Raw genomic sequence first — 120,673 nt, 5'->3', positions numbered from 1 at the left:
TCAATCTGCTCCTAGTTAATATGTGCTTCCATATTCTAAATTGTATTGAATTTGCTTTTTTTTATAAAAAAAATGTATTGAATTCATTTTGTAATTGAATCTTGTTATGGACTTTGATCCATTTACTCTGAGAGACCTTTAAAACGGTATCTATATATTATAAGCTGAATAGTTATACACTCTTAACAAAAAAAAATGATGTTATAATAAATGATAGTTATATATAAAATTATTTTACATTATTAATTATTAATGTATAAAATATTAATTCATATATTATTTACTAGGGTGAAATGACTTTAAAGGATTGTACTTATATGCTTGTCTAATCCGAACCACAAATCCTCTTACAAGTTAAATAATTTAGTTAAATTTTATGAAATATTTCTAAGCATCCAAAAGAAATTTAACTGTACAGAAAGAAACATGAGGCAGAAATACTTGTTTCGATTATATTAGCCAATCAAGGAACCTGTATATGAGGGTTGAGGAACAACCACAAATCTCTAATATTCGTGCTCAAGCCTCAATGTCATTTAATTTAGTTTTAAGAAATGAAGCAAAATCCTACAAACATTATAAAATTGAAAATAAACGATAACACACGGTCACAAAATAAAGCTTACGCAATAGTACAAGCTTGAGATCTTGCAAGAATTTTTTTTCCAGAAAACAAACAACAACCATTTGTCTCTATCTTGCTTCCTCTTTCTCCCCGTCCAATCACCCATTATCCTACATTATCTTCACTATTATTAGTCACATCATGGTTTTCAATTTTCAATCATCAAATCATGATATCTTTCAACTCATATTAAAATTATTAACACAAAGACTAAAAAGGATCTTATTATATTTATCCACACACCAATATAATCACCTCTACACTCTACTATATTGGTGCGTTTGCATTATCATTTTTTCAAGAAACCAAGGCCAAATAACACATAGAAGATGTGTCTAGAGAGTGTGAGGGAGGCATTTGGACAAAGAAGAGAGTCTAATTAATATAATAAAAGACACTGATCTTCAGCTAGGGGACCAAGACAAAGATGGAATAAAACCCTTGTGCCAGCAAAATAAGATATTCTAGGATATGCCTTTAATTTTTAGCATTTGCCATGTATATTTCAAGGCTTCTACATGTTTATGCACTTGTCTTTATCAACCTCGATATTATTTAAAACAGATTTTGTCAATGAAAAAGAAGAAAAACTAATAAATGTAATTTTCTTCCCTCCAACTACTTCTTGCTGAAAGAAAAACTTCAAGAAAGCAATAATTGGAGAAGGGGTACCCCATGTAGGTGGGGCCCACCACAAATTAAGTCTCTTACGCAGACGCAAGTTAATATGGTCAGCGCACTCTCGTCCAACTATCGAAAGGGCAATGCAATGCTACTACCCAATCCTTTCCTTTTCTCATTAGAAAAATGTTATATGAGTGTTATATTATTATGAGTTTAATGTCTATATGTATAAAATAATTTTATATTATTTAATTATAAATTATGATTTGAATTATTTTAAGATAATTATTTTAAAATTTATTATATTTATTATATATGATGAGTTGTAATTGAATGATTGTGTATAATTTTTTTTATAACTTTTTTTATATTATTTAAAATTAAAAAAAAAAGAGAAGAAAAGAGAAAAATATAAATATGATATAATTTATTATGTGATAAAAAGAAAGAGATAAAGAAAAATAAGAAATGTTAAATGAGTAATTAAAATGGTGGGGTATTTATTTGTAAATCATTATTCTTTTCAGATATATTGCAGTGTTTGGTGAGAATAGAAAAGCAGAATTTGTTTTTATTTTCGTAGGCCACATTCCTTGCTTGCCCCCATCCCCTTTTATCTATTGATAATTGATAATAAATTAAAAGGAAATTAGAGAAAAAATATTTATCAATCTGAACTTTGATTAGTTCGTACATTGGCACCATAAACTTTGCAATCTTCAATGACCTTCTCAAGGATATTTGGAGGGCCTTTTAATAATGATAAAAATACATTTTTTTAGAAAAAAGTATTTAAACATATTTTTTATGATATAAAATCAACTATTAAATCTATATAATTAAATTAAGTTATTTTTTAGTCAAGTATCATTTTTTATCTTAAATTTTTAGTTGAAGGTTATTTAGAAATCTAAAATATAATTTTTTTAAAACTCAGTATATTTTTGTAAAAATATTTTTAATACAGTACCAAATTTTAAAATAATAATGCACACACGTTGCTAATTTTCCTGTGACTCCAAGAAAGTGCAGTTAATCTAGACAGAGGCCTAGTCACTTGCGTCTAAAGCCGAATCTAATCATTTTATGTAGTTTTTAAATTACCGTTCATTAAATTACTCATATATATAATACGACTTCTATGAGAATTTTTACCTGAAAACATAAAAACAAGTAATAACATCAATAAATTATGATCGATTGAGATTAAATATTTAAATTAAAATATAATATAACCATTAAATCTCAAAAAAATTCATCAAACAAATCAAATAATAAAATATCTCAATTATTATTAACATATCACCATCAATTATCATTGTCATTGTTGTCATGATCATTGTTGTCATTGTCATCACCACCTATGGTAACAATGACGGTGATGATGATCATGACAACATAAGTAGTGTCAGTTGATCACAATAAGAGTGACAACAACGACAATCATGATGGTGATTGCGATAATAGTCATGATGATGACATTGACGACGATAAAGATCATGATAATAGAGGTAATGATGTTTGACGACGGTGATGGTTGCAATTGATGATGATGATGATGATGATAGCGATGACGATGATGGTAACTATTGATGATGATGATGACCGTGATGATAATTATGATGATGACTGCAACGATGCTCATGACAATAACAATAACAATCATGACAATGAGAAGACTGTCCTAATATTTAAATTTTTCTCTTGTTTAAATCGTAAAATTTTATAACATGACTATATAATAACATCTTTTCTCTATATCTCTTTCCACTATATCAACCATCTCATTTCTCAATTTTCTCTTCTCTTCTATTGCTATCTCCCTATTATTTGTACAAAAAATTGTATAATTTTATCGCACATATATAATAATATCTCGTATGACTGCTATTAATAATGATAAAAAAGAAGCATTCTCAATAATAATAATAAAACATTTAATTTGATAATATAAATTTTCATATGAATCTCCTAAAAGTTTTCATAACTTTCCCCGTTTCTGTACTTCCTTTCACTTTTATCATTTTCTATTAGACCCTAACAATCAGGGGCTACACGAGATCCAACATGCTAACTGGTTGATCTCAAAGCCCAACACCAAATGTATGTGATCTTTCTTATCCATTTAAAACAATATACTTCCTCTCTTCTTATCTATATAGATAAGACTTAATTACCTAATTTATCAAGATTAAAGAAAGTGATTAATTTAGTTAATAATTATAAATTTACCTAATTATTCATTTATAACTTTTTTCAAAACTATCATCATCATTAATATTTCTTTCTCTCTTTTAATGGTTTATTAATATATTTTCTCTCTTCTTGTAACATAGGATATTTTTAGTTTACAAATAATTTATGCGAGGAACATTATGATTATGTCTTATAAAAAAGAACAAACAACCATTTGGAATGTGGATCTTATAAATAGGAACAAAGGAAATAGTATATTGTATGTAATGTAGGATATGTCTAGCTGCAAATAATTCAACCAGTTTTAACAAAGGAATCAATGAAGCTAAATCACAGAAAAAAAATTCCAACATTAAAAGTATAGATAGTAGACACAAGCACACACCTATGCCAGTTTATTTTGAAAATATGTTTTTCAACAAAGCACTATTGTTTCTGCAGTTATTCAACAAAACAGTTCACTTAGAAGATACAGAAAATTCCTCATAAATCTCTTACAATTATACAAACATGCTATAAACCACCTATGCAGAAAACCTTTCTCTGTCATGAGGAGCAGAATAATCAATATTTGGCCCTACAGGAACGATCCCAAATGGATTGATAGAAGGATGACTTCCATAGTAATGCAACTTTATATGTTCCATGTTCACTGTGCTACTAATGCCAGGAATTTGGAAAATGTCTTTCGTGTAATTGAAAAGATTCGGGTATTCGCGTAGCAGCTTCTTGTTGCACTTGAAGTGAACAGCATAAACCTACAATTATAGCAAAGATCAATTACTCAACAGTCACAACATTGAAATGGATATATTGCAAAATGAGTCCCAAAATAGGAAAGCTAAAGATAATGATTTATGCTATAATTGTATATACAAGTATTAGGGCAATTACTCGTCAGAAGGCAAATTAAAAATAAGACCACCAATCATGCAATGAGAGAATTGCCCTAATACTTGTATATTCCTCCAACACCATCAAAATGTAGAGAGTACAAAAGCAAAGAGAAGGAGAAGGAAAAACTTAGTGAAGGTAATGATTTATCATTGTGGCATCTTAAAGTTTAAAATGAGAATAAAATAGAAATTTGAGAAGTTTACATATTTGCACCAGCCATAGCCAATATAAAACAATGAATGAGATGATTTATTTTTTAAATTTATTTTCATTGGTCTCATTAAGAGTAAAATACTACACCAAAAACATAACAAGGAAAGCTGACTATTCTGAACTATGGAAAATATTAGAGATTATCATTTGTTAGAACTTAGAAGCACAACTTCGTAAAATTCCAAGATAGAAAAATGAGTCTTCAATTTTAAGATAGAAATGGAATTTGACAGGAAAAACTCCATATTTTTACAAGAAAGATAGTCTTAAAATTAAGGGAGACTCCAGCTCTGTACTCACTAACTTAGGCTACCTGTGATTTGATTATTATTGAGTTCTAAAAGGAGGCTCTTACTCAATGTGATGCTTCTTTGACTTGATGGTTGTTGGAAACGTGTCGTAGGGTTGCTACAGAAAGATTGCTGAACAAATGTTGGACCAAATGTTTAGGGAAAACTATATTTTGTTATTGCTTGATATTAGGAATTTGTTAGATGTCTTAGGAAATACTTTATTGGTTATTAGAAATCTGTTGGATATGACTTGTGATTAGAAAGTTATTTCCCTTTTTTCTGACATGTTCCAACTCTATAAAAAGGGAGCAATGCAGTGAATTAACATAATTCTTCTGATTCAAAGTTTATTTATTTTCTCTGTTTAGTTCATGTTGTACCAACAAATTGGCATCAAAGCTCTCTTATGAAGGGTCCTGTGAGTTGAAAAAAAAGGACTCACCATACATAGCACTAGCCCCACCTGTTCTTGATGATGACAACTATCCTATTTGGGCAGCCAGAGCCTATAATAGAGGCATACCTAGAGGCAAATGATCTCTGGGAAGCTGTAGAGGAGAACTATGATGTTCTTCCTTTGCCGGATAATCCAACATTGGCTCAGATTAGAAACTGGAAGGAAAGAAAAGCTAGAAATTCAAAGGCAAAAGCTTCTTTATTTTCTGCTATCTCACAAGAAAATTCACTAGAAATCAGCATTGGGAATTTGGCACTTCCTCAAGGATGAATGTGAAGGAAAAGAAAAGATAAAGAGCCTGGAAGTGTGGAATCTGGTTACAGGATTTGAGATACAAAAAATGAATAAGTCAAACAATCAAGATTCAAGAGTATGCCAATAAACTTCTCAACATTGCAAATAAGTAAGATTGCATGGCTTTGAATTTTCTGATTCTAAAATGGTTAAGAAAATACGTATTGCTGTTCTTGAGAGATTTCAAGCCACAATCCATTCTTTAGAAAATACTAAAGATCTGTCTAATATTACCTTAATATAACTATTAAGTGCATTAAAAAGGCACAAGAAAAAAGGAGAATGGTGAGAAAAGAACAATCTAAAGAGGGTGCTCTCCAAGCTCAGATAAAAGATTCAGGAGGAAGAACAACAATGAGAAGAAGAGTGACAAGGCTGACAACAACAACAAAAATAGGGATTGGATTTATCCATCATGTCCATACTACAAAAAGAGCAATCACCCACAAAGAAAGTGTTGGTTGAGGCCTAATGTTGAGTGCATGGTAAGCTTTGGATGCATAGAGCATGTAATAGCTCTAGTGATTCATGACTGATTTACAGTGGCAGCACAAACCACATGACCAAAGCTATTTAAAGAGCTTGATAAAACTATCATTTCCAAAGTCAAAATTGGACATGGTGAATTTATTCAAATCAAGGTCAAAGTAAATCAAGCTGTAGAAATCTTAACAAGTTTGAAATATATTTCTGATGCTTTATAAGTGCTTGACATTGACCAAAACCTGCTTAGTGTTGGAAAGTTGATTGAAAAAGGTTTCACGGTCATATTTGAAAACATGGTAATGGTGCTTAATTAAAGATGCAAATGGTAGAGATATATTCAAAGTGCAAATGAGGGCAAAAAGCTTTGCTCTAATTCTAATGGAGGAAGAACAAAGAGCATTCTAAGCACTGTGAGCAAAGCAGAATTATGGCACAAAAGGCTAGGGCATTTCCATCATGTTGGGATTTTTATATGCAGAAACATAATTTGGTGAAAGGTGTGTCGTTGCTCGAAGACAAGCTAGCTGATTGCATGACTTGTCAATAAGGAAAACAAGTTAAATCTGTATATATTTAAACCAAGTTTCTACCAAAAGCTAAATTTACAGCCTTAAGAAACAAGTTAGGCTTCTGCTACTACTAAGGCAAGAAGAACAGTGTTGGTAACATGCATCAGAGTTGCTACGAAAAGATTGCTGAATAATTGGTTGTTGGATCAAATCTTTAGGAAATATTTTATTTTTTTATTGGTTGATATTAGGAATCTGTTAGATATCTTGAGGAAATACTTTATTTGTTATTAGGAATCTGTCGGACATGCCTTGCAATTAGTAAGATATTTTCTTTTTTCCTGAAATGTTTCAGCTCTATAAAAAGCGATCATTGCAGTGAATAAACATAATTCCATTATTCAATTTCTTTTCTCTACTTTGTTTCTCTGTCTTTGTTCTTGTGTTGACCAACAAAGGTTTGCATAATACGAGTAACAAGAAAGTACATAAGATATTCCCAAATGTCAACAGTAAATGCCCTATAATAAACACATACACTTTACCTCATCAAATCTAATAAGAGTGACAAACAAACGAATGTCTGCTTCAGTTAGTGTATTGCCACATATATAGCGTTGCTTGCTTAGTATATCCTCACATTTGTCCAAAGCCCCGTACAATTGTCTTGCAGCCTGGAAAAAGGAAGGGCCAAGTAAACAGTTGCAATCATCTGAGTACAGCAGTTTTTAAACAAATGTAACATTTAAGTACCAGCTGTTGCTAGAAAGGGTTAAAAATAGCTACTAACCTCATTGTATGGTTCTTGCTTCTTTGCAAACCCACATTTATAAACACCATTATTTATACTATCGTATATCCACTCGTTGGTATCATCAATTTGGGCTTTTAAATCAGTGGGATACAAGTCCAAGGTGGGGTTTTCTGCAATATTATTGAATTCAGTATTAAACATGCGGATTATCTCTGAGCTCTCGTTGTTAACAATTGTCTTGAGTTTCTTATCCCACAGAACCTGTGCAGATCAAAAGTCATCAGTTGACAATAAACATCTTCCCAGCAAAGCAAATAAAAAAAAAAAAACAAGAAAGAAGACAGTGTATCTTCATACCGGAACAGTGTACTTTCCGGCATAGTTTTCACTTGCAATTTCATAAAGTTCCCTAATAGTCTTTGCTCCATTGAACCTATCAGGTTCAGCTCCAGGCACCTCGGTTTCCGATTCAGGAAAAATCCATCCCTTATATTCATCTGATTCTCTAGTTCTCTCAAAGATGGGTTTGACAGCCTGTTCATTAAACACGCGGCATATGAAATTGGGCGATGAACTAAGCAACTATTCTACTTGAAAAATATTCAGCATGAAGGCTACTAACTAACCGAGAAACTGATGGCTTTGTCAAGTCCTTTGATATTCAAGTAAGCAAGGCACCTGGAAGCCCAAGGACAAGCATATGATACATAGAGATGATACCTCCCTGATTCCGGTGGAAACAGCGAATTCGGGTCCCTCGAAATCCAATTTCTGAATGTTGAAGCAGATCTCACAAAGGCACCAGTGTCTGATATCTCATCCAATGAAAATCGAGCCATTCCAACTATATGCTAAGCAGAATATATTTTACAAACCAATCACAGACAGCACCAAATCTTCAAAAAGTAAAGAATGGAGCAAAACAATACTTAGTTCAACATGAAATTGGCTTTTGTTCATGTATCATGCTACATACACATACTTAATGGATTCAGAATTCACAAGATAAGCATATACCATGGTAACAATTATCATCTATTGTGCAATGAATAAATTTCCTAAATCGTATGTAAGAAAATTCTTGTCTCGACAAAATAAAGAACATGAACAAAAAGTAGAAGCTTTTCATGAAAACTACCGATTTTAACATGCAGGAATTCCCATCAAGCCTATTGCATACCTAAAACAAGAGAGGAAAATAGAGGTTTGTTGAAGAAAAATACCTTGTACTGGTAGTAGTTGTAGCAAAAGTCAGAGGGAGGAAAAGTGCTTTTGGGGCGTAGCAATGGTAGTCTCAGACACAACATGATTTCGGTAAGTTTTATAATCGCTGTTTTAAAAGTGATTTGAGTGAAAACTAGATTTAATGTCGAACGTCAGGTTTGAAGTTTGCGAATTGTAAAAATATGAATGTAAAAAAAGTTCTACTAAAGATCAAATAGGTTTTCGACTAAGATTATTCAAATAAGTTAAGTTGATGCGATATTTGAATTGAAATTCACAAAAATATCCAAACATGATTTTAAACTCATTTTTCTCACAAAAATATCTTTGAATCTTTTTACCAAAACATCCAAAAACTCCAAGAGTTTGTTTGGATGAGAAAATTTTAAATTTTGAGAAATTTTAAATTTTAAGAATTTCAGGTATTTTAATTGAATTTTTTTTATTTTTAAAATTGTGTTTGGATAAAAAAAAAATTAAAATTGTGAGGGTGAAATAAAATGAATGCAAAAAGAATAAAAGATATGGTTGGTGTATTTCCAAAGAGAAGAATGTTGATACAATATGGGGAGTCGCACGGGAACCGTAATACTGCAGCGTATACTATCACACCTGATCACATCATTCAGTCAACGGGACAAGGCATGGTCAGGCCCTCCGCGCTTGCGAGTACGTCACCTCATGTTCTCTTAGGGGAACATGAGGTATAGTACTATGTGTTCCCCTATGTCCACACCCAATTGATGCTTCGTGAGGTCACACTTTTCTTATCATTGGCCATGAGGGAAGAGTTACGAATTTGATAACGGAATTTTGAAAATTTTCAGGTGAACTAGAGGTGGAAGGTTATAAAGGAAATACGCGAACATTTTGGAAGGTTCTTGAATTTCAATTTCTCACATTTTAGAAGAAAATTGAAATTCCACATTTTTAGTTGTTTAAAATTTCAAAAATTTAAATTCTTCATAAAAAAACATTCAAACAATGAATTTTAGATTAAAAAAATTTAAATTTTCTGATAAATTATTTTCCTCAGTTAAAGTTCTCTATCCAAACACATTTTAAATGTGTTTTTAATTCTCTCACTTTTAACGTCATACATTTCATTCTTCACTTTTAACAAATTTATGATTTTAGTCTTTAATTTTTTAATTGAGATATTTCATCTCTCATTTTTAAAAAATATGTGATTTTAATTCTTGTGATCAATTTCAAACGTTAATCTATGTTATTTGTAAATGTTAACCGATAACTATTTGCTTATTATAAACATGAAAAATGTTTTTTTTTAATTATTTAATTATTAACAAGCTTAACTTATTTAAAAAAATTAAAAAAATATACAATCAACAAGTTTGAAATTAATCAAAGAGATTAAAATTATAAATTTTTTAAAAGGTGAAAATAAAATGTCTGAACTAAAAAATAAGAATAGTAAAATTATAGATTTTTAAAAATAAAATATAAAATATCTCATTTAAAAAATAAAATACTAAAATCATAAATCTAATAAAATTGAAGGATAAAAATTATATTTTAACTTTTTTTTAAAACTTTGGTCCAAGGCAACGTCAACGTTGAAGGCCGGACATAAGAACAATATTGTACAGTTCAATCAATGGGCTACGACTATGCGACTTTCTTTTTTCTTAATCGTAATATCTTTTTTACACCGTTTCTAACAAAATAATTTTTAAGACATATTTAATATTTTTGGAAATTTAATATTAAAAAGTTATATTCTTTTAAATATTTTAAATCTAACATATATTAAACAATATTTTAAAAATTTAATTTTAAAAGAATGTTTAATACAATTAAAAGTTATATTTGTAGAACTGATATAGAAGAATGATATAGATAGGGGAAAAAAGTAGTGAAAAGTAATTTCTTTGCACGGCTGATTTTCGAAGGAAACCCACAACTGGGCTTACTGAACGGCCCAAATTTATAGGAAAGTTGCTATTCTTACTTCAGGTTTCATTATTTTCACCCCTAGCTTTATGTTATTTTCATAACGCCCAAAATACCCTTTTGGCCGAAACACAATTCTGTTGTTTATTGATCAAAACGGAAACACGTTCCCATTACAAATGAGGGGTGTGGATCATAAATATGCAATGAAAAATTGATATTGTTGTATATTAATGACAATGAATTTTAGCTTATGCATAAGTTATAAAATAAGAGAAACTATGTGAAAGAGATTTTATAAATTAACTTATGCATAACTAAATTTTAGTTTAAAGAAAAATAAATTTTATTTTATTTATTTTTATTTTCTTCTCTTAGCAGTGTTTTTTTTTTTTTGAAAAAGCTTATCCAATTTATGATTCTTCAAGTGTCCTCTTAAGTGGTTGGAATAAAAACACAATAAAGCACAATTTTTTTTCCGGTCGATTGAGTTTATACACAAATCTCGATATTAATCTCAAGACTGTTTATTTCATACTTTAACAGTCAATATCTCTTCTACTAAGGGGAGGCTTATATTATAGTATGTTTTATAAGGTATAAAAAGGATAAGGAAATCTGAGCCTGAGCCTATCGGACCAACTCTTGAAGGAATTTCATTTCTGAAAATCAATCAGCAGCAGAATGCTATGTTGGTTGGGAGATTTGAGGAGGAGAAAGTGAGAGAAGCAATTTGGGACTGTGGAAGCGATAAAAGTCCGGGCCCGGATGGTCTAAACTTCAAGTTCATTAAGAAGTTTTGGAAAATCTTCAAGCCTGACATCCTCCGTTTCCTTGATGAGTTTTATGTGAATGGTATCTTTCCAAAGGGTGGTAATGCTTCATTCATAGCTTTAATACCTAAGGTGCCTGATCCACAACAACTGTCGGAATACATACCTATTTCGTTAATAGGATGTATTTACAAGATTATTAGTAAGATCTTAGCTAGAAGATTAAAGAAGGTGATGCCATCCATTATTGACGAAAGACAATATGTTTTTATTGAAGGTAGACACTTATTACATGGTGTCCTTGTAGCAAATGAGGTGGTGGAGGAAGCTAAGAGAAAGCAAAAGTCATGCATGGTGTTCAAGGTAGATTACGAAAAGACTTATGACTCCGTGTCATGGCAGTTTTTAATCTACATGATGAGAAGGATGGATTTCAACCCTAGATGGATTATGTGGATTGAAGGATGTCTAGCTTCTGCATCTATCTCCATTCTTGTAAATGGGAGCCCAACCAAAGATTTTTCTCCTAATAGAGGCCTAAGGCAAGAAGACCCCCTTACGCCTTTCCTATTCAATATTGTAGCAGAAGGCCTAAATGGACTGATGAGGGAAGCCATTGAGAGAAAAATCTACACAAGTTTTTCAGTGGGGAGAGATAAGGTGGATGTTAATATCCTACAGTACGCGGATGATACCATTTTCTTTGGAGAGGCGACAATGGAGAACATTAAAGCAATCAAGATCATATTGAGGACTTTTGAAATGGTGTCAGGGCTAAAAATTAATTTTTCCAAAAGCAGCTTTGGATCTATTGGCATGCCTGATGTGTGAAAGCAATCTGCACCTGATTACTTAAATTGTAGCTTATTGGCCACCCCTTTTGTTTATCTGGGGATTCCGATAGGGGCAAACCCAAGGAAAAGTAAGATGTGGGATCTAATTATCCACAAGTGTGAGAGGAGACTAGCAAAATGGAAACAAAGACATATCTCATTGGGGGGGAGAGTCACTCTTATTCAGTCAATACTAACCTCTATTCCAATCTATTTTTTTTATCATTTTTCAGGATCCCTAGAAGGGTGACAGATAGGCTGGTCAGCATACAACGAAGGTTTCTTTGGGGTGCCGGAGATGACCAACATAAGATCGCTTGGGTCAAGTGGGACAACTTATGTCTACCAAAGAACAAAGGAGGCTTGGGAATAATGGACATCACAAAATTCAATCTTGCGTTACTTGCTAAATGGAAGTGGAACTTATTCCACCACTATGAAGAGTTATGGGCAAAGATTCTGGATTCAAAGTATGGAGGTTGGAGGGGTCTTGATGCAGCAACGATCGATAATAACGCCTCACTATGGTGGGCAGATCTCAAATTAGCCCTTCATAATCCCCAACATGAGATGGTGTTAAAGGGAGGGCTAACATGGAAGGTGGGGAATGGAGCCAAAATCAAGTTTTGGGAGGATGATTGGAGCTTTGGAGATACACCGCTTCTGGCAAAATACCCCAGATTGTACCTAATTTCAGACCAACAACATAACTATATTCAGGAGATGGGTCAGCAAATGGACAAAGGGTGGGAGTGGAACTTTAAATTGAGAAGACACTTGTTTGACAAAGAGCTTGAAATGGCAGATTGTTTCCTTAATGATGTTGTTGGCAACTGCATTCAGATTCACAAAAAAGATGAGTGGATCTAGAAAACAGAGCCTACTGGACAATATTCGGTAAGAAGCGCCTATAATATGCTCAAAGGAGTGGATGTTGAGGAGGATAATGTGTGGGTGTTTGAGGAGTTATGGAAGATTCGAGTCCCAACTAAAATCACTATTTTTGCATGGAGGTTATTAAAGGAGAGACTACAAACAAAGACAAATTTGAGGAGGAGAAGGGTGGCAATTAATGACACATTATGCCCATTCTGTGGGAATTCTGAGGAGAATGAAGCGCATGTATTTTTGACATGTGATAAAATACTTTCATTATGGTGGGAATCTATGACATGGTCAACATTCATGGAGCTTTTCCGCATAAACCGTGGCAGCACTTTTCCCAGCACGCGTTCTATTTGCCTAGTAGAATTCGTGTTAACCGGTGGAGAAGTTGGTGGTTGGCCCTCACATGGACAGTGTGGCAGCACCGGAATAGAATCATCTTCTCAGATGAAACTTTTGATGGTAACAAGTTAATGGAGGATGCTGTTTTTACTCTATGGACATGGCTGAAGAACTTTGAGAAGGACTTTGCCTTCACCTACAACTATTGGTCGTCTAACATAGCATCAGGATTTGTCTTTTTAGGGGGGTAGAAACCATAGACAGTGGGTGGTGTAGGTCTTTGTAATACCTAGCTTTGGTTCCTTGCGAGACTGATCTCAGTTTGAGCTTGGAACCATGTTGCTGGTAAGTCAATCTAATACATGTATTGTTTTGTACCTCTGGTACTCACAATATATATAAATATAATTTATCTTTGCTGATAAAAAAAAAGATAAGGAAATGGAAAGGAACAAAAGTGCATTGCTGGATCAAATTTATGCACTTAATATCCCATAATATAACCAAACAGTTTAGCCTAAGAGGATAGAGAAGTAAAAATTTTAGAGCTGGCTCGGTTTCAATTTTTAATCTTCTTATTTTTTTTTGTTATTCTATACTTTATCAACTTTTTAATTAGGTTTTTGAACTTTTACTTAATTAATTCTATATTCAACTCTCAATTAATTTAATTGTTATATTTAACACACTCTATAAACACCGGTCCACTTTCTACACACCTCTAGTCATGTGTTTGTGGTTAATTTTATTAAAGACAAATAGAGTCTAGGGAATCAATTATTTGAAAAATTAAGAACCTAATTAAAAATTTGGTAAAAATAGTAAAATTTGTGAACCAATTTAAACTATTTTTTTTATGAATTACAAAGATTAATATCTTAATTTTAGTTCTTTGCTTATTCTTAAATATTTATATAGAAAGTAATTTTTTTTACAGAAGGTTTTCTTTTTTCTTTTGTCTCCATTGATTATTTCTTACATAAAATTGTAAAAATAAAGTAAAATAAGTAAGAGATGACTATTTTTAAATTTTTTAAAATAAAAAAATAAAACCAAAACACGTTCTATTAGACCCGACATATCCTTAATACTCAAGAACACTATCAATCTCGTATTAAAAAGAAGGTAGGATTTTTTTTTCTTACTTGAGTGAGTAAGGTAGGAAAATCCTAACAAATATTTGTCAAAACTGGTGTGTGTGTGTGTTAGCATATAAACAAACCATATATGTATATATATATATATATATATATATATATATATATATGTATATATATATATATATATGTGGTTGGCATGTAAACAAACCATAATAATCCAGCTTCTAAGTTCTTTCGCATTGGAAGACTTCTGAAAGTCAAGTTCAGCGTGAGAGACTAACAATTTTTTCTTAAAAACGTGTTTACTAGAAGACCTTGACCCAATGTAGCTCTTCTTTAATTTCCACTGCTAACTAGTATATTATTATTATTATATATGTATTTTATTTATCAAACTCATATTTTCTTTTAGCATACACTATGTCGTTGCAAAAAACAACTCATGCACAGATCACAACGACAAAAAGTTAATTTTTGGTTACCAAATTGACATGCATATTGGCAAAACCACACAACAAATTTACATAGTTACTACAAACTCACCTTAATTAATTGTTCATACAATAGATAGTTACAGCATGCTTGGTGGTGGTAGCAGAAGCAGCACAAGACTAATTGGACAATCATCATATTCATGTCCACCAAGAATGGTTACAATTTCATCAGAGGCTGCTTCTTCTTTCTCTTTTGCATCGCCTCTTAAAAGATACGATGTTTTTATCAGTTTTAGAGGCGAGGACACGCGCAATAACTTCACAAGCCATCTTTATGCTGCCTTTCAGTTGAACAAAATCCAAGCCTTCATAGACAACAGGCTTCACAAGGGGGATGAGATCTCTCCCTCGATTTTCAAAGCCATCAAACACTCCAACCTTTCTGTGGTTGTTCTCTCCAAACACTATGCTTCCTCCACGTGGTGCTTGCGTGAACTCGCGGAAATACTTGATCACAAGAAACGTGGTGGACACATTGTTATACCTGTGTTCTATAAGATCGACCCTTCTCATGTAAGGAAGCAGACCGGCACTTATGGGAAAGCATTCGAAAAATATGAAAGAGATGTTAAACACAACATGGCCATGCTGCAGAAATGGAAAGCTGCTCTCACTGAAGTTGCCAATTTAGTTGGGTGGGAATTCAAGAATCATAGGTATAATCTTTTTTACTTTTGGAAATCCCCCTCCTGTTTTCTTACTTGAAAGATGAGTGATTAGGTTTATATATTGAGAGTCTACTTACTATGATACTAATAAAAGTCTAAGGATTTTTTGTATAGTTGTTTTCTAGGCCAATAATTGAATCAGTTTAGGCAAACTGAGATAGAATGAGTTTTTCAATATTTGTACCAGAAGTTTTCGAAGGTACCATAGAATTTTTCATATCATATATATATAGGCCAAATCAACATCATGTGAAGGTGTGTTACATTTTTCATATCATACATAGGCTAAATCAACATCACGAGAAGATGTGTTAGATTCCTTTGCTTCTAATACTGTAAATCACTAGTCTATTTATTTCAAGGTAATTATGTGATCAGATTTTACTTGTGAAGTTGTGATGCATATTTCACCTTAATATTTTTTTTATGCATGTTAGGACGGAAAATGAACTCATTGAGGGAATTGTCAAAGATGTTATGGAAAAGCTGAATCGTATATATCCCACTGAAGTAAAAGAAACACTTGTTGGAATTGATCAAAATATTGCTCCTATAGAATCACTATTGAGAATCGGGTCAAAAGAAGTTCGCATAATTGGAATTTGGGGCATGGGTGGAGTAGGAAAGACAACCATTGCCAATGCTTTATTTACCAAATTATCATCTCAATATGAAGGTAGTTGCTTCTTGGCAAATGTAAGGGAAGAATATGAAAATCAAGGACTTGGTTATTTACGAAATAAACTTTTTTCTGAGGTACTGGAGGATGATGTGAATCTCCATATTAGCACCCCCAAAGTAAGATCCACTTTTGTTATGAGGAGGCTTAGACAAAAAAAGGTTTTGATAGTTCTTGACGATGTCGATGATTCAAAGAAACTAGAATATCTTGCTGCACAACATGATTGTTTGGGATCTGGTAGTATAGTCATTGTCACCACCAGAGACAAGCATGTCATTAGCAAAGGGGTGGATGAAACATATGAGGTCAAGGGATTGTCCCTTCACCATGCTGTTAGGCTTTTTAGTTTAAATGCCTTCGGGAAAACCTATCCTGAAAAGGGCTTTGAAATGCTATCAAAACAGGTGGTTGATCATGCAAATGGCAATCCATTGGCTTTAAAAGTTTTAGGTTCACTTCTCCATTCCAGAAATGAGCAGCAATGGGCCAATGCTTTGAGAAAACTCACGAAGGTTCCTAATGCAGAGATTCAGAATGTCTTAAGATGGAGTTATGATGGACTGGATTATGAACAAAAAAATATGTTCCTGGACATTGCGTGCTTTTTCCGAGGAGAGAATATAGAAAATGTTATAAGGCTACTAGAAATTTGTGGTTTCTATCCATATATTGGTATAAAAATCCTTCAAGAAAAAAGTCTTGTAACTTTTTCTGATGACGGTAAAGTGTGTATGCATGACTTGATACAAGAAATGGGCTGGGAAATTGTTCACCGGGAATCTATCAAAGATCCTGGAAGGCGTAGCCGATTGTGGGATCCAAAAGAAGTCTATGATGTATTGAAAAATAACAGGGTAAGAAAGATATACTGAATTCCCTTTTTAAACACATGCTGGAAAGCTGGTTAGTGTGGTACTTTTTATCATCTAACATTGTAGTTTTTGTTTGTCAGGGAACTGATGCAGTTGAAGGCATAATCTTAGATGTGTCTCAAATAAGTGACTTGCCCTTGAGCTATGAGACCTTCTCAAGGATGATCAATATAAGATTTCTCAAATTCTATATGGGGAGGGGTAGGACATGCAATTTGCTCCTTCCTTCAGGTCTCAAATCATTGCCTAATAAATTAATGTACCTACAATGGGATGGATACCCTTCCAAGTCTTTGCCATCAACTTTTTGTACTGACAACCTTGTTGTGCTTTCCATGATGGAAAGCCATGTTGAAAAACTTTGGGATGGAATCAAGGTAATGTCTTTTATTTTACAGCAAGTCTTGTATGTTTGTGCTATTAAAGCCTTTGTTTTTTCATTCTTTGTTGCTGCAGAGTTTTGCAAGTTTGAAAGAGATCAACCTCCGTGCCAGCAAAAAGTTAACTAATCTCCCAGATTTATCTCTGGCACCAAATCTTGAAACTATAGATGTTTCTCATTGCACAAGTCTGCTTCATGTTCCCTTATCCATTCAATATGTCAAGAAGCTTCTTCTGTTTAACTTGGAATCCTGCAAGAATCTTAAGAGTCTTCCAATAAACATTCACTTGTCTTCTCTTGAAATGTTCATTCTCAGACGCTGTTCAAGTCTTGACGAGTTTTCAGTGACTTCACAGAACATGACAAGCCTAGACTTGAGAGAAACAGCAATAAAAGATTTCCCAGAATATCTTTGGGAGCATCTGAACAAGCTTGTTTACTTGAATCTGGAATCCTGCAGCATGCTCAAGAGTCTTACAAGCAAAATTCACTTAAAATCTCTTCAAAAACTCAGTCTGAGAGATTGTTCAAGTCTTGAGGAGTTTTCTGTGACTTCGGAGAACATGGGATGCTTGAATTTGAGAGGGACATCAATAAAAGAATTGCCAACATCACTTTGGCGCAATAACAAGCTTTTTACTTTGGTTCTTCATTCCTGTAAAAAACTTGTGAATTTTCCTGACAGACCAAAACTTGAGGATCTGCCTCTCATTTTCAATGGGGTATCCTCCTCTGAAAGTCCAAATACGGATGAACCATGGACTTTGTCATCCTTAGCAGATTTATCTCTAAAAGGAAGCAGTATTGAGAATTTACCTGTAAGCATCAAAGATCTTCCTAGTCTTAAAAAGCTTACCTTGACTGAGTGCAAGAAACTTCGGTCTTTACCAAGCCTTCCTCCATCCTTGGAAGACTTGTCCTTAGATGAAAGTGATATTGAGTGTTTATCTTTAAGTATCAAGGATCTTTCTCACTTGAAAATACTTACCCTAACCAACTACAAGAAGCTTATGTCTCCACAAGACCTTCCATCATCTTCAAAAGCTTCATTACTAAATGAAAGTAAAGTTGATTCCCATCTTGTGAGCATGAAAGGTCTTTCTCATCTACAGAAGTTTCCTCTGGTTAAGTGGAAAAGGTTTCATTCTCTACCAGAGCTTCCACCATTCTTGGAAGAATTGTCACTAAGTGAAAGCAATATTGAGTGCATACCTAAAAGCATAAAAAATCTTTCTCATCTGAGAAAACTAGCCATAAAAAAGTGCACAGGGCTTCGATATTTACCAGAGCTTCCACCATATTTGAAAGATTTGTTTGTACGTGGATGCGATATTGAAAGCTTGCCAATAAGCATCAAAGATCTTATTCATTTGCGAAAGATCACCTTAATTGAGTGCAAGAAGCTCCAGGTTCTACCAGAGCTCCCACCATGCCTGCAATCATTTTGTGCAGCTGACTGCAGATCACTTGAGATTGTTCGAAGTTCAAAGACTGTCTTAATAGAAGATAGATATGCATACTATTACAATTGCATAAGCTTGGATCAAAATTCACGCAACAATATCATTGCAGATGCACCCTTTGAGGCAGCTTATACTTCTTTGCAACAAGGAACACCTCTTGGTCCTCTCATTTCTATTTGTTTGCCGGGAACTGAAATCCCAGACTGGTTCAGCTACCAATCAACAAATTCTTCACTGGACATGGAAATTCCTCAACAGTGGTTCAAAGATTCAAAGTTCTTAGGTTTTGCCCTGTGCCTTGTAATTGGTGGCTTCCTGCAAAACAGTTATGAAGGGTATGATCCAGATGTCAAGTGTTATCACTTTGTGAAGTCTGCCTTTAACTCTGACCCCAGTGTTCCCTTTCTTGGCCATTGCACAACTGTAATGCAGGTGCCACAAGGTTTTAATTCAGACCATATGTTTATATGCTACTATCCCACTTTTAATGCCTCCATTCTACAAGATTTCAAGGATTTAGGCATGTACTATGATGCCAACAGCTTAAGGCTCCGAGTCATCTTTAAATTTAAGGGTCCATATCAACGGTTGGACATTGTAAAGAAGTGCGGGGTCAGACCTCTGTTGATTGCTAATACTGAAAGGTTTCACATAGAAAGTGAACTACAACCTGAATAGAAGGGGGCATGAATTGAAACCGAGATTTTGATGAAATATATTATAGCCGTAAGAAGAAAAAGAACCATGAAGTATAACAACAGTTGACACAAGTGATAGTGACTTATATTCCTTAACCAAGTGGTCCAGGTTTCGAATCCTAGTCGACATTGGAATATGAAATAAATTGTGTTGGTAGGAGAATATCCACATTGTGTGCACTCAAGGTCCTTGACGAAGATTAGTCACTGCTTCCAGCAGGAGCTACTTTGTACCAATATCATTGTTAGCAAAAAAAAAAAAAGAGAACCATGAGTACAACCTGAAGCAAAGGAAAAGATTTGAATCCAATGGTTGCTGAGTAAGAGAGTACATCCTTGAAACCATAGGTATGTCACTCTAAAATCTGCTTCCAACCTTACTTTTCATGCATCCATTAGTACTGTGAAGTTTCCATTTGATAGCATAGCAACTCCTGATCATGTTGAGGGAAGAGAAAAATAGAAGTACCACTTGAAACTTTTTCCAATAGTTATCATCATTCAAAATGTCTCGAATGAAATGAGAGATGATGGCCTGATAAAATAAAATAAAAAGATATTTTTTTTTATCCATTTCTAACGAGTTAATGAATGCTTTTGTTGTGTTTTGCTTTTTATGTACTATTTTTTTGTTTTGGTATACTAATGAATGTTTTGTTTAGTTTAGTTTTAAAAAATAATTAATTTTTTTTTAAAAAAAAGTTCGTAAGAAACTGTACATTAAGTAATTGCTTTCTTTAAATTAAACTGAACAAAAATACATTAATTTTAGAGCATTTTATATGTCAAATGTAACACTTTGAATGAACGGAAATTTTTCAGGACAACTTTGAGGATTCTAGTGATGAGCCGGTAACCTGGTCTGAGGGTGTGTAGATAAAGAGGAGGGACCTTAAAAATTGCTGAACCCGCGGTCATTGTTTGTAGCACACAGATTGAAATTGTGAGATTCAAACTTAGGACCTAATAATTGATTCAAGCAACGTTAACCATTACGCCTACTTAGTTAATGACTGGACAGAGTCTTTTGTTATTTAAACAAATTTCATTTGAGTCCAGGTCTAATAACGTTAATTGGATATATACTTTATTATTAAATAAAATTTCATTTGAGTCTCAGTTTAGTGAAATCCACGTGAAATCACCTAACAATAGAGTTTCTCTTCAAGTGACGATAGTTCCAGTGTCTTGAAGAGTAATAATGCGCAATATCAAATGAAGAAATTAATAATTTATAAAAAAAATGAAGAAATTAATAATAACATGCTCTGTTTCTTCACTGACTAATAAAAAGTATCAGATACTCATTGCAATTACACAAAAACTGTGCAGTGATCTCTAATAAATACTGTACTGTTAGTTATAAATATAGTAATACATGAATATCATTAGATAACGCTAGTTTTGCTTTACAAAGTTTTCAGTATATCTTAGCTCTCTTTTAGTAGTAGACTTCAACCCAGTATTTAACAAGCATACTATAAAATTGTACCACTACAAGAACAAGAGCCTGCCGATGTCTTCTGGACTGCAATCTGAATGGAATCTCAAGACAAAATTGGTGGAAGTCGGCATTCACGGTAATTCCGAGCATCGGATACAAGCATAATTCAAAAGCTTGGAGACAAGGCTATCTGGTTCAGGGATGAGAGAAAATGTCACGCTGTTCCAGAAATGAAATGTCAACGAATTGTGCAGGATATTTTCAAGCAGCACATCTTGTTGAGCTTTCTCAGTCTCTGTCGTCGGTGCAATGAAGTATCTGTTTGCAGTTTAATTCAGGTAAGGTACACAAGCACAAAATGAAGTATCTGTTTGCAGTTTAATTCAGGTAAGGTACACAAGCACAAAAAAGAGAGGCAGTGTCACTCTCCAAGTTAGACTCGAGCAATAAAGCCAACCAGTGAAAAATGCCAACACATGTATTTCTAATAAAACCTACGTCATAAATGTATTCCCGATTAATTGAGACAAATGTAAATTTACCTTGTTATGTTCTGAGAACTAACAGGGAAGAAGATATAAGAGGGTTCTACTTTCAACTCCAAGTGCTTAACAGATTTATTCTCATCTCCTAAATATTTTCGAGCAACCCTCGTCAACAGATCAGCACCATTCCCTCTCAAACTGGTATCATCATATGTCATGTAGAACTCTTCCAAACACTCCTTTACGAACAAACTGGCATATAACAGATAGTCAATCTCAAAGAAAGTCTCACACAGTGCAGAACAAATTAATTGAATTTGCACCTATGTATCACTATATCATTCAAATTGATTATGAAAAGGCACGGCATCATACATTTCAACCAGAATGTCCATAATTTAATCTTCAACTTCAATCAAATCTATTGATAAAATTATCCTCTCTTTTTTTGTCCATTTCCATTGGGGTCCTAACATTTTGGTTTCCAAGCTTATGCACTGGAGGAGACAAATGCTGTTGGAATCCCAAACAAAAAAGAAGGACAAGCCTCCCAATAAATGGGACATCGACTAAGTGTGCATCTCCATATGGCAGTTATGGTGACAACAGCAAAATTGAACAACATAAAAATGTGCACATTATGCTTACTCATGCATAAGTCATAACAAAACAGTCACGTTCTCAAGAAATACTCTAATGGAATATAAAACCAACTTAAACACAATGGATAGTATGGAAAGCATACCCAACTACAAGAACCAAGTCTTATCCCATTAAGTGGGTTTGACAACAAGATGAACCTATCACCATTGAGGTTTCATAAAAAGAGATGCAAGAGAATAAACGGAAAAAACAACTATTTTTTTATGACAAGAAAACCTAGTCAGTCCATCGCAGAACAGAATTTGGACATTCAAGACCCCCATTTTAATAAGTTCCTTGAAAATCATGTTTCCGATATGAAATCATAATGGAAAGATAGAAAGCAAGCTAACAATACCTGTGTCTTGGAAAAGACATTACAGCACCATTCAAAGCACTTCCAGCACCATGACCCTCCATACCAACAGAATTATTAAGAAAAGAAATCGGCTTCAACACGATGATATCTGAATCTAGATAGATCCCACCATACCTGACAAAACAGAAGAAAATGTCATTGCAACAATTTTGATCCTCGGACTTTTTCACACAAAAAAAACATCAGAAACAGTCAGCTCACAACTTACTCCAATAGATAAACAGCAAAATAAAGTAAGTACTAAATACTATCACCATGTTCAATACACATCACCAAATTACTATACTAATACACCTAAGCAATCACCACCAACTACACAAAACAACCAAGAAAACTTACTTGTACAGAGCAGCAAGGCGGATAAGCTCACTGTAATGAGTAGAATAGAAATTTGTCTTCTTCCATTCAAACCACACAGAAGCAAAAATGTGAGCAGGCATATCCTTCAGAAGCTCATCAAGATTTGGCATAGCAACAGCAACTTTGTACCTGATAAAAGCAATTCCTTGATTCTCAGCAATCGTAATTCAAAACAACACGGTAACTTGAGCAATAAGAAAGCAAAATCTGGACCAAGAGAGGCGACAATTACCCATCCTTAACAAAGCTGTCCTTGAAGAAATCAAGTTCCACCGTCTCGGAGAACACAACAACACAAGCATCGGGGTGATGAAAGAGCAAACTCTCGAGACCACGCTGATGCCGAACAGTGTACATCCAAGGTGGCGAATTCCACACCATAAACACTCTAGTAACACATTTCCCCAGCCTGAAAAACTCATCCATGAAATCACTGAACGACAATCGCAGCCGCGGCAATCCAGGGTAGTAGCCCCAAGTATCCCCATCTGCATACACATGATTCTTCACAGACACACCCCTAGCAGCACCAACAACATCAACATCTTTCTCAATGCTCGATTCACCACCATTGCTACCAGAATTTACAACATGATTCTTCACAGACACACCTCTATCAGCACCAATAACATCAACATCTTTCTGAATGCTCGATTCACCACCATTGCTACCAGAATTTACAACTTCTTTAATAATCTCATTATTATTATTATCATCATCATTGTTGTTGTGGTTATGATTCAAAGTTCTGCGTTCTATGCCAACTTTGGTGAGAGTGTTGACATTGACATTAAGAGGAGCCTTCTTCTTGATACCAGGGAATGGAACTTTCTTGAACTCATGGATCCACCACTTCTGGACAATTCTGTCCCCCCTGGTGAGTCCGGTGGTGGCGGCGCCGGCGTCGGGATCTTGAAGCAAGGGGTTGTTGAGAGGGTTAAGCACGTCGAAGTTGGATCTGAACATTCTATCCTTTCTTAAAAACACACTCTTCTTGTCGAACCAGTCGCTCCATCCTTCTCTTAAGGGAGAGGTTTTGAGCAGCAGCGCGTCGTCGATTGTGGCCACACGCGCCGCCATGGAACGGACGGTGAAGTCCACGGGAACGTCGTCGGAGGCGAATGCGGTTTTGGAACGGTCATCATTATCGGAGAAGGATTGGAAGGGGAAATTATTGTTGTTGTCGGAGTGACGGTGGTGGAAGGAGCGGCGGAGGGAGGCGGAGAGGGGATCGAAGAAGAGGTGGTAGGGGGGAGGGTTGAGGCGGAGGGAGGGGGGATCTAGGGTTTCGTCGATGAAGTCGAGCTCGTCGATGGGGTCGTCGGAGGAGGCGATGGAGATGTCGGCGGAGGTGGAGTGGGAAACGAGGGAGGGACGGGGGAGGTGGTGGGAGTGGGGGTGGGAGCGGGAGAGGCGGGAGTAGAGGAGGGAGACGGAGAAGAGGAGGAGCACGGCGGAGATCACGGCGCAGAGGTAGGCGCCGTAAGGGGAGCGCCGCCGTGAACGAAGCATTTGACTAAACTCTGAATGAAAAAATCTATGTATCTATCATTTATGTTTGACTCTTTTGTCTTCAATTCGTGTCGTTTCGTCACTGTGACTGGATTTGAATGCTGCAGAGAAGAAAATGCTGTCTGTAATAAACAGAGGGAAGAGGAAAAACAATGAAATAACGTTTACTTGGAGTTTTGAAGAATTTTTACATTGTTTTAGAGTAAAAAAAATAATGATGAGAATTCAATTAAAAATAATAATTTAAGGACTTGTTTAATAATTTAAACTTCAAATAAAATACCAAACTTAGCTTTCCTAAACTTTTTAATATATAAAAAATTTAAATAAAATACACTCTGTACTACTAAGAATTTTTTCTAAAGAATAAATTGTATAGAATACAACAAACTTACCGTGGGGTCTTTGTAATTGGTTGGATGAAAATTCAAAATTCCAACTACAGAAAATCCACTTTCCAATTGAGCTTTATTTGTCGCAAGTAATGTATGTTTTTACTTTATCTTTGAATTATTTTTTTTAATGTAAAATAAATCCACAATTATAATTAAAATATGATTTTTTAAAAATGAAATAAAATCCCCAACATGCTCATCACATGTACCTTTTAATTTGTTTTATTCTTGCGCTTGTCTTTCACGTAGTTTCGAGATATTACAGAATAAAATCAGCTCTGAAGAAGAGGAACATGAATTTCATCTATGACCATGTTTCTAAGATAGATCACTTTGCCACTCATTGAAAATAAAGTGGTATTGAACTTCAACAAAAGCTATCATCGAATAAAAAGAAAAATAATAGTCAAAAAAGAAAATTACAACAAAGGAAAAAGGAATTCTATTAGTTTACTCATCTAGATATTATACTGAATACACACTGACCAAAACAAAACGTGCTAATTTGAGAGAGGGAAGGGGGCATTTTCTCCACTACTAGTAAATCACAGGCGTTTAAGATCAAACGGCAACCACCAAATGGGCAAAAGCACTGAAGAAGCCAACATAAATATGAAATTCAGCAGCAACGTTAAATCCTGGTTTGAACCGCCAGAAAAGTGTCATATATAACCGACGCTAAATCCTGGTTTTTTTTTTTTTTTTTGTGGTGAACACTTCATGATAGCTATATGCCTTTGTGCATTGCATTTGCATGAAATAAAAAGACTAACAGCTTTCAAGAACCATCTACCTTTCTTCTCGGTAGGTGAAAGGGTAGAAGTTTGAAAACAGCAGACTGCCAAGAAAAATGTATGCCATAGAGTATGCCCATATCACGTATCCCCATCTAAAGTATTTTGCAGGATTCGCCATTATATATGAAGCAAACCAATAAAGATTCGCCATTATATATGAAGCAAACCAATAAAGAGGAGGGCTGGCAGACAAGAAACGAGTTGACACCTGTTAAATGTCATTTACCAAAAGTTTGCATTAGCAAAAACTTTCAGCCATTCTTAAGCAACAAAACGGATATGATAGAAATTGATTAAAAGGTGCAATAGGTAAACAGTAAAGTGGGATAGCAGAAAATGAAGGGTGCATCTATACTTTTCTTGTGGCCAAATACTATGTCAATTTTCATTACCCCATTTTTCACCATGCACACCCTCGGTGACCAAGTTTAGAACATTTAAGCAATATTCAGGGCAGGTCTTAAAACATGATTAGAAAAAGTTGAAGTTCACACATGATAAATAGAAGCAGAAAGAAAGCAAGACAGTTGACACTACCTGTACACGCATGACAAAAAAAGCAGTGCATACCATGAATCCCAAGTGTAGCACGAATGGGAGAACAGAAGCAGACAAGTATCCCGGCCAAATTGCTGCTGGCTCAGATTCCATGGGAACATTAGCAATGTCTCCCTTGCTCACATTCTTTCTCCTCCTAAGATTGGAGTGTTCTGGAGCAGGAGTGAGTAGTGTTATGGTTGCAATGACAAGATATAAAGCTTTATTGTATAATCTGAAGTCGCATGCTTATATGCTGTATACTATAAAGAACAATGAATGAAGGAATTAAGCATAGTATGTAACTCTGTACATATATCACCAACTAGGAATGACCAGACAAACAACAAAATGGTTGAACCACAAATGTGAAAGAATGAAAATAGCAGTACCACATAAAACCATCAAAGTGGATGATTTAATTATTATACCCAAGTCAGTGAATTATTTACCTCACAAAGCAATGTACTTCCAACTAATGCAAAGTAAAACACAGTTATCTGTTTGAGAATCATACCTTCTAATCAAACAGAGGATTTTTCCACACTTCCAGCTTCTTTGGACCTTGAGAGTTCATCTGATAAAAACACAACTCCACGGCTCTCTTCTTCCATAGGAGTTAAAAAACCCAGAGAGAAAAAGTTCTGAGGCCTTGACTTAGCATAATGGACAACTCTGAGCGAAGTGCCAGAGACAGTATTGGAGATGCAAGTAGAAAGTTTAGCAACTGTTTCAGCTGAAAATATCTCAAGAAACCTACACCCCTGGACAATCAGAAATTAACAACCTCCACTGGAAAATCTGACTATTTAAATTTTAAACATCCAAGTTCCAACTTTATAGACTACAGAGAAAATACATCATAATAGGTTGCATAGACTAGGGTATAATAATTCAGCCAACAGCATAGCATTAGCAAAATAAATCAACAAAACTGTTGAAACTTAAAAATGAAAATACCAATAATGACTTTGGATGTAATTGTGAAGTAACGGTATTCTTGCCTTGCACCAGGGCCTTATTTCATCAGGGGAACGCTCAACACACATATTGTAATAGCCATAAGTCTGGAAAGCTACAAATGGAGCAAAAATAAATGCAGTACGTAAAGCTCCAACAATAACAATCTGCAAAGCCAACTGGGACAATGACAAAGAATCAGTCAGTATTCCAGTTTATAATTCAAACTAACAATGCTTGAAATCTTTTTCTTTTCAAATGACATGGAAATCAATCCTAGAACATCTACCCTAACTACTTGAGCTACATCTATATGTCAGTTTACAAATGTTCCTATAACACATAGTTAAAGAAAAATTATTAGTTCTAGATATATTTAATTTCTACTCTATGACCTATCACATGTGAAAAAATCCACAACTGCAAAAAACCCCTCAAACATACAATATTGCACCCCCACCACTCTTGTGTCCCCTAACTTCCACACCTAATAGGCTAATATCATAAACATCCACACTCCTTGTTAATAAAATTAGCCATCAAACCTTCCAAATAACAAAGAAACAAATATGTTTCTTTAAGCTAGAAGCCATGTTGACTGAACTCACCCTCTCGTTTACCATCGAATGCCAACAACTACATTCATAATTTCACACGTGCTTGACACAGTTGCTTCAAATTCCCAGGCATAGAAAACCATTTTTAACATTAATCAATACAATGACAGTCATGTGAAACTTAATGCAAATGAGATTTATTAAGATCCTGTTAGGAAAAACTTCTATACAAACACTTATAGTAAAAAGACAACAAAAAGGTAAAATGAATTGAGTTTCTCCAACGGATTAAAAATTAAAATTAACTTATGCATCTTAGCTTCTCTGAAGAAGTTAGATGAGAGAGCTTCTATAAAAATGAAGTACCCAAATTCAGTTTTTCTTCTTACTGAAGTGCTAATGGTGAATTTTATCCGCACAGGACCCAAGGACAAACACTTATACTCCCTCCAGTCTCGAATATAAGCATAAGACAATGTAAGTTAGTTTATCTTTCCTTATATTCGAGACCAGAGGGAGTAAGTAATTACACAATGTAGGAAGTAAGAAATAGTGAAGAAACTAACAGCAACACGCTTTTTGTGAAACACAGCATGATAAGCCCGATGCCATAGTCTGAAAACAGAAGTAGCCAGCATTCAGCACGCCATTAGACCTCGCACATTTCCACCAGACACGAAGTGATACATTCCTCCAAAACACAGAAATGCATGCAAACTCTCCGAGTATCTGCCATCACAGAAACCAAACACCAAGTCACAAAGAAACATTAAACATAAACGCTTAAGGAGGAATGCTAGCGACACTCTCCCTCGTAGAAAGAAGGAAGCTGAGAGAGGAAGGAGGGGTAAGAAGGCGAAGGTGCGGAAGAGGATGATTAGGGTTAGGACTTAGGAGGAGGAGTCTCGAATATGTATGTTGCTGATTTTAGTCCACCATCTGAATCCTGTGATCCCACCGTGTTAACTGCCAAGGGAGCCTCACTCCAATATGTATTTCTTTTTCTTTTTTTTAGTAGACCGATTATGTATTTCAAAAACAAAAAAAAAAAAAAATTATGCTTTATTTGTTTTTATATAAAAATGATGATGCATTTAAAGAAATAGATCTACAACATAAATAAATAAATAAAACAAAACAAGAATTTGATTTTCATTTTTTTTGGGTAGGAAAAGCAAATAAAGTAAGAACATGTTTGAAAATCAGGGAAAAATTACTTTTGAGGCAGAAGTGTTTTTTTAAATCTATATTGAAATGTGTATCATAAAACATGCACTAAGAAATTGATTCGAGATCACATAAATATGCATACTAAAAAGTAAAAAAAAAAAAAGCCATCAACCATTATTAATCAGTTTTGGTCTGCTTTGTAGGAAGATAATTATCAAAATAAAAAATATTATATTTTTTTCTAGAAGTAATGTATTCTCTTAGTCAAAAGTAATAAAATTAATTCTTGAAAAATCATCAGAGAATCAAATTTTTTTCACCATTGTTGAATGACAATGTAAATATTATTATTCTATATGGTGCGTATACGTGTTTCTCTATTGTATAGTGTATATATAGTGCATATACGTCTGCCTCTGTAGTATTATTCTAAAATATGTTAAATGAATATAAAACTTCAATTTATTTTCATATGTTGACAGAAAAAATATTTGTATATTATTAATTAATTATAAACTATTTTTATGTATAAATACTATAAAACTACATAGTAATTTATTATTTAAATAGTATACTAAAAAAAAACTTTTATTGAACAAAACTTTAACCTTTAATTTAAGTTGCATATTTTATATTCAAGGCTTCAAGCATGAAAGGAAAATCGAGAGACTGCAATCGTTTCCAACATTTAAACATCCTAAAAACATATTTATATATTTTCAGCAGTTGAACTAAGACCCACTGGCGTACCAAACATGACTTCTACCCTTGTCATACTAACAGCACCCTTCCCAAAATAAGGTCTACCGCAATGGGCAGAGCATCCTGTACATCTTTCTGAACTTCCCCGAAATACTATACCATCATAGAGAATGGCATGTGTGAGCCATACGTAAATGCTCAAGCCTCAAGCTATATTCTATTTTTGTGGACAATGGAAAATTAAAAAAAGAAAAAAAGAAAAAAGAAGCTTGAATCCCCCAGCAGCATTGTCAGCTAACAAAAGCCAACTCTACAAAATCAGGGGGAACATAGAAGATCATCTCTATGGTTTGCAAACTCAAACCATGATTTGCAAAAAATCAGCAACTTGATTTGCCTCTCAGTAAGTAAGCATGAGTCTAATGAAACCAACCGCTGCAGCCATCCCAACAGATGAGACACCAAAATGATACATGGAGGAGCCACACGCCTCTTTGAAATGCGGTTTCAATCTGCTTCAGAATCAGGCTCAAGCCATCTTGTGTAGTTCACAAGGTGTAATTGGAGCATTGTCTTCATTGCCAGGGTTCTGACAACTGTCAGATCCATCCTGAACTTCAGTACTAATGGGTGATCTGCCAACTTTTAGCATTCTTTCTTCAGTCTTAGTAACCCTGCCAGCACATCTAACCTTTCCAACATTACATTCTTGAGGAATCCAAGGCAGTGATTGGGATAGTGATTTTTTACTATCAGTCATACATAAGCCTTCCTGGAAACAAGAAGTTGCAATTGAAGCATTGTCATTATTGGAATTCTGTAAACAGTCAAATCCATCTTTAACACCAGCAAAGTAGTCACCATCTTTTGACATTTCTTGTTTAGTATTATTTCCTCTGCCAGTACATATGATCTTACCTGTAAGGTGTTCTTGACAAATTGAGTGCAGTGAGTTTTTACCGGCAGATGCTGATTTTATACTATTCATCACAAGTAAACCTTCCTTCATAGGACACGAAGTTTCAATTGGAGCCTTTTCATTACCAGAGTTCTTTAAATATTCAGATCCATCTTTAAAGGAGGAGCTGCAATCTTTTGGCATTTCTTTGTCAGTATTAATACCTCGGCCAGCACATATGATCTTATGTGCATGATTCTCTTGACATTGACGAATTGAACGCAACGATCCTGTGTTCAGAGATGCTGATTTTATACTATCCATCGAACATAAACCGTTTTGCACGTCTTTGCAAGAAGCTGAGGCAAAAACATTCTGGCTTATGTTGTCAAGACATTTTGATCCATCATTCAATGCAGTAAGAGCACCATTGATTGCTTTTTCTCCTCCTTCACCACAGCCATATCCCCTGGCACGACTACTATTATTCTTATCTTCAGAATGTGTTCGATGAATGTTTTGTACTTCAGCATTTGATTTAACATTAAATGCAGCAAGAGCACTATCAGCTGCTCTTTCTCCTCCTTCAATGCAGGCATATCCCCTGGCATGACTACTCTTCTCAGAATGTGTTTCACTAATAATATTTCTTACTTCAGCATCAGCTTTACTGTTGTCCGCAGTTTGAACAAAAACACAGCAGCTTTCCTTAACATCCTTAACAGTATAACTTCCAAGAGATGATGGTACTTGTAAGTTTTGAGAAGCACTGAGGTCAATGCCCTTATCATCAGAAGTTATACTCTTGCTGAAATTTGGGCGGATCAACTTTCTTTTCTTTTGTTGCCCAAACACCAAATTCTCATTCTTTTCACTCTCATTGGAGCTTCTGATCTCATTTTCATCACTAAGTTTCCTCACTTTGCTACGACGCTTGAAATCCACAAAACATGTCTCTTCAGCTGTTTCTTTAGCATTGCCTTCAGTTGCAGTAGACAAATCCATAGTTTGATTAGTCAAGGCATTTTCAAAGCAATCACCCTCCTTCTTCCTCGAGCTACTGATTTGAGTTTTATACTTCAGACTTTCAGCTTTGTTGTGCATAGGCTTTGGCTTTCTTTTCTTCATCCACTTGTTGTGATTCAGCCGAACCCTTTCCATCACTGCATCAACTGAAGTATGGAAATCATAACCCTCATTCCTCACATTGTTTCCATTTTCTTGTTTGCTATCCTGCATAAAAGATAATCGAGAAAAAACACTACTCTTTTTCTTTGGATAACCAGAATTATTATTTTGAGAACCACATCCAATATCATATTCATGGATTAATGAATCACCATCTTTGAAATGACCCTCATTTGCCCATGAAATTTCAGGAGTATATGTGTCATAGTTCTTCGGTAGTGTTATGTCATGACTCAGGTTTTCTTGCAAAGTTGTGGAATGAAAATTGTTGCCTAACCATGATTGGTGGATATGGAGCAAAGAAGAAAAGGGATCATGTAGACTGCTACTCCTTCCAATATCTGGAGGAGGGATAGAAGGTGATAAGGATGGAATGTCGCAAGCCTCATAAACAACAGATTCTGCTGCCAACTGATCAGAATTTTGAACCGTGTTGAGAGGCATGTAATCCCTGTTGCTACTATAAAAAACAGAATTTTGCAAGTCACCCCCAGCAGTGTGCCACCTGCTCATGTCTTTCAGTTCTTTACGAATGAGACATGGTTGACTGCTCAAGGATTTCCTTCCATAGTTGTTTGAAGGAGAAGTGCTTTCCATTATTGGCTTAGAACCATCATTAATTCCAGCAGATGATACCCGGCTAAAATTTAAACCAGGAGCATCTGGATCACACAGAAGGGAGTTACTGTTAGAATTAGTATCTCTTTGGGTTACACCTGTATTGTTTAAGATCTGTGACTGGATTGGGTGAATCATTGTAGAAGTTGGCCTAAGCCGATTTTGAACAAGAGGATTATGCTCCAAAATATGCTTGCTGTAAAAGCCAGATGGATTGACATCAGAATTATTCAAACCAGGAATATCATTTGAAAATAAAATCCTCTGATCAGTCTCTGGTAGGGATTTACTCATGAGCCCATCCCTAATTGATAACCTTCCCTCACCATGATTTCTAATTTTATCAGATGGACTTTTGGAGTATCCACCTATGAAGTTTGGCCTGAGACAGATATCCATATAATCCTCATTCTCATATGCAGCAAACCTACTTTCATTCTTTAATCCCAAATAATCACTAACATACTCACTTGTAGTAGTATCCACCGAAAACTGAGCAGTCCTTCCTTGCTTAATATCACTTGCATTTAATCCAGTATATTTATATTCTCCATTGTACAGCAAAGAATCTCCTTGGCGATTAGGCATTTTGATGGCTGAGATGCTACCACCCACATCTTGCTCATTTTGAAGTCTTTCAATACACATTCCATGATCAACAGATCTTCCAACTTTGCCTAAAGAGTACCACTCTGATTTCAAGTCTTCATTGCTGGACAACAGTCTCCCAGGAGAAGCCTCCGGTTCTAGCCTTCTCTCATTGAACAAATATAGAAGTTCATGAACCTACAACAGATTGATATAAAATATTTTAGCAAATCATCCTCATTTTGTTAAAAAAACTAATCATGTCCAACCAAGAGCAGACCTGATTTTCAGATAGCCCAAAGTTAAACTTGTTTGATGTAAAGTAATTTTCTCTGATTGCATCACGGAACAACTTTTCAGGCAGTGGCTTACAGAGCCAAATTGCATCGAACTTAACCTAGAGCATATCAGTGCGACCATAATATATTAATCTCAATGCAATACAAATGCACTCTTGCACTCTGAATCAAAAGAAGGCTTTGCTCATTCCTGATGTGAAGGGAAATTTATAAAATGAAGTTATTGAATTCTTACCTGAGCAGGAAATTGCTTCCCCACTTTCGCAAACGCATTTGGTACTATATTGATAGCTCCATCACAGGATGCCTTGAACACACCATGCAGTTGTCTCTTCTCGTATTCAAATAAGAACAAAATCATTCCAGTTTTAATCTGCTCTACAAACTGGATATCAGAAGACGGGAGGCCAAATAATCCCCTCTTGAAGCATTCTCTTTTTGTTTCACTATTTGACATAAAGATTGCTCCATAATCTGGGTCTTTTCCATATGCATTGTTGTTCTTATCATTGATTCCCATGGAGATATATTTACTAAACTATACACTGTCACATGAGAAAATAAACAACAAGGTTTGCATTGTGTAAAAAATAGTCACACGTATCAAATTCCTTTCAAGTTTCAAATATCATCAGTCAGTATTTAGCAAGATCAAATATCAACCACGACCGTTACATTCTACAGTTTAAAATTACAATCAACAACACACAAAACCTAGGCATTTTCCATCACCATTGTTGTGCTTATCATTGATTCCCACAGGGATATATTTACTATTCTACGCTTTCATGAGAAAAAATTAACAACAGGGTTTGCAATTATGCAAATATAGTCACTCATAACCAAGGTTTTAAAAAACGGTTCACAACCATGATTTAACAGCAATACCAAGATTTTTTAACAGTCCATCGGCGTTTGGTACCACATCAACCGTGACCGATATTTAAAACCTTGCTCATAAGTCATAACAAATGTCTTCCAAACTTCAAATATCAATCAGTATTCAGCAAGTTCAAACATCAAAACCACAACTATTAAATCCCACAGTTAAAATTACAAACAACAATACACAAAAAAAAAACGTCCTTAAGAACTGACACGCAATCGATTTGGTAACACTAAAAGGAAAACAAGGCACATTCACTTCAATCACAACGTAACATAGGTTTTCTATCCAATTAGATTAATACAGTTCAAACCAACCAAACCTAAAATATTACATCCCCTTTTCTAATTTCTAGTTTCAAAACAAAAAATATATATATAATCCTATACAAACAACGACTCCGTAGTATGATCGAAACAAAAACAACTACGAAGAATGTCGACAAATTCATAATGAAAAACGATACGACGAAAACATGACAAAAAAAAAATAGAACAAAGCGCCCAACGCAAAAAAAAAAAAAAAAAAAAAAAAAACTTCGTTGGAACATCGCAATGAACAAAATGTTCTGATGAATAGAGAATGCGTAATGTAATAAGGAAAAGGAAAAGTGAGAAGGGAAGAGAAGAAGCGTACCGAAGAAGAAGAAGAAGAAGAAGAGAGGGTTTGAGAGAGTGAGAGTAAAAAGGGTAGAAGCGAGAGAGGCGCGATTCTGTGTAGTGACTGATGGGTTTTGTCTATAATTTTGCAAGAGTGGTGACACTATCAAACCGTTCTTATAGAGGAAACCGTAATCTAAGTGGGGCCATTTTTAAAAATAAAAAATAAAAAGGTTAAAGGATAGGTTTGAACTTTCAAGGATTTCCCCCTGTGGGTGACAACAAGAAACACATGACACGTGGAGCCGGTAGGTATCCCACTAGAATGGGCGCTGTGATAGGAAATACAATTTTATCCTCTATAATAATAATTCTCTCTAGTGGAACATACTCTTGTCTACAATAAAAATTACCCAATAAATAATTCATTTATTATTACATATTTTACACGATTTTTTTCTATATCAATTACTTGAGGTGACTAGTGTGTTGCTTCTAGTTAAGGAATATCCTATGTTAAAAAAAAAGTATAATTTGATTAAAAATTTATATATATTATTTTGTTGATCTATATAAATCATATCTTTTTATTGATTAACAGCATAAACATAAACTATTAAATGCAAATTAGAAGTACTTAAAATAAAATTATAAAAATATATTTTATTTTTTTATTTAAGGATTTGTTTATTGTTCTTTTGCTTCACATACTCAAAGATGAGAGGTTTTTTATTTCAACTTTCAATTCTACGCGATGGTGGTTAGTGGTGGCGGTTTTGCTGTTTGGTTGCGAGCTTGGGAGGAAGGAGGTGATGGCTGTGGTGTTTTTGTTTTTGAGGTTAAAGGAGATGGTGACTGTTGGTGTTTGGGGGAAGGAGAAAGGTTAGAGATGAAGGTGAAAATTAGGGTTCACAAAAGAGATAAGGGAATGATTATTAATCATAATTAATTAATTGTTAATAAACAGAAAATTAGAGGCTTACATCATTAGTTATTTGGTCAACATTTACATATTGACCACAAAAATAATTCAATGAAGGACCAAAATTATTACTTTTAAAAATCAAGGGAATCCAATTTTATAATTAAAAAGTAGGAAATGAAAATCATTCGATTCACAAATTACGATTATTATTATTATTATTATTATTATTATATATAAAGATTAAAATACTCCTCCTGAAAGAGAGCATTTTTAGGCATTACCATTCAATACTAGTGATTTTTCTTATACGGAAGCACTTTTAAGAGTTATTGGCTGGTTTATATAAACTTAAAAATATAATTTTAAAATAATCATTTTTTAAAATATTTTTTTAATAAGCATATAGGATTCTTTCTTCAAAATAAGTAAAAAAGTAAACCTTTTTAAACAAAAGTAATTTATACAAAAAAAAAAGTAAAATAAGTAAAATATAATTTTAAAATAAAAATATTTATTTTATTAAAAAAGTATTTTTTAAATAAATAAATTTAAACAAACTAAATCATTATTATTATTGAGACATATACTTCATCTCAATATCATATTAAATATTTTTTAATTTTAAACATTTTTATTGCTTATAAATATATTTTTTAAATTTATTTTGATTTAACACTTAGCTAAAAAAATCACTCTTTTTTTTGTCTTTATCTATTTTCTTAACTGTTTTGGACTATTTTATTATCTTTATTTCTAAATTAAATTTCAATATTTTTTAAAATGAATTATCAAATAGTTAAAAATAACTATCCATTACTCACGAGAAAAAGAAAAAAAAATTGCCCATTAGAATATGAATTATAATAATTGACTTTTGGATATAAAATAAATAGTATTAGGATGAGAATACTCATCTGCATTCAAGATCTTCAACGAAAATTAGATACTTCGTTCGATAGGTCTATTTCGTACTAATATTATTGTTAATAAAAAAAAGAAAAAAATTATGAATTATTAATCATAAATCTAAAATACAATTTATATGTGAAAATTTTTATTTATTATGATTTTAATTATAATTAAAATTTATAATAAATATTTAAAATTCCTGATATTATAGTTGTTTGTACACGTTTGTTATTTAAAATTACTGATACTATAGTTGTTAGTATTACTTAAATAATTTCCAGAACTTAGTTTCTGGAAAAAGAAAAAGAAAAATAGTTATGATGCTATATAAATGTGTAAAAATATAGATTCTAGGGGGAAAAATATTCACTACAAAGACCGACATCATGACATGATCAAGTATAACATGTTAGTGCAAAAGTGCATATCAATGTTTAAAAAAAAGTGTATCAATTAAACTCTTATAGAAAAATATGAAATAAAAACTAAAAAAATATAGTTATTAATTCATATTTCAATGCCACAAGCCTTTGTAAGATGTTATCATTTTTTCTGGGCAAAGGTGGTGGTTGTATCGCAACTCAAGCTGTTTATCTACCAGTCATCCTCATTCAAAATTTACAACATCGATTGGGGGAAGAGAACTTTAGCACCTGAGTAAACAGATTTAGCATCATCTGCACAAGAATGACGGAAAAAAAATAGGGGGGGGGTCATAATTGACATCATGGTCGTAGAAACACTCAACAATCAATAGCCTAAACCTTACAAAATCTTAATTCACAACTGATGAGGATACACTATTGAACAAGAGTACAACATAAGACTTTGCCTTATCAAACTCTTCTCGTTTTTGGTTAGACCATGGGATATTCCTACATCGTTTGAGCATGGGACTAATCTGTGCTATGGCTTTAGTCATGCCTTGATCTCTAGGTGCTTCTAGTAAGTTTCAAAAATCAAACTTCTGCGTTGCCACTAAAACTCAGTAACATATAAGATAAACAGAGCCACACCTTGCCATTAACTCGATTTCCAATTTAATGTACCATGAGGTTACAGATTAATTGGTTAGCAGTTCTAAACTTCTAATGTCTAAGTGCATGTTTGGTCCAACTTGTTTTAGTCTTTTAGAGAAACAATTGTTTATTTTTTCCATCTCCTAAGAGAGACTTTAAACAATAAGTGATTATTTTTGAAGAAATTAATCTTTTCCAGACATGCACTAATTCTCGCACGGGTTCTCAATAATATTGTATAATATAACACTATTCGTGTGATTCTTTGTTATCAATAAGTTAATCTTTGGTACACGGCAACATTATAGGCTTTTGTATGATTCGTACTTTTGCAATTCACATGAGAATTCACATAAATACTTATTAGGCTTCGGATGAATTTTCCATTTCTCACACACTGATTCAATTCCACATAGAGGCTGCCAAATCTCCAATCACACAAATAATAGAAAGTGAGAAAAAGGAACCATTTGTTACCAGGGATGCTAATTAGTTCACTAACTAACTTCAAACATGAAACATGCAACAAAAAAAGCAACTAGACATGCATATGACCATGGCTATAACTAAATGCATAGCTAAAACTTTACCTGTGATAGCAGATAAACTGAAAGTAGATGGGACATTAGCCTCAACCTCCACTACAGCTTTAGCCACTGCAATGCCAACAGACACACTTTGCATAATATCTAATCCTGCACAAATTGATGTGAGTGTTCCACCAACTAAGCAATCACCAGCGCCAGTAAGCCTCACAACTGATGCAGGAAGAGAGGGAAAATGCACAGCAAAGAGATGAGAGCTTCTATCAAGTTCTGAAAAACCAGAATAACGACTAGGTGGACATTTTTGCATAACAGTCTTGAATAATTGTCCTCTGAAGCCACACTGATTTGTTTTCTCTGCAGGCATTTTAAATTGTCTAGGCCATCCTTTATTGCATAAAAACACTCCATTAGAGCCAAAGGTCACTAGGACCACTTTAATGCCTTTTTCTAGCAAAACCCATATTGCTGGTTTCAGCATTTGAAACAAAGATAATACTGAAATATTTTTCTTCTGACTTTCTTTAAGTGGATGAAACTCATCACTGCCAGATAAAGCATTCGCCATCGCAATAAGTTCATCTTCATTTGGAGAAGCAAAAGTTACCTAAACAAAGTATGCACAATTTAACATATCTAAAAAAATTTATGATGTTGGTAAAGTTAAATCACATGCACATTGCACAATGTAATATATCTAAAAAAAATTAGTGATGCTAGCAGAAGTTTAAATTTACACATATAATAACAATGTTATTAAGATAATGAATATCAAGAATCCAAGACAACACAAGGAAAGTTGCTGACAAGTGATACCAAACAAACTGTTTACAACTGCTACAGATTATGTAAATAACTAAATATTGTAATTAGGGATATTATGAGATGTTGTGAGCTGTATGTATTTATATAAATAAATTAGGGAAACTGTTATTCATTGTATTTATGACTTATATTATAAACAAGAACCTCCACTTTGTAAATTAGACACATAGAATTCAACCTACGTATCTCATTCTCTCTCTTTCTAAACAACTATTTCAGACTATTGCAATGCCCATTTACTCATAAACACATTTGACCAAACCATGAAACTAATAGACCTAATAAAGAATATGATGTTTGTGTAAAGCATAGCACTCACATACTCGACAATAGAACTGATTCTTCGGGATTTAGTAACTGATACTGGCTCAAACCATACAGGACACGCCATGTCAATCGCCACTGAGAAATGTAGATATTTATGCAAAGGGAAAGAACAACTTTTGTAGTTAGTTCATAATCCAACAGAGAGAGGGTAAAAGAGAATTAAAATATTAGCATGCAATGTACTTTTACAAGCAGCTTCAAGAGAAGGATGACTCAGATTTGCATCAACCATTAACACTGGAGCAGATAGTAAAGTGTTTTTGAAGCGAAAGATCCAGTCAGGTGTCAGATATTTTTCCTGCAACAATATGATTGAATTATATTTCTTTTTACTTGCTTCCGTCTTTTATAACAGCTTTCATTATATAAATATGTAAGGTTGCAAAATACATCTTTTAGCTTGCTTAAGTTTGGAGATTACTTGATAGCTTAATCAACTTACAAGAGCTTCCACACTAGCAACACCAGCTGCTACCTCACCATTAACATCAAATATATTGCATACTACTGGAGTCTCAATATCTTTATCCTTCAAAATACCTACCTCAAATTTAACAATGTACAAAAAAACCATTACTTTTAACATTTTTATGGCAGATCGAATGATGACAGCCGCAAAGCCAAAATAGTGTACCTTCTATAGATAGGCCAGCAGATTTCCACTGATTCAACAGCAGATTTCCTAGAAAATAAAAAATAAAGAGAATAAAGGAAGAGTTTTGTAAGTTTCTTCTCTAGATTTATTCTCCAAATGCCATTCTGATCAAAGTGTTTTCTGATACTCACACAAGTCATTAACAAAGAATCAACTGTGGAATATTCTTAACTGATTGGCATGACATGCATATCAGTTCACATCCTTAGAATGATATATTATTCAGAACATTATAGATTTGGTATACTTATAATTTGTTAATTATAGGAATAAGTGTAGAATGAAGATACTAATGAAGTGTAGAAAGTCTAATATTGTAATCAGGGATCTAAGTATCATTAAATGTGTTCAGTCACTCAATGGTCATTTTCTATGTATTTAACTGGTTAATTAAGTGTAGAAAGTCTAATATTGTAATCAAGGATCTAAGTAATCAAAGACAGTCTAAATGGTCAATCAAAGCATCAGACACAATAATTAAGCCACCAAGGGGTCCAGTCAAATCTAGAATCTTACTGGAGTTGATTAGTAGGAGTTTTCAAGTGCTTTAGATCAGATTAATGAAGTATTATTGGGTAAAACCAAACTGCATCTATTTCATGTAGAAGGGCACTGTTTATTTCTAGGATTGGATTTCTTAAGCCTTATTATTAGATTTCAATCCAAGAACTATTTCCAATCCAGCAATCCTATACACTCTATGATGGCATAGTTTCTTCAGAAAATTATTTTATAACAATTTTTGTTTTAAGAAAAGCAACACTACATTAGTGCTTTAGTCTCTAAGTAGGACAGAAACATACATCCAAATTTTGATAAATGAATCAGAGAAATGTCTCCACTGCGAACAACTGACAAATTTGAATATAAACCAATCAAAGTTGCCATAAAGGGTTCCTCTTGACCATAATAAATGCTCAAAGTAAAAAAAAAATATGACAGCAATGAGAGAGAAAATGTTTGTGATAGTAACAATTACCTGCCATGTCAAACCCAAGAGCACTAATCATGTATGGCTTTGCTCCTAGTTTTGACATGCACTCGGCTACATTCCTTGCCACACCTCCTTGGACATAATAGACCTGACAATTCTCCGGTATAAGAATGAGAAAGAAAAAGGCAACAATAAAGAATTTCCAATCATGGCAATGAATGAATGACTGCTTATGGTTTTTACATCATTAACAAGATTGAGCTAACCAATGCCTATTGTTGGTCTGAGTGGTAAGGAACTTAGTTCCTCTTAACCAGAGTTTTGGGTTCAGTCTTTTCCCCTTGCTCAAAGTAACTTTCCAAATATCAAAAGTTTCAGACCCGTGGAAGAAAAATATAGTGCAGGCATCCTCCTTTCATTTACCATTGACTTAGAAGCAAATTTTCATCATCTTCACTTAATGTAGGAGATAGAAGGTGGGTTAGATGGTTAAGGGAGAAGGGAAGGGGGGAAAGGTCGTGGCCCATGGGTTCAATTTCCTCTGCTAACAAAATTAACATTCTAGCAAACTAATTTTTGACGATAAAAAGCAAAAATCTTCACTTAATGTAATCAATTATCAACTTGAGACTTGATAGTGATCAGTACTAACAACTGAATCAAGGGTTGTATATATAGTTGTTCTCTTGAGCAAAATTGAAGGGATTTCAACTTTACATTAGCAGATTAACAACTAACATTTTCCGATAAAAAAAAAACATTAACATATATATATATCATAGTAACTAACTAAGCAGAAGTAAGATACAGTCCCAGAAAAGCAAACAAAAATGAAAATGAAACATGCAAGTAAAGATGTGCCTAGTAGGTTTCTTTTCTTCTTTCTTCTCAGATTGAATATAGTTTGATCACTAACCTTGCCAGGGGTAGTGGTTCCAGGATTTGCTAGCATTGAAGGTGTAGCATGAATGTCCAATACCATACCCCCAATTATCACCGCTTCTCCATCCCCATGCTCCATTTTTTTTACCTCTTCCCGCAACCTTACCATCCAACAACAACAACAACAAACAACCATCAAATGAATTTGCATAATATGCAATAACAATAATAAAGAAAAAAGTGAGATTAATAAATATTAATAAAAACTAGGGGGGATAAAGAAATATTAGCATAGATAGAGTTTGCAGGAGATGCATCACAGTATTATTAGTTTCACGAACCTGAGTTCTTCCCTTAATGCTACCCTCCTTTCCTGTTACTGTTTTTTTTTTCTTTCTCAAATCCCACGCTGGCAAAGAATCAATCAAGTAGCAAATAGCTATCCGATCGTTGCAATGCTATATAAATCCAATGAAAATGAAATGAAGGGAACAGGACAAAATCCTAGGTGTTTGTTCAGGTAATGGATGAGTCAATAGATGAGAGAGAAGCAGGAAATAACCCTTTGAGAGACTCTGTAGGTCAAATCTACAAATAAGTTTTTTTCTTTTTTTCTTTTTTTTTTAAGGTTAAATTAGTTTTTTTTCTCTCTAATTTATTAGTAAGACATTAAATTTGGTTTTTTTTTATTTTTTAACATTTAAGATTCAATTTTGTCTTTTTTTTAATTAAATTGACCGTATTAAGAAAATGTGTATTTTATAATAATTTAAAATCATTTAGTGATAATTTTAAATTGTCATAAAATGTAATCATTTTAAAAAAATTAAATTCTAACAACTTAGAATTGTCATAAAATGTAATCATTTTAAAAAAATTAAATTCTAAAAACTTAGAAGAGGAAATTGAATATGATATGAGTTGCTTGTGAACTAAATTGACCAGGAACAATTTGAATTGAGTGTATTTGGATTGAATTATGAGTTTAGATTTATAAATTCCATCAGAACCAATAAATCAAATTTTTAAGAGTTGTTTGATTTTGTTTTCGCTTCACTTTAAATATTGGGACTCCGAATGTTGGGTAGTGGTTGAACTCCTTTAGGTATATATATTATTATTTATTTTAATTTTTTTCATATTTATTTTTTCTGTTATGTTTTTAATATTAATGAATTATAATTTATTTATTTGTTTGAGTCAATCTACTTGCAACAAATTTGATTAATATATTCATCATATTAAATGAATCAATTTTATTATTTTTAGACACTTGATAATATTGTGTTAAAGTTCAATATTTGAATGAATCATGATATAAAATAATGATTTTAAGAAAAAAAAAAGATTAAATTTAAATAAATAACTCATTAATTATAATCAAACCAAACCGTCCATAGATAATTAGGATGAATTGAATTTAAAAAAAATTATAAAAATCCAATTGAATCAAATTTAATTTGGATTAGATGCTCAAGTTAACCAAAATGAATCCGGAAACGCCCTACTTTGAATCTAATTTAGAAAAAAAAAATGTAACCAAATAAATAAATACAGTAAAAGACTAACAACAGAAAAAAAAAATAGTACTTGGAGGTGGTAAAAGTCAAATTTAACCCTATCAGCCCTACGAAAATGATTGGCAAATAGAAAGGTCTATTGAGAAGAAGCAGAGTGAGTGCAGAGAGATGGCTTGCAGACAGTTGTGGGCTTCAAGAGCTGCTTCCTACCTCAGGATCTCCGTGTTTCACAGAAGCTTCTCTAACGGTAATCTCCTCCTTCCTCTTTTTCTTCTTCTTTCTATGATACGTTTTTTCTTTTCCTTTGCTTTGTTTCATTGATCATTTACGCTGGTTTTGTCGTCACGTCACGTGCGTGGCGTGGACGAAACATGCGGATCGATCTTGATCCGTGCCTTTCAATGTGTCATTTGAAGTTCCGATTCGTTTCTTCTTCTTGATGGCAAAACTCACGTTTTGGTGTTTTCTGATGTACAATGTACTGCATGGTGATTATCATATATATATATATATATATATATATATATATATATATATGTAATAGTGTGGGTTCAGCTGTGTCTGGTGATCTCTCAGGTTATGTTGCAACTGATCAAGGTTTCAAATATCGGTCTTGGTCGCGTTTGTTTGTTGATATCGCAGACAAATGGCAGACAAATGCGGCCGATGCGGTTCAATTGTGATCTTACTGTCGCAGATGGTTAAAAAACCTTGATGTTCAAATCACGGTCGTGGACCGTTTTTTTAAAAACCTTGCAATTGATGAAAAGGAAATAGAATGAATCAAAATGAAATGACATTAGTTGTCTCTGTTTATATTGTTTTAATTAGGATGGAATTGAATAAACAATTTGTTCAATTGAACATGAATGACTATAGGAACATAGATTCACATTGGAAGTTCATTGGAAAGTGCAAATAGAGGCTGAAACGTGTAAACAAACAAACAGACGCTAACTGTTTGCTAATTTTTTTTAATCCTTCGGCTTACCTCCTAACAATAGTAGTTGAAAAATTCTAGTGTATTCCATGGTAAAATGTTCAAAAGAATGGGAGAAGTATTTTATTTCATTCCATCTTGTTCTATTTTAATTCCGCCCTTATTTAGATATTCATACATAGTCATATTTGTTATGGTCATTTTAATGGGAAGGAAAGAAACAGAGTATGATAATAATAGAATGCTTTTGTTGTTGAATATTGAATGACAACAAATTAAAGGAGAGATTTTTACCTTTCTCAACAGAGAAAATAGTTTATAAATGCTAAAAATTTGAATGATTCCCCCTTCTTACCCCCCTACTATTTAAGCTAAGTCCTTGCCCTTCTGCTAAAACAACCAAACTACTTCCATAACTACTTTCTAACCAAATACATAACTTTATAACTATATGTAACTACTTCTATTACTTCCTAAACTCCAAAGTCCAATGATAAACAAAGATTTTAGGTGGTTACTGGTGTATCTTAGGAAGGAACCAGTTCTGGCATCAGCAATGTCCTATTTCCAAAATTCATATTTCCACCTCTGAGTGGCTGTATTCTGAAAGTAATGAACAGTGCAAAAAGAGAAAAAGTAATGGCACGGTATTGCTACTCATTGTATAAATTATGTTTGATATTTATGTAGGCTAAGTCTATTGAAGAACTTGTTTGCTTAGGATTTGTCAGAATTTAGGTTATGTTATAGGTTACAATTGTGGTAATGACTCTAATTAAAAGAAGAAAGATAAGTTGTAATTGATTCTTTCTTGTGTCAAGAATACAGTTTGCCACTATAATTGGATAAAGTTAGTACTGAAAGATGGTGCAATCATGCAGTTAGATTGTGTCAAAGTATGCATACTGTTTTTTTCTTCAATGAACTTCATATCCTCTTGACAGTAAACTGTAGTTGTGTTCTGGTTGCATTTAAAATTTGCATATACTATGTTTTTTAACATTTAAGTCTGCGAGTTATAATATCCCTGACATTGTGCCATCAGTGTTATAACTTACTAGAATGTCAATCATTGTGACACCACTTATAGAGTGAGTTTTGACACAATGATAAGGTGGTTTACCTTCCAAGTTGTGACTTAGTCATAGGTCCCTGTGGCTGAAACAGCTACTCTAATCAGGGGATAAAGTGATAAAAGATTCCATTGTTATTAACTTCTTTACATGTGAACCATGCTCCCACCGCATTTCTGCGTTGCTGCTTCCTATCCCTAAAGAGACCTCAGGTTCTACTCATTTCTCGTTCTGTACTGTTTTTCTCTTTTTTTTTTTAATAATGATGGGTATTATTTAATCATTTCTCAATTTACATTGGTTTGATACAATCTCCATTTTCCAAAAAACTAATTATCTATTTTTACTTTGATAAGAACTGTACCGTCATCAGTTTATGCTTTTCCCGAACAGTTTGAGTAAAGTTTCTCACTTTATCTTCACTTCGTTTTTTTTCTTTTGGATATGGGCTTTAGTATGCTCACTGAAAGTGTGAATCCTAGTTTTCAATGGTGAAACTTTTTTTTTCAATAATGAAACTTCCCAATGCTTCTGAGAAAAAAAAAAATTCTGTTAGTTTTGGTGTGTAATGTGTATCAAATTTTGTTGGAGAATTACTTTTGGACCTACGTTATTTAGAAGAATTGGGGGGGGGGGGGGGGGGGGTGCTGTTACTCTTCTTAATGGCTGAGTATTCTGCTATTATTTGGTTGCTCTCTGTTTTCTCTTTCTTTTGCTGCTAGTACTAGTGTACCAGTCAGATTCTTCTTCTAATAACTTGACTGATCAGATTCCAATATTTTATTTATTTGTTGGGTGATTTAGCAACAAAGTCAATTAATGGTTTTTGGCCCAAATATGGCCTCCCTTTGTTACACCTACAGTTTTGAATGATCTGAAGTATGCTGATTCTCATGAGTGGGTGAAGGTTGATGGAAATTCTGCAACTGTTGGCATAACTGATCATGCCCAAGATCATTTGGGTGAGGTTGTGTATGTTGAATTGCCTGAAGTGGGAGCCACCGTGACACAAGGAGAAGGTTTTGGTGCAGCTGAAAGTGTGAAGGCAACTAGTGATATTAACTCTCCTGTTTCAGGAAAAGTGGTCGAAGTTAATGAAAAACTTACCAGTTCTCCTGCTTTGGTGAGTAGTATTATTGCCTAATTCCTAAAAGAGGTTTTTACATGAAAGACAAGATATGAATGCATGCCTAGTGTATGTGAACTTTAAATATTTTTTCTTCTTTCGGTACTTTCTTTGTACACTCTGATCTAACTTTTGAATCACCAGGTCTATGTAATGCTGAAGTATTGAAATGTTTTCTTTTTTTTATCAACACCAAGTATTTTTCATCTTGTCCTACGTTTCTTCATACAGGTCAACACAAGCCCTTACAAAGATGGATGGATAATTAAAGTGGAGATGAGTGACAGTGGTGAACTAAACAACCTGATGGATTCAGAAAAGTACTCCAAGTTCTGTGAAGAAGAAGATTCCAACCATTGATAGCCTTGCCAAGTGCTTTCATTAGTACTCTTCATGATGTTGATCATGTTCGACTAGGGAAGCTAAAAATTGCTTGATTTCTCCTCCTTTCGTTCATGTGTCTTGAATATATTTTTGTTTCTCGTGAGCTTCAAATTCAACGGGCTAACAATTTTCACTCTTTGCCTTAGAAATACGAAATTAAAAATGTGGGAAATCTTTTTTTTTTTTTTAAGTTGGTTAGGAACAAGAAAACAGGATGAGAGATAAAGAAAAGAAAGATTTTATTAAATGGAATGAAAAGAATAGAAAACAGGAGAGAAATCCCTCATCTAAGGGTTTCTGCTTCACAAAAACAAAAAGTCAATCTACAGATAAAATAAAAGATGGAACGAATAATTTCCCCTTGCCTCAAATTTATTTAACTCACTAAGCCTTAAATCATATCCAAACTATCTTAACTAACACGCCGTTTTCCATAGTCTTAAAAAAAAGAATTATTTATGTATGAAAAATGTGTTGAACGCATTTGGAAATTAATTTTTAGAACATTTACCTCTTGACAGAAATATATTTTAGAAATTTGTTTTAAAAAAAGGAAAATATAAAATAAACGAAAATTGTATATTTAACTATTGATGTGTGAATTTAATAATTGCTTCGACATATTTTGGCCCTCTTAAAATATATATTGTCATCCTCAGATGCTCACCAACTTCGGGGACCCACCATTCTTCACCCCTATGGCCCTATGGGTCTTTGTTCTGCCCATGTTGGTACTGTTTAAGATTCCTTCGGCCAAAAAAATTAATCATAGATTCGGCCTTACCGAACACAAAGGCCCACTTGGCACTTATCTCCAATTTTCTGTATAAATATAATACCATTTTGCTTATGATGCATAAAAAAAGTAACAACAACAGAAAAATATCCGTTCAGTTTTTCTATATTCTATATGAATACAACATCATTAAGAAGTATTCCGTATATTTGTTTGATTATTATAAGTATATGTAAAATGTGAAACTTTATAAAGTTTAAAAATATTTTGACAAAAAACCTATTAATAGTAAAAATACAAATTAAAATATAAATATTTAAAATTTACAATTAAAAAAATTAAAATGTTTTTAATGATAGTATTTAGATGTAAATATTTTTTATACTTAATACTAATTAATAAAATTATATTTTGATTAAAATAATTAAAAAAAATTATTTTATCGAACTATTAATTTTAAAAAAATAATTTGATATAAAATTTTACAAAATGCATGTCATAAAATAAAAATATGTAATTGTATAAGAAAGAAATTTTTATATAAAATATTGCATTAAAGACTCAATGAATCGATTTGATTGTGACTCATTAAACAATAATGAAAACAGAAAGAATATTTTATTTTATTTTTGTATTAAAAAAGATGAAATATTTTTTCAAACTAAGAATAAATATTCTTGAAGGAATAAAAAAAAAGAACAAAAGCTCTCACCAACCCCCTCAATATAAATAAATGAATGTTCAGCATGACCACAGCATAAGTGTAGAGAGAGAGAGAGAGAAATGGCTTGCAGGCAATTGTGGGCTTCAAGAGCTGCCTCTTACCTGAGGATCTCTGTGTTTCACAGAGGCTTTTCTAATGGTAGCATCTCATTCTCCTTCATCCTCTTCTTCTCTTTGTGATCTGCTTTTCATATGTTTTGTTTAATTGACTAATCACTTACAATTGAGTTGTTGTCATGTGTTATGTTGTGGATCTTGATCGATGTAATTCAATGTTTCATATTAAATCTCATGTCTCTTCTCTTCTGGATGGGAAATTCACATTTCTTCTTATGTTTTCTTATGTATAATATGGCATCATAGTTCTAACATATAGTGTGGTTTCCGCCATGAATAGAGATCTCTCTTAACGTCTTTGTCTCGTTGGCATTGCTCTTTCCACCTTTACATTATCTATATTTTAATGGCAGGGAGCTTTCTAAGCGGTGGTGGGAAGGGAAAGTGCATCACCCAGTCACCCACCCACCAACAAAATAACATTAAAAATGCCCTGTGCCCAATTTTTTATGATTAGTTTTTAGCAAATGCTAGGAAGTTAAAGTAGAAAAGTTTTTATTTGGGGTGCATAAAATTGCACTACTCATAATATTTTTTGTATTCCCTTATTATTTTCACAATAAATACTTTATTTTTTTATTTCTTAATCAGCACACTCACTAGTAAGTAAGACCCATAGTTTTTTTTTTTTAACCTTTATTAGTTTTCCACATTCTTAATGGCATGTACTATCTGTGGCCTACTTAATGGGCTGCATTCTGGACCTAGTGGACCTTATTGGCCCAATTAGTTACATCAATCAAGCAGCAGAATGACAAAACTGGAGCTGGTAATGGATAGTGATAGAAGGGGGAAAATAAAAAGAAGAGATTTTTTGAATACTAAATGTATATAAGAAACCAGGATAAATTCCAAAATTAAAATTGAAATATTTCATGTTTGTATACATTTTCAGAGAGTTTGTTCCCGAAAGTTTGAATCTTGAGTTGTAGCTATGCTGTTGTTTGTTGCATTTTCAATGTTGAAGCTTTAGTATTACTACATCAGAGCAAAAGGTTGTTTCTCGTTTTCTAGTGCATATTTGGAAATTTGGTGGAGAATTACTTTTAGGTGTTTTGGTCTTTTATAGAAAATTTTACATCAAATAAACCATTACTTTTCATTGCATTTTTTACATAACTTTTATCAATTGCTTCTCATTAAGGTTTTTTTTATAAAAAAAATGTGCTTCTCATTGGGTTATATATTAAATTTTGCCTAACTTAATACAAACAATACTCATTAATCCCAATTGGCTGGGTAAACATTACTTAACAGTTAACTCATTGCTTCGAGGTAATTTTTCCAAATTAGATTCTGCTCAAAAGTAATTCTCCTCCTTGAAACCAAACAAACCCTTTAGTATTCCACAATCTACTATCCAGATCTGATGGGATCTTGAAGTTGCTTAAATTCTGTTCTTTCCTGAACTAATATTATTTAGGTACATTACATTGGAGCTTTATATGTTAAAATTTATGTAAAATCAAACTCTTGGATCATCAATATCATTGTTTGCTTGTAAACATTTTGGAAAAGAAGTAAACAAAATTGCAATTTGTAGGAGGAAAATTATCTTGGTATGAGCTTGCCTGATTGAAAATGCCTCCTGTGTGCCTGTTTAGTTTTATATCTTGAATTTAAACATCGTATGGGTTTTGGTGATTTTCAGATTCATTCCATATTCACATCTCCAATTATATGCTAAATGTAAATGTCCATTTGAACATGTAGAATATGAAAGTGATTATTTTTGTAGTTGTTGCAACTAACATTTCTGAAGTTAATCTACATAATGGCTTCAAAATGTGAAAAGAACTCTTTGCTTTAAGTGATTAAGTTGTTGACTTTTAGTTATCCCTCTAACATGCCTTCTTGGCTTCTTCTATGTTGTACCTCCAGTTATTAAAGATTTCAAGTATGTTGATTCTCATGAGTGGGTGAAAGTTGATGGAAATTACGCAACCATCGGCATAACTGATCATGCCCAAGATCATTTGGGTGATGTTGTATATGTTGAATTGCCAGAAGTGGGAGCAGCTGTGACACAAGGAGGTAGTTTTGGTGCAGTTGAAAGTGTGAAGGCTACTAGTGATATTAACTCTCCTATTTCAGGAAAAGTTGTTGAAGTCAATGAAGCCCTTAACAGCTCTCCTGCTTTGGTGAGTTTTATTGCCTCATTCTCAAATACTCCCTCCGTCCCAAAATTCTAAATTAACTGATGTTCTCACTTTTCAATGAGACATTAAAATATTTATTCCAATTTTGTCCTATAATAAATAATGTTGTTGAGGAAGACTTAATAATAGATTTATTGAAATTAAGAGAGACAACACAGATATTTAAGTAAAATTATTCTCTAATAAATGTTCATTCTCTTGGAATTCTTATTTTATTGGCCTGTGTGAAAAAATCTTAAACATCAGTCATTATGGGACAAAGGGAGTAACTTTTTACATGAAGGACAAGATGTGTATGCTGAGTTTATGTGCATTAACTATTTTTTTTTCTCCTGTGTACAAAGTGTTTACATGCTACATTTTGGATCACTATGCCTATGTAATGCTGAAAGTATTGCCATAAATTCTTTTCTTTTTTTTATCAACACCTAGTGTTTTCATGTTGTCCTACATTTCTTCACACAGGTCAATTCAAGCCCTTATAAAGATGGATGGATAATTAAAGTTGAAATAAATGACAGTGGTGAACTAAACAACTTGATGGATTCAGAACAATACTCCAAGTTCTGTGAAGAAGAAGATTCCAAGCACTGATGGTCTTGCCAAGATCTTTCAGCACTCTCCAATCTCCATGGTGTAGATCATGTTTTTATTGGGAAAGCTGCTAAATTACTTATTCCTTTTTCTCCTTGTGTCATGGTTTGACCACTGCTCTATTTTTATTTTTCATAAGCTTCTGAACCAGTGGGATGATATTTTTCACTCTTTGCAATGGAAAAATGAAATTGATAAAGAGGTAAAATGATGATGATGATAACAATAATAACTTCTAGTTTTCTTTCAAAGTTATGCTATTTTTGTTAGATGATGTCTATAATGGTTTGATAAATAAGATGGACCGTAGTTATCAAGAATTGAGATTTCAAGTTTCCATATTCTTTACACAAGATAGACATCATCTGCGTATATTGCATATAACAAATTATTCTTATTGCTACAGTTGGTCACTAAACTCCGTGGATTCTAAGCAATTTCTTCGATGATCATGTGGACGTCTCTTTCCTGAAAATTTCAGAAATAATTCAATGGGAAAAAAACATGTCTATTTGATGTAAAAAAAAATAATATAAATTTACTTATGACGCTAAACTATGAGTTTAATTGATGAAATCATTCTTAAGTCCGTACGTTTCTTTCTTCACATCAGCCCCTAGTCAATTTTTGGTGCCATGTAAGTCTCATCTTTCACGCCTCAGATCCACCTATTGTGCGCCATATTCATTCATTTCTGGATACTCTTAAGTCTAGTCATATGGTGTCTCCATAATGGTAGTGCAATTACTGGCATGAGCCATTGGTGATTAATTGTATACGGAAAGCATATTTTGCTGAAAGGTATCATCTTTATGAAATGAAGGATCCATCTTGTGAAAGAAATTAAAAGCTCAACAATCCTGTTTTTTTTTTTAAGTAGAATAATGCAATATTATTCAGCCTAAGAGGATAAATGTAGTACATCAGCAGCTAAAAGAGGTTCCAATTAGTAAAAAAAAATATTAGGTAAAATATATTTCAACGCATATAACGATATAGTACAAGTCATGGAAGGTTTCTGTTAATGTAAGAAGAATATAGTATTACGTTATTATATTGAGGGAGGTTTGTAAAGGTTAAAAATGGGAAGTGCATCATGTATAAGTGTAACTTTGTTGAATCTTAGAGGATGCTGATGTAATTTGCCCTGATAATAATTATATGAAATACTTATATGCATTAAAGGGTCATAATGCTATCCGCATTTGTGTCCATATCATATCAAGGTACTCAAATTACATTGGCAAAAAAAGGTAGATCTGTAGCACACATCCTGCTATAAATTACAAAGTGAGATTGTCTTGATCACGAAGGTGAGGTATAACAAACAGATCTTAGCACCTCATATTTCATTAAGTGTGACAACAATTCTTCGTGGGGTAGGATGATCCCGATGTTCACAGAGCCATATACCCTTGAACATAAAAAGAAGAAATAAATTATTATTAGCTTGGATGTTACATTATACCAAACTGAATGCCAGTGAGAACATCTGCAAATAGTAACTAAATAGTTATTCATGTCAACCAAACCAACTCCTTTATCACAGATCCAATCATAAACCAACATATATGATAGATATTAAACACTATCATATTAAAATTGTATTTTTCAATTTATAAAGATTAATTTTATTGAAGAAAACCCCAGTACACAATATATGAAATTTCATACTTCATTTCCTCAATCAAAACTTACATAGCATAGATGGTTCACATTCAACTCCTATGAAAATCAGTTTTTCATCTGTTCTTACAAGTAAGAATCAATGGCATTGTCTTGTTAGTTGCACAGTCAAGATCTATAATTTTGTCTATCCTTGTTAAATTTTACTGATAAACCCTATCGTTTTATACATGAACTTAGTCTCAAGTTCAGGCATCATGAACGGCAGTATTGTGAGATCTTAAATCTGTTCGTGAAATAATAGGTTTATCCTAATCAGAAATAGTGTATTATGAATCAATCATTATGAAATATATATATCCATCACTCCCCCGGTATATGGCATCACTAGTGAATTACTGGAGAGTGGAGAACAGTGTTATCAATGGCAGAATATAGCGGAAGGCCAAAATTCCACCATATAAACACACATTGCGGCCTACGGCAAGGCATAGCACACCTCCCTTCACAAATTGTCTATGGCAGTCGGCAAAAATTCCACCATTTAACAACATTGCTGGAGACAACTACTTTTGGAACACTATCGACAATGGAAGCATTGATTCAACTCCTTGAATGTGCCTGTGCATAAAATAAACATGGGTAGCTGCGGACTTTTCATGCAAGGCCACGAATCTTTTAAGAATTGCTCAGCAACAGGAGTGTTCATGGATGGATTCACAAAATTCCAAAAGTGCAACGAAAATTAATTCGTTATCACAGAGCTCTTTATCCCAGCACTTAAAAGGAGTCCCCCACCCCCTCCAGTCTCTACATATATGTGTGCTTGTGTGCATCTAGTAACAATATAGATATTAATAAAGATCATTTTTGATACATCATTGCAAAGATGAATTTTAATACCTGCTATGTGCCCATGTTAAGCTTCCCATTTGTAATGGGTACCCTAAAAATGTAAAAATACAATATGTAAGTAGATGATAACATAACCACATGTTTTCAGCATGATGAATAAAACTGAAAGATGGAAGTATTTCTCACGCGAGTGTACAACCAAACATCGATGATTTAATATGAGCTGGCATGTCATCTGGCCCTGCAAAATTTCAAATCCAAAACCATTTGTCAAAGATGCACAGTATAACTAACAACTTAGTTATGATATTATGAGACATAAAAAATACAGGCACTGGCAAATATATTAGCACATAATCTCCAATTAGAATTTCAGAAGCTAAAAGGAACATGTTCAGGTGAGAGGATTAGAATGGACTATAAAATTCATCTAATCACAGAGGCTTTCTGGTGAATATATGAAGTATAATAACGATTCAAAAACAGAATCACATTATTGAAGCTAGATCAGCTCCATTTAATTAAAAAAATTAAAAAGCGATAACAAATATTGAGAACTAAAAAAACAAACAAACAAAGTACTAACCCTCTAGAGTATGCTTCCATGGAGCAGATGAATGCATCAAATTGGTGATAGAAAGAAAGAAACCTCAGGAACTATCCGATTGAGGAAGGTTTCAGTATCATCGCGAACATCGGAGTCGTAATTCTCATTGATGGTAAGAGAAGCACTGGTGTGCTGCACTGTCGTTTTAATTCCACATAATAATTTCCAAGTTCAGTGAATTGAAAACAACTAACTTATGCATGATTTTAAATTGCGGTTGCGGCAAGTCAAAAATCCTTTACGCTACGGGCAATTGCGGGAAAATGCTGCCAAAATTGCGGTGAATCAAAATACCTTTATGTTGCGGCCCCAATTGCGGTTGCAGACCGCAGTTTAAAACATTGTTATGCGTGTAGTTTGGTTATATAGTGTATAATAGAAATTGTGTTTTTGTTGTTTATTTGGGATGAAAAACAAAATAATAAAAATACAATTTTGGTGTATATTATATAATAGAATCCTATTTTTGTAACTTTACTTTTCACTCTAAGTAAATAATGAAAAAATGATTTTATTGTATAATAATTTAATAGAATCATATTTTCGTTTCTTAATTTGTTTCGTCTTGAAAATCGAATCCTCCTCCATCACACCCTAATTATGTCATACAACAAAAAAAAACATCAATCTAAACCAAAGCTTTATCAAATCTTTTGTGGCATTGATAAAAAAAAATACAAACAGTTGAGCCATACACATGTGTCGAAGTTTGTTGTCACCACCACCAAGCTCAAGCGAGACGATGTCGTTATGGCCAAGGTCGACACCATCGTCAAAAAATGATTTGGCAAACAAGTACGCCGTTTTGAATATTCAAACATGTATCACTCCCTATGATGGGGTTAATGATTTGACAAACAAGTACGCCGTTTTGAATATTCAAACATGTATCACTCCCTATGGTGGGGTTGCGTGCGACAAGATGGTATTAGATCTTGAAGGGGTGGGTTGTGTGAATATTGACTACGGAAGGGGTGGTGCAGCATGATTTGGTCGTATATTCAAACTATGATCGGGGTGGGGAAGCGCGACATGACAATTCTCGGAGGAGGGCAATGCTACTTGGTTCATGGGGTTATGGGAGTGAAAAATTGTAGTGTAGGGATTTTATAAGTGGACAAAAGAGATATTTCATCCCATTTAGTATCCCGAGAATGAACCTTGCACTCGACCTTGTGAATGTTCATTCATAGACCTAACATATTTTGGTCTAATTAAACCTTAGATTTAACGTATTCAATTTAAAGTATCATTAAGAAAAAATTATTTACTTAATTTAAATTTAAGAAATAAAATAAATAAATATAGATAAAATTAAAGATTAGACCAAAATTATAAATTTTTAAAATAAGAGAACCAAAAATCTCTATTTTAAAATAGGAAGATCAAAATTTTGAATTTGAAAAAATAAAAAAAACTAAAATTATATTTAAACCTAAATTTAATATAAAAATAGAAAGAGGAGTGAGACTATTTAAGTAAATTTAATAATACAAAAATGAAAAATATGCGAACCACTATTATACTAGTGTAATAAGAAAGGGAGATATGTTTAACAATTGACCCTGTTAAATTCTCTGAGATCAAATAAATGCTACTATGAACCACTTTTATAAATTGTAGTACTTAACACTAATTAATTGTTAAATTTGGAAATGATATAAGTTAATGTAGTATTTTCATAAAATTTTATTGAATACATAACATTATATTAATAACAATAATTATGTTTATAGATTTCTTAAAATAATATTGATAGCCCAGTCAAAATAAAATATTGATAATAAAATTTATATTGCTTATGTAAAATCTTCAAATCTTAAAAAATATGACAATTTCCTACCTATCTTTCATTGAACATTATTATTTTTATCGGTCTAAATAGTCTGGCAAAGAGCCATAGACACCAATCAATTAAAATTCATCATAGGAGTTAATAACAAATCATCCTCCATTAAAGGAGTTAATAACAAATCAAAATAACTAACATGAGATGACAAAGATAAGCCATATTTGGCAAAGGAATTGGCCAATTTGTTGGTTTATCTGCAAATATGCCCTATAAAGCACTGCGAAACTAAAGCTTCACTCCAATGATCTCATCAAGAAGGTCACAAAACTAGCTTCCTTAATGATCAACACCATCCAATAGTTGAATAGCCTCAAGGCAATCAGACTCAACTATCAAAGTGTCTACCTTCAAATACAATGTCATCTTCATCGCATAAAAGATGACTTGTAGATGAGTTTCTAAGATATGGCAATGGTCAAGTCTTTTAGAAAAAGCTTGGATAAATTTTCCATCGCTATTGTGAAAGACAGCTCCACAAGATGCAAAATCTGTTGCATGAACATAAGAACCATCAAAGTTAAGTTCAAAGAAATCTTTGAATAGGATTTGTCCAACTATCAAACATATCACGAGATGAAAAAGAGTAGGTAGGCATAAAATATTGCGACTTCCTTATTAGTAAGTTTTTGTGTTTTGGATAAAGACTTTTAAAAAATTTGAGAATTTAAAATGCTAGAATTTGAATTGCTTTAATTTATAATTATTTCATTTTAAAAAAAATATTTTACTTGGTTAAATTACTTTAAATTTCTTAAACATAGGACAATTCAATTTTCATTATATATAAATTCTAATTTTAATTTGTCTGGTTTAAAAAATGTTTCCTAAATTTTAATTATTTTTTTTAATTCTTAACTTGGGTTATAAAAATATTTATTTATTTATCTGATTTTCACTATAAAATATATTAAAATGGCTCGCACAAACGACATCGCAAACAAGATCGTTGTGCGACGATTTTGGTTTACGACATCCATCAGTAACGCAAAACCGCCGGTGCCGACGAGCCCGCGACGGCGGAAACAGCGTAACCCGCGGTGGCTGTTTCAGTCAGCGAAGGCGAGAGCCTCCACTTTTCAATCCATACATAAAAAAAAAACTCCTTGAAGAAGAAGAAGAAGAAGAAGTGAGCTTCCACTTTTTTCAAACTCTGTCTCCCACGATACATCATGAGCAGCCACGTGTCTCTCTCCTCCTCGCTCTTCTTCTTCCCTCCCAATAACAAAAACCCTTCCTTTTCATCATTCTCAGTAAGTATAAGTATCTTTACTTTTGCTCTCTCACTCTCCTCCAAGTTTCTGACTACGCTGTTTTTGTTGTTGCAGCCTTTTCGTTGGAACCAAACGGTGGCATTTGGGGTTCGCAAAACGCCACGTTTTGTGGTGTGTGCTGGCCCTAAGAAGATATTATTTGGCAAAGAGTGCAGAGAAGCCTTACAAGCTGGGATTGATAAACTTGCCGATGCTGTTTCTCTCACCGTTGGACCCAAAGGTGTATATATATATATATCGATATGGACTATGCTTAGCAATTTGATTATTAACCAAACCATTGTTATTGTGTTTTTTAATTTGTTGCGTTACTTAATTGCTATCATATTCAGTTGCATTTCTGCCTCAACAATGGCCAATATCTAGAATCTCTATCTGCATTTGATTAAGTGCGTGTTTGGGTGAGCCCTTGCAAAATTGGTTTTGATGAAATTGATTTTGAAGTAAAATGATTTATGTTTGGACGTTTTTGTCTCGAAGTTAGCAGTAAAGCTCAACTTAAATATTTTTTTTAATCCAACATAAAAGCTACTTGGAATCGACTTTAGACCCGAAAATCATTTGCTCAACGTGGGACCAAACAAGTGAACATGTTTGAATTCATGTTGGATTATCCAAAAGTCATGTTCAAATTCCAGCTAATATGATTTTAGGTAAGTGTTCACATGCTTGGTTTCACTTTGAGAAATTACATTGGATCCAAAATCGATTGAGTTGAAGAAACTTTAGGTAAGTTGTGATGTATAAATTTTTTTGTATTGCATACTACTAACTTGGTTTTATAATTAAAACATTAAACATCTGGACATAAATTACTTCACCTCAAGATCAATTTCATTCTGAATTAATTAAGCAAACGCGCACCCAAATACACAAAAAATTAACTAAATGCATGTTAGCTGGTATTTTAACATGATTTTGGATGATCCAATATGAACCCAAACATGCACTGAGTGCATTTTTTGTTTTGATTGGGCTTTGGTTTGATTGTAAGCTGTTTTGTACACAACGTAAGCTAATTTGAAGAAACACTAAAAGCCTCACAATTGCTTTGTTGAGAATCATAATAGGATCAGGATAAGGTTAGAATAGGATCAGTTTCGGATTTTGTCTTTATTATCAAATCAGAATTATAAGAACAATATCTCCTATAATTAATTGTATTGATTGTAATTAATCTATATAAAGAGGCACCACTGTGTAATTCAGACACTCGGTTTCAGTCAAATACCTCTATTCTATCTTTCTTAACATGCTTTAAATTATATTTGAGCTGGAAATTCCTTGCTTTCAAATCTCAATATTATTATATAGTCATTGGTTGATTCTGGTCCAGTGTTTGTTGTTTTTTCTTGCTTATTTGTTTCATTCCTAACCATGCAGGACGAAATGTTATTCTTTCTGAATCTGGAAACCTTAAAGTGATTAATGATGGCGTTACAATTGCTCGATCCATTGAGCTTTCGGATGCAATTGAGAATGCAGGTGCCATCCTAATTCAAGAGGTTGATCATGGTTGTTAGGATTTTGCCTCGGGTTAAATGGATAAAATTTGAGACAATAATAACCAGAGATGTATTTATGTTATTAGTTTTCCTCCTCGTAGGTTGCAAGCAAAATGAATGAGTTGGCTGGTGATGGTACTAGCACTGCAATTATTTTGGCTCGGGCCATGATTAAGTCTGGACTACTAGCAGTTGCTTTTGGGGCTAATCCTATTTCTTTGAAGAAGGGGATGGAAAAGACTGTAAAGGAGCTGGTCAAGTTCTTGAAGGAGAGAAGTGTTCCTGTTGAAGGAAGGGAGCATATTAAAGGTCTTAGCTTCTGTTTGTTTGAATTTTGTAAAATTAAGGGGTTTTCTTCACAAGAAGATGTTGAAGATATTTTCCTTCTCTTTTGCAGCTGTAGCCTCGATTTCTGCTGGAAACGACGAGTATGTTGGTAACTTGATTGCTGAAGCTATGGACAAGATTGGTTCAGATGGGGTGATATCTATTGAGTCTTCCTCATCATCTGAAACCTCTGTGATAATTGAAGAAGGGATGAAGGTAGAGATAATGTTGAGAGGAAAGAGATTACGAGAAAAGACACTTTGAATAATAATATTTCGAGTACTGTAATGTTTACCATGTGATATTATGTTCTTGTAACCTAGACCTAGAGCACTACTTATAATCCTAACTAATTAGGGAAAATAATAATGAGATAATGAAATATGGTAATCAATCCTATGGGAAACTAATCTTAAAGGAGAGTCTAAGTAAGATGCTCTAAAATATGATAAGATATTTTTATATATTCTAACAGATAATATTACTCAATAACCAACATCAGTTTTTCTTGCTCATATCTGAATAATCCTTGTGTTTTGCCCTATTACAGTTGTTGTTTGTCCTTTTTGTACAGTTCAATAAGGGTTACATGTCTCCTCACTTCATTACAAACCAGGAGAAGTCCATTGTAGAGTTTGACTGGGTTAAAGTTTTGGTAACTGATCAAAAGATTTCAAATGTCAAAGAAATAGTTCCTTTGCTGGAAAAGGCTATGCAGTTGAATGCCCCACTCTTAATTATTGCAGAGGATATCACAAAGCAAGTGTTGGAGACCTTAGTGGTGAACAAAATGCAAGGATTACTAAGAGTTGCAGTTGTAAAATGTCCAGGATTTGGAGGTGCAAAGAAAGCTTTGTTACAAGACATTGCACTTATGACTGGTGAGTTCCTACAGAATTTGATAATCTTGGTTGATATTTCTGCCAACTTCCTCTTATGTTTCCTATTTTTGAATTCTTTTTGTGAAGTCTATGCAATTTGTTTGAGACAAGAAACTTTTCTGTCATTGCTTTTTGTTTTCATTTATTAATTTGTTTTAGTTAAGCAGTTTGACTGCATTGGGCACTGATGTGATGCCACCTTGTCATTTAATATTTGCCCAGGTCTTGGTTTCAAAATTTGCAATAAACCTTGTGTGATGTTTCAGGTCCTCAGTTGACTGTTAATAGAAATAATTATTGATAAAGACTTGAATTACATATGGGGGATGTTAAATTTTGGAGTTGTTTTTTGTGCATGGCATGTGACTATCTGTATGACAGTATGAGGATACTTTGAAATTCTGATTTTGTTTTCTTAAATATAACCATGATGTATTTTTTTTTCCCATATCTCAGAAACAGTCTTTCTGTCTAGCCTTGTTTAAGATCAGCACACTTTTTCTGTTCTGCTTGTTTGACCTCATGTTGACATTAACACCACAGGAGCTGATTTTCTTTCTGGAGACTTGGGTCTCACACTTGATTGTGCCACATCAGACCAGCTTGGCACTGCACTGAAAGTGAGAATAACCTGTAATGAGACAACTATCATTGCTGATCCTAGTTTGAAGGCTGAAATTCAAGCTAGAATTTCACAGATAAAGAAGGATCTTAGTGAAACAGATAATGCAAACCTGTCAAGAAAGCTCTCAGAGAGAATTGCAAAACTCTCTGGTGGTGTAGCTGTTATAAAGGTACCTAATTCAGTAAACATGTCAGGGGCTGTCTGTATTCTGGTGGCCTTTGTTCTTTACTTTGCTAATGTTACTTTATCATCTCTTACTCTTGGGTTTTACTGGATCATAGTGTTATTTATTGCTTTTAACTTGACTTGAGAAATGGATTGTTGACAGTTTGTCACCTACTAGCCTTCTTGATATGTGATCTTGTCAAAAGTGAGATCCTACTAATTTTTTCACTAATCACTTCTATATCATTCATGTTATATTTATTATAATATATCATCTATTTGTTGCTTATCTTCTCTGCAATAATTTTTCTTCTACTTTTTAATTTCCTATTTTCAGTCAAACCAATTATTACAATAATATCTATATCATTCATTTAACTAATGACTCAAAATGGCCCATTGATTGTCTAATAACTCAAATCAGAATTGTGGTCGTTCTATTTTTATCCCTATCAATTGTTGTAGGGTTCTGAATTCTATGAGATTGAGTCTTGCAAAAAATGAAAGATAATATAAATCTAGATTCTAGATCTCACACCACGTTAGTTCCCGCATAACATTCTTGTCTGAGGTTGAGTCTTGACATATCAGTAAGGTTGGTGCCTTGTGACTTGGAACAGGTTTAATTGTGGAAACAAACTCTTTGTTTGTGGTGGGTGCCTCATGCATTGGGCTGCCCTTTTATTCATAATATTTGTGTGAGGATTTCAAAAATAAAAAAAATTAGTAAAAATAGATTTTGAATTGATTTCTTTATTTTCTTAGTCATAGGGCTTTGTTCATCATTAATGTTGGAAAGTCTCACATCACCTACCTTAAGATATATCTATTGGGAAACTTCACTTAATGTCAATTGATTTAACACGAACTCTAACATGGTATTACCTCAATTAGTAGTATGCAGTTCATGTACCTATTGGGCAATTTCAGTCAATGCCATTTGGTTCTTCTTACAACATGGGTTTGGGTCTAATTCAATCCTACAAAATTAACTTGTAAGGTGAAGATTGTTCCCCACTTATATACTCTATCTCGACACTATCTCTAGCTAATGTGGAACTTCAACATGCTCCTCTCTTGTCCACTGCTACCCGCCACAATGTGGGATTTTATCACACCTCTCTTTGCGCACAACTACCTAGGGGTAAATACAATTAAGATGGCTTTCCAACACTCCCCCTCACGCTCAAGGATACCTGCCTAGAGCATGAGAAACACAAGGATCCACCAATGCATTTAGGATATACTCTGATACCATATTAGCAAACAAATTTGAATAACCAGTTGCATCAGGGTCCTTACTTTTGCTAGAAACAAAATCACCCTTGTTTGTCCAACTCACAATATCAACTTCTGTGTCCTCAAAGACTTTGGAGGGTTAATTTGTTCATCCAGAAAGTTCTCCACCTTAATGATGGGCTTCTCACAGTGACCCATGTTATTTAAACCCTTTTATTGCACCTCCTCCTGCCTTGATGCAACCATTTTAAAGTAGGGACATAAGGTTGTATTTCAAAAACTTTAATTCGAGCTAAGTTATGCACCACATCCTTATGTCCAATTCACAATATCAACTTCTCACAAGAGTGAAAACTTAGCTCCATTTAAAGTTTTTGAAATACAACCTTATATCCATATTTTAAAAGGATTGCATCAAGGTAAGAGGAGGTGCAGTAGAAGGGTTTAAGTAACATGGGTCACTGTGAGAAGTCCATCATTAAGGTGGAGCGCTTTTTGGATGAATAAATTAACCCTCCAAAGTCTTTGAGGACACAAGAGTTGATATTGTGAGTTGGATAAACAAGGGCGATTTTGCATCCAACAATAATGAGAACCCTAATGCAACTGACTATTCAAGTTCTCTTGTTAATATGATATCAGAGCCTATCTTAGATGTATTGGTGGGTCCTTGTGTTTATCACACTCTAGACGGGTAGCCTTGAGCGTGAGGGGGAGTGTTGGAAAGCCGCCTTAATTGTGCTCACCTCTAGGTAGCTGTGTGTTTGAAGTCCCACATTGTGGTGGGTAACCGTGGGCAAAAGAGGGGCATGTTGAAGTCCTCACATTGGCTAGAGATAGAGTATATAAGTGGAAAATAATCCTCACCTTATAAGTCGGTTTTGTAGGGTTGAGTTAGACCCACAACCCACATTCTAACAGTTTTAAATGAAAACTAACAATTAGCTTGTATCCTATAAAAGAAGTGAAGTATCTACTACATGATCCTTGTATAGATTATGCATGAAATCTAGTAGGCCATCGTGTTAATTGCACAGATCTTACTGACTTTCATTTGTACAATTTTTTATTGCAATTCGTTGTACAGATAGAAACAACTCTCTTAAATTTTTTCCACAATATGTTACATTATTTTCATTCTCATGTGTTTATTGCATAATGCAATAACCAATTGCGTAGGTAGGTGCACATACTGAGCTAGAACTCGAAGATAGGAAACTTAGAATTGAGGATGCAAAGAATGCAACATTTGCTGCCATAAGCGAGGGAATTGTTCCTGGAGGGGGTGCCACATATGTCCATCTATTGGACTTGATACCAACAATAAGGAACTCCATGGAAGATCTAGATGAGCAAATTGGTGCTGATATTGTAGCAAAGGTGTGGTACATTTTTTACTATACTAGTTCTCTTTCTTATCTTCATATATTTCTTCTCCTATTGATTTTACTTTGTAGTGAATGTTCTAAGATTATTTTTATGTAAAATGTTTCTTTCCATGAAAAAATTTAAATTAGTAGAGTGTTGACTTATGAGATTTGAATCTTTTGAAATCCAGGAAATTTGCGAGTTTTCTTTTTTAAATTCTTGTTTGTATTGTAATTGAAAGAAAAGCTTTTATTTCATAAAGTATACCTCATTATTTTGGGTGAAACATTCACTTACTACCTGTATAGCCTAGTCAAGCACATAAAAAAAGGTTATTCCATATGAAGTATGAACTTGTCTGGACTCTGGAGTGCTTTTAACATATGTAAGCGGTTGCACATGAATCGTTGCAGGCACTCCTTGAACCTGCAAAATCAATTGCAACTAATGCCGGAGTTGATGGAGACATTGTTGTCCGGAAGACTAGAACACATGATTGGAGAACTGGATATAATGCAATGACAGGCACGTATGAAGATCTTTTGAATGCTGGAGTAGCGGATCCTAGTCGTGTTGCAAGATGTGCTCTTCAAAGTGCAGTTTCTGTTGCTGGTGTCATTCTAACTACTCAAGCTATTTTGGTGGATAAAATAAAGAAACCGAAGCCACCTGTACCCTTGGTCCCTGGCATAACTCCCTGAGACAGAGAAAACAGTTAGTACAATTTTGAAAATAGAGTTTAGTCTTTTCCAGTGTCCATGCCATTGGTTTAGTCAAAGCTTGTGAATGTCCCTTGGGTTGGTTAGTACTCCAGCAGCAATAAGAATGCTCGTTTCAAGAATGGCAAAGCCAGAGGCTGTTGCTTCTTACACGAGTTATGACTTGATGAAACCCATGTGTCATGAAGCAATAGGAACAATTAGACAATTGATGAAGTTCAAAGTGCATTCCACTGGGAATTTTGATTAGTGTTAAGGTTTCTTTCTTCGTTTAACCGATTAATTTTGTCGACACCTATGTTTTTTTTTTTTTAATTCAAGTTGTTGACACCAAATTGGTAATATATTAATAGTTTTGTTCCATAAAACCGGTAATACGATATTATGAGGAGATTGCTGATAATAAACTCTAATTTGGGTGCTTGTAGTTTGCTGTGTCATGGGATGATTATAGTCTATATGCTTCAAAATAAGGAAGTATAAGTGTTGCCTTGTGGGTTAAACAGGGTGTGCCTAAGTATTATAAATTTTTTAATATTATTTTCGATTCTTACATATAATTTTTTTTAACCTAAGCGGTAAATTTAAGGAAGACAATTACTTAATATACCCCATCTAATTTTTAATTTTAGTTTTGTGGTACAAAGTTTCTTTGTGCATGTTTTATTATGAGTGACTAAAGAAGTTTTGATGTATTTGTCAATGATCTTTTTTAATCTAATTCGATGAGTAGGTACACCCGCTAATAGATTGGATGTTGAAGGCTTACGTGCTACGTGGACTCGCGGTTTTGTTGTTTAGTTACTGAGTATGTTATATGCTACCGGAATGTCAACTATCAAATCAAGTTTCAAACTCAGTCATAATACCGGAAAGAATAGGCTTTTTCAAGTTTTTGCTTTTTGGGCATGTGTATGTGGTTTTGCTTGTTTGTAGTTGACAGGTCTCTTTCTTGTCCTTTTGATAGATACTTTGTAAATAAAGTAGAAAATGATTCAGTTCCTTGACTATAATCCAGTTGACTTTAATGTATACCAACTATATCTTTAATGACTTTTACTATATACAATTAAAGTATAATTACAACTATGTGGAGTTAATTGCTTTCATGAACTATGACCATATATATTGCAAAGAATTACCAGTAACCACTGGTTTTCTTTTTGTACAGACACGTGCTTTTACTTTTCTCCAAACCTAACTTATTTTTCAATCCTCTCTATTTAACCAATTTTCCTCAAAACATAGACTAGGCACAGTTCAACAGTATGTTTTACTGGAAAACAGTACAAACCTAACTCATTTTTCAATCCTCTTCATTTAACCGATTTTCCTCCTAACAATCTAGACTATGCACAGTTCAGCAGCGCTTTTTACTGGAAAACAATAACGGAAGTCATTGCTTACTTGGCTGATAAACCATTTTTCTTGTTGTGAATGGTCTTATTTTTTTACGGAAAAATAGGTTATGTAATGACAAATGTAAAATTATTTTATATTATCATCAAATCATAAATTATTATATATAATAAGTTTTTATTTTTATGATAATTAACTTAAAATTCATATTAACGATAATTTCTTATTAATTTTACGTTATAAAAGTTTTTTACACTAATAATCCATGATCATTAAACTCTTTTTTAATTAGGATACTAATTTTTGTCTTAACCAAACTATTTTTTTAACCCTCAAGTTTACTATGGAGAAATGAACCTTGACTAATCCAAAGTTTAGTCGAAAGAAAAATAAGATATGACAAAAAATTATTTCCGCTAAGGATCAAACTCAAATAATACTCGAATGATTCAACCTTAACTTTAGTACATTAACTTCCCATGTCTAATCACTTGCTTAACCAAATTATTTTTGCGCTATTCATGAGGTTCATACTTGTATTTTCTTGATCTTAGAAGAGTAGCAATCTACATATGACAAATGCATCTTGTTTCAACTTTCTACAACTACCCCTACTTCTTTTTAGGCCCAGCCCTGAGCATGGTTTGGCAATGTGTAACATTCCTGATTTTTAACTTTTCGACAACTTTCACATTACGACACTTCACATGATGACACTCCACTCAACATTCTTATTGGTCAGAACCCTCCACCGGTCAGAACCGTTGGTAGGTAACTGTTGTAACAATAGTTTATGGCAAACCGACAAAATTATTGGCTGAGTCGCGGACAATGTCGCTTTCTTTAAGACGTTTCGTGGCACTGCCAAAAATTATGCAAGCAGACTATCAACCACGAAGTCCCCAGGATAAAACAACCCAGATCACTGTATAAGATTCCCACTGCACTGAGGGAACCTTTTCTAGAATTACACCCTCTTGTATGACTTGAAAAGTCACTCTAAAGCCATCCGAAAAATATGACTTGAAAAGTCACTCTAACAGCCAACCAAAAATATGACTTGAAAAGTCACTCTAATAGCCAACCGAAAAATATGACTTGAAAAGTCTAGCCAACCGAAAATATGACTTAAAAAATCACTCTTATAGCCAACCGAAAATATGACTTAAAAAGTCACTCTTATAGCCAACCAAAAATATGACTTTAAAAAGTCACCATTATAGCCAACCGTAATTTTACAGCGATAGAAAGAAAGAGGGAGAAGTTTGCCGGAAATGCATCGGCTGAAATATGGGAGGGAGAAAGAAAAGTTGAGGAAATGCTTCTCAACTGGGGCGAGGAAAAAAGGAGAAATGAGCTCTCTATATATAGGAAGTGAAACACTATTCAAGTGTTTATCCTGAGCGATGTGGGACTTGAAGCCTTTTTTTTCTTTCTTTTTTTTTCAAACTTTCATCCTTTGTTCTAAGCAGTAACCCTTTCTAAGACCTCAAAAATTAGCTCTGACTGCTTTCAGGATCAATGACTGACCCTACAAACTAATACGAGACTTTTCAACGTGTTTTGTCCTTACCCACACTACGACACTTCACGCGATGACACTTTATTCAACTAAGGAAACTTCCCAGAAGGTCACCCACCCCATAACTACTCCAAGTCAAGCCCACTTAACTGTGAAGTTCTTATGTAATAGACTATTGAAAAGTATATGTATCTTCTTGGTATAGGTAGTACCAATTAATTCCTTTAAGTCATCCTTAGTTGTATAGTCACATACCTGCACAACCTTTTGATCCCTCTCATTCTAGTGTGACTCGATCGGGGTATTACATGCTCACTACCTTTCGCCTGGTTCATCCTCGAATCACATTGTACTAAGAGAGATATATGCTTTGATACCATTTGTAACATCCTTGATTTTTAAATTCTTGACGATTATCACACTACGACACTTCACGCGATGACACTTTACTCAATACCTTGTTGGTCATAATCCTTCGCAGGCAATCCTTTCCGAGACCTCGAAAATCAACTTTGATTGCTTACCCTTTGTAGGTAACCCTTTCTGAAACCTCGAAAATCAGCCCTGGCTACTTTCAGGATTAATGGCTAACCCCACAAACCAACACAATACTTTTTAGTGTGCTTTGTTCTTACCCACACGCTTTCTGGGAAATTTCCCAAAAGGTCACCCTTCCCATAACTAGTTCAAGCCAAACACACTTAACTGTGAAGTTTTTACGTAATAGGCTGTCGAAAACTAGATGCATTTTGTTGGTATAAGTAGTATCGATTAACTTCTTTAAGTCATCCTTAACTGTGTAGTTTCATACTTGCATAGTCTCTGAATTCCTCTCATTCTGATGTGATTCAATTAGGGTGTTACAATGTACACCCGCACTGGACCCATGTTGGAAAAGGGTCCCAAAAAAAATTCCAACTTTGATATTTTCAAAGGAAAAACTACATGTGTAACCTTTTGTTTCTCCAACTTATCCTATTCAACTCTCCATTAATAACTTAATCTCATTCCAACTTTCCAACTATTTGAAGATTCAAATTTTATTAAAACATTAAAATAATATCACTCTTTTCTAGGTCTATGCCTTTGTGGTAGCAACATGATTTTTCCCCCGGCAACAAAATTGGATAATATGGAAGCCAAAGAAAAAAAGTGATACTGACACTTTTTTAGATAAATACAAATACAAAAGAAGCTAATCTAGTTTGTAGCTGTTGAAGTTGGTACTAGATAAATTAGAAACCTTATTTTCATAAAACAAGAAATAATTCATTACTTACTTTAAAAATTAATAACAAAAGTGTGGTGGTAATACTATGATAAAATTAAGAATGTTAGTATTCAATTTAATAAGTTTTACTTATAGGGATAAAATTAAGAATGTATCACACATGTAGGACCAAAATATGTTTTAAACCAAATTACTTTATAGCATTCAATTGTTGCCCAAGTTTTTTTTTAATATATGCAAATACAATAAATTAGACAGGAGTGATATTGATATAGTTTCTAATATATTTTTTGACCCACTTTTTATCATTAGTTATTTTCATTTAAAATTATCAAATTATAATTAAGTAGAAATTTATTAAATAAGGAGTAATACTTACACAAATTTGTCACTTTTAATATTGTGATTCTTAATAAATGTTAGTGATTAATAAAAAATATATATTTAACAAGTATCTTGCTAATATGTATCTAAAATATAAAGTTAAATGACACTTGCCCTTATCCTAATTTTCTAATAAAAATGCAACCTAGTAAGTTGTTATTTTTGCTAGAGAAAATTGTTGTTAAATGAAAAGACATTTATGTCTTAAAGATGAATCATGATTCCTAATTATTTTGGTTAAATGTAAATAAATACAAATAATAAAAGTTACATTTGATATGCTATCATATCATAGTTTGTCTCCATGCGTTTGATGTTTTAGACGATACACTTATAAAATGATTTGATATAACATTTAAGTAGTGTATTTAAGACCTTAATTTAATACTCTATATTTGAGATTCTTTCATATAGAAAACATTCTCCTAAAATATGTCAAAATCTTATAAAGAATAAAAGAAGTCCACAATTTAGAAGATGTTGATTCTCATCAAAAGACGTGTCATATTGTTACAGACTTGCTATAATGAAATAAGTGACTTTCTTGCTGAAGTACAAGACACATTATCCTATCAACATGAGCTTTGCATGGAGAAAAGACGTGCATTTAATGTAAGCATTAAATGCTTTAACAGACTCGAGACCTTATACAAAGAATGAAAAATTCAATCGTTGAGAAACAATGGATACTTGGAGATGAAGACGATATATAAAATAAGTTTTGAAAAAATAAGACACGAATCATCTAGGTGAATCATTCTTTCATTATTTCTTGTAAAACTTTTTGTGAATTCTTGTAAAGATACAAAACTTTCAAAACCCTTTGTATATCTTGAGAGAAAATACTAAAAGTGTTAAGTAATATATTCGTCTTTTAGAAAATCATACTCTAGTTGGTAAGCAATCTTCCAACAAATCATGTTGATTTATTTAGAGCTAACAGTAACTTGATAGAATAAAAAATACTGAATTTAAGTCAAGTTTGGGGTAGAATTTATAAGTGTAAGAGTTAGAAATAATAATAAATAATACTTGTAACTTTGATAAGTTAGTAGAGACTTGGTGGTTATCAAGAACTTGACGTAGTCTTATGATTAAGCCAAATCATTATAAATTCTTTATGTGCTTTCTTATTTATTTAATTGACAAAAGGATTTTGAATTTGTTGTTAGAGCTTTCAAAGAAAACTATTTTTCTCATCTTCTGATCTTTTATATTTCTTAGACAATATATAAATGTGTTCTATAGTCTTAAAAAAAGTTTTAAATTTTCTAAAAACATAATTTAACTCCGCCTTTTTATATTATTTGCTTCTACAACTATACAACTTTAATTATTAGAGTTAAGTTATTTAAAGTCTGATCTTTGTCAATGGAGAAATGTTACTAAGATACTTTTTAATACACTCTTTTAATATGTTTTCTATTATTACTTCGAAATTTATCTAAAAATATAATTTTTTTATATGTTTCACTTGTAATTTTATAGTGTTTAAAATAAATTTTTGTCAATAATATCGAAATGTGTTGCCGGACCAATGGGATCTAACTTAATTGATAAAATTATCTTCCAACATTGTTTTTATTTTTACCGTTAAAAAAAATTGGATCAGTACAATTTATATAAATATAAATAATTTACACTTTTTCTTAAACTTTTTCTTTAATTCACACATACATCTATAAGTAGAAAAATGACCGCGTGTATGACACAAGAATAAAATTTTAAGAACTGAAGCCATAAAGGACTAAACATTTAAACCATTAAATTAGCTAGTCTCACAGTGGGACTAGGACATTGGAAGAAATGGGAATTACTGACTAAACACACTAAATACTTGACGTAAATACCCCATGTCACACAGAGAAAACATAACTTTTGATTAAGAAATGAAATGATACATATTTTTCTTTTTTGGTATAGAAATGAAATGATATTGGCTTGATTTGCAAGCCAAGTATGCTAATCAAAGGCAGAAATAAATGCTTCAAAGATACAGCACTTGGCTTCAAAGTATCAAATATTTCCCATCACACTAATCACAATCGTCCCAGTAGGCACTACCCTATGATTCATATTATATATCTGTATTAAAAATACACATTATGTGACCCTACATCATTATTGTTCTACAGATTGTTCCACCCACTATACCTTACAATTTATTGTATGTGACGGGATAGCAATGGCCTGGCAGAAGCATAACGAAACAAAACAAATATTTAAAATGGGTTGATACAAGTCATAATAAATTATATTTTTAACAAAGTAATTTTAAAGTTTAAATTTTAATTTTTGATATAAAATAAATTATGTTAAAAAAAATCCTCATATTATCTGTGTTTATGATATTTAATAGGGATTGGTTATTATTTTTTCCCATTAATATTTCATACTAATTTAATACCGTAATAAGAAAAAAAAATGAAACAACAAAGATGATTAATTTATGCTTTCCTATTAAAATATTTTTACTACAACAGTTCCATGACCCACCAATAATCTACATATACCTCGTACAGTGGATGGCACTGGATGCAATGGCGTGGTTATTACTCTCTTTTTAACCATCATAGCATTGTTGATATTGGGTGATATATTTATGACGTCTATGCAACATAATTATGGAGCCTATAAACAATAGAGTTTCTGTTTAATCCTATAAATACCATTGATTATTATTATTATACGGATATTTTAATGATATTTTTGTCATGAAAATAAAATGTGAGACTATCCATATAATATTTGAGGGTTTTAAAAGATAAGATTCACTTTAATAAATATTATATATTCTCATGAAAACTAAAAATATTTGGAAGACTAAAGTGAAGATGTTTATGGACGACAAATGAATTAGAACTTTAGAAGTACTAGATGAAAAGTTGTAAATATTATGATGTGGGAGATCTAGATGAATCTAGCTCCATGTGCTTTAGTAATTTCTGGAAGAAAAAAATGGAAGTGAGTGTATAAATAAGTATTTTACTACTCCACCTACCTCAAATTTGCATATATAGTTTAATGCATATATCTAAAAGTAAATACAATATGATATATACAGTGAAAGAGTTTAACTCAATTCATTAAATAAAATATATGTGTATATATGTTAATAAAATAATTTAATTGAATTGGTTAAGTAAAATATACATGTGTTGTAAATTTTGGTTCTTATTTTTGCTTTTAAGAATTAAAAAATACAAGTTTACAAGCTTCATATTTCTCATTGAAAACCCTTAATTTAATTCTTAAATTGGTGGTCTTATATTACCTATTATGAGTTTAATTTATATATGTTAGTATAAAATATTCAAGTTTAATTTTTATACATGGTTAATATAAATTTTTGAATTAGTATATAAAGGAATAGAAAAAAAATATCGAGAGAATTTTGACAAAATTTTAGGAGTGTTAATATAATTTAGTAGAATGTTAGCAATATTTTTTTTTCACATACTTTTTAAAAATTGATTAAAATTTATTAAAAATGATCTACTTTAGTAGATTTTACTTTTTATTTATTTAATATAAATAAAAAATAAAACTTACAAAAAAATAATAATTTTTGATAAATTTTAATCAATAAAAAATTAAAAAAGAGAGTTTTAGATAGTGCTGCTATGATTACTATTTTTATGATCGTATGTGTATTTGACGAGTCGACTACGGACAGAGCGAGGACGCGGAGACGCACGTCGTGAAGAAGTGAAAGCGAAGAAATAGGCGTCAGAACTTCACTGAAAGAGAAAATAAAAGAAAAACGGCGGATATGTCTTTTAAATAAAAATAAAAATTTATTTATAATGAGAAAGGAAGGTAAACACTAACAATAATATCCGCGCTGAAACTGCACTTCCAATCTTGCATTGCAGAATTCATATTCAATTCCCACGAACAACCCATTCTCAGCTCAGATCTGACACACTCCCATTTCTTCAACGCTTCTCTCTCTCTCTCTCTCTATCTGCTGCGACTGTGAGCTTCTCTCTCTCTCTCTCTCTCTCTCTCTCTTGCTTTGAATTTGGTTCTGTGGAAAGAATTGCTTCTGCTTTTCCTTGTGCTGTTTTGCTCGCAATATCTGATTTGGTGATATTTTATGTTATTTATTTTAGTTACATTTGCTGCTTTTGGTTATTCTGCTGCTGAGCTCATCACCGCTAAAAATGGAATTAGGTTTTAGCTCTCTCTTATAACTTACTTAAACTGCAAAATTCGTGCTTACAACTCGCCAATTTCACTTGACTAAGGCGTCGTGTGTGCTCATAAATTGATTATGTTGATTGTGAGCTCATTCTTTCGTTGTTTAATTTATATATCACATGTTTTGGAAGTTGGAACGGAGCTCATAATGTTGTATTTTTGTTTTTGTTTTTTGGATTTTAGGTTTACAGTTTAGAATATTTGTTAGAGGCTCTTTTTATGGTAATCAAATTGGACTTGGAGGGACTTTTACTTGAAATAAAAATTGAAATATAATGGAATTATGATTGTGGAGTTTGAGAAGCTTAGGAGATTAGTTGGTGGTTAATTTATGCATGAGCTTGAATTTTGGAAAACTTGATATGCAGACGGCTTATTAGTTCATGGCAAAGTCAAGGCAGAAGTTTTCAAACCAGGATTCTTCGTTGTCGCCTACTGCTGCAAGATCAAGGGAGTGGGATGGACCATCTAGATGGACTGATTACCTTGGGCCGGAAATGGCTTCTCCGTTGTCGTCTAGTAGCTCCAGGAATATCTATCATGATGGGCAGTCTCAGGGCACGACGCCGGCCCAATCGCACAAGGGTATCAACATGCAGTGGGTTGTCCAACTCACTGAGGTTGCCGAAGGTCTTATGGCTAAGATGTATAGGTTAAACCAACTTTTGGATTATCCAGATCCCATCAACCATGTATTTTCAGAAGGGTTTTGGAAAGCTGGTGTGTTCCCCAACCATCCCAGAATCTGCGTGTTGCTCTCTAAGAAATTTCCGGAACACTTCAGCAAATTGCAACTTGAACGTGTAAGAAGTGAAAAGTGATGTCTGATATGCTTTACATTTTGAATGTTGTTTATGGCCTTCGCAAATTTCATCATTTGGCAAGAAAATGGATGCAGATAGATAAGATTGCTTGGGATTCATTGCAAGATCATGCAGAGCTTCATTTACAGAGCCTGGAACCGTGGGTGCAGGTACTTTTTTGTTAAATTCTTTTACTGGTTTTTCCGTGTGTTTCCCACTGATAACCCTTAAGCAATTGACCAAAGGTTTTCACATTCCAGTTGCATGCCCTCTCATTAGACAAAATCTTACACATCCCTTCACCCAACAACTTAAGCTTTTAGGTTAGTTGATTCATGCACCTCACCTTACTTGACTTGCTGGATTAGTATGAGTTATTAAGACTTGCCAAATTCTACTTGTCAATATCTTTGTGTAATCAACTTATCTGCATGAGCCATGAGTAAATAAAAATCTGAAAATTTGTAATTTGCAATTCATTTCTAGATTTATTTATTTTTCTTTAGGAGGAAAGGTTGAAAATAGTGAAAGAGAAGGCTGAAGCTTGTTCTAAAGTCTAAACATGTAGTTTACACTTTACATTTTAAACCTATATAACACAGGGTACTGTAGCACACACAAACAATTAGCATTGAGACCAAGGGGAATAGTTTTACTCAATTGAACCATTATACTGTTGAAAGGACACCAAAAAACTTTAAATAAACTACCCATAGATACACCAAAAAACCAGTTAGAACTTATCCAAATAATTTTTCCCCTAGTGATAGTTGCTTTATTTATAACAAGATAAAAGGACAAAAAATTACTGCCAAGTGCTAACATCTATCCACGTTCTTCGTTTGAAGATTGTGATGTAATCCTATTGTTCTTGTTTCATGTAGCAATCCACCCCTATACTTTAGCTATTGTATGTTGGGTTTGGAATGCACTCTTTGTTTCCTTCACACTATGGTTAATTCTGCTGTTGATGATTGCAGCTACATATTGTTATTAATAAACTAAAATCTTCTTCCTATTTCAAAGTTCAAGCTTCTCTCTTGACTAGATTTATAGATGAATTCATTTATTAACATGCACACTCATTATTTCTTCATGAATAATTCTTACTGTGGTTTTGGCCCATGGTGGTTTCATGGGAGTTGCCATTGCCGATATGGAGCGAGATTTGACAACCTTGCTGCATTCTGAGTGTTATTGTTTCTGTGTCTTGTATTTTATGATAGTATAACTGTTCCTTCCCCTGTTGTAGTTCTCCCTTTCTTCTCTTTAATTTTACCTTTTTAATCCAAAAGAAAGTATGAATAGTTGTCATACATAACACTGAACTTGGTCCTTCTATTTATACTATTAATCTAGGTTAAGGTACTAGTGTAGTGCAATATGTACAAACCTAGCTTAATAAAAATCACAACTAACTAGTACCATATAAATAATATTTTTTAACTTAGAATACCCCAGTATTCTGACTGTTCAGGCTTCAAGTTACACAAACAAAGATTTGTAACTTTGGTGTTTTATGCATTAAGACATTTTACTTTGTTATTGATGAAGATAACATCAAAAGTTAATTGGGAAAAGGTCCATTTCACCTTTATGCTTTGCATTTTTTATTATATTTGACCGTTCAATGGTTTATGTCCTCTCACATTTCCCCTTTATATGCACATCATCAGTAAAATATAAGTTATATAAAATGAAGCTGTTTCTGCATTCTCCTGCTATCATTGACCTTAATGAGATAGATTATTGGTTTCATTCATAATTTATGATTTTGATCAATAAATATCTTTGTTGGTGTCATTTATGTCAATTAGAACTTGCTTGTTTATTTCATGACTTTTAGATTTTCAATTCATGTTACCTGAACTCGTACAGTAATGATTCATTTGTGTGTGCAGCTACTTCTTGACTTGATGGTGTTTCGTGAACAAGCTCTGCGACTTATATTGGATCTAAGTAGTACAGTAATTACCTTGTTGGTGAGTCTGAATATTGTTACAAGAATCTAGCCCTTTCTTCATTTGAGTTTTGACTCTTGAGTCCAGAAGCTTTCATCATTGACGAATAACTATGCTAGTAAGACAAAAAAAGTAGGGAGTCTCACAAATTTTCCTAAAAAATTGTTCAACTCTTATGAAAGCTTCTGAAATTCACTGTCATGCATCAAATATAGAAATCATCACTCCAGTGAAATGGTTTAAAATTTTTAATAGATGTCCTAACATTGGAAATAAACTAATAAGTAATTAGTTAATAATTTGTGCATATCTCAAATAACTTGGCAGTGTTTTGCAGCCCCATCAGAATTCTCTTATACTACATGCATTTATGGATCTATTCTGTTCCTTTGTGCGGGTTAACCTTTTCTCTGAAAAGGCAAGTTAATTTTCCCTCTATTTTTCTTGACCTTTTTTTTTTACTTATGAAAAGCTTTGATGTTTTCGAAATGATTTTTCTGGTCAACTATATATGAGTGTAATTATTTCTAAACCAATCTGCTCATAACAGATGCCAAGGAAAATGTTGCTACAGACCTATAACTTTCTACATGCAATGTCAAGAAATGAGCGGGATTGTGACTTTTATCATCGGTAGGATATTTTGATAAGTTTTCTTGAATTGTTGTCTATTTCTTGTAAACAATAATTGATAGGTATGCATCTGTACATACACATACGGACATAGCATGTTGTATAATCTAGCTTTAAGAAAAAAGATTCTTTTTGTCCAAAAAACTTTCCATTAAGAGAGTTGCATAAAAAAATGTCTCAAACAAATTCTGAGGGCCATTTTGCATATACAATTATGCATACTTGGCTTGTGTTAGTGGTGATGGGAGGGATGGATTGGAGATTCTAGTAAACTCTGGGCTTATACTCCCTGTACTGGTCACATTGTGATGTGTTGCGGGGCTTTTAAACACGAGCAACAGAACATAGAAAAACTGCAAGACATATGAAGAAACTTAGATGTTTGAAAATCTACAAAAACTAGTTAGCTATAAATAAACATATGTGTGGGAATTTGTTTCTCTTGGTCAGAACTAAGTGCATGATCCTCACTTCCTCTTTTCTTCCAATTTGGGGGCTTCCCATGGGTCTTCCAACAAGTTTCACTTGTATGCCATGGGTATTTGCAATGTTCACACCATGGTCTATCAGATCAGATCTCCTGCTGTCTTCCCCTCCTTGGTTTGTAGTATTGAGAGCAGAACCTTCCACTTCTAAAACAGGGGCTGACTTCCTAATTTTTCTACTCTAGGTTAATCATATAGCGCAATCCAAAATACAACTCCCATCTATAATCAGGCCATTGTACAATAAAAAAATCATGAACTAGTCAAAATTGAAGGATTGGACTACAAAATTAATCCCTAAGGGATGGAATTGACGAAGAATAATAAAAAATGGATTTTACACTAGCTTTGATATGAAATTCTTTTAATTTAGTTTTTCCCTAACCATTGTCACCTTTATTTTTTAGCAGATAAATGTTCCTTGTTTTAGTTCTTATATGTTTCTTTCTCTACTTTACAGTTTGGTTCAGTTCATTGACTCTTATGATCCACCACTGAAAGGCTTACAGGAAGACCTAAATTTTGTGAGCCCTCGTATTGGAGAGGTTAATCTCATCCTTTCCTGTATCAATATTATATAAACAATTGCCAAGTACATATGGTAACTAATTCATGATTCCGTCTTTTCATGATTAAGTTCAATTTATTTTTATTAGCCTTTCTACTTTTTAGGAGCAGCATTAGTTGGTCTTAAATCTTGTGGAAGTGTGTGAAAGGTTTGCTTTTTATGGTGATGACTGAGTTTGTGATACTTTGGTGCATTTGCTTGAGATGGACAATACAATAATATTGAATAATTAAGTTATATCACCTGATCCCCTTCATTTGCTTTGGGATAGAAACTAAGTGTCGCTTTCTTTGTCATGTCTTGTATAGTAGGAAGTCATTCCTGTTCCTCCGCCTAAAATTGTCTTCCATTGCTTAAAAAATTGTCTTCCACAAAATTTTCTCTTAAATGTTATATAAATAAAGTCATTCCTCTTCCTCCGCCTTACTGCATAAGCCTCTAGGATAGTTGGTCATTTGACATGGTATTCAAGCCTCTTTGACCAAGTGGTCAGGTGTTGGATCGTTGCCTCCTCCGTTCTTTATAATTAAATTCAATTTCAGTACAAGATAAAGTTTTTCCATTCACTCTCTATGTTGCAAGATTGAAGGGCTCTTGTGTGGAGAGGCTTGTTATTGATAGATAAAAACCATGCTGAACCTCTACTGAACGGCTCAAGCTTTTAGAAGGTTTGGTCCTTAGCATTATATAATATTAAAATTTAACTAATCATTTCAGAAGAAGTCACATTGTTGGTATGACCTCCATCTTTTGGTTCCTTATAAGTGAAAATTGAGACCTAGAGAAGATTGCATATGGCATTTAGTTGTTGAATGTAAAATCTCAATATGCTTTCTGAACAGTATAGCTTCTGCTTCCAGATTTAGTATGATTTTCATACAGGATAAACTTATCCTGTTACTTGTAATCTTTTCAAGTGAATAAAATATGTTCTCTGTTGCTGTGAAAGAAGATTGAACATTTTAGATCTGTTTTTATACTACACATGATATTTTATTTATCTATTTTTATGCAAAGAATGAGTTTCTTAGTTAATCTCCTTTATGGGTGAGTTACTGTATTTGACAACTTGTTAATATATTGCTGTTGAGATATTGATAGATATTAACATATATTAGAGAAATTCTGATTTCATTGTTTTCCTAGATTCTTTCCTAGTTATGTGATTCACATATAAATATAGTACAGTTTGTATAACAACACAATTATTCACTTTCTCAAGTATTGTCATTGAGGTTTTGATATCTTTTTTCAGGTGTTGGAGGCTGTGGGTCCTATTATATTTCTATCAACAGACACAAGGAAACTTAGAAATGAGGGATTTTTAAGTCCATATCATCCTCGTTATCCAGACATACTCACAAATTCTGCTCATCCACTGGTAATGTTAATTTTTGTTTTTAACCATATTGATATAGACTTCTTAAATTGATAACTTATAATTACACTGAGGTTCTTTTCTCATTCAACTCTGCAGAGAGCACAAGATCTAGCAAATGTAACTGCATATCGAGAATGGGTGTTATTTGGGTATCTTGTCTGTCCTGATGAACTGCGTCGTGTCACTAGCATTGATATTGCTTTGGTATAGTTCATACTTTGTACCTGTAGTCATATACCTATGTTGTGAAGTTTCTATTTTACTTTGCAACATGTGGAGGGTACTGAAATTGTTTGGTTTTACTGGTGCAAAAACACAACCATGTTAATACAATTATTGAGATTTGAACTGGTGGTCTTTTAAACAAGAAAGCTTTAATACAATTTTTTATAGCTATTCTCTTAAAAGTTTAAACTGTAAAGAGATGTGCCCAACCATGTATGTTAATATTGGCAGTAGATGAAAATACGGAAAAAGGGCTCATCTGACCCATCTGTGGTCCTATTTCGTATGCATTTATATTCGCTTTATGAATGTAGTGAAGATACTGAAGTTTGAATAAAACAATATGGAGCTTTTTCTTGTCTTGGGTTTTACGCTGATATTTGAGATAGAAAGGTAGGTAGGAATCTTTTATAGAATGAAGAACAAAATCTCAGTTCTGTAATCAAAGTAAGTGCAGACTAAGGGTTACAAGAAAGTCAATCCCAGAGAAATTAGAGAGACTCTGGACTCTCCTAACTGTCTAACAATTCTCAGCCTCCAAAGACCCTTAATTCTCCCACCCTCCCGGTACATATAGTAAACCTCTTAACTAATTATAACAAATGCTCCTAATTAACTTCAACTAACCTCTGTTTACATTTGCTCTTGGTTATCTTCTGGTCCATTCCTTCCCTTCCTAAAATAGACCTGTTTTATTTTAGGTCTTCTAACAATACTCCACACCAAAACTTTCACCTTGTCTCAGTGAAAATCAGGAAAAGCAGATTGCAAGGTAGTGAGAAGCTCCCAAGCATTCTCACAGTCTGGTAACCTTTTTGATTTGACTAGCAATTACATTGCACCTGCAGCATTGTATTGCAATTGTAGAAGCTTCTGGGTTACACTTGTAGTTCCCTGTCCTCAGATCACTCAGCTGGTAATGGCTGAGGTTGTGCAGCTGTTGACACAGCCTTCTTTAAAAGGCATACATGAAAAACAAGGTGCACGCATATGTGGTCAGGCAATTGCAGAAGGATACTTGATAAGAATGGTATAGAATAATTCAGCTTGGCTTTATCAGATAATATAGATGTAATATTATTTAAGTGTTAAGTCAAGTTCTTGGGTAAGCCATACAGGGGGTTGAGGTATAACTTTTATTTCAGATAAAAATGATACTCTTTCCTTACTAATAGTCATCCAAATGTTGTTATAATTACAGTAAGATTTTATATTGATATTATGTGGATTATAGTTATACTAAGTTTACTTCCTTAATTCTGTTTGGTCTTGGTATTTCAGGTTGTACTGAAGGAAAATTTAGTGCTCACATTATTCAGAGATGAGGTAATTTTTGCCTATTGGCTTTGAAACAATGTCTTTAACTACAGTAGTTGACAATTTTGTAATAATCATTACGCAGTACATACTACTGCACGAGGATTACCAGTCATACGTTCTTCCTCGAATATTAGAATCCAAGAGGATGGCAAAATCTGGGCGTACAAAGCAAAAAGAGGCAGATTTGGAGTATAATGTTGCAAAACAGGTTGAGAAAATGATAAGGTACATATGGAATTCCTTTTAAACATATTTTTGTGTCAGAGGGAATGAGAGAGGCCAAGATAGTGAAATCTTGTAAGTTGTCCATGATTATTCCAGGTTGCTATTTTCAGTGATTTGGTGACTGAATTCTCTAAATTGTCTTGGAATAATAATGAAACCAGTTATGCATTCTAAACTTAGAAGACTGAAACAAAAACAATGTAAACAAAGGCTTAGTACTTTTGAATTCTTGTCCAGTTATTGGACATGCCTTGATTATTTGATGCACTTTCTTAAAATTAAATACTCCCTCTGGTCCTTTGTATAAGAAACAATTGAGTCCATTTTTTTGGTCTTAATTATAAGAAACATGGACCCACTTTCAAATGTATTAATTGCTATCTTCATTCTATACCCTTTCTTTACTGTGAAATCTATTAGTGAGATGCCCACTTATTCTCCATGTAAGTGATTTCATTTATTGACCTATTAGCAATATAAAATTCATTGGTGGAAAAAATTATCCCTTGAATTATGTGTAGTGTCATTAAATATTACCACTACTTAAATCATTTAATTTTATAAGTATTTTTGAATAAAATTTAAATTTCTGGCATTATTAATTTCAATTAACTAAACTACCTTTGTTGGTCTTGATGAATTAGTTTAGTTGTTTGCTTCTTATATAAAGGACTGGAGGGAGTATAATAGAAGGGATATAGCAAATTTTGTGGTATCACTAAAGTCTTTTTACCCATTTGATAAGCCATGCATAAGAATTTAATGAAGTGTACCATTTTTCAGTTCTTAGAATGCTTATTTTATTAAGGTTAGAATTAGGTAAGTTTAAGATTTGACCCTTAGATATTTTATTTTATGGGGTTCAATGGTTTTCTTAGCCTCTTTATAGAGTTTGCATATACTTTTATTTTCTGGGGGAAATTGCCGGGGTTGGGCATGAAGTGGTTCACTTCAAAAAACTTAACTGAATGATGGCCTTCTGAATCCAAGGAGGCAACAATAAAGAATAAAATATTATTTTCTTTATCTGAAGGTAAACATTCTGTTTTGTTATTTGTTACATGAAATTACTCTTGCAACTTTTCTTCTTTTTTATGTTGATATTTGTTACTCTTTTCTGGGGTTTGTTTTCTTTTGTTATTTTTTTTAAGGATGATTCATCCATACTATTACAATTGGCAGTGCTAATCACAAAACTGATTGACTTTTTCAGTGAAGTGCATGAGCAAGCAATATTATCTTGTGATGCCATACATCGTGAAAGGAGAATTTTATTGAAACAAGAGATTGGGAGAATGGTGCTGTTTTTTACTGATCAGCCCAGTCTGTTGGCCCCTAACATTCAGGTGTCTTTCTTTTGGCATTTGGAAGCATGAAAAAAATTGTGTCTCTGACATTTGTTACTGAAACTTTTAGTATTGTTTTGCTTATAAATATTCTTGATTCACTTATACACAAGAACATATTATTACCTCTCCTTTTGTTGTTTCATATCATTAAGAGACTAGAAATCTTTATAAAATTACAAGAAATAGAAAAATATTTTTAGAATTCTAGTTACTCAACCAAATAATAATGTTCAAAGAGGGGTTAATGTGTAACCACTTAATAACTTAATTAACCAAGTGGATAATTGTTCCTAAAAGGTTCTACAAATAATTTTATTTGTATAATTTTCAGATTTTTTTTCAAAGATACTTGATATGATGCTTATGTGGTTTCTATTTGAAATTTGCTGCTAAAACTTTCGTTTATAGTCTGATGATGGTGACAGTTCTTCTGTTCATACCTGATCATTGTTAATGCCTTTTGGATTTGATGCTCCTAAGGGGAACTTGGGGGCAAAAGTTAGCATCCCTATTATTTAATCAATACAATGAAGTCCATTACTCTTGTATATTGTTAGGCATAGTGTGTTGAAGTTCCACATTACCTGTGATGAGAAGCTTAAATAAACAAAAATGCTAGCTCAAATCAAAATGACCTGTCCTCTCTTTCCTATAAACATTTTGGCAGTGATTGGTGAATCATAGAGTGCACATACTTACTCAATTTGTACTTGAAAAAGGATAATAATCTGCATATATCTTATGAAGAAATACGTATATGCTAAATACTATATAAAAATGATATTAAATTCACCAAAAAAAAAGTTGATATTCCTTATTCTTAATGAAGCTGTATAAGAGCTTAGCAGCCTAAAGTTATACTCAACCTTATCAATTTAATAACTGAACTGAACAAAACTGATCCCAAATAGTTTGTGACTGTTCTGTTTATATTCAGTACACCTTTTACTGGTTAACATGCTTATGTAGATACTTAGAAGTTAGTGTTACTGTTAGGCTGTTAGCATGTTAAGCTAAGTAGGCTTCATATACATTTCTAGACTTATCTTCTCTTCTGTGGACTCAGTGTGGTATGTCAATTCAAATTAATTTGAGCATAGTACTATACTTGTTTTTAGCTTTATAATTAGTTATTTAATTTTCTTTTTAGAATTTCGTGTATCTTCACCTTTTTAAAATAATTCGTTTGAGAGGATTTAATCTTTGTTGCAGATGGTGTTTTCTGCCTTGGCTTTAGCCCAATGTGAAGTGATATGGTATTTCCAACATGTAGGAATTGCATCATCAAGATCTAAAACTACTCGAGTGGTACCAGTGGACATAGTAAGCTTTTATTTATTATTCTTTAATTGCCTTTTTTGATCAAACTAGTGCTCTTTTCTAAGCAAATTACAAAATTAGGGCTTTCTAAAACTATTAGAATTGGACTTAGTTTAACTCAACCCCAAAAACTAACATAAGGGGTGAGTATTGCCCCAACCTTATGAGGACTATTTTGGCCATCTTTTTGGCTGGTGTGGGACACATTAAATGATTAAATACACTCCTCTTGTCCATGACCAGATTGTGGAAATCTAGAATATGAAGTTTTCTGGGTTGGACATATGTGGGTGGCCAACATCAAGACTCATACCAAATTAGAAATGAATTGGCCTGACACTTGAAAACTTGAATTATGAGGAAAAGTGAATATCATTTTTTACAATTTTATAATGTTAGGGTACAATTATACTGCCTTAAAAATAAATTCTATCCGTAGTAATTCTAGACTACAAATATAGACATATAGGAAATACGGAAGCAATAAGAATTAAACCTAATTGGAAGAACTAAGGAAACTAAATCTATACAAATAAGGGAAAAATATTGAATTATAACACTTATTCTCAAGCTGGTGAATGGATATTTATTAATTCTCAACTCAACATATACATAAGATCTTGGAAGTGCTATGTGGGAAGTCTTTTGGACTTTTGGTCAATACATTTGCCAACTAAAGCCAAAGGGACATATGTAGTAGTCCCTATGAGAATAGTGTCTAATTTTTCCTTGATGAAATGCTAGCCTATTACCCTATTACAATATATTTTGTCCCATCATGTTGAGTTGGATTGTATGCTATATTGATGGTAGACTTATCGTCACAAAAGAGCTTCATACTTAATCTTGAGATCAAGTATAATTTTCATCCATAATAGTTAACAAATCCCTTGATCCATAATACGGAATTCTACCTTTGCATTAGACCTTACAACCATATTTTGCTTTTCACTCTTCCATGTTACCAAGTTACCACCCAAAAACATACAATACCCTCTGGTAGATCTCTTATCAACAGCAAACCCTACAGAGTCTGCATCTGTGTATACTTCATGGACAATTTTCCCAGCTTTTCAAATAATAGTCCTTGTGTGCTTTGAAAGGGAGGAGAAGGGGAAAATATTCACATTTGATATAGGGACTGTATCATGTGAAAAAAAAATGTCATCTAGTAGTAGTAGACGTGCTGATGAATGGTTTGAAAAATGCCCTAATTTGATAACCAGTTTGATAAAGGGCTGTCGTTGGGTGAAAAACTCTTATTACATGTTCTCTAATTTTCTTTAACCATATAGTTTGAATCTATTGATAAGGTGGTTGACTTAAAATTTCATGATCATGTTTTCAGGATCCAAATGACCCAACAATTGGATTTCTGTTAGATGGAATGGATCATTTATGTTGCTTGGTACGCAAATACATTGCAGGTTAGATTAGCTTTATGTATACTAATTTATCCTATAGTTAGGGAATAGGATACTACCTCTGGTCATTGTATAAGAAACAACAAGGTGTATTTTTTGGTCCTAATTATTATAAACATAGACTCATTTTCAAATGTATTAATTGCTAATTTTCTTTTATACCCTTAATTTATTATGAAATCTATTAAATATGACACTCCCTCATTCCCCATGCAAATAGATGCGTTCATTAGCCTATTAACAATATAAACCATACTCATTGGTTGTTTGGTTGTAAATTTATCCCTTGTATTGCAAGTAATGTCATTAAATATAACCACTCACTTAAACAATTTAATTCTATGGGTATTTCTAGAATAAAATTTAAATTTAAGATATTATTAATTAAAAGGATAAAATATGTTTGGGGTCCCTCTAAAATTTGAAAAGTATTAATTTCATCCTCATAAAATTTTTCGTATTAATTTGGTCCCTGTAAAAATAAAACATATTTTTGTTGGTCTTCAGTGGTAACTTCATTAGACGGTAATCTAAAGTGGCTAACAAACTTACTTGTGTAATTTGATTACAAATGAATTAAACAATTTGTGGCGGTTAAAACCCCTAAAATGAATTAAACAGTTTCTGGAGGCTAAACACCCCCCAAAATTGTAAATTTTTGATTCCTTCCTGGGCTATTTTCTCGCACTTTCTGATGAGATTAGGGGGGAAGATGGAGCAATAATGGATTCTGGTGTTTGAAGGTAGAAAGAGAAAGTAATTAAGTTCGTTGGCCACGTTAGGGAACCGTCTAACGGGGAGTTTCCACTGAAGACCAGCAAAAATGTTTTATTTTTACAGAGACCAAATTAATACAGAAAATTTTGAGGATGAAATTAATATTTTTCAAATTTTACGGGACCCCAAACATATTTACCCTTAATTAAAATTTACTAAACTATTTTCATTGGTCTTTATGAATTAGTTATTTGTTTCTTATATTAAGGACCAAATGTAGTATTAAACAAGTGTTTTTCATTATCATCAAAGAATGTTAAAATACTTTGAAAAAAATTATGCATTTAACATTTAAACTGCTATATGCATTTAAATTTCTATATTCCACATTTGTTAAATTGAAAAAGTTGACTTGTTTGTCTTAGAATTGGAGATTTAGGGCCTAACTCATTCTTTATCTTTAAACTAAAGTTCTATAATAGGAGAACTCTCATATTCATGGAAACTGCAGTACCTGTACATATCTCTGCATATTGAAAAATTGTAAAAAGATTATTGTTATTTTGTGTTTGTGGAGCCTTCGGCTAGTAGTCAAGAGTCATTATTTCTAGATGATGGAGTTGGGATAAATCTCTGGTATTGGAGCTGTGGAATGTGAGAAAGATATGGAATTTGGTGAAAATAACATCCTAAGAGCTTGACTGTTACTAATATATGATCCCTGCTTTGAATTAATAAATGATCCCCACTTCAAATTAAAAAATGGTTTATTTTTTATTCTGATTTTAGTTCATACTTTACGTGCAAGATTCAGTTGCTGCATTAACATTTCTTTTCCCTTTATTTTTTTTTTTGCATGGGTGTTTTGGTTGTTAAATGTTGTTTCATTTGATTTGAGTGCAGCAATTCGAGGTTACTCATTGTCATATCTTTCATCCTGTGCTGGAAGAATCCGTTTTTTACTAGGAACCCCTGGAATGGTGGCTCTTGATATTGAGGCTAGCTTGAAAGGACTTCTTCAGCAGATTGTTCACCACCTTGAAAACTTGCCAAAACCACAGGGTGAAAATATATCTGCTATCACTTGCGATATGTCGGTATGTGGGACATCAGAGTAGGATTACAGTTCATTATAATCCTTGATTTAAATATACTTGCATTGACATTCTTAGAATTGGGTTTGGACCTAACTCAATCCCATAAGCTAACTCATAGGGTGAGGGTTGTCTCTCACTTATATATTCTATCTTAGCCTTATCTCTAGCCGATGTGGGACTTGGGTTTTTTCCAATAGACATAATAACCATAACCAAGTTGCCACTTGCCACCTTTGTGTAGAATTTGTTTCATTCAATATAACTTGTGAACATCATTTGCTTATTAATGAAGTCATTGGTATGGTAAAGAAGAAAAAAGTTAAAAGTCATGCTAGCGTGCTAATGCATGCAAAGGTTGTAAGTTTGTGTAGCTCTTAGTGTCAGAACCTTAATTTATAGTTTTTCTTTCTGTCATTTTTTCTTTGTTCTTTTCTAGTTATAGACAACCTAATCTTTTAGCACACTTAACACTTACTAATACTATTTTCAGGATTTTCGAAAGGATTGGCTATCAATTTTATTGATAGTCACGTCTTCACGTTCATCTATAAACATTAGGCACTTGGAGAAAGCTACAGTTTCCACTGGCAAAGAAGGATTATTATCAGAAGGGAATGCTGCTTACAATTGGTCCAGGTTTTTATTCGCAATTTTGTTTTGTTTACCTATGCTATTCTGATATTTAATCCCCTTTCTCTACCCCCCAACACACAAACCCCCCATTTATAAAAAGTATATATATAAAAAAGATTTACGATGGTATAGTCAAAATCATGATCTTTTGCATAAGATTGTATGATTTTACAATCTCAAGTGTTGGTTGTGCTGCAATCACGACCTCAATCAGAATTGCAATTTGGGACATCGCCGTGTAAGAGGGTTGGATTGAGCAATGTCACTGCACCTAACAAATCTGTGTTGATGTTCTGACCTGTGACCCATAATGCTGCACTCCTGAAAACCCTAACTCAGCCAAACCTTACCTCATTTTGTGCCATTCTTCTTCACACCTGAAACACCTATCACTGGACTGCTGTCCAGTTCCTCGTCTCCTCCATCAGTCTTCATCTCTTCCATTGCTCCTCATCTTCTGCACCTTTGTTTGCTGGGTGGTTGGTTTTCCGTTTCTCCTCTTCTCTTCTGTGCATATGCTTTGGTAGCTGCTGGGTTCTCTATTTTCCACTTCTCTTCTGTGTCTGTATCACTGGGTATAGGAAAGGGAAAGCCTAACTGTCCTGTAATAGTCTGATTCGAAGCTGCTGAACAGAACTGAAAATGTCTTCAAACCCAATCTCTGCCGCTTAGATTATACTATATTTCTGGCGTTCAAGTTTTATATCTTGGCACTTGTTAAGAACTTGGTATTTGGTATTTTCTTATGTTTAAGTTGTTATGTGTGACTTACGATTTGTTAATAATGAAATTCTTATGGATTTTTAAGTTTAATTAAATCTTTATATGAATTTCATAGGATCTTATGATTTGTGTTATGAACCTGCAATTTATGATCTTAACTCTCACCAATTCTAAGTATAATCTCAATTTTGGCCTTTATCAATCTATTTCCTAGTTTGGGGAACAATTGATTTATCTTCAGACCTTTTAGACAGACAAATGAACTTATCAATAGTTTATAAATATTTATGCAGATGGACTTAATTTTGTACTACGAATTAGTATATTCAATTGAGGAGCAAAACGCTAGATCTTTTTGCTGGAGATTTCTTGCTGTCTGCCCTATGTTTCTTTGGCTTTTAGTAACCCACATATTCATAGGGACTGATCCCTGCCCTTTTGTTGTACTAGGAGGATATCTTGATCTTCTGTCTTGTACTCTCTTCTCTTCTATAAAATGCTTTTATAATTTTTATATTACTACTAGTTGGGGTGTTCAACGGGCGGGTTCGGGCGGATTTCGGTTTAAAATATCCAATCCACACAAACTGAACCATCTAATATCTTGGCCCATCTCCGACCGCACTTTCCATTGGATAAGGTGGGTTACAGGTTTGCAGGTCATGGGTCGAAACGGGTGGATTGAATCGATTTCAACATCTATTTGCACTCGTATTCTATGCTTCAAATGTCATCTTCCTTGCAAAAGATCGTACTGGTTCAAGTCGGCATTAAGAGTTCCTTATGTATGTGGCCGGACTCATCATCGTTGGTGGTGCGAATTTTAGCACCTAAACTCTTACAGAAAACAAAAAGAAGAAAGGTGAAAGATTGAGAAAGAGAGATACACGCCCACGTTAAAACAACCTTGTAGAACTGAAAGAGAGTGAGAGAAGATATTGAGATTGAGATGAGAAGAAGTTGAAGTGGTAGGTAGCTGTAGCAAAAAGAAGAGGAAAGTGAATGGTGAAAAAAGAAAGTAGGAAACCGAGCGTGGAGTAAGTGTGTAGCTGTGGGTAGCAATTATCACTCATGTCTGGGAGAGGAAAAAAGCTGAAGCGTTACTTTGAGATGTGACTTTATGTCATTATGAAACTTTTCAGCTTTGTAAGTTATAATAATAATAATATTTTAAGTTTTGAATGAAGCATAGAAGCAAAACCAGCATGTTATTAAGTAAATTCGGTCGGGTACGGGTATCGATGGTTTTTTTTTTCCGAATTTGCACCCACCCGTGGTTAACCATGTGAAACCGAATTTTCTGCTTTTTTAAACCGAGGACCTGAAACTGACCATCCAACAACTGATTTTTTCATGCGGTTTTAACGGGTTTCGGGCGAGTAACGGTTCCTTGCTCACCCCTCTACTAGAGGGCCTTCGTATATTTTTGGATTATGGCTTGTATTATGCAATTATTCATGTGCCACGTGTGTGTAAAAACATTTACCATAGTGTAACAGCTGAGTTAGAGCTTCCAGACATTTTTTCTCTCTAGTAAATAAAAAAAAATATGTAAAAAACTTGAAGAGATAATTATGGCGTAGTTGTTCTTTTTTTCTGCAGATGTGTAGATGAATTGGAATCTGTGCTTTCAAAGCATGGCAGTCTTAGGAGGCTGTATTTCTACCACCAACACCTCACAGCTGTTAGTGTCCATATTCCATCCCACCTAATTCATTTCTTCAATTTCTCTAGAATTATGCCTAGTTTATATGCTATTACTTTAACCTTAGGGTATGAAATTTGAAATTTACTAGTCACTTTAGTTTATTTTCCATTTTAACCCACACTATGTTCCTATTCCTATATAAGGTTTTTAGAAACACCATGTTTGGTCCAGAAGGGCGTCCTCAACATTGTTGTGCATGGCTTGGGATCGCTAGTAGTTTTCCAGAGTGTGCATCTTCAATTGTCCCAGAAGAGGTAAAAATAAATCCTTGCCAGCAGTTTATACTAGTCAAGTATTGACCAAAATTAGTAAAACACTAACTGCACATTTTGATGGAGGCATGGAGATACATTATGCTTCTTTTTTTATGGTGTTACTTTGTTGCTTTGTTTTGCTTACATGAAGACTTGATCTGCAAATTTTCAGGATGTTTACTGCAACGCAATCTTCCATTTTTGTTAATAATTTTGTTGAATGAAGATGAAGAAACTTGCTATTACAAAAATATAGAGTTAATAGTACTTATGTATCTGTTAAAATTCTATAAGGCTTCATACAACTTACCTAGATTTTTTTTTAAGTTAATTTCAATTTCAATGAGAAGGAATTCTCAAATGGTTTGTTTAAAGTTACATAGTCATTGTGGGTTCTGATGTCACTGCAAATCCAAACTTCTCTTATTACATAACTGGTCAAAACTCAAGTATAAATAATGGCATTTACCTTTGAAAATGAAACCTCATATTGACTTAACAGTCATGTAAACTTCAATTTCCTACTGCCTAATTGATCATTAGGTGTTATGTGTGATGGTAGCAATATGTGGAAAATGTAGAATATAGGTGTTCACTGTAAATTTTGCTGCAAGCAGGTTACAAAAATCGGCAGGGATGCTGTTCTTTATGTTGAATCTCTGATTGAATCTATCATGGGAGGATTGGAAGGATTAATAAATATCCTTGACTCTGAAGGAGGATTTGGTGCCCTAGAGAATCAGGTAAATACTTTTAGTTAACAAGTTGGCCCCATTTCAGAAAACTAACATTTTTATTTCATCAGCTTCTTCCAGAGCAAGCAGCTTCATATCTGAATCAGACATCAAGAGTTTCTATTCCATCATATAAATCTCCAAAAGGAACTGCCGGTTTTCCTTTACCTGGCCATGAGAGCTTTCCTGAAAATAATGGTTCTATCAAAATGTATGTCATAATAATTCCATCCTAAATATGTATTAGTAACCACATAATATATCCTTTTAATTTGTCTACTTTTTCTAATGACAGGTTAGAAGCTGCAATGCAGAGGTTGACCAATTTGTGCTCAGTTTTAAATGATATGGAGCCTATATGTGTTTTAAACCATGTCTTTGTACTGAGAGAGGTTGGGGATGGATATTTTTTTTCTTCCTCTTATCTTCTTGAGATTTACTTATCTATTGAAAACATTTTAGATGATGCTATCAATTGCATAAAATTTGGCTAGTATGAATCTGTGATTGAATGGGTATCGCCCTTTAAAGAAACTTTGTAGCATGGCCGTTTAACTCCAGTATATAAATAAACTGAAGCAGTAAAAAAGTCATGGTTGTTTTGATATGCAAATCCTGGAAGGATTGTAAAACAGAAAAAGTATGCTAAAACATATTTTTCGTCCCTATAAAGTTGGAAATGCTTGTTTATCACCCCTACAAAATTTTTAGTATGTTTTTAGTCCTCCTAAAATTAAAATATACTACTCTTTGGCTCGAAGTCAATCTCGGAGCAGTAACAAAATTTTTAGGGTTAGCCCTGCAGGTATGGTTATTATCCTAGCCAAAGAGTAGTATATTTTAATTTTCAGAAGACTAAAAACATACTAAAATAATATGTAGGGACAAAAAATGAATATTTCCAATTTTATAAGAACAAAAAACATTTTTTAGCCGTAAAAGTATGATGAAGATATTAGTGTACAGCATATTGATGATAGAATGGAAGAGAAATAGGTAAAAGGTGAGTCTTTTCTTAATGGAAATGCACATTATTTTTTGGATATTGTGTTAGATATGGGTCTAAATTTGAAATAGGTACAATCTTTTTTTGTGTGTGTGGGTGGGGGGGGGGGGGGGCGGTTGTCAATATTTTAAGCAATTAAAAAAATTGATATTCTTACGGATCTCTAGTGGTGCTGAACTCATAGTTTGTCACTGAATTTTGCAGAGATCGGGTGGTTTGGGGCTTTTCAAAAGTTAAGGAGAAAAAATAGCCATTTTAGTCCCAGAAATCGGAAGGCACTGTCACATCAGTCCTTGAAACTAAAAAAATGTCAAATAAGTCCCTGAAAGTGTAAAGTCCAAAATTCAAAAAAAACATAAAGTGATAATAAGAACATTTTATTAGTTTCAGGGACTAATTGTGACAACATATTCCACTTTCAGGGACTAAGGTGACTATATAGTCAAAGTTTAGCTCAATCTTTCCAGTGATTTGGGGCTGTAAGGTGTGTTCGGTTTGGGTTTTTCAGGTTTGTAACCTGGGAACCTGAAGACTGAACTAAACAGTATTGGGTTGGGTAAACACTAGAGACCAAACTGATTAAGTGATCCGAACCAAACCAAGTTCTTATTCAGGTCAGGTCAGGTCAATTGGGTTCATGGGTTGAGCTGTTCCCTCTTAAATACCTGATTTAGAGGGTCAAAGTGCTTATAATATTCACCAATTTGAAAATTAAAGTAGATTGGCATATATCCATGATCTCTTCCTTATGCTTGTAGTTTATAAAAGTATTAAGTTATTGATTATCGTCAATGGTTATCAATGCTGCACTTTATTCTTCCGTGCACTACTCAATTTAGAGGATCCAGATCCAACATTAGTCACCTGTTCAAGTAATGAATCAGTGCATGGAACTCAAGTCTTATATGCATCCACTCCCTCTGTATCAAATTGTACTGTTTCTGAATCAAATATCGTTCATTCTGCCATTATTAACACATCAAGCTATTTGTGCAGTACATGAGAGAATGCATTCTTGGCAACTTCAGAAGAAGATTGCTTGGTGTTCTGAAAACTGATAACGATCTTCAACGGCCTACCGTTCTAGAATCACTGATTAAGAGACATATTAGCATCGTGCATCTTGCAGAGCAGCACATCAGCATGGACATTACCCAGGGTATTCGGGAAGTTTTGCTTTCAGAAGCCTTTTCAGGACCGGTTTCTTCTCTGCACTTGTTTGAGAAGCCAACAGATCAACATACAGGATCGGCCACTGAATCTGTATGCAATTGGTACATTGAAAACATAATCAAGGATGTTTCAGGTGCTGGGATTTTGTTTGTTCCAATTCATAAATGCTTCAGGAGCACAAGGCCAGTTGGTGGATATTTTGCAGAATCAGTCACTGATCTCAGGGAATTACAGGCTTTTGTACGTATTTTTGGTGGTTATGGCGTAGACAGGTTAGACAGAATGCTAAAAGAACACACGGCTGCTCTTTTAAATTGCATTGACACTTCACTACGCTCAAACCGAGATGTGCTAGAAGCAGTTGCTACCAGTCTGCATGCTGGTGATAGAATTGAAAGAGAAGCTTCTGTGAAGCAAATAGTTGATCTGGAAACTGTGATTGGTTTTTGTGTTCAGGCTGGCCTTGCACTGGCTTTTGATCGGCTACTAGCTGAGGCTTCTGGTGCTATACTTGAAGAAGGTGCTCCCTTGATACATTCGTTGCTGGATGGGGTGATTAAGCATCTACCTGATGGAGTACCAGAAAAGGAAGAAATCAGGAGAATGAGAACAGTGGCAAATACTGTAGGTGTTGTTAATGATCATGATTCAGTTTGGGTAAGATCAATTTTGGAGGAAGTTGGTGGTGCAAGTGATGGATCATGGGGCTTGTTACCATACTTATTTGCCACATTCATGACATCTAATATTTGGTCCACCACAGCATTTAATGTTGACACAGAGGGTTTTAGTAACAATATCCATTGCTTGGCAAGGTCAGTATGGTTATAACATGGCCCTATGCCAGTAGATTAACTTCCATGCAGTAATTCTACAGGGTTGTATACGGAAATTATTCGTTTAGTATTTTGATTCCATTGTCTAAACTAATACTATTTGAGAAGCTGAACTATTCATTGCCATTGGCATATACTAATTTTGGTATTTGTCTAACTCTAACCACATAATACCGTGCAGGTGCATTTCTGCAGTGATTGCCGGAAGTGAGTTTGTTAGATTGGAACGGGAACATCAGCATCGACAGTCTTTAACAAATGGACATGCTAGTGAGGGAATGGATCCCGAATTATCAAGTCATATGTCAGCCGAAGCTAGTATCAAGTCCACACTGCAGTTATTTGTGAAACTCTCTGCAGATATCATACTGGATTCTTGGAGCGAAACACACAGGTAAATATATATATATATATATATATATATATATATATATGATTTTGTTGAAACACAAATGACTATACACTTTTGTAAACTACACATTAATTTGGTAGGCAATGTTGCAATATATTAAAGTAGAATTTCACCTGCGGTTTTGCATCAGTACTCTTTAATCCGAAACATTATTCTTTCATTTGTTAGTTATCTTATATATTTTGTATTTTGATTTATGCACAGATCTCATCTCGTAGCACAACTTATCTTCTTAGACCAACTTTGTGAGATTTCACCGTACCTTCCAAGAAGCTCGCTGGAAACCCACGTTCCGTATGCCATTCTCCGTTCAGTATACAGCCAATACTATGCAGATACTCAGTCCACTCCATTGGCAATACTGAACGCATCACCCCGTCATTCACCTGCCGTGTTACTCGCACACGCTTCTCCTGTCTTAAGGCATCATCGTGGTGGAGACTCACCACAGTATTATGGGCACGAATCAGGATACTTCAAAGGATCGTCATCACATAACCAGGAGCACCTCTATGATGATATTGGCAGCTTAAGGAGCATGGACAACAAGCAAAGAAATGTTCGTCGTTCCGGGCCTTTGGATTACAGTGCCAGCCGTAGTAGGGTAAAGTCTGTTGAAGGCTCAACTTCTGGAAGCACTGGCCCCAGTCCACTTCCTAGGTTTGCAGTGTCTAGATCTGGTCCATTAGCGTACAAGTAGTTGTTTGATATAATACCCAACAGAAGCTGGTAAGTTATTCACCTTCTGCTAGTGATCAGTTCTCTATAATGCGTAAATCATCCAAGGTTTGCACAAATTTTAGCAAATGTATATCGCACTAAGCGTCCTTTTGTAATCGCCTGAATAGTTTAAATCAATGCCATATTAAGTTCCTACTGTTTTAGCGAGAACCAGGTGTTCATTCTATTTAATGTTCGTATGATCTTTGACATCTCGCAGCTTGAAGTCTGTTGGCAGAGGTATTATGGATCTTATTAAGTAATCAATATTCAGTAATGATATTTGCTCGTAATTTTTTTTTTACTTCACTATCCTTTAGATAATAAAACAACAAAGGCATATATTTTAAACACATCAGTGGTTTTCTCTATCAAGCAAATGCCGCTCGAGTACAAGTGTGTTTGGTTACACGTTATTGAAGTGATTTCTCGCGTTTTCTGTGAAGCTAGCAGGTATAATTTCCCAAGTTTCTTTACGGGAAATCGAATTGAGTAACTTTTAGTTTAATATAAATTAAAAAAATGTAATAACATTCACCCAATCACAAACCATGTTGACTTTGATGACAACTTTATTAAACATAATTTTTAATTTTTTGACAATATAAAAACTTTTATATTAATAATACATATTATTTTTTTAAAAAACCTTCAAAATATCATTAGTTGTTGTAATATGTCTAGATATATAGTATAGGTTTAAATATGTTTAAGGTTCCTGATAAAAAATCAAATTTTATTATGGGATTTTAATAAAAAATTTATTTGAGTCTCCTATTTTAAGTATTTGTTGTCAGGTTGAGACTCAACATAAGTTTCAATATATTTGAAATTTAACAACGAAAATAATTATTAAAGATTAAAAAAAAAATTAGTTATTTATCATGGACCTTAAATATATTTTAAAGTTTACATTATATCAAGAATCATTTTGTAAAAGTAAATTTGAGGACCACAACCTATCGTCTAAAACCAAAATATATATTTATAAGAACTTGAAACACGAGTATTGGTAAAATTTGCCAGATATCACTATTTTCATTCCTGGTATTGTAATTTGTTTATATATATATATAAAATGACAATAAATAATACAGCAAAGAAAAGACTCTAATGAGCCATTTTTATAGAATTAGCGAATTAATCTCGGGCACTAAATCGTAAGTTTACTGAAGCTGAATTCTCACACGGTCTGGACACAAGCTACTTTTCTAGTCCATCTTGTCTTAATAACTCATTAAACGCGCCATGTTCTTTCCTTGCAATTACTACAGTTGTAGGAAAACTTACAGATTATGGCCTAGGGAAACTTACCGATATGGCCATAATCGCCAACAGCTGTCGATAAAAAGAAAATGGTCGTAATTGTAGTTGCGATTCAATTTAAGACTTCAAAAACTGCAATTTGGCCTCTCCTTGTAATAGAAAGATCACGTTACTTTTTTCATTTGTTCACAAACCAATGAGTTATCCCTTTTGACCATTATAAACAAAAAAGAAAACAAACATGATAAATACTCGGTAAAATATTCTAAAAGCTTCACAGCCTAAGTGATCCTAACTCTTTGGGAAAACTACTTAATCCGTTTAATCATATCCCTCTCCCCAAGCCACAGATGATATGAGGAGGATAGAGCTACTGTTTGTGTGATTAAAAAAAATAAAATCATATGGTAGCCACTGTTTCTGGCAAGCTAAGTAATATAAATGTGAAAGATAGCTATCTATCTTCAAATGGTAATCAATGTAATTACTAATTAGCATCCTTGGCTCAACAAGTTAATACATTCTGCAGGTATTCAGTTAAAGACAAGAAACAAGTTCTGGGAAACAAGTCTGATATCCTTCTAACAGAAATTAATCAACCTCCTCGCATATGTGCACCTAGCTCACCAAACTGATCATCGGCCTCCACTGTATCTTCAGATAGCCGCACAGCATCCAACTTCTGCTTGAGAATTTCTATGGCATTTAGAACCAATTGAGAAGCTTTAACTGCTCCGGTAGACTCAACAGTGAATATGAAGCTATCCTGCCTCGCAATGATTTCTACAAGCCCAGGCTTGCCCATAGCTTCTGCTTTCTTAAGCACCTCGTCATCATATGTGTATGCCTCAGCATCAACCACCATGACCTAATAAAAGCCAAAATACATAGTATGATAAATTACCTAAAGACAACACCATCTGATTTTGAAGGGTAGCAAATTTAATACTTTTGTTCACAACAATACATAATATATCAAAGAATGACTCATGACATCGAGACAACACATTTGATTTTGAAGGGTAGCAAAATTTAATATTTTTGTTCAATAATACATAATATATATTAAAGGACTCGTAATCAAATGTGTATTGTGTATTGGACAATACATAATAGAACCTATAAAAGGGTATTAACTACCAGGTATCAACATTTCAAAATAGAAAAAAAATATGTACACCACTAAGTGGTTGACAGAATCAGCCAGGTAGATCAGACATCATTTTAAGAACTCTTGATGTCCCCGGATATGCTATACATCCAATGTATATCGGACAGTACATAATAGAACCTATAAAAGGGTATTAACTACCAGGTACCACTATTAAGTATCACATACAACATTCCAAAATAGACAAAAATATGTATATCACTAACTGGTTAACAGAATCAGCCAGGTAGATCAGACATCATTTTCAGAATTCTTGATGTTCCCGGATATGCTATACACCCACCATCATGAGCTGGATTGCAAACCTTGATACTAATGTCTTAATTACTGTAAATTTCTTTGTATCTCAAACTTCATTATGAAATTGATAGTTTTATGACCTGATCGATCTTGATGCATAAATCCTTCACATTCATTCTAGCCATGGTTTTTTTGGTGGGCCAACCTTATAGAGGATATCAAGTGTGTTTGGGATTCAGAAGAACAGAGAAAAGGAGTGAAGGGTAGGTGTCACTGGAAAATCACTGAAGATGGGTGGTTCCGGTGGCACAAAATAGGGTGAGGATGTAGGTCACAAAGTGGGTCTCAAACAGAATAGATGAGAAGCGTGGGATCCCTTGTGTTAGTTCTTTCGAACGTTCTGATAAAGAGTGGCAATGTCAACTTTGACCTATAAAATTCCCCAAGAGGGAACTGTTTCAAGGGTAAAACAAGGATTTTTTGAAAAAGTCCTCAACAAAGGGGGCACTATAGGGCAGCAAACGACTGCTTTTTGGGACGGATTGCAGCTACGACAACCACAAAGGTAAAACGCACCACAAATCAATTCTCTGCTAGCACACTATTAATAAACGCTTGAGTTATGTAAAGTCTTATCCAGAATCAAGTACAAGTGGTTGTAAAGACCTTCCACAATTATTGTGTATGTGGTTGTTCACTTTCCCCGATTTTCAGGGTTGACAGAAGAATTTTGCTTTTAAACTACCTTGAGATTCCAAGTGATGGAGGCTACATTACCGTGAGATTAGGATTGATGAAGGCTACCTAAAACAACTTCCCTCTGACTCAAAAAGATTAATGAGAAAAGGCATAAAGTTTAAGGGATATGCAAGTGCTAAGGTCATGTATATTTGAATAGCATCCTTACTCCAAGATAAACCTGGAACTTTACAAAACATTATCACTCTAATGCTTATTCTCTGGAAGGAGATATAATATTTTCCAGGTGGCCACAACCAAAATATGAAGAATAGTTGTCTCTTAGTTTTACTGCATGTGCACTCTCAATGTGATACTGTAAAGCCTATCTTAGAGGCTGTTTCTATAAACAACTAAAAAACCAATCTCTAAGATTGCTTACTTTGTTCACAAGAATTATGCATTCAAAACATCAAATTACTAATGTCCATCATTGAACACATAAAACAGTATACCTCTAATTTCACTTTCTACTCCACTTCAATCCAAAAGGTTAAAGAGACATACAATGTTCAGGATTAGGGATTAGCATAAAATCGCAAGAAAAGTAATTGACATGCAAATGTTAAGATAAATTCCAAAAAGTAATATATGCACCACCGCACCAGTAATTAATCAAACTACCATTTAATCATCAAACCCAGAAGAAGAGAGGCTAGGTAATTATTCATTCATTCTGCACAAAATATGGATCAGATAACACTAGTTAAAAATGCATAACCAAAATCATAAGAGTACAAACGATAAAAACCGAACCTGTTGTGTCACTGGATCAATTTCAAAGACACGGGTTGGACTACTGTCAACCCATTCCCTTTTCTCTTCCAGAGTCAAGGTCTCCATCAAATCCTCATTTATATGAATCTCTGGTTCATACATGAAAGTGACAGTTGCAGCAGGTGACCATTTAGCATGATCCTTCCCAATCCCCTTCCTAGCAATCGCTCTCAGCTTCAGCTCTTGTCCGCGTCTCAACTTCACAATGATAATCCCTCTGAATACACAGTTGAAAACAAAGAACATCCATAAGAAAAAAAGAAAACAATGCCCAATTGAAAAGAAAGAACACCCATTCGAGAAAAAAAAAACAAATACCCATTTCAAAAAACCAAATACCCAGTTGAAAACAAAGAATGCCCATATTAAAAGGTCAAATACCTAGTTGAAAACGAAGAAGACCCAGTTGAAATCGATGAATACCCATTAGAAAAAACCAAATACACAGTGGAAATCGGTGACGACCCATTGGAAAAAACCAAATACCCAATTGAAATCGATGACGACCCATTTGAAAAAACCAAATACCCGGTTGAAATCGACAAAAACCCATTTAAAAAAAAAAGTAGGTTTTCCTTAAAAAAAAGGTTGAAGAAACGCACCTGTTGTTGTCTGGGGAGTCAGTGGCAGAGGGGTCAGAGAAATCAACGGGACTCACAGTAGGGTCAGAACTGTAGAGATCCTTGCTCGTAACATCGAGGGTCTGATCGGTCATGCACTTTACCCTAAGATGAAACTCGACGGAGCAAAACTCGCACTGTCCGTCACCGTCGCAGGCATCGCAGTCACGTGAGAAGCGCATGGACATGGCGCGCTCGCTCGTGAGGGGAATGAGGCCGAGCCTGTGCGCGATGAACTCGTCGTTGAGCACCGACGAGTTGACCTCGATCTCCACGAGGTCGATGGCGACCGTCGGCACCTCCGCGATCATCACGCGCCGCAGCGCGTTGGCTATACTCGCGTCGGTGTCGCGGAGCTCGAACTTGGCGTAGTCGTCCTTCAGCTCGCGGATTTTGACACGAGGCATGCGCGCGTAGGAGACTCCTCCCTCCATCGTTTCGTTTTTTCTCACTCTCTCTCTCTGTTTCTGTTTCACCGGAGAACGAATAAAATGTAAAACCCTTCTCAAAACCCCCCCCCCCCCCCCCCCCAAACGTTCGGATCCTTTATTCTAACTTAATATTCATCACCCCTCTCAATAATATATTTTGCGGGGATTAAATTAAATTTTTTTCCACAAGTTCAGCTTCATCCACTGGGTAGCGGATAGTCCTGGTATAAGAATGATTTTGATTTAGATGATTTTATTCTCAAATGTAAATACATAAAAATATGAGATGATGATAAATTAGTGTCTCCAAAATATTTAAAATTAAATTTAGTCTATCCAAAAAGCATGATGAATTGACCTAAAGATAATTTATTTACAAATCAATCCATTAATTTTATAACTTAACATTAAATTGATTTTTAAGAAAAATATAACTTATTATTCAAAATAATCTTTAAACATCATAACTTAATAATAAAATATTCTTACATATTTAACAATAGGATAAATTGTTAGTCACACTTTTTATAAATAAATTAAATTTAAAATTTTCATCTTTCAAAAATTCAATTTGTCACGGTCTCATTTTCGAAGACTAAAATTGGATATTTATCCTAAAAATATTTAAATTATAAAAGTATGTATGGTTGATTTAAATAATTAAATAAGTATTTCAAATTTAAGAAAAAAAAGTAAATTAAAAATTGAAAATAATTAATTTGACATTGTATTTAATTAGATTGATTTATGAGATAAAGAAATAATGAAGAGTGGTTAACAAGAGAAAATGAAAGATTTGCTGGTTTAGGCCGGTATTATTTTTTTTTTTTGGATAATATTGAAAAAAGTTGAAAAGTAAAAGTCTTCATTTACCTAGTTAAACAATTCTTGAGCTTCGGATTCACTCAATGATCCACATCAATTTTACTTTATTTTCCAAATTAGAAAAAAATGAAGTAAATTTTGTTTATCTGGTACACTCCAAATGAACATCATCCATTAAGAAAATGAAGATTTTAATATGTCTAGATCACACTCTTATTTTGAGGCTTACTCAAGTTGGCTTTTTATACTTAGAAGCATATGTGGTATTTGATGAGTATGAATTTTTTTCCCGTTGAGTTTGAGGTATACTTTGTTGTGTTTGTGTTGGGCTTCTGTCTTTTCTAATGGATTTGTATTGTGATTTATGATTTGATGGACATCTCTTTTACTAGTATTACTTTGGTTTGCATTTGATATTATTTGGCAATTGTTTGTAATATTCTACGAGCAAAACATTTTTTTTATTCTCCTTGTGCATAACTTATCATTCAATTGTTACTATTTTCGTTGTAGTGGTCACTATACGTAGAGAGAGGGGGAGGGGGCATATCTTTTGTCTTTATTTTCATTTTTCTTCTATTAAACAACTTAAAAATCATCTGGCTTTCCATTTTTTTTTTCATAGAAAAATTAAAACTAGATATATTTAATTTTAAAATTTTTAAAAATTATTTAATACATTCTTATCTCTAAATACAAGAGACTCTAAATGTATTTATGATGTACATGAATGTAACCCACTAACAACTGGATACACCATAATCACGAAAAACTATAAAACTTATTTAATTTTAAGGAATTAAACCTAGTGTGGGAGAAAGTAGAGAGAAGAGAAAATGATAAAGAATATATGAAAAACTATAAAAATTATTTAATTTTAAGAAATTTTAAATTATTTAATTCATTTTTATCTCTAAATACAAGTGACTTTAAATGCACTTCTAATATGTTTGGACTTAACCCACTCACAACTAGACACAACACAAACCACGAGAAATTATAAAAATGATTTAATTTTAAGAATATATATCTTGTGCTTGAGAAAGTGGAGAGAAGATAAAAAGAGAAAATGATAAAGAGTATGTAAAAAAATATACAAAAATTATTTAATTCATTCTTATCTCTAAATCCAAGTGGTCATATATGCACTTCTAAAAAATATGGACTTACCTCAATGACAACTAGACATAACACAACCATGAGAAATTATAAAATTTATTTAATTTTAATAGTCTGTGTGAGAGAAAGTAAAAAAAAAAAGATAAAAAAGAGAATATGATAAAGAGTACATAGAAAAATTATATAAAGATATTTAATTTTAAGAAATTTAAAAATTATTTAATTTATTTTTATCTTTAAACACAGGTGACTTTAAATGTACTTCTACTATACATGAACGTAACCCACTGATAACTAGACATGACACAACCACGAGAAATTATAAAATTATTTAATTTTAAGAATATATATCATATGTGAGAAAATATAGAGAGAAGATAAAAAGAGAGAAATAGATAAAAAAAAATACAGAAAAATTATAAGAGTTATTTAATTTTAAGAAATTTAAAAATTATTTAATTCATTTTTATCTCTAAACATAAGTGACTCTAAATGCACTTCTATTGTACATGGATGTAGCCCACACTGACAACCAGACACGACAAATTATAAAAATTATTTGATTTTAAGAATATACACCTATGTGAGAGAATGCAGAGAAAAAGAGAAAAAATAATAAATAATATATAGAAAAATTATAAAAAAATTTAAAAATTATTTAATTCATTCTTATCTCTAAACACAAAAAGCTCTAAATGCACTTCTACTATACATGGACATAGCCCATTAACAACTAGACACGACACACAACCATGAGAAATTAAAAAAATATTTAATTTTAAAAATATATACCTTGTGTGAGAGAAAGTAAAGAGAAGAGAAAAGGATAAAAAATGTATAGAAAAATTATTTAATTTTTAAAAATATTTAATTCATTCTTATCTCTAAACACAAGTGAATCTAAAATGCATTTTTATTACACATGGACGTAGTCCACTAACAACTAGACATGATATAACTATCATAAATTATAAAATTATTTAATTTTAAGAATATATACCTTGTGTGAGAGAAAATAGAGAGAAGGTAAAAACAAAGAAAAAGAATAAAGAGTGTATAGAAATTTATAAAAAAATATTTATTTTTAAGAAATTAAAAATTATTTAATTCATTATTATCTCTAAACACAAATGACTCTAAATATACTTCTTATGTACATGGACATAGCTTAGTGTGACAACTAGACATGACACAACCACGGAAAATTATAAAAATTATTTAATTTTAATTCATTCCTTGTTTGTTGTTATGTTTTATGTTGACATTGATTTTATTTATTTAATTGAAATAAAGTTTTCACTCATTTTTTTATTCATTATAAGCATTTATATTTTTGTGTTTAAAATTGATTGACTAAATATAATGCCACATGAAAGAAAAAAATATAATGTCATAGAGAGTTACAAGTTACAACCTACTTGCTAGGGGTCACAATTAGGACATCAAATAATGATTTTCTAAGGTCCTTGCAAGTATGTACCAAGTTTATTGACCACAAACACTACATATACCTACCTTGGTGGCTTTCCTCCTCTTAACCCCCTGTTAGATGAGATAACAATTCAACCTCAAAAAATTTCTGAGGTGTTAATTCAAGATCTAACTGTATGAGGCCAACTTCAACCTTAAAATTCAACAATGGATCAACAAATGGAGGCTAAAATCCCTGGGAGGTCCTTCCAAAAAGGATCAATGAATCTACCACCAAAGGTAATGAAGACATGCCTTGGGACACTTTCAAGAAAAAGGAAAAAGTCAATGTTATTTATCATGACATAAATGACAGTCTAAAAATAAAACACAACAGGGCTCCAACTATGCACCAAAAAATTCTTAATGTGGAATTAACATCCAATGCAAGAGAAGAAAAATTGCCATAACCCTTCATCAAAAAAGGAAATTAACTCTTAGCTAAGGGAGACGTAACCATCACAATAACCCTAGGAATAGGTGGAATAAAGCAAATCATTGTGTTATGAGCAACCTAAAGGTTTCATAAAACCAAACCAAGAACACCTTGTGTGCTCCTTGAAGAAAAGTCTTGATAGCCTATGCACTAAGCTCTAATACAATAGTATAACAAGTTCAATCTCATAGCAACCAAGCATAATTTCAAAAGGATGTTAGCAGCCCATTATGTTTTTCGCGAATAACTATGAGAATGATAAATTTATCATACTTTTGTCATATGTTGATTGTTGGAAAAGATACGACTAAGATAGGCACTCTCAAGAAGGATTGAAAAAAATATTTTGCTAGAAAAGATATGGGTGTAGTAAAGAAGATTCTTGAATGAAGATCCTCAGAGATCACCCTAGAAAAATGTAGTGGATGTCACAAGAAGACTATATTGAAAAGTTCTTGAAAGGTTTGACATGCATAATGTTAAACTTGTGCATGCTCCGTACTTGTTCATTTCAAATACAATAAGACATAATGTCCAAAGAATAAAGAAGAAAAAGAAGCAATGATTGTTCTATTCTTTTACAATGGGAAGCCATACATATGCAATGGTTTGTACAAAGTCAGACATTTCTTATGTTGTAAAAGCTATGAGCATATTCCTATCAAACCCAAGAAAGAAGCATTAAAATGTTTTGAAATGCATACTAAAATATTGAAGGGGAATTGCCACTTGACAACGGAAATTTAATGTTTCTTAGGTATTCAAATGCATATGTGGTAGGGGATGTTGATTTAAGAAATTTATAAAAGAATATTTGATTACTTTTGTAGGGGACCTATCGCATGGCAATAATGACTACAAAAATGCATTGCTTTAAACATCACAAAAGCAAATACATCCTAATCATTCAAGGTTGTGATGAGATCATGTAGATAAAGAAGTCCCTACAAGAATTCATAATAAAGAAGCTTTATTCTCCATTGCAATAGTCAAAACAAATCATCTCAACAAAAACTTGACATTAATTCCATCCATGGTCAAAACACATTAATGTGAGGTACCATTGAATCTGGGATATGTTGAAAAGTAAACTATGACAAGTCAATAAAGTTCACTCCAAAACAACAACACACTATGATGACAAAAGCCCTAACTAAAGAAAAGTTAGAATCTTGTAAGGAAGTTGCAGGTCTAACAACAATCCCAAACTAATATAAGGATATTTCCCTTTTGGCTAGAGGAGGAGAATTTTTGGTTGTCTTTTTTTTTAATCATGTTATTTGTACGAAGTATTTACTGACTTTGTCAATAATTAATCTTTATTGGAGAACATTGTTGATCACCTTTAGTGAGATTTTCTCCTCCTAATCACGATTTTCCATCTACAAGACTCGAACATTTTAAAATTAATAAGTAACAAATTACACTTGATGCAATCCTTCTATAAATAGAGGCCTTCTTCAATAGAAGTAAAACCACCCAAAGAATTGAGATTCTAATAATTATATTGAAAGAGAGTGAAATAAAATAAAATAGAGAAAACCTCAATGAAAGTTGTTTGAGAGAAAAATAATGAGTCAATTTGTGAGATTTTTATTTACACATTAAAGATGCATTGTTATTGTAATTGTTCAGAGACACATCCAAGGATGAAGTTTGTAATTCCATTATTGTTACAGTGAAAGTTTAAGTGACTTACGGGTCCCTTGACATGTTCTACTTGCCTAGTTCTCTTTGTTTTTTTGTAACCTATCTCAATTACATTGAGAGGAAAACTTCTGTTGGTATTTCCCAATAGTGTTATCAAATGCATTCTTGATTGCATTTTCTTAACAATTGGTGTAAGAGTACAGATCTCACAGAAATTTGCTTTAATAAACTTGAATAAGGATTTCTTTCGGCAGTAGATGCTAATACTTGACCTCATGGCCTTTACAGTTTGGAAACTTTTTAGCTAAATATTTTACAACGTTGTTGTTTGTTTTAGCTTTTACGTAAGGCAACGAAGAAAAGTACTTTGATTCTGGTTTGCATGAAGATCAAGATGATTAACTTGGCCATTTTTGGAGCTTGATGATGTTTTTTCTCCCTAACTTTCTTTTCCTTTTTGGGTTGTATGCAAAGTACGATGGAGGAGACCAAATTCTGACTAGAAGAATAGTGCTTTCCTACAAAGAACTTCAGGAAGCCAAAAACAGATACAACAAAACTAGCACAAGAGTCAGAGAAATCAGATTATGAATTTTCAATCTTTCCAGTAGTAATAGTTCACTGTCCTCTTTGGTCATTGAGAGGAAACATTTTCTTCTTGATATATATACACAAGCAACTATAGGACACTCATGATATCATACACTGTCCATTGGAATCACAATGCATTGGGAAGAAGGACACCCCTGTGTCCTGTCATTACTAATTGCCATGTACCAACTTTGAATGATAAAATGATGACATGTTTAGCGCAGATGATGCCTGCAAAATGTGAAACGAAAATCAATCGGCTGAGAATATGAATCTGAGTCACCTATACTTTACAAAAGAGTTAACAGAACATCTTAACTAACCTTAAAGTCTCTTTTGTACCCCGGCGTATTTTGCAACGGATGGTGGGGAGTCCAAGGCGCTGATGAGCCTCATAGCGGTGACAGCCGGAGAAACCTACAAACCAAAGATAAAGGACATATTGATTTTCCACAGTGAGAAGGCATGGATGGATCTTGAAAACAAGTTAGTCCATCATGGTAGATCTTTCAAGTCCTTCAAGTTTCTGATTTTACTGTTTTTTAGCTATGAGCATGACCAAGTTATGTAATAATAATTATAAGATTCCATACACAATCCAAAAAAAACACATACCATAATAGACTCCATCAACCTCGAGGACATCAATCTGTATCACTTAAAAGGAACTTGAATTAGCCACAGGAATATATCTTGATGAATCAGAAATTTGTTTAATAAGAAAAAAGGAGGAATTGTAAGTTTTAAAACATAAAATGCAAGAAAATCATAACAAACTAATATTTCAAAAGATGTTCTTATACCATCAATTATGGACATTAAAGCAACAACAAAAAAATGTCCCTCATTAAGACACATGCTTATTATTTTCTGCCTCAGAGGCTCAAAAACCTTACGGTGGTACTTAATTGTGCTAAGCTGTATGCACCCATCATAGAATAATTATATAGAAGTATAAACCAAACAAAAATAATCAGCATAATTATAATGATGTTGTAATCTGCAAAGGCATGCCATCTGTAACTAGTGATAAATTTTGGTTGCATGCACACACAATGCTTTCCCCATTTTCTTCAGAATAATTGCACTAAAAAATTAGCCAAGCTTTGATTTCTTGTTCCATATTTCTAGGTGTTTATAACAAAACTATTCACAATTTCACTCAAAATACATTATAAGGGATGCAACCTCTCTAATTGTCCACTAAATTGAATCGGTGCTTTCTTTTTTTTTGTCAGCAAAAAGCAATATATTAAATAGGCACAAGGGGTACCTAAAACCCATATACAAAAATGATTTATAACAATCTATAATACATAGGTTATCTACTATTTTCCATTCTCGTACCAAAACGGATAATAGATAATAACCCGTGCTGTATTGATTTCCATCATATAATAAATGCTTCTATCCTCAATATCAATATAAAAGTGCTGTAAGCCAATAAATTGAATCGGTGCTTAATATGGTAGTGTCTAGTGTGAAGCCAAACAAGATTAATCACAAATCATTGAAGTGTTATTTTTATTTTCTTGGTCTTAATCTGGCGAAAGTAGTCTCATACAAAGTAGATGCCTTATAATACAGTATCCACTGTATCAACTTATCATCATAAAGGACCAATTAATCAAAAGTTATAAGAATTGGCATCTAAATGTGCCTTGGTTGTTGCAATGAACCATCAGTGACAAATATATGGTATTAAAGGAATGGCTGTAACAATGAATTTATGCATCTATGGCTCAACTCCTAAAAAATTCTTAGTGTTTTCTTGAAGAAGAGAGGTACCTTGGAAACTCCTAAAGGCTCTACGACTCAACTCCTAATGGATGTTCTTTTAATCATGGGCATACTACAGAGAGAGAGAGACACCTTGAAAACTTATTCAACGAAATATGAAACTCTTATCTCTTATAGGAATTTTCATATAGGAAAACATTTTCATATTCAATAATCACTCGAATATGATTACATTTTCCCCTTTCTTTTTGCATTATATCAATGCAAATGATTGACCCTGAGAGTGCTCAGGATGAGGAAATGAAGCTCTACCACCCACTTGCATAGTTATAACATGCAAATATCTACCTAACAGCCACTTTCGCCGTTCTTTTTATTTAGAAAGCACTCATGTTAGAGACAACATAAGTTTTCTCTTGACATTTCCAAAAGTGGCTTCACTATCATAATTGGCACAGATAATAGCCAATTAACAGTGTGGAATGCAGCACAGATATTGTCATTCCAACTTCCACTGAAAAATGGTTCCAACAAATCCATAAAAATCATTTTAGGTTGTGTGTTTTCATATTTTTTTGTACTCTCAGACCATATCTTTTCAACAGACAAAGCTTGAAGACCAAAGAAAGCAACAATTTCAGCTCATACTCCAATTCAAACTACATCCAATGGGATCCTCATGATACATAAAAGCCTATACCTACTTTCATTTTCTCATAAACCCAGCAAAGGGCAAACCCAACATAGCAGAAACAGCACATAAACTCCAAAAGCAATGCAGAGATTTTAAAAATAAATCAGCAAAAGGGAGCAAGTGGTTACAGGCACTTGAAGACCAATTTCCTTGATACTATCCATTAATTCCAGAACTTTGTTTTGATCATTTGCTCTGGTCCTCATCAAAGGCCTTCTGATCTTATCTAGAGGAAGTTCCAATATTACAGGGCCCCCACCCCCACCACTACTGCTTCCAGAACCACCAGGAGGAGCTCCTAAATATTAAAAATAAATCATTTTTTATAAGCTATTAAGATAAATGATTTGAGATTGAGAGAGAGAGAGAGAGAGAGAGAGAGAGAGAGAAATATATACAATTTTTAATTGACAAAAAGAAATAGGGGGAGTAGTGCACCGTTGGAGTTGGAGGAAGCAGACACAGCGAAACTCCTCAAAGTATTTGGAAACTGTAGAACAAAATTTGCCATTTTTCTTCTTCTTCTCTAATTTTTTGTCTTGTGGTTCTAAATATATAGTCAAAACATTGAGAACCGGAGAATATGATAGGCAATCACAAGCATGGCCCACCAATTTCAATGGCCAAGATTGTTCTTTTACAATCAATAAGGAAGGCCCTTCAACACAGAATTCGCTCTACAAAATGATGAAAGATAAAATAATAAAAAATTGATTGATCTCAATTTTCAACTTCACTGGGAAAGGAAACATGGCAGCGATTGCTTCTTTCTCTCTTGTTAGGTGCACACTACACTACTCACTCTTCATTCATGTGTTTGTGAATATTGAGTTGGGTTTTGAATGGTTGGTAGGAACTACTCGCCATTGGTGTCAGTAAGAACTTTCGTTGCGAAACCGGACAACTTTAATTTTTTTTTTTATTAAGAAACCAAAATAAAATGTATTAATTTATCAAAGACTCAAGACATTTAAACCTAAATATTTTTAAAATTAATAAAATTTTAAAATAAAAACAATGATAAGTTAATTTAAATATCCTAATGTTTATTTATTCTCCCATCTCTTCCCTTCCAAAATTCCACCCACTGACTCAATTTACATGGTTTACGTACTAACACTCCATACCCTTCAAGCAATTTACCACGTTTGCTTACGTGACATTTTAAATTCCAAAAACAAATTACCTGATATTATGATAGATAACTAATTCAGTTTGCAAAATTTCATATAATTCGTTTGAACTATAGCGAGATTATCTCATCTGCCTCATCATAAGCACCACAAATAGGAAAAGTCCGCAAAGCTGATTATCTCATCAAGTTATAGCAGCGGTAGCGCATTGGGCTATTGCTTCCTGCACTGCCTTTTACCTTCCCGAATGGTTAACCCAGAATGTAAAATTACATACATTCCGGAATGTATGTACTCCTTTTTTTGACTAATTTTACATTCCGGAAGGTAAAAGAAAAAAAGAAAAACATTCCAGAAAGAGTGAAGGAAACAACTTGAGAAGTGCGGAAGCAACAACCTATCATTCACCATTGTTTTGACTTGCCCTATCAATGATAAGAAGAAAGAAAGAGACTATCTTATGATCTAAGAATAACAATAATAACTTTATTCTCACCCTGTACAATTCAATCACGGTATAATGTAATTTCTCCCTCCTAGTCTAGGTCTCAATGCGTAAACTTATATGGGGCATATTGGAATCTACAACAGAACGTATTGGGTATTATACTCGTAGGGCATGACAGGTGACAAGCTATGCATTGCACAGCCTCGAGATATACCTGATTTGAGTCAAGCCTCGCAGAACATGGAAAGATTTCTAAGGTAATAACTTCTTTTGCATATCTCAATACGCATTTTGTTGGGGAATTAGTTGCTGAGTAGAATGAGATTATCGTCAAGTCACCCATATGTGAAATATGAGAGAAACCATATTCACAACTATCATTATCCCTGATTTAAATGTACTCATCACCTTGAAATGTCCTCACAAAACTGAGTGAGCCACAGATTTCATGGAATGCCAAACTTGATAGAGGGATAAGTGCTATAGGGTTCTAATAACTGCAGTCTGGTTTGTACATACGCAAGAGCACTCCACTTCCTTTCCAAACAGCCTTTTCTCACGGTTAATCATCAATTTAATAAGGGGTAGTTTTTTCGAAACTTGGCGCCAAATCTCATTTATCGCTCCATCGGGTTCTTCGTATTCAAAATATCGCTTAACCTGAAACCAGATAAACTAAATTAATGCCAGGAAAAACAAATACGGAATATATATATATATATATATATAAGAATGCTCTACTTTCTAGGACCTTCTATAGTTTATACTTGAGCAACTGGGAGAAAGCACCACTGTATGCAACCCAAACACATCGGAATGAAAGGATTCAAGGGCGGCATAAATAATATACAGGAGAGAAGCAATGAGAATCTACTGCACTAATTGCCTAATTCAAATTAACTATTGAAGATCTAGTTTAATAAATCATGAAAATGCCAATCACCATGGATCTCACTTAGCATAAACAATGAGAAATTAGCACACTCTTATTAATGAAAATTAACAATTAATTACTTCAGTTAAAAGACCATGAAGGGACTTGTTACTATTGGGCTACTGGCTATAAGTAGCAATGTCAATCAAAGTCCACCAAATATCATTCTATATAGTGATTCTGTCATACTTTCTAAAAGATTAAAAAATGCAACAGGTGGAGTGAAAGACAAAAGTAGTAATAGCACCCCAAGAGTTTATTGCAAAAATAAATTATGCCAGCACTACTAACCTCCTTTAGTTTTTTCTGATATTCCAAGACTCTATCTGGGGTCACTGCTCTCAATTTTGAGAGCAAATGTCCTGGCTTTATAGCTGAAGAAGTTTCTACAAATACAGCAATCTTTCTGTAGTCTATAGTGTCTTCAAAAGGCAACTCGATATTATCACTGACAATCACTGGAATGCACAAGCTAACTATAGCATCAAACAGTCGGCAGGCTGATGGAGTATCTCCTGCCGGATGTAAACAGAACTTTGATGTATGCATTCCATGTGAAGCTGCCCGCCGACTCTCTCTGGATTGTGCTCCATGCTTTATTATGACATCCTTTTCATTTTCTAGAATTTGAAAGAGTAAATCACGAATTTTCCCTCCCTATAAAACAGATAAGGACAAAAAGGAATCAATACAACAAGAAGAATAATTCGTCCAAATCAAAGGCCAATATTCTGGCTATTTAAGCACGTGCAAGGAAAACAACACTCACAACATGATGCTCAAATGTTTTAATAAAAATACAAGGGGAAAATTTATTAATAGATATAGAGTGCTAGAGGCACTACACTGTATACAAGACTGACCACCAGAAAGAGCAACATTACCCAAGCAAAGAATACGTATCAGTTTAAATTTTTAAGGTTACCCACGTAAATCCTCCTCCAGAGACAATGCTATCTGAGGTACTGTTTGAGACATTATCGGACACTAATGTGGACACTTTCTCCTATAGGGATTCGAATCTTGGTTTACCTTATTGTAAACACACAAGCAAAAATATTATTTTTTCCATAGCAGAACCAAGATTTTAAAAAATCCACGACCGCAATTGTGGCTGCAATGTCAAGATTTTTAGGCTCTCTGCCACCACAATTGCGGCGGCACAAGCCGCATTCATTCACAATTTCCCACAATGTCAAGGATCGCAAGACAACAAAAGCACAACCATGACCGCAATCATGGTTTAAAATTGCGGTTCGCAACATCAAGATATATTGTCACTCCGCAATCACATCACGACCGCAATTGCGGCCTCATCAGCCACATTTTCCCACAATTGCCCTCAATCGAAAGGTTTTCTGGCTCACTGAGTGAGCAACAGAATATCAAACAACTTCACATCAACAATTCAATCATATCAAACGTCTCAATTGAAATCCATGTTCATCACAAAAAGAATACAATACAATACCTCTTTCCGGTACCGATTCCCCATGAAAAACAACAAGGTTTTACGATCTTCAACACCGACATCACCCGGGTACGTTCTGATCCGGTGCGAGTAGGGCACAACCACATCCTTCACCAGCGATCCCTGGTCGGGTCTCAACCTCCCGAAATCCGAAACAAGCAATACAGCGTTTCTGACCCGATCGATGACTCGGTACATCGCATTTGGATCAGAAGCCACAATCACGTGATCCCTCCCATTGTTCCTCTTCCAATACTCCTGCTTCTCCAGCCACTCCACCAGCGCCTCCTGATTCTCCTCGTCGCTGTAAACCGGTTTCTCCAAACCGGAATTCGACCCTGGCGGTCGAACCGGGTTCACGATGAGACTCAGCGATGAGAAGAACGGAACGAAGAACAAATCTGCTTCTTCGGGATCCGCGACCCGAACCACTGGCGAGCCCGAGCCTGCACGTTCGGACTCGGCTCGGGAGAGATCCGCGAAGAGGTACCACTCCGCCATATGCTGGTGCCCGGGGTACTTTAGCGCATCCGCCACGTCATCGGGGGTGGCGCGTGAGGCGCTGCCACCAACACCACCACTACCACGCGCAAGCGTGTGGTGGTGGATGACGCCGGAGGTGAACCTTCGCGGGAGATCGTAGAGGAAAACCTTGACGTATAAGGATTTGGTGGTGCCAGCGGAGAGGAGGACAGAGGAGGCGGAGGAGAAGGTGGCGGCGGCGTCGAAGGCGGAGGAATCGGTGGGGTGGAAGAAGGCGTTGAAGATTGCATAAAGCACGAAGAAGAGAAAGAGCGTAGCTAGGGTTTGCTTCAGAAGGGGTTTTCGCGCCATCGAGGAGAAAGTGGTGGTGAAACGAGAAACGAAACTCGGTGGTGGTTTGGGTTTTCTGGCTTTGTTGGCTTTGGCTTCCTCGTTCGTGTTTTTGGGGTACGGCATCATCGCCACTTTCTTCAACTTATTAAATGTACGCATTAATAATAATAATAATAATTAACCATTAAATTGGCCCATCTTATATATTGGATGCAAAGATTGGGGAAAGAAAAAATGCAATTGGAAGGGGGGAGGGTGCAATCATAGGGATATGGTTTATTGTATTATTGGGGAAGTAGTAGTTGTTATCATGAAGCTAACTTAGTTCGAATGTCCTCTGTTATCACTGATTATTTTCTATTTTTAATTAAGTTAATTATAATTTGTGGAAGAATTTATTTTGAACATTTTCATGTTGTTTAATGAGTTGTTTTTATTTAGAGATTATTTATGTGTCATATTGGATTCTTTAAAATTAAGCAACATTTTTTATGAGTAAAAAAGTATTTTTTATTATTTAAGGATTATTTTAAAAAATAATTTATAATTGCTTAAAATTATATTATTGAAATAAAATATACATGATTTGTATAATTACAATTTGACACTCTAAAGATCAACTAACATAAGATAAAAAAAAAAAATCAAACTAAATTACTTAAATTTCACTCATTAAAAATGTTCTTAAAGAAAAATTATTCTCGTAAGAAAATAAATGTTAAATACTAGCTAACTTAATTCGAAGGTGGTGTACTTGTACTATCGTTGAAGAGAAACCATGATGAGATAATTTATTTTTGAAGGAGATATTCTTATGTAGGTACTTAACACTTTATTTTTATGTACAACTAATAGAAAAATGACAAGTGATGAAATATAAAGAAAAGTGTACTTCATTTATTATCCTTAATTTGCTTTCTCCTGATAAGAAATGATATAATTAAATTTTTTTAATGAAGATTTGATCTTATGAATATATTTTAAACGATTAAAAAATTCAATTTTTCTTATTATCTTTTGTTTATGTAGATAAAATAAGTAACTAACTAAATCAGAAGTTTTATAAATATATTTTCTATGTATTTTTTTTATTATATCATTTCCTTATTTTTTTTTATTTAACACATCTTTATAAGATTAAATTTTTATCAAAGAAAATTAATTATATTATTTTCTTAATAGAAGAAATCAAATTAAAGCTAATATAAATGAAAAATATTTTTTCTTTATATTTTATCACTTATTAATTTTTTTATTCATTATGTGGAAGAGTGAGACATTAGGTGTTTCCTACATAAGAATATCTCTTTGAATAACTAAAAAGGAACATTTTGTATAGACAAAATATTAAAGTAGTATTTATTTTCCTTTTAATAGTATCTTTTCCTTTACAATTCATTATTGTTATTTTAAAGCTACAATTATTGTATTTTTCTTAATTACCTTTTTATCCAACTATTTATTATTATTTTTAATTAAAAGAGCATCAATGTAGTCATTTTTTTTTTCTAGCGACGATGTCAAACCATCACTAATTGCAAACACTAACGATAAAGTTATACAAAAAAGATTACATGGAGAATCTTAAAAAAATGGGACCAAGATATGAAATATGGGTAAAATATAATACTTTAGTAAAAAAATATTATTTAAAGTATTATAAAAACAAAAATAAAATAAATAATTTGTAAAAAGTAAAAATAAAAAAATGATATTAAAATATCTTTGATAAATAATGTGTTCAAGAAAGCATGTAATCATTCCTTATTAGGTATTGTGTTGGCTGGTACAGAAGGTGATCTCATTCTATAATTCTTAGACAGCACTAGCGTCAAGAAAGCATGCATTTCCAAGACCTAAGAATCATAAATGTTGATGATTGTTAAGCATAGTTGTAAGTTGATTTGGGAATTTTTGTTGATGGAGTATGATATGGTGGTGGTGAGGTAGCATGATATGACCATATCACCATGATTTGGCTATTGTAGGGAAGTGATGTTTGTGATACAACCGTGTCATGGACCACATCATCAAAGGGATAAATTTTCTTAGTAATTAGTATTTCGGGATTCATTTTAAATAATTACCAAAAACAAACTTATGAATTAAAAGTCGTAACTCATAATGAATGTTATGATTTTTATATTTTTAAAATCAAACTTTAGTTAATTTTTTTTAAAAAAAATTACGACTTTAAAATTGTTTATGTTTTATTTTTTACTCTTTTTTTTTGTTTTTCGTATGATTTTTTTAAAATTGTAAATAATTTTTTCATTTAATTATTTAAGAAATAAATGTTTTTCTTTTTACTTTTTTAGTTTTATTTAATGTTTTTATATATTTTTCTTTTGTTTTTCGTATGCTTTTTTAAAAATTGTAAATAAATTTTTCATTTAATTATTTAAAAAAAATGTTTTTTTACTTTTTTAATTTTATTTAATATTTTTATATGATTTTATTTAATATTTAATATATTTTTTGAATATTATTTTATTTAATATATTTTATATATTTTAAAATGATTTTATATAAAATTTTCAACTGTTATTTTATTTAATATATTTTCTATTTTTTCATATCATCTATATTTTTTATATTCTTTTTTTTAATATATTTTTCATATTTAGTAATTTCTATATTGTTTTACTAATGTTAAGAATTTTTATTTGTTTCGTAAATTAAAAAAAAATATATAAAACACTTAAATTTCAATGTTTAATATTATTTGAATATGTATGAAATTAATAATTTACTTAATGAAAATTATAAAAAAATTGAACATTTAAAGTATTTTATTAAATTTTTAACTCTTTTTTAATATATTTTCCATATTAATTTACTACATTAACAAATAATATTAAAAATTTAAATTTAAGTCTTTTATATTATTTTTTAATTTACAAAAAACAAATAAAAATACTTAACATTAGTAAAACAATATAAAAAATATTAAATAAAATAATATAAAAATATAGATAATATGAAAAAACTAAATATAGAAAATATATTAAATAAAATAACATATGGAAATTTAAAATGAAACCATTTTAAAAAATATAAAAAAAATTATTAAATAAATTAATATTCAAAAAATTTATAAGTATTAAATAAAACCATATAAAAATATATACAAAATATTAAATAAAACTAAAATAAAGTAAAAAACATTTATTTATTAAATACTTAAATTAAAAAATTATTTGAAATTTTAAAAAAATAATACGAATTAGAAGTCATAAAATAAGAAAAACTTAAATTACTTTGTAGTCATAAAAACAAAACAAAAATACCTACAACTTAAAAGAGTCGTAAATTTAACAAACAAAATAAACTGAAGTCATAAAAAAATTTAATTAAAAATATAGAAGTCATACCATTCATTATAACTTTCAAATCAAAAGTCCTAATAAATATTAGCACTTATCTTATTTTAGGTAATAATTCAACGTGAAACCCAAATGTTAATTAAAAAAAAATTATCCCCTTCCTGTGATTTGGCCCGTGTCATGCAAATCTCAGTTGAACCCAACTAAAGCCACACTTAAAAATACTCTATAGTACTATAGTATATCCTAATTATATATTAGTCAAATAACAACATAGCTGAATAATACCAGCCAATTCAAGGCAAACCTGAATATTACAATGATAAATTACACTATTAGCGTAGACTCAATATCTATATTAACAATTAAATTTTTATTACATAAAATTAATTAAGTTAACTTTATATTTTAAAAATAAATTATTTCCAAAACTTATAACTATTTGCCCGCTTTGTATAAAGTTTGGATTGCTCGATTTCAAATATACAAGGTAATATTTGGTAAAGGGTTCTTTTGTTTGAGTAAAAAATGAATTAAACAAGATTTTATCCTTTTTAAAAATCATTATTAGTTATTATTACATTCTACGTTATGATCTTAGATTGTGAAATATGAAAACTAATTTAACTTTAATATAATATAATATTATAAATATTTGTTTTAAAAAATGTATGGTTTACTAATCGTATATTTATTATTAAAATAATAAAATTATTTAAATTAAAATTGATTTATAAATTCAAAAAAATATTTTGTTGTAATGGGAGGGTTACAAAATTTTATCACAATCGAGAATCAGACAAAGATTAGGACATTGTTGGGGGTAAGGATGGAGGCAATGTTGGGGAGAAGGATGACACGGACGAAAAACAACATATACATTCTCACTATGTTGTCATGCATATCAAAATCATCATTTATATATTTTTTTATAAATAATTATATATTATAATCAAATTAAAATATACTTTTAAGTCTTTTATTTTATTTTTTACTGGTAATTTTGTTTTAATAAATCCATGTGTCTTTATTAGATTAATTTATCACATAACATTATATTAAAATATACAAAATAGTTTAAAAGAAAATATAAAAATGAGTGCAATCCACGATAAGACACACTAGTAATTATATATACTAAAACTCTTGAATCTTTTGTAAATTTCTACTATGAAAAATTACTTATTATCATCGTTATTATCACTATCACACCATTAATGCATTATTATTGTAGCCACCATCATGGTTATATTATTACAGCTATCACCATCGCTTTTATTATTGTTGTCACCACCATAGTCTCATTATTATCACTACTAGTGTCGTTTTCGCCACAACCAATATTGTTACTGTCACCATTAGTAACATCATTATTTTGATTGTTGCTACAACTAGTCCACCATCACTATTGTCAATATCCTTGTCTTCAGTACCATTATCTTTATTACCATAATTGCTTGGAGGGTGTGAGAAAGATAGTGAATGGTTTGTTTTATTTTAATGTGTAATTATTAGGGGTAGTTATACGGACCCAGATCTGTGGATCAGTCTGTTAAGCCCGTGGACCATGCAGATAACATACCTAAGTTTTTTGAACCCACATAGTAATCTCAGATTTTAGGCGTGGCATGTTTAGTCTGAGAGCTTAATCCACAAAGTCCACGGACTTATCTGTATCCGCTTCAGTTGAAGGTGAGGTGAGTGAAGTTGTGCATTTTGCTTTGCCAACAAGCCATCGGGCAATCACTCACATTCACATACAAAAAAAAAAAAACCTATTTTCGAGTTCCATTTTCTTCTTCTTCGAGAACACAGCCGCTGACCCTCCCCCCCCCCCCCTCGAGCTGCGATTGCAAGTTCGGTGACCTTATACAACAGCCTTACTCCCCCACGAGTCATGCCTCCCTACGTCGCGCCTCTTCCCCTGTGAGCCACGCCTCCCTGCGTGATTGCACCACCTTGCATCTTTTTCTCTCTTCATTCATTGGTACGATCACTCATTCACTCTCTTCACCGCCCTTTGTCTCTTTTTTAAAATTAAAAAAATTAATTCTAAATGTAGGATACTAAATTACTAATTATTAGAACTCGTGCTTCAAGAATTAGGAAGAATCTTGTTAGCATCAATGCTTCAAAGCCACCTCTTATCAATTTTTTTTTTTTGTGTTCATAGTATCTGTAAGCCTAATCTTATAAGTTTTTCTCTCAACTTACGTGTGTTTTATTTGTTGAATTTGGACTTGACAAATAGGGAGCTAATGTGCTTGATACAGACATAGCTAATCCCTTTACTTGACATTGCACTAGTCATTGGGCATATGTGTTCTGTTAAGAATTTTATAATTCCTAATTAATTAATATGGGCTACATATTATATTATAACATTTATATTAGTTATTTACATTTGGATGAGTTTAATATAAAGTGATCTAATTCAATGAGCCCATTAAACTGCCAACAAAAAATTGATATGAGCTTAATGAGTGGAAAGCAGTTTGGCTTATTACGGGATAATGAGAACCCTAATAGGTTAAAACCTAAGGCATGGTTATGGTCCCCAATATACCAAATCAAGAAACAGTTTCTCCTCTTCCTATCTGAAGAGAAAACAAAGGTCCCATAAGGAAGAAAGTGATTTGGTTGAGGAAGATCATTAAACCAATTGTTCATGACCGCTGTAAGATTTCGCAGGGTGTTGATCAAGCTCTATGGATCCAGTTATTCCTTAAAACCTCTTGATAATCTGACGTAATGTGATTTGGTGGTCATTTGGTATTTGATAAGGTTTATTAATAAAATTACAACAAGTGGTATTAGAGCCACCATTACTGTTAGATTATTGGGATTTAAAGTTGTTTGATATGTATTATATTTGGATCGTTTTAGTTGTATGAACCCTAATTTTATTTTGGGGAGAAACTATGTAAAACCCGTAAATTTCTGTGTCATGGTCGTAAAGTTTTTTTTTTTTCAAATGAATAAAAGGCCTCTGCATTTGATTTACGAGTTTGTACACAGTTTTTGGTTTGTGTCGCGTGTGCTTACATATTATTCTATTTGGGATAAAGGTTCTACGTATCCGGCGTTAGTTTTCTTGAACAATATATATTTCATGAGCAAGAAAGTTTTTTTTTTGTTTTATACATATAAGGTTTACGAAAACTCTTTACGTCGAATACAAAACCACATGGACTTATATTTTTATATAAGGTCATTATGTGCGATTTGTGAATCTATATGTATGAAATTATCATGATGTTTTGTACGTGGCACAATTTCATATATATATATATATATATATATTTGTTTATATGTATCAGTAATAAGGCAATGGTCTTTTGTCTTATATGAATAATTTATTATTTTTTTTCAACTGTTTTTCCTTCATGAATCTGTGATAGGATGATAGTTTATGATATTCTTGTGGTTAGTATAAATTTATGATAGTACTGTAGTATGTTCATTTCGGATGTGTAATTAGTTTACCATGATGTTGTTTTCAAATATTTACTACTATCATAATTGAGTGAAAATTTAACCATTACGGATTCTTTCCATTTATTTGCCTGTCCGGTAATTTTAATTAAATTGATTGAACCATTATGTTGCCAAAGTAACCTCTATTATGTAATTTGATTTAATTAAATAGCATGGATGTTAGTATGGAATTATTTATGTGAATTGTGCTCGGTGTAGAAGCAAGCTTCATGATGATGAATCAAGTTGATTCAAGTAGTTTTGATGATAACAAAGATGATGACAAAAAGCCCAAGAGAATGATTTCAAGATTGAGTCAAGAAGATTCAAGAATCAAGAGAAGTTTGATTTCAAGATTCAAGAGAAGATTAATTCAAGATTCAAGAGAAGAAATCAAGAAGACTTCACAAGGGAAGTATTGAAAAGATTTTTCAAAAAACAAACATAGCATAGTTTTGTTTTTCAAAAGAGTTTTTCTCAAAATTTTCTAAGTTACCAGAGTTTTTACTCTCTGATAATCGATTAACAATTTCCTGTAATCGATTACCAGTGGCAAAATTTGATTTCAAAAGTTTTCAACTGAATTTGCAACGTTCCAATTGATTTCAAAATGGTGTAATCAATTACAAGATATTGGTAATCGATTACCAGTGTATCTAAACGTTGAAATTGAAAATCAATTGTGAAGAGTCATATCCTTTCATAAAAAGCTTTGTGTAATCGATTACATGGTTTTGGTAATCGATTACCAGTGACAAGTTTTGAAT

The 120,673-nt window shown here is 33.2% G+C and overlaps 11 protein-coding genes and 2 pseudogenes across 22 annotated transcripts; 5 read left to right on the top strand and 8 right to left on the bottom strand.

Annotated features, from left to right (window-relative positions):
• Positions 1 to 3,765: 3,765 nt before the first annotated feature.
• Positions 3,766 to 8,719, bottom strand: LOC114403650 (glutathionyl-hydroquinone reductase YqjG-like). 3 transcript variants are annotated; one of them, XM_028366747.1, is made up of 6 exons: positions 8,572 to 8,719; positions 7,975 to 8,199; positions 7,706 to 7,882; positions 7,385 to 7,609; positions 7,140 to 7,268; positions 3,766 to 4,203 (listed from the first exon to the last, which is right to left on the bottom strand). In XM_028366747.1, exons 1-6 carry the CDS (start codon positions 8,653 to 8,655, stop codon positions 3,970 to 3,972), a joined length of 1,074 nt encoding a protein of 357 aa, XP_028222548.1. In that variant the 5' UTR covers positions 8,656 to 8,719; the 3' UTR covers positions 3,766 to 3,969. The 3 variants fall into 3 exon arrangements, with proteins under 3 accessions (XP_028222548.1, XP_028222549.1, XP_028222550.1); XM_028366748.1 differs by having other exon boundaries at positions 7,975 to 8,244; positions 8,572 to 8,710; XM_028366749.1 differs by having other exon boundaries at positions 7,975 to 8,192; positions 8,572 to 8,686.
• Positions 8,720 to 14,822: 6,103 nt separating this feature from the next.
• Positions 14,823 to 20,802, top strand: LOC114403711 (TMV resistance protein N-like). 2 transcript variants are annotated; one of them, XM_028366829.1, is made up of 5 exons: positions 14,823 to 15,569; positions 16,019 to 17,117; positions 17,216 to 17,512; positions 17,592 to 20,026; positions 20,501 to 20,802. In XM_028366829.1, the coding sequence occupies exons 1-4, from the start codon at positions 14,998 to 15,000 to the stop codon at positions 19,656 to 19,658; spliced, it is 4,035 nt and encodes a 1,344-aa protein (XP_028222630.1). In that variant the 5' UTR covers positions 14,823 to 14,997; the 3' UTR covers positions 19,659 to 20,026; positions 20,501 to 20,802. The 2 variants fall into 2 exon arrangements, with proteins under 2 accessions (XP_028222630.1, XP_028222629.1); XM_028366828.1 differs by having other exon boundaries at positions 17,562 to 20,026.
• Positions 20,803 to 20,930: 128 nt separating this feature from the next.
• Positions 20,931 to 24,636, bottom strand: LOC114403712 (uncharacterized protein At4g19900). Of its 2 annotated transcripts, none has more exons than XM_028366830.1 (5): positions 23,221 to 24,636; positions 22,968 to 23,117; positions 22,608 to 22,742; positions 21,665 to 21,859; positions 20,931 to 21,440 (listed from the first exon to the last, which is right to left on the bottom strand). In XM_028366830.1, exons 1-5 carry the CDS (start codon positions 24,498 to 24,500, stop codon positions 21,254 to 21,256), a joined length of 1,947 nt encoding a protein of 648 aa, XP_028222631.1. In that variant the 5' UTR covers positions 24,501 to 24,636; the 3' UTR covers positions 20,931 to 21,253. The 2 variants fall into 2 exon arrangements, with proteins under 2 accessions (XP_028222631.1, XP_028222632.1); XM_028366831.1 differs by having other exon boundaries at positions 20,931 to 21,489; positions 23,221 to 24,599.
• Positions 24,495 to 28,728, bottom strand: LOC114403714 (annotated as a pseudogene). Its single transcript, XR_003664690.1, has 6 exons — positions 28,313 to 28,728; positions 27,190 to 27,368; positions 26,747 to 26,993; positions 26,230 to 26,402; positions 25,689 to 25,900; positions 24,495 to 24,601 (listed from the first exon to the last, which is right to left on the bottom strand). The product of XR_003664690.1 is annotated as a GPI mannosyltransferase 2-like (transcript).
• An 838-nt stretch (positions 28,729 to 29,566) lies between these two features.
• LOC114403307 (pseudouridine kinase) lies at positions 29,567 to 42,271 on the bottom strand. 6 transcript variants are annotated; one of them, XM_028366181.1, is made up of 9 exons: positions 42,057 to 42,271; positions 41,750 to 41,876; positions 40,879 to 40,981; positions 39,879 to 39,926; positions 39,687 to 39,784; positions 39,428 to 39,542; positions 39,237 to 39,319; positions 38,138 to 38,699; positions 33,478 to 33,754 (listed from the first exon to the last, which is right to left on the bottom strand). In XM_028366181.1, exons 2-9 carry the CDS (start codon positions 41,852 to 41,854, stop codon positions 33,588 to 33,590), a joined length of 1,281 nt encoding a protein of 426 aa, XP_028221982.1. In that variant the 5' UTR covers positions 41,855 to 41,876; positions 42,057 to 42,271; the 3' UTR covers positions 33,478 to 33,587. The 6 variants fall into 6 exon arrangements, with proteins under 6 accessions (XP_028221980.1, XP_028221981.1, XP_028221982.1 ...); XM_028366182.1 differs by lacking the exon at positions 33,478 to 33,754 and adding an exon at positions 36,861 to 37,205; XM_028366183.1 differs by lacking the exon at positions 33,478 to 33,754 and adding an exon at positions 36,861 to 37,181.
• Positions 42,272 to 43,323: 1,052 nt separating this feature from the next.
• Positions 43,324 to 46,921, top strand: LOC114401680 (glycine cleavage system H protein 2, mitochondrial-like). The gene is made up of 3 exons (XM_028364255.1): positions 43,324 to 43,482; positions 46,112 to 46,371; positions 46,606 to 46,921. Exons 1-3 carry the CDS (start codon positions 43,404 to 43,406, stop codon positions 46,732 to 46,734), a joined length of 468 nt encoding a protein of 155 aa, XP_028220056.1. The 5' UTR covers positions 43,324 to 43,403; the 3' UTR covers positions 46,735 to 46,921.
• A 1,281-nt stretch (positions 46,922 to 48,202) lies between these two features.
• Positions 48,203 to 51,407, top strand: LOC114403751 (glycine cleavage system H protein 2, mitochondrial-like). The gene is made up of 3 exons (XM_028366897.1): positions 48,203 to 48,356; positions 50,216 to 50,475; positions 50,959 to 51,407. Exons 1-3 carry the CDS (start codon positions 48,278 to 48,280, stop codon positions 51,085 to 51,087), a joined length of 468 nt encoding a protein of 155 aa, XP_028222698.1. The 5' UTR covers positions 48,203 to 48,277; the 3' UTR covers positions 51,088 to 51,407.
• Positions 51,408 to 52,238: 831 nt separating this feature from the next.
• On the bottom strand, positions 52,239 to 54,346 carry LOC114403548 (annotated as a pseudogene).
• A 2,613-nt stretch (positions 54,347 to 56,959) lies between these two features.
• LOC114401278 (chaperonin 60 subunit alpha 2, chloroplastic-like) lies at positions 56,960 to 64,554 on the top strand. Of its 2 annotated transcripts, XM_028363752.1 has the most exons (9): positions 56,960 to 57,277; positions 57,353 to 57,518; positions 58,682 to 58,803; positions 58,905 to 59,112; positions 59,201 to 59,346; positions 59,705 to 60,011; positions 60,555 to 60,805; positions 63,220 to 63,420; positions 63,822 to 64,554. In XM_028363752.1, exons 1-9 carry the CDS (start codon positions 57,197 to 57,199, stop codon positions 64,107 to 64,109), a joined length of 1,770 nt encoding a protein of 589 aa, XP_028219553.1. In that variant the 5' UTR covers positions 56,960 to 57,196; the 3' UTR covers positions 64,110 to 64,554. The 2 variants fall into 2 exon arrangements, with proteins under 2 accessions (XP_028219553.1, XP_028219554.1); XM_028363753.1 differs by lacking the exon at positions 56,960 to 57,277 and having other exon boundaries at positions 57,388 to 57,518; positions 58,682 to 58,783.
• A 7,762-nt stretch (positions 64,555 to 72,316) lies between these two features.
• Positions 72,317 to 94,837, top strand: LOC114403723 (protein NAP1). The gene is made up of 24 exons (XM_028366848.1): positions 72,317 to 72,601; positions 73,195 to 73,629; positions 73,725 to 73,799; positions 75,531 to 75,611; positions 75,928 to 76,008; positions 76,141 to 76,223; positions 77,169 to 77,253; positions 78,532 to 78,657; positions 78,754 to 78,861; positions 80,164 to 80,208; positions 80,285 to 80,427; positions 81,641 to 81,773; positions 82,989 to 83,099; positions 84,445 to 84,523; positions 86,141 to 86,334; positions 86,825 to 86,970; positions 89,293 to 89,374; positions 89,542 to 89,652; positions 90,270 to 90,395; positions 90,458 to 90,597; positions 90,682 to 90,778; positions 92,389 to 93,380; positions 93,583 to 93,795; positions 94,018 to 94,837. Exons 2-24 carry the CDS (start codon positions 73,210 to 73,212, stop codon positions 94,511 to 94,513), a joined length of 4,167 nt encoding a protein of 1,388 aa, XP_028222649.1. The 5' UTR covers positions 72,317 to 72,601; positions 73,195 to 73,209; the 3' UTR covers positions 94,514 to 94,837.
• A 1,429-nt stretch (positions 94,838 to 96,266) lies between these two features.
• On the bottom strand, positions 96,267 to 99,880 carry LOC114403643 (DNA-directed RNA polymerases II, IV and V subunit 3-like). Its single transcript, XM_028366737.1, has 3 exons — positions 99,328 to 99,880; positions 98,705 to 98,942; positions 96,267 to 96,667 (listed from the first exon to the last, which is right to left on the bottom strand). The coding sequence occupies exons 1-3, from the start codon at positions 99,777 to 99,779 to the stop codon at positions 96,395 to 96,397; spliced, it is 963 nt and encodes a 320-aa protein (XP_028222538.1). The 5' UTR covers positions 99,780 to 99,880; the 3' UTR covers positions 96,267 to 96,394.
• Positions 99,881 to 105,836: 5,956 nt separating this feature from the next.
• On the bottom strand, positions 105,837 to 109,211 carry LOC114403855 (sulfiredoxin, chloroplastic/mitochondrial). The gene is made up of 5 exons (XM_028367051.1): positions 108,740 to 109,211; positions 108,430 to 108,599; positions 106,483 to 106,516; positions 106,191 to 106,284; positions 105,837 to 106,098 (listed from the first exon to the last, which is right to left on the bottom strand). Exons 1-5 carry the CDS (start codon positions 108,810 to 108,812, stop codon positions 106,083 to 106,085), a joined length of 387 nt encoding a protein of 128 aa, XP_028222852.1. The 5' UTR covers positions 108,813 to 109,211; the 3' UTR covers positions 105,837 to 106,082.
• Positions 109,212 to 109,762: 551 nt separating this feature from the next.
• On the bottom strand, positions 109,763 to 113,317 carry LOC114403752 (probable arabinosyltransferase ARAD1). Its single transcript, XM_028366898.1, has 3 exons — positions 112,288 to 113,317; positions 111,108 to 111,473; positions 109,763 to 110,542 (listed from the first exon to the last, which is right to left on the bottom strand). The coding sequence occupies exons 1-3, from the start codon at positions 113,260 to 113,262 to the stop codon at positions 110,363 to 110,365; spliced, it is 1,521 nt and encodes a 506-aa protein (XP_028222699.1). The 5' UTR covers positions 113,263 to 113,317; the 3' UTR covers positions 109,763 to 110,362.
• Positions 113,318 to 120,673: the final 7,356 nt, after the last annotated feature.

This window comes from Glycine soja, chromosome 20, assembly GCF_004193775.1.
Source record: "Glycine soja cultivar W05 chromosome 20, ASM419377v2, whole genome shotgun sequence".
NCBI lineage: Eukaryota > Viridiplantae > Streptophyta > Magnoliopsida > Fabales > Fabaceae > Glycine > Glycine soja.
This window is presented reverse-complemented; position numbering and strand designations above follow the sequence as displayed.

Bases quoted from the DNA above. Each gene is read 5' to 3' on its own strand.
- LOC114403643 (XM_028366737.1), bottom strand. From the start codon at position 99,779: ATGGAGGGAGGAGTCTCCTACGCGCGCATGCCTCGTGTCAAAATCCGC. The intron at 98,943-99,327 runs GTGCGTTTCTTC...CTGTGTATTCAG, and splicing joins GACTCCCCAGACAACAACAG to AGGGATTATCATTGTGAAGT. The intron at 96,668-98,704 runs GTTCGGTTTTTA...GGCTTTTATTAG, and splicing joins TTGATCCAGTGACACAACAG to GTCATGGTGGTTGATGCTGA.
- LOC114403752 (XM_028366898.1), bottom strand. From the start codon at position 113,262: ATGCGTACATTTAATAAGTTGAAGAAAGTGGCGATGATGCCGTACCCC. The intron at 111,474-112,287 runs GTATTGTATTGT...TCTGTTTTATAG, and splicing joins GGAATCGGTACCGGAAAGAG to GGAGGGAAAATTCGTGATTT. The intron at 110,543-111,107 runs GTTAGTAGTGCT...ATCTGGTTTCAG, and splicing joins ATCAGAAAAAACTAAAGGAG to GTTAAGCGATATTTTGAATA.
- LOC114403711 (XM_028366828.1), top strand. From the start codon at position 14,998: ATGCTTGGTGGTGGTAGCAGAAGCAGCACAAGACTAATTGGACAATCA. The intron at 15,570-16,018 runs GTATAATCTTTT...TATGCATGTTAG, and splicing joins TGGGAATTCAAGAATCATAG to GACGGAAAATGAACTCATTG. The intron at 17,118-17,215 runs GTAAGAAAGATA...TTTGTTTGTCAG, and splicing joins ATGTATTGAAAAATAACAGG to GGAACTGATGCAGTTGAAGG.
- LOC114403307 (XM_028366179.1), bottom strand. From the start codon at position 33,729: ATGGGAATCAATGATAAGAACAACAATGCATATGGAAAAGACCCAGAT. The intron at 33,308-33,444 runs GTAAGAATTCAA...GATATGCTCTAG, and splicing joins GGAAGCAATTTCCTGCTCAG to GTTAAGTTCGATGCAATTTG. The intron at 33,109-33,190 runs GTCTGCTCTTGG...AATCTGTTGTAG, and splicing joins TTGGGCTATCTGAAAATCAG to GTTCATGAACTTCTATATTT.
- LOC114403712 (XM_028366830.1), bottom strand. From the start codon at position 24,500: ATGCTTCGTTCACGGCGGCGCTCCCCTTACGGCGCCTACCTCTGCGCC. The intron at 22,743-22,967 runs GTAAGTTTTCTT...CTGTTTTGTCAG, and splicing joins CGCCTTGCTGCTCTGTACAA to GTATGGTGGGATCTATCTAG. The intron at 21,441-21,664 runs GTAAATTTACAT...AACTGCAAACAG, and splicing joins AGTTCTCAGAACATAACAAG to ATACTTCATTGCACCGACGA.
- LOC114403650 (XM_028366747.1), bottom strand. From the start codon at position 8,655: ATGTTGTGTCTGAGACTACCATTGCTACGCCCCAAAAGCACTTTTCCT. The intron at 8,200-8,571 runs GTATTTTTCTTC...TATTCTGCTTAG, and splicing joins ACAACTACTACCAGTACAAG to CATATAGTTGGAATGGCTCG. The intron at 7,269-7,384 runs GTTAGTAGCTAT...TCCTTTTTCCAG, and splicing joins AGCAAGAACCATACAATGAG to GCTGCAAGACAATTGTACGG.
- LOC114403723 (XM_028366848.1), top strand. From the start codon at position 73,210: ATGGCAAAGTCAAGGCAGAAGTTTTCAAACCAGGATTCTTCGTTGTCG. The intron at 75,612-75,927 runs GTGAGTCTGAAT...AGTGTTTTGCAG, and splicing joins GTACAGTAATTACCTTGTTG to CCCCATCAGAATTCTCTTAT. The intron at 78,658-78,753 runs GTAATGTTAATT...TCAACTCTGCAG, and splicing joins CAAATTCTGCTCATCCACTG to AGAGCACAAGATCTAGCAAA.
- LOC114401278 (XM_028363752.1), top strand. From the start codon at position 57,197: ATGAGCAGCCACGTGTCTCTCTCCTCCTCGCTCTTCTTCTTCCCTCCC. The intron at 57,278-57,352 runs GTAAGTATAAGT...TTGTTGTTGCAG, and splicing joins CTTCCTTTTCATCATTCTCA to CCTTTTCGTTGGAACCAAAC. The intron at 63,421-63,821 runs GTGTGGTACATT...GAATCGTTGCAG, and splicing joins GTGCTGATATTGTAGCAAAG to GCACTCCTTGAACCTGCAAA.
- LOC114403751 (XM_028366897.1), top strand. From the start codon at position 48,278: ATGGCTTGCAGGCAATTGTGGGCTTCAAGAGCTGCCTCTTACCTGAGG. The intron at 48,357-50,215 runs GTAGCATCTCAT...TTGTACCTCCAG, and splicing joins TCACAGAGGCTTTTCTAATG to TTATTAAAGATTTCAAGTAT. The intron at 50,476-50,958 runs GTGAGTTTTATT...TTCTTCACACAG, and splicing joins TTAACAGCTCTCCTGCTTTG to GTCAATTCAAGCCCTTATAA.
- LOC114401680 (XM_028364255.1), top strand. From the start codon at position 43,404: ATGGCTTGCAGACAGTTGTGGGCTTCAAGAGCTGCTTCCTACCTCAGG. The intron at 43,483-46,111 runs GTAATCTCCTCC...TTACACCTACAG, and splicing joins TCACAGAAGCTTCTCTAACG to TTTTGAATGATCTGAAGTAT. The intron at 46,372-46,605 runs GTGAGTAGTATT...TTCTTCATACAG, and splicing joins TTACCAGTTCTCCTGCTTTG to GTCAACACAAGCCCTTACAA.
- LOC114403855 (XM_028367051.1), bottom strand. From the start codon at position 108,812: ATGGCAAATTTTGTTCTACAGTTTCCAAATACTTTGAGGAGTTTCGCT. The intron at 108,600-108,739 runs GTGCACTACTCC...TTTAATATTTAG, and splicing joins TGCTTCCTCCAACTCCAACG to GAGCTCCTCCTGGTGGTTCT. The intron at 106,517-108,429 runs GTAACCACTTGC...TAAGTGATACAG, and splicing joins AAATTGGTCTTCAAGTGCCT to ATTGATGTCCTCGAGGTTGA.